Source organism: Zalophus californianus, chromosome 4 (assembly GCF_009762305.2).
Source record: "Zalophus californianus isolate mZalCal1 chromosome 4, mZalCal1.pri.v2, whole genome shotgun sequence".
In the NCBI taxonomy this organism is placed as follows: domain Eukaryota; kingdom Metazoa; phylum Chordata; class Mammalia; order Carnivora; family Otariidae; genus Zalophus; species Zalophus californianus.
The window spans coordinates 100026720-100170898 of NC_045598.1; the positions used below are offsets into that span (position 1 = coordinate 100026720).

The following is a 144179-nucleotide window of genomic DNA, read 5'->3' on the forward strand; positions in this document are numbered from 1 at the left end:
AAGCAGAGGAGTGACTTTAAATAATGTGTGTAAAATACCCCTTTAACAGATATTTAATAACACGTTTTGTGAAAAAACACACAAGTAGTCTAATCTCTTCATTTTTAGGATGAGGAGACATAAAACCCATCACATGATTTCAGAATGGCCAAAGGGAGTAAGAATAAGATAATGCTGAGTCCTGAACAAAACTGTTTACTTGGACTGATTTTATTTATTTATTTAAGATTTTATTTATTTGTCAGAGAGAGCACAAGCAGGGAGAGTGGCAGGCAGAGGGAGAAGCAGGCTCCCCACTGAGCAGAGAGCCCCATGCAGGACTCAATCCCAGGACAGTGGGATCCTGACCTGAGCCGAAGGCAGACGCATAACCAACTGAGCCACCCAGGCATCCCTACTTGGACTGATTTTAAATAAGAAATCTGTGATTTAAATAATTGATGGTGTTTAAGAAAAGATTACCTCTTTGACTTTGGATCCAGGAATATTCTTCTTTGAATAGTCCAGGGTTGTGGCATTAGATCCATGAAGAAACTATAATCCCTGTAAAAATATAATCTTTATAGACCACTTACCAAATAAAACACAAGATACCTACCTAGATTTGAATTTCAGATAAACAACAATCTTTTAGTATGTCTCAAATGTTGCTTGGAACATAGTATAACTAAAAAAGTATTTATTGTTTATTTGAAATTCAAATTTATCTGGGCATCCTGTAATTTTATTTGCTAAATCTGGCAACCCTACAATTATAGGGAGCATCAGTCACATACTCATAATAATATTATTTGTTATTTTTCAACTTTTAGAATTACTTTATAGTTGAAACAATAAAAACTTAATGTTTATAGATCAGAATGTAAATTTTGATAACTTTTCAATGTAAAAGAAAAAGCATATGGGGTGGGGGTGGGCAAAATGGTGAAAGGAATTATAAATAAAAAAGAAAGATATAAGTATTGCTACTCCAGCTTTTTTTTTTTGCTTCTATTTGCATGGTAAATGTTTTTCCATCCCTTCACTTTCAGTCTGCATGTGTCTTTAGGTCTGAGGTGAGTTTCTTACAGACAGCATATCTATGGGAGATATAAGCTTCCAGCTATGGAATAAATAAGTCATGGGAATAAAAGATACAGCACAGGGAATATAGTCAATGGTACTGTAATAGCACTGTGTGATGACAGATGGGAGCTACACTTGTGGTGAGCACAGCATAATGTATAGACTTGTCAAGTCACTATGTTGTACACCTGAAACTAATGTAACATGTGTGTCAACTATACTCAAATAAAATTTAAACAAAGAAAGAAAAGGCATAGATGACAGAAGACGGGATGAAGGACTGAAGGGACCGATGAAAGGTAGAAGTAAGGGCACTGATGTTTTTTTGTCTCCAGTAGAGGACAGTTGAGATACTGGTAAAAGTTGGTATGATTACATATCCATCTAATTCAGTATTATTTTTGCCAGGGAAAAGTGTTAAGAAATGATATTATCATACTGAACATAAGGCATAGATGCCTTCCTTATTGCTTCTGAGTGACCTTTTATTCCATCATCTAATTTTTTTTCAAATACTTTCAAAATCCTGTCTGTACTACCTTAAGAAATGAGGAGGATCCCCTAACATTATTAACTGTTATATCAAGTAGTTCATTTAAAATCATCTTATCTAATGCAGTTGGGACTCATAGTTCCTCTGTTGATTAGAAAAGCCAGTTAAAGTGAAAACTCATAAAAAAGGATACATGCATATCACCTTATGAATTTTATTATAACTTTAAACATGTGAATGATTATTTATAAGCTGATTTTTTGATGCAAGGCCAAAGCTTTTTCTTTGCATATGAATCCCTGAGTATGAATTCAGTGTCATCATAAAGCAGCATCTCTCATTTCCATTTATAGTTTCTAAAATAGGCAGTGAGAATTTAAGGACACTGTTAAAGCAATCTGAGTGCAGAAGCCTTCTGTATTTTTACAAAAATTTCCTCCATCTTTTACGTTGTCTTGCCTACAGCAAGTTTTTTATGACTTAACCTTACTGAATCTTTCCAAAGCATTCAATGTAATTTCTTTTAGGGAAAAAAAAAAAAACAAACCAAACCAAACCTTTTTCCATTGATTTTAATACTCTTTCATCACATTATATAATTATATAACCAATAAGACTGGGATATGCTGGGCCAACTTTTATAGTAGCATAGAAATTCTTTTCAAAAATTAAAGTGAAATTCACATTCTGCTTCCCAAAGGTAGTGGAAATAAAATAAAGTATTTAGGCAATTAAGTCTTCTTAGAGGTGTGAAAATTAGTAATGGGAAACCTCACTAAAATGGAATCAGAAGGTTTTGGCAGGGAGAGGTCTCGTGCGCTGCCACTTGTAGTCAATTGCAGACCCATCGGGAAGAGACAAAGGACCTTACTCGGACATGACCTTGCACAGGGATACTACTCTACTACGCCAGCAGAAGGGAAAAATGCTTTCCTCATCACCCTTGCCCTGCAACAGCTCAGCCAATGAAGAGCCACCACACTTCAAACTCCCAGTTTACTTCAGTGGACTTTTAGTTCATAATAACCTTCCCAACTTACCCGCTTTCTCCTTAAAAAAGTGTGTCTCTCCTTTGTTCCCTGGACTTGCCTATGGTTTTGCCACAGCTTCTTTGTCCAGGATTGTAAAATTCTCCTTTATTCTCGAATAAAGCTGTTTTTTGCTGGTAAAATAACTGGCAGCCTCTATTTTTTAAGGTTAACAGAGGCTTATATTACTGGGAGGCTGGAAACCAGATTGAACAATTTCTGAAGGCCAATTTCACCCAAAATTTGCATCATGATAAGTACACTGATGTCATTACTTAAGTTTCTCAATAAAATGTGAGATTTGTGATTTTTCTAAAATTGTGGTGCCTCCATATAAGTGTTTTATATTTCATTTGCAGCTTGATTATTTCTTTTTTTCTTTATGGGAGAAGAAGAAATAATTTATTTATTTAAGAGCCTAAGAAAGTTCCTAGGAAGTGGCAGGTTATTCTGGGGCTAAATTCTCATTATTATATTCTTAATTCCTGTAATAAATCTATTTTTGTGAATGTGTAATCTTACTTTCTAAGCTGCATCCAGCCAGAATGCTATAAAAAAGACATAACCATATTAATGAAAAAATGTTTCTATTTAGTTTTCTTCACAGAATTGCAGCAATCCTTGCCTTATCCAAATTCTTCCCTTCTCAATCAAGAAGGTCCACATCTTAAAGCAAAAAAGTCCTTTTGGCCTCTAGGATTAAATTCAGTTTCATAGACTAGGTTATAGTCCCAGTTTTGCTTATCCATAATATAAAGCTTTCCATTAATTTCTAGAACTGAAGGTTAAATTGGGTTATTTTCCTTATGACTAATTTTAAGTAAGGCTAGATTTTTGCAAGTAACTGTTCTTGTTTAAGCTTCTTACATGGATTTTCTGTTTTTAAATGTTCCTTTAAACTGAGAAGAGAGATTCATTGTTGGAATGATGGATTTTGCTTCTTGTTTAAAAAGACAGAGCACTCAGGGTGGGGTCTGGCCATTTCCTGCTCAAAAACACAACTGTAAAGATCAGTCACGTTAAAGGTCTAAACAACCTGACAAGATCGCTTTAAAGGCAACAGCAAATAAAGGTGATTCCCAACAGGGGGCTTAGGAAAAGGTGGCTGGATTTAATTCACCCTTAATGAACAGGCAGTTTCTCCTACTGGTAACATTGCTTCAATACAGTAGCCGTCAGAGCAGGCCAGGACACTCCTCAGGAGAGCATGTTTCCTTTACAAAAATAAATGGATCTCGGTACGGATTTAAATGGCTCCAAGTCTATTGAAATCCTACCCTTCCTTACAAACTTAGATTAAAGGCGACCTTCTTCAATTGAACAACCCTGAATTAACTTTCCTTTCTGAAATTCCATTGTATTTGTTTCTATTTATTTTAATTCACTTAAATTATACTTTTTTTTTCAACCAATCTGATCTCCTGACTAGATTATAAACAATCTGAAGAAAGGATCCAGTCTTTATCTGTTATTGTAACTCCAAGGCACTGTGCTAGGAACAATGTGCCAGGGTACAGGATAAGACAAAGATACATCAATTACTGATATCACAGTCTAATGGAGGAGACTAATATATAAATAAATGTTTGCAATGCAATTTGCTAATGGTAATATTAAAAGTGGATACAAGGCAATATAGAAACAAAAAGGAGAAAGAAACTGATCTTATTTGGAGATTTAGTAAAGCATTCAAAAAAATAAACCCAATGATGTATTGTATGGTGACTAAGATAACATAATAAAATTAAATTAAATTTAAAAAAGTAGTATCACACACTCCATCACCTCAGCTAAGCAAATTGCATGAACTTCCTATCTTAAGACATATATCTATATATGGAGTCTGTAGTTGACACGTTTTTGAGTTGTTGGCAGAGCCTTCTGCCATTCTTCTCCGAAAAATACTCTTAAATCTAAATCCCACTTCAGGCCATATATATAACTCTCTGACCACAACCCCTAGCCATAGAAGATTGGAGTTCCCTCAGGTGAGCCAGTCCAATGTCGAGTACTGAATGTTGTGGTGCACTGGATCCATCATACCTACCAACACTTCTCATTTTACGCTACTCTGGGTTTTTAAACCTGTCCTGAATAAAAATCACATCCTGGCAATAAACTGTTAAATAAATCAGTGTTATCAATACCAAAATTTTATTGGGAAAGGTCCTTATTGAATGATTATTTATTGTGTATTAATGGCTGTCAATCAGCCACTAAAGGATAAACAAGATAGAGTCCCTTCCATCTGGGAGGCATGTAAAGAAATAATTACAATACATGGATAACTGCTGAAATACATTCATGAAGCCAGCAACAGGAGCAGAGGAAAGCCCTACTTCTGCTTAGAATGTGATCCTCTGGTTTTATGCTACTCTGAGAACCCTTAACCTCCTCTGGACACAGTCATAAACCAGGAAAATGCTTTAAACAAGATTTTGGTCTCTCCCTGCCCTCCCCCCTCCGCCATCAAAATGCAGTAAGAAATCTGCTTAATGTGAATTCAGGTTGGATTCCACAGTCAAGGTTTTATAACCTTTCTTTGTGGTTTTGTTTTTTCTCTTCTTCATTATGGGTTACTGAGCAGAAGCTGAGAAACTCTGGCCTGTTCTTTCAGTCTGGAAACTATGTCCTTGTAGGTTGCCAGACCTCAGGGACAGATCTCCAACACATAAGCTCTTGAGGGGTGGGGGGTGGGTGGCATCATACACCGAGGGGTCTCCAGTTGGGAATCTCAGGGATGACAGGAATCTTTTTCCGGTCTCTATTCCTCCATTTGCCCTGTTTTATTGGAATATGAGCCTCACTGAGGCAGCTGGGGTATGTGTGTTAGCAGCTAACAGGGGCAAAAGCTGGCCCTGAAAGGAACTACTTCCAGAGAGGAGATCCTGTTTCCACCATTACCACTTTCCTAGGACTTACTCAGCACCCAGGCTCCAGCAAGATTTATGAGCTGCTTAAAACATTCATGTTTGCTTACTGCTGATCATTGGAAATTCAAGGGTGCGAACTGGATTGTTAGCAGTCAGGGAGCCCTCTGTTCCAGGCCCTTGGGCTTCTGGACACCCCCTTAGATTTATCTCTCTATGCCTGCCTTCACAGCTTCCCCTGAGGCATGCCACAGATTGCCTCCTGGGCTTTACTTGAACTTGCCAAAATTCAGTAAGTGTGCAACAGACGGGAGAGCTAGAAAATAACCACATAACCTGTATAAAACTCGTATTTGTGAAGTAGTTTATGGTTTACAAGGTACATTCACATACATTATCACTTGGTTCATTTATTCATTCATCCAATCATGCATTCATATATTTGTTAGACATTTGATAGGTGCCCAGGAACTGAGTCTTATCCTTGTATGTTAAAAATATAGAATACTGCTTAATTTCTGTGGACCTGTGATTAATTCCGTAAAATCTATTTATTTAACATTTTTGAAACAACTTAGGTTATTTCGAAGTTGGCCCAAAAACTTAGGTTGTTTCAAAAAGAAAGAAATGCTCTTCATAAAGAAAAGCATTATGTATGGTACCATGAGCAGAATGTGTGGGATATATCAGAATCAGTAAGTTGGGATAAAGATAACAAAGATATGATCTAGTGAGGGAAATAGATGTGTATATAGGCAAAGCAAGGAAATGAAATGGAGTGGGCAGAGGAAATGGGACTAAATAAGGAATCACAGCTCCTAGGTTTCAAAGTGGAACAAAAGCTAATGTTGAAGTGCTGGATGGGGGCGGGTGACTCTTTTCAGTTCTGATTAGTAATCACAATCAGCATTAATCACATCCAAGTCTAGTGTAAAGGGAGTTATGCAAAAGAGCTTCTTTAAATGTGGAAGTGTTAGAGTACAATAGTGGTTTTAAAACCTGGACTCCAGGTATTTTGCTTTGTTGCTGATAAACACTAGTGCAGCTTTGCTTTTTTCCTTTATTCACATTGAACTTCAAAAGTAAACTTTTATGTGAATAAAGGGCTCTAAGGTTAAAAAAGGAAGGAAGGAAGGAAGGAAGGAAAGAAAAAAAAAGAAAAGAAAAAAACCAAAACAATGGACTAGCCAGTTTCTAACACCTGTGATTCTGTTACTATCACTGTTAGTTCATCTTGGACTATTTGCATTTTGATAAAAGAAAACATCACATAAGCAATAATTCTGTAATAAAATTCTGGATATCATGCTAGAACGGACATGGTAGGGGGAAGATGGCTGCTAACAGCAGCTTCAAATCCCCTCCTCCAACAACCAGCCTTGAGGTCCACATTATTTAATCCTTGCCCCAGTTTTATATACTTAGGTTTTAATGGTATCAAGATACAATAAGATATGCCTTACCTTAGCTCAAAATAGAACTTTGACTCTTCTTAATTTTCAAAGTTCCTTAAGTCATCTTTTCTGGTTAATGCTTTGAGAAATTTGGGAAAGCACAAACCCCTGCTCCTAGTGTTTTTGGAATGGTCCAGTTTCTGCATCTGGGAACTCAGTAACCTAAGACTCATGGGAAGGTGGGTTTATTTCCAAGATGGCAGCCCGCAGAGAGCTGACTTTATTGGGGAGGGCCCCAGTAGTGCTCTAAGCAAGTGCCATGTTTGGGATATTCCACGTGTATGCAGCACCCACCTTTTAAGAGATACTAAGAGGTATGAATGGGGAGCTTTCTCAGATACCTACAGGATATGAATAATTCTTTCACGGGGGTGTCAGGGTCTTTTCCACTTTATGAGCATGGACCCTCACCTCACTGAGCAGTAGCCTCCCAAGCTCAGTGACTGCAGGCTGCGTGCTGAGCATTAGCTGGGATGTGCAGGCCTGACCCTTCTAACCACTACCTAGATGTTTATGTCACCGAAAACAAATACAGATGCAAACACAGCCTTCTTGTTCCTTCTACAAGTATTCTGGGCCAAAGAAGGAGGATCCCCCAAAGATGCTTATTCTCTTATTCAAGAGAAACATTTATTCTCTGGCTTCAAGTTCCCTAGGGTCTGTTTAGCCTCATTTTCTTGTTGTTCTACATGCTTTTTCTGGGGGAACATGTATACTTTCTGGCTTCAGCTTCATTCTGAATCTGTGACAACCAATAGAAATTTTCATCTGGATGCCCCACAAGTATGCAAATTCAAATTTAATATCTGCTCCTCTGCAATGTAAACTGCTTCCCACTGTCATTTAGAGACCAAACAATGGTCTTTAGAGATAGAAATATTTTCTTTCTTCCTCCCAACCCAACCCATCTATTTAGGCACTAAGACTTCTGAAGTCAACCTCAGAAATGTCTCTGAAATCTTCTTCTTTTACTTTATTTTTTACTTCAGTTTGTATTGAGCACCAGAGGGCTTGGATAAGACCCAGGTTTCTTTACTAATGATGTGAGTATGGGGATATGGGATAAAAAAATAACATTTGCAGTCCAGTGTGAGAGATGGTTCAATAGAGTTATGCACAATGTGCTCTGGGAGGGTAGAATCTGGTAGCAGTCCCAGATTATTGTATATGTTCAATAAACCTGTTGAATCAAAACTAAACTGAAGTGGTGATGTACATTCTCATTCCTGAAGAATGAATTTGTCAGACAACCGATGGGATGTTATTCTAGGCCAAAGAAATAATATGTGTAACATAAGCAGGAGACAGTGTGGCATTAGTGAGAAAGAGCAAGATGATTTGATAAAACTGGAAGGGAAGTAGTTAGGAATGGGGCTGGAGAGGCAGGCAGGGTCTTATGTTTCTCATTAATGAGCTTAGACTTTAAAGCAAGGGGACACTATACAATAATTTTAGGCATGGAACAGAACTGACCAAAGGAGTCTGAAATGGTATGTGTTGGGGGTGGGGGGATGTTGAAATAGTCTAGGGTGTCAAAGAGGCAATAAATTTCGGAAGAATTTATGAGGCAGACTCATTAAGACACTGGTAGTATAGAGGATGGGGATGATGGAAGAAGAAAGAATGGGAGTCCAGAGGAGATTCTGGAGTTTCTGACCTGGACATATAAGTGGGTCACTGCTTGAGTATACACACACACACACCCGTCTCTGGTGTCATCACAGTAATCCTCTAACTGGTCTTGCCTTCAGTTTCTCCATCTTCCTTAATGGAGAAAGAGTTCTTCCCTACACTAAAATCTGGCCTGATGACCATCCTGCATAAGGCCCTGTATTGATGCTCATTGCGTGCAGTACCAGAAAGTCTAAACTTAGTTATTGTCTTCTACCTACCATTCCAGTCTCACTCCCCTGCCACACCCTCTGAAACCCTCACCTCATAACCCCAGCCACGCTGAGATTCCCAGGCATGGTCTGCATCCCCCTGCTCTGTGCCTGTACATATGTTGTTTACTCTGCTTACAAAATTTGAAAAGCTATTTGTTTCGAGGCTTTGATATGTGTGTCTGTGTGTATCAGAGAGAGAAAGAGAGAGAGAGGGAAAAAAAAGAAGGAGGAAAGAGAGATGACAGAGAAGTGTGAATAAGCATGTGACTTTTCCATTTTTTGCAGATTTATTTGTGAGTACATTTGCAAATCTCTTTGTGTTTGCATATTATTTCCATGTGTTTATGTGGGTGTGTTTGTTTATGAGGGAGTGAACTGTATAAAAATGTGTGGTTTTCCTGTGTCCAAGTAGTTCAACAGAGTAATGTGTGCATATAGGTAGTAATCCGGTGTACTAGGTCTATCTGTGGGATAGTGTGAATTTTGAAAGCATGCTTATAAACATATATAGGATTCTACCATTATATTAAATTTCGACATGTAGTAACTCTCTCAGTAAGGATTTACAAATGAACAACTGTTTAAATAAGACATTAAACCCATTCAATAATACATGCATATATTTTTAGTTTTATCTTTCAAAATGATAAGTTTTGTGAAAAGCACAGAAAGTGTAGAAGCTGGAAAAGGTGGCAAAAGGATGGTTTTCCGTAGCTTCTTGATTCTTTGGGTAAGGTTTGGGTAGGGTGGTCTGTAAGAACTAATGACTATTGTCCTGCCTTACATGTGCATCAGTGACACAAGCCCATCTCTTTGCTCACTTTGTACTTCTAAAATAAACTAGTGACAGAAGAGAAAGATGTGGGCTAGTGACCATTTAGGACAGAAGGCTGATGTGAGTCTGTATCAGTATCTAAGAGGATGACAGTATGGTGCAAAGGCAGCAGGCTTTGGAGTCATCTGGAACTTACTGAGCCATCTGAATCACAACTTCCCACCTGTGTGGCTTTAAGCACGTTGCTCCAGCTCTTCAAGTCTTAAGTTTCCTCTTCTATTCAACAAAGCTGATAATACTTACCTTACCTTTAAGGGTAGTTGTGAGAAAACTGCCTTGTATGGAGCCTGAAAAGAGGTGGGAGCACAGCAGATATGAATGCCCTTGTCAGAAGGAGCAATCAAAACGTAAAATAATAGTGTAAAGAGACATACCTACTTGCCATCTCTCTAGGATCTACTAGGAAGACAAGTGTGAAGATTGTGAGCTAGACTGGCTGAGAGGTGACTGAAAAATACATTAAGCCAGGTTGGCTGAGAATAATATTTTCAAGGGACTATAGCTCTGTGAATGATGAGGAGTGGAGAGGTACTTTAGTCAGACAGGGCCTACCTCCCTGAAGCTTCCCAGTTCCCAGCCTTCTGCCTCTGTCCCCAAAGCTCAACCCAATCAAGAGCCAGAACAGAAAGAATCTGTGCCCCCTCCCCTCCCTTTAGGGCCCACCTAAAGGAAAAGAGGTCTGAGCAAAGGTATTGCATTATGATCAGGCTGCCCATGTGCTTATCGGAGAGTATATCTTATTTGTGGGGAACAAAACAAAACTAACCTAGGATATAAACAGAAATGTATGCGAGCTGAGTCTGGGAGTTAGCAAGTATCTTGATTCCTGCAAAACGGAGCCAGTGTGAGCTCAGCATGGTGATTAAGGCCAGTATCATATTTAATCAATTGAGTCATTAATTACTTTGAGGAGAATGAACACTTAATTTCTAATTCATGTGCTGTTTAAAAGGGGGAATGCAATCCATATGGTTCTGATTCAATTACACTTATATCATCAAAATAGACTGTCTTTTTTTTTTTTAAGCTATATCTTGGCCAAGAAATTCAATGAGCTTTTTTAACAAGCAGTTTAAGCCTTATTTCTTAAAAACAGGAAGTCATACTTGACTTTGGGTAAGCCAATTCCCTCTGGACAAGTTCTAGGAGTGGCTAAGTTCTGGACACCTGCAAATCCTAAGTTGGTTTCAATCATGTGGAAACCAATTTTTTTGCACTTCTGAGCAAACTATCTCAGACCAGGCAAGTGGTGACCATATTGCTCAATAATTATGCTCTGCAAAATACCTGCCTGCTGTGTATGGTGATACATTCAAAAATAGTTCTGTTTTCTGTAGGCATTCTTGCCTACCTACTGTGTGAGCTCAGGCAAATAAATCCCTTACAGTGGGTCATTTAGAATCCACCAATCACTTCAATTCTAGGAGACTCAGAGTTTCAAAACTCTGCTCTCTAAGGTTCTTTCCAGTTTGAAAATGTAGTGGTCTGTGATTCAATGATCAGCAGACATTTAGAAAACACTGTACTTTGGTGCTGTTATAAATCTAGATGAAAATTCTGTACTCAGACTTACTATTTGACCTTGGGAAAATTATTAAAGCTCTGGGCCTCAATTTTATTAACTGTATTTGAGAAGATATGTATTAAAAGATCTACCACAGCACCTAGTTCAAAGTAATTACGTGTATCTTTGCTCCTTTGTTTTGCCCTCCCTGCTTCCTTTCTCTTCCTTTCCTCCTTCACTTCTCTCTCTTTTTCTCTATCTCTTGTCTTTCTGTCGTATTTTTACCCTTTTCTAATATGGTGAAGGCTCTTAATGGCTTACACAGTTCCTTCTCAAAAGACTCATCTGTGTGATTGCAACTCGGGTACTTGGTGACCTGTTAGAGAATTGAGCAATTACTTCTGTTTGAAACCTACCAGTGATGCTCATTGTCTCACCAAGGGTCGCCTGAATGGGCATTCCTAGGTTAATGCTATGGCTGCACTGGTCTCAGTGTTTTGATAACTCTGTATGATTATAGAGAGATTCTGTAAAAGGACCTTTTTACCCCCTTGAGGTTCACCTTGTAGCTTTAAAGTTATCACATCATCTTAAATATAAAACATGGATTTTCGGTGCTGCTTAAATTGTGTACTTATTCTTCTTTGGGTAATTTTATATTACTTGAGAAAAAGTCATGCAAAAGGCCTTATACCTTTCTAACTATAACACTGCTAATGAAATTTAAATCCTAGAGAAAGGAAATTCAGAGTCAGACATGAGACCAATGAAGCAAAACTTACTGCCCTTCCATGAATACTCTACAAGTCATGTTGAGACTATATCTGGGCTGTAAAATTTAGAGCTTCTGATGCCTCAACCAATTAAAGGTGTGTTGATCCTTACAACGTGAACCAAGACATTTTTCAGGGACTATATTTGCTAAAAATGCCCTTTTAGCAGTTCCTATACTTATAAAAACAATTTCAGCTGCACTTTTTTGTCAAATAACCTGTCTCCTTAAGAATCCAGCATTTTAGACTCTTCATGTACAACTGTCCCTTAGAGTAATGTCTTCCAAACTTTAATGTACATGTAAATAAACTGGGGATCTTGTGGAAATATAGATTCTGATTCAGCGGGTCTGGAGTAGGGCCTGAAATTCTGCATTTCTAGTAAGTTCCCAGGCAAGGCTGAGGCTGCTGGTCCACAGACAACACTATAAGTAATAAGGTTTCCGGTAACTAAGCATTTGAATCAGCGTGGATCCCAAATCACATACTGCATGACAAGTGTGAACTTGAGCTTTCACAACAACATTGGCCCTAGTATCTCCCTGCATAGATTGGAGAGGTGATGACCTATGATCTTCCTTGTTTCAGGATTTGTTGATAATCTATAAGATCAGCAGCAGCCCATGAAACCCTTCTATTTGAAATTTAGTAAGTTTCTCCCTGGCCTTTGCTCATGTGAGTTAGAGAGAGAGAGCAGATATAGTATTTCTGTATATTTGGCGCTTAGGAGAAAGTCACAGTTGCCAAAGTGTTCCCACCTCCTTCTCTACTGCACTTTTGCTGAGCCAAGATAGTGCGGCTGAGGGCCCCTCAGCTTCTCTGAGGGTGATAAAGTGAGAGTCTATACCATATGTTAGTTTGTCATCTCTACCTAATCCTTGTACACAAATCCTATTAGATTATGTTTGTATTCAGAAAATTTGAGTAGGGGGTGTAGAGAGTGCTATAGAAGGAGGTATGGCTCCCCAGTTTACTAGCTGTATGACTTTGATCAAGGAACTTTACATCTCTTTGTTTCAGTTCCCTCTCTGTAAATTGGTTAATACCAATCTGCAGTGTTGTTGTGAGAAGTCAAGATAATTTTTAAGTGCCTGTCCAAATAATTGGTAGATAGTACTATTGGCATAATTACATTTGTCATTAAGTGCACTCTGATATAGTTGTTTAAGGCAACTGGGGACAATGGATGAAGCCATTTTGTTATTCAGACCAATTCACTGTATAGATTTGGCCAGAATAAAGATAATTAGTCAATTCTCGTATTAAGACTTATAAATACGTCATTGTGTCAGTGTTCTCATTAAAGTTTTTCATTTAAGCTTATCCAGTACAATATATTAGTTTCATAATTGGTAAATGTGCTTCTAATAAGCTGATCAGGTAAGCGTAGGTAAGGGCTATGTGGTTTACACTTCAGCCCCTTCCCAACACACACCTTAAAGTAGGGAATAAGCAGAAATCTGAGGCATTTAACAAAATGCTTCCTAACCGGGTTTGGAGTGCAGTCTGCAAAAGTGCCTGCCCCATTAACTCTGTCTTACTGTTTCCCCAAAAGTCCTCGGTAAGGGACATCCTAGTGCCTTCCTTAGAATCCCAATGCAGTCATACTAGAAACACTTCAACTTGGTCCACTTATTATCATTTGTTTCTCTTCCTGCTTCCTCCATAACTTTCCTCTCTTTTCTTCATCTGACGTTGGAAAGGAGTGAATGCTCCCTCATTGATCAATGTTGGTACAAAGGCCCCTAGCTTCACTTTAAAGAGAGTAAGAGGCAATAAATAGACGAAGTGGGCTGTGCATTAAGCTAGCTGGTGCCGAGCAGAAGCAGATGCACTAGAGGACTAGACTGGGGAGTGGGGGCCTCTGTGTTTGTGTCCAGGAAACCACTCAATACCCTCTACCCTGTGTTAATGACAGTTGTAATCAGGGAAAGGCTCTCCTGATCTTGGCCCCTTCCCCTTCTTCCTCCTGTGTTTTCATAAGTACAGTGATATTTCTGAGAAATAAAGCATACTTTTCCATGTCTTGCACTTACCCAACCACCTAACTTTTCTCTCATTTTTTCCAAAGGACTATATTATTTAGGGACCCCTCATCATTTATTCAGTTCAACAAAGCAAAGAAAGAAAAGGGCTGTAAAAATGACTATTTCCTTTTTAGTTTTAGGAATTAACAAATCACTTAAGCTACAGCATGAAGGCTCCCAGGCTCTTTAGTCACCCTGGCTCGTCTGTATGCACACCTTTGTATACAAACAAGTGCATTTATGCAAATGTGCATAAATGGCTTCTGTGCTTGTTTGTTCTGTTTAACTGAGGCACTAAAGCTAAGCACATATATGGTATAAACTTGTAAATGGCTTGATGCACACATTTGCAGGTAGTATATGTCTGTGCTATCAACTTAGCATGTGCTGCTGACTGGAGAATTCATAGACTATGTAATTTCAGAGTGGAAGAGTCCTCAAAGACAGTATTTTAAAATGACTCATCTAATGCTTGAACCCTCTGTATGACTTCCTCATTTTACAGTCTACCAGCTGAGGCTTGACTACCTCAGTTATCAAGAAACTTCCTACCTCTCCAAACGGTCTGGATCATCTTTGATTGCATTTCTTCATGTAGATTATATGTTACACAGGTGGATCTATTTCACAGCTGCCTATACCTGTGGTGGGGCGCCTATCTATAATATGCAGAGTTGATGTCAAGTCAGAGTTCTGCCTCTGGAAGTCTGGGCACCCACAAGGACACTGAACACAGGGCAGTCATCCATACCCATGAAGACAACCTTTTTGAGGAGTGTGTGCCCAGTGTGTGTGGAGCCGTGACTCTGAAGACTGCCAGTGCCTATGGATTTCTCTCAGCTCCTCTCTTAACTGCACACTTGGACCAGTTCCTGCTCACCTGCAGCACTCTGTCAACAAGCGAGGAAAGCTTTAGGGCAAAAGCCTAGGACAAAGCCAGGCTCTTGAAATCCCTCACTGGGCCTCAGGGTGAACCCACATTCACAGATGGGATGGCTTCCAAACATTAACTAAAATACTCACACTTGTTTTTGACAACAGTGTTCAGGTTAAGTTTCACCAGTTGCTATTTTGGGTAGGGAGCTATGGCAGAAATGCCAGATTCCGGGTGGCTGTAATGCCTCTGTAAAGCCACCTTTCAACATGCTCCATTTGCTGTGCTTTCAAGGACTCATCTGTATTGTTGCCTTCATAAGATTCAGCCCCAAAAGGTGAGTGGGGAGACCTGGGAAGGGCTTCTGAGGAGAGGGAGCCCCTGGGACAGGCTATTCCAGGGGTCTCCCTGCCTGAGTTGACTCATTCTTTGATATGTGGAAGCAACAGCAAGGGATGGCTTCCAAGGGCCTGTCTATGATGATGGATGTGTTTGGCCCTGCAGCCTGGGGAACAGATAGGAGTCAGCAGAACACAGATGTTGCAAGGAAGCCAAATTAATCTTTAGTGAGAATGTACAAGTTGGGCCCTCATTAGAATATCTAATGGCTTAACCTCATTGCAAAGCAAGAGCTAACCTAACAGAATGGACTCTGGCCTAGAAGCTTCTAGGACTTGTCAAGGTTGAGGCAGCAACTGAATCATGTGTGTCAGAATTTCTTAAAAATCTCTCAACCGTGGGGGAAAGATTTCACAGCCAAGAAGAGCATAATTTGAAATGCACACTTTCTGCAGTCCTTCTGGGGGAGTTGAAGCTCTGGGTTGTGGACACTTGAGCTTTATCTGATCAGACAGGATCAGGTACAAAACAAAGTAAGACTCTAATCCTATGGGAGTCCCTGGGTGAGAAGTACCCTGTTCTTTAGAAATATTTACAGAGAAACATGTATTTAATGGGTAGGGAACTCTTTTTTTTCTATAAATAAAAATTATATGATAATTGACCTAGATTAAAGTGGCCACTTGGCTGTGTAGAAATGTGTGGAAAGTGTTGTTGACACCAGAGACTAAATGCATCTTAGGTAGTTTTTATTCCCCCAAATTAGAAAGAAGGTGGTATATTGATCTCTGAATTTATTTTTAAAATTATAAAACTTTCAGGGAATTTATTTCTAATTCTAAGGGTGCCATGGAGAAGTGGACAGTCTGGTGAATAAATTCTCTTTTGGTAGAATTTATAAATAAAGAAGAAAGGTAAATTAGGAAAGAGATATTTGCCATAAAAGGGATTTAAAAAAAGTATGTAAAAAGAGAGATTACATCAGATACTGGCAAGTCCGAAAGAAATTAAGGTACCATGCTTATGAGATACCCAACTTGCAAAGCCACTGGGAGGATTTCAGATCTAATTTTTTAAAGTGCTTACAAGAGTAGGCATATTCTTGTCAAGTATAATGATAAATAATACCAATGGTTGCTTCTATAGCTCATTATTATGGAGAAAAGTTTAGGTTTAAGGAGCTTTTGGCATCAGGGCCTGGTAGTAATCTAAACTTTCATTCCTCTCTCCCAGAAAAATAGGAGATAGAAGCACCGTCCATATCAGGAATTTGGTAGAGAATTTGACCCATCTCTTCTGGAGATGATCCATCCTTGTCTGATGCAGCCATTTCTTGTACTTTCACAAATAGAGTTAAAATTAGCACTCTCTAGAAGAAAAAAACAATAAAGAGAGAGAATTGATGAAATTAACACATGGAGACTAAATATCTATTATAAACATGCACATGGATTTAAAAGAAAAACTTTATCATAAATAGGAAACAAATAAGAATCTAAATAGAGAAAAGGGGACTAAAAAATAACCAAATGGAAATTTTAGAACTAGAAAATATAATATCTAAAATGAAAATTTTGCTGAATGGGTTTACTATAATATTAGATACTACAGAAGAAAATATTAGTGAACTTGAAGACATTGCAATGGAAACTAGGCAAATCAAAACACACAGAGAAAAAAAGGCTGATAAGAAAATGAACGATGATCCTCTAGAGCCTTTAGTGACTTGTGGGACAAAATGAAACAGTTTAGCATATCTGTAATTAGAGAGCCAGAAGAATAAGAAAGAGAGATTGACACAGGAAAAAAATATTTTTAAAACATAATAGTTGAATATTTTTCAAAATTGTTGAAAACATAAATCCATAGATCCAAGGAGGTCAATGGACTTCAAGTAGTATAAAGAGTCATATAGAAAGAAACACATTACAAAGTTATTAAACCAATGATAAAGAGAAGATCCTAAAAGCAACCAGAGAAAAAGACACATATAACAGAAGAACAATAAGACTTACTAATAACTTCTCATCAAAAATGATGGAAGCCAGAAGATAATGTAATGAGATCTTTAAAGTACTGGAAAAAGGAATCAACCCAGAATTTCAACTCTAGTGAAAATATTCCTCAAAATTAAAGCAAAGTAAAGATATTTTTGGTTAAAGAGAGTGGAGGGAGTTTTTCCAGGAGACTTGCACTATTAGAGTTATTAATAGAAGTTCCTCAGAGTGAAGAAAAATGAAACTAAATGGAAACTGAGATCTGTAGAATACTGAGAATGGCAAATATGTGGATGAATAAGAGATATTTTTTCACTTCCTAATTTGTCAGAAGAGTATTCTCTGGTTAAAGCAAAAATAATAATGTTTTGTGAGATTTAATACATTAAAACATAAAATGTAAAATAAGAATAGCACAGGTAATGGGAGGAGGATAATTATAGAATACTGTTGTAAGGGTCTTACATTATACATGAGTTACACAATATTAATTCAGAGTTGATTGTGATTGCTTCAAAACTCTACAGAAATCACTTTAAAAAATAAAACATAAAGATATAGTTCAAAGCCAGTAGAGGAGATACTAAATATTTTTTTTAAATGCCCAATCCATACAAGATCGAAAAGGAGAGAAAAGTTTGAAAAGGAGAGAAAAGAAATAACAGTAGCAACCAACAAATGCTGTAACTTAAAAAAATAAATAGCAATATGGCAGACACAAACCAACCATACTTATAACTGTATTAGAAAGTAAGACAGACTATATCTTTACAAGTAAGACACTTTAAGCATGACAGAAATAGTTTGAAAGTAATACAATGGAAGAATATGTATCATTTAATCAATACACATAAAAAATATGGCCTGTATGTATTAATATCATACAAAATACAATTAAAAACAAGTAGTATTACTAGAAATAAAGAGAAATCTCATAATGGCAAAAGGGTGAATTTATCAGGAAAAAGAAAACAAGTCCAACAAAGTAGGTAAAATTCCTGGTTGATATTAGTCTACTGCTTTAGTTTAGTATAAAGAAATAATGGGCCATAAGAAAAGTGTAACTATAAGATGTATAGAATAAGATGTACAGAGAACGCCAAACAGTACTATAGGGCTAAGGGAAACTTCCTAAATAAGAACACACTTTGAGGGGAGAATCACTGGGCAAAGCCAGAGTTCAGATCTCACTGGAGAAGGTACAGTTGCAGCTCAATGAATGGCAAGGAAATTTCCTGTGCTAACCAGACCATTGTTGGAACAATTGGATATCAGTATGCAAAAACATGAACATAGACCATTACCTTATACCATATATTTTAAAAATTAGCTCAAAATGGATCAGTGACCAAAATGTAACAGCTAAAACTATAACACTGCTAGAAGAGAACATAAAAGAAAATCCTTATGATCTTTGGTTAAGTAAAGATTTCTTAGATAGGATACAAAAGCACCAACTGTAAAAGAAAAAAAAATTGATGAATTGGATTTCATCAAAATTCAAACTACAAATACAATGCAAAGGTAAGCCACAGAGGAAGACAATATTTGCAAAATAGAAAAACTAGTAATTCTCTTGTATCCAGAATATATAAAGAATTCTTACAGCTAAATAATAAGACAACCCAACTGAAGAAATGGACAAGAAATTTGAATAGACATTTAAAGAAGATAAATTAATGACATAAAAGCACATATAAAATTTTTATTGTCATTAATTATTAAGAAAGTACAAATTAAAATCACAATGACACACTGCATACCTACTATAATTGCTAAAGTTAACAAAACAAACAATATTAAATGTTAGTAAGGATGTGTTGGAACAGCTTGAACCCTCATATGTTTCCGGAGCGATTACAGAGTGGTATGGTCAATTTAGAAAACAATTTTATGGTTTCTTAAAAAGTTAAACATTCACCTACCATGCAACCTACCAGTCTCACTGAAGAATTTACCCAAGAGAAAACAAAAACATATGTTCACACAAAGACTTATATTTATATAGTCATTGCAGCTTTATTTATAACACTCAAAACTTTGAAACAACTCAAATGTCTATTTCATACTTAATGTATAAACAAACTACCAAGGAATGATCTATTGACACAAAAACAATGAGGGTGAATATCAAAATCATTATGCTAAATTAATTATAATTCCATTTATACCAATTTCTATAAAAGGCAAAAATATAGTGTTAGAAATTATATCAATGGTTCCAGAAGCAAGGGTTGGCAGGAAGGGGGATGAGTGCAAAAGGGCATGACAGAACTCTTTGAGGTAATGGAATTGTTCTGTTTCACGACTGTTGTGGTGGTTACATGATTGTATATATTTATCAAAACTCATTGAAATGTACATTTTAAATTGTTGGATTATATTTTATGCCAGTTGTATTTCAATAAAGCTGTTTTTAAAAATACATATATCAAAAAGGAAAAATTCTCTTGTACCTGTAACTCAATATCTGTGTATTCTATTGTATGAAAATGATATTTAAATTAGAAAATTAAAAGGCAAAAATATGGTTATAATTATTATATTATAATTATATAATTATGTTTGTAATTATTGTGAAAATACAGATAACTGCCCAACAACATGCAATAATTTTAGAAGAATAAGTTTGATATATTTATATAATGCACAGTGTGGAAAACTGGTTTGGCTTTTGGAGAAAAGGTTGACAAGGTAATTGTGGGGCTTGATTCCATTCCCAGACTGAGAGAAGAAACAGGATCCTTGGAGACATTACTCTAACTTCCCACTTAAAGGACTGGGCCTGTGACCCTGAATTCACAGCTTAGCCCCAGTAGGTAACAAAAGGAAGTCCCCAAATATGTCATTAGGGAATGAAAGACATAGCCCGATGATGTTCAGAACTGAGACATTTTCTGGTGAGAAGCAAGGATGACAGGATCATTGGGACAGATGTGTAAAGAAAACTGTTTCTTAAGAAACAAAATGTCCAGACTTAACGCCTAAGTCACTGGAAATGCTAAATATTACACAGAAGTTCCTTCATACTGCTAGTCCAATTAGGCCGAGTCAGCCAGCCCTAAATATTCCAAAATGTGAGAAAAAAAATCCCCAACAGTCAGTTTGCAGCAAGTTTTTGCTGCACATATTTTGTTTGTTGGCTCAGTAGTTTATACTTCAGTGAAATCCAGAGTATTGAATTTGTTGTGGGCATCAGAACCTTATTTTCCTTTAGAATCTTTGCTTGCCCTGATCAGGACTGGAGTTTCAACTTCTCCCTAGCAGCCACAGGAAGCCACTAAATACAGATCCTGATGGGAAAGGCTCCAGGAATGCAAAACCTGGTATAGTGCTTAAGAATGATATCTCCAGGAGTGCACAGAAACAATCAATAACAATACTGAAGTTCAATCTCTTGAGGGAATTTGTATTTGATCTAGAAGCAGGCACTGTATGAATATTCTGGTTTTTTTCCAAGAAGGATGTTATGAGAGGTAAAACAGTGATTTTAAAATCTAGGAGGTAAATAATCTCTCTGTAAATGGTTCATCATGTATTCACTTATTCAACAAATAATTAGCATATCCTATGCAAATACAATACTGTAAAAGTAAAAAAAATATATATAAGACAATGTCCCTGTTCTCAAAGGGCTAAGAATTTTTTCAGTAAAATAAGAAATGCATTCATGAGAAATTCAGTAGCCATACATGATAAAAATAATAATAGCAACTATTGAATTGAATGCCATCTTTTGCTGAGTAACATAGTATATTTACTATGAGAATGTATATAGGCTCTGGAGCCTAACTGAGTTTAAATCCTGGATCTCCTTTTGACTATAGAACAATGTGTAGCACAAAGTAAATTCTGTTTAATTGTATTATTATGTTTTGTTTTAAAAGTATAATCTGTAATCTGGGGTAGCTAAATGGCTCAGTAGGTTAAGCATACAACTCATGATCTTATGGTTTTTAAGATTGAGCCTGCCTCTGCTCAGAGCTCAGTGGGGAGTCTGCTTAGGATTTCTCCCTCTGCCCCTCCCCAACATGAATGGGGGGGTGGGGGGCACTCTCTTTCTCTCTCAAATAAATCAATAAATCTTTTAAAAGTATTATCTGTAATCCTTAAAGCACTCCTATAAACTAGGGATAATAATACCTCTTTTTGAAGACCTGAGGTTCATAGAGGTAGTAAATGATGGAACTGAAGTATATTTCACTGTGGACGGAAGTAATCAGAGAAACACAATGGCTGATGTAGGATTTTATCTGAACTATGAAGGATGAAGTAGGATTGCCAGTAGATAGAGAATATAAAGAAGAGTATTAGAGACTAAAGATACAGTAATAAGCAAAGGGATAGAGGCAGGAGTAAACCTGAGGGATGACTATGCCAGATTAGTTTGAGTTTTTCTGTGGGGTAGGAGTAATTGTAGTAAAGATATGAAAAGTGATTGGAATTTAATTTTTAGAAAAATTTAAATGATAAGCTCAAGGAGCTTAAAACTAGTACTGTGGAAAGCAAAAATCCATTGAATCTCAATAATTTAAAATTGTAATAACCTTAAATGTTACCTAGTTATTACCACCACCAGTGTCATTCAATAGATCAAGGGTTCTTCTGGCTTTATCCACCAGAGCAGGGCTTCTGAACTCTTGTTTGAATTTGGCACTATCAGCGCTTAATGCCTCATGGTATCTCGCTCATATTTTGGAAAAACTGTTCAAACTAACATCACAGAACTGAGATTATTTAAGTTGCCACTCATCACAGGGAGACAGTTTCCAATATAAGTCCAGTAAAGTCAAGTATCTGCTAAAACACACACACACACACACACACACACACACACACACACACACACACACACACACACACACCAAATCAGCACTCTTCAGAGGAATATAAAAGAATCTAGTGTCTACAGCATATTATTCACAATGTCCATGATATAATATAAAATTTGTTAACGTGGAAAAAAAATTTTTTTTAAATGTGTTAATATGGAAAGAAATAGGAAAACCTGACCAACTCTCAAGGAGAAAGACAATCAGTGGAGACCAATCCTGAGATGACTTAGATGTCAGAATAGACAAGAATTTTAAAGGAACTTTTATAATTATGCTTAACAAAGTAAATGAAATATTCTCATAATGGATAAAATGGCAAAATTCTTAGAAGAGAAATAAAAAAGGAAGGGAGTAGTACTTAAAGATACAATACTTGAAATGTAGGAAATGTACTAGTTGGGCTTAATTACAAAATGGAGATGATGAAAGAGTCAGTGAGCTTGAAGATGAAGCATCCAAGTTGAAGAGCAGAAATAAAAAATTTTCTGGGAGATGAATAGACCCTTGGTGACCTGTGGAACTATATCAAGAAGTCTAACATATGTGTACCTGGAGTCCTCCATGGGTAAGAGAGAGACCAGGGACAGAAAATAATATGTGAAGAAATAGAGACATGAATCCAGTAAGTGGTTAAAGTATTATTCATTAATAGTGGCCTATCTGAGATGGGGCATTGAAAGCAGTCCTTGTTGGGCAACCAAGAGGGGGTACTCTTTTTGAGGATAATTATAAACAAAATAAAACTGAGTCAAAGTTCATCTTTTTTTTTATTATCACTATGTGCTGGAAATTTTAAAAAACATCAGTGATAAAATACATCTTCCCCCAGAATTCTTTGTTGGTCTAAGTTCTAAACAATTGCTACAGTTAATATTGATTTTTTGTAATGAATATTTAAGCTTCTAATAAGCACATATTTTACTTAATTTTTAATAAATACTGTATTCCACAAAGAAGTTAATTTGGATTACTCCCAGTTGCATACTTGGTCCCCAACACAGTTAGACTCAAGTATATATATGCATTCATTCCAAGCATAAGTTAATGAAATTCAGAATAATTTGAGTGCACTTTGTGTACAATTTCATCTATAATTCTTATAATGCTATATATACCTGCACTTAAACTGTAGATTTGAAGTAAACAGTGATAGCATTGTGATTGTGGTAATGAAAATACAGAACTTGAATTACTTCCATTTTGTCATTCTATATGGCCACATGGAATTATTATTTGTGTTTAAAATTTAAACAGTGGAACAAAGTGAAAACTGTGAGGTGTAATATTTTTCTTTGGAAAGTGCAAATTTTATTTCATACATAAAATTTTTAAATGATCTTGGAAAACAGTTAAAAACTTTAAGTGTATTCCCTTTTAAATTGTTCACTATTTGTTTTTTTTTAGGCCAAAAAACAAATCTAGAAAATAAAACATTGCTCTAGTGGTACAATTCAGTCATTATATAAATTGACCCTTTTGAAGATATTCTGGTTGTATTAAAATTCATTCATAGTTTTTAGATAATTATTTCCATAAAAATATTTTACATAAGATATTGACAAAAACACCTAAGTTAAAACTGCCAGATTGATATAAAAGCTATCAAATTCTTCACTCTTGTCCTATAGAAACTTGAAGGACCTTTCAGCCATTTGGAATATTGTTCTGAAACCAGAAAGTATTTAATAATTTTTCTGTATTTGGTAAAGAAATGTGAAGTGAAAGACCCATACAAACATGAAAGGGCAACAACCCAGTGGAGCCCAACAAAGAAAATTTTTTAAAAAGCAAAAGAGGCAATTGTATCAATGTCTGGATCCATTTTGAAATATGTAATGCCTTCAACATTGCATAGAGTTTATGAAAATTGTGAAGAGTGCAAGTTGACACATCCAAAGCATGGATCCTAGAAACAACACAAGATTCAGACAACACGAGGATGAAAGACAACAATGAATCATTCTCTATAAGCATTGACACCAAGGAAGAGAAAGGAAATGTTAGCATAGACACTGACAGGATTAAAAAAAATAAAAAGGAGAAGAAAATAGCACGGGTAAAGCCAAGACTTTGATGAAGATAAGACAGTGAATGATATTTTAATCTATTTTGATATTCCTGCTTGGTCAATACTATTTCCAGATGAAAAAAGTTAATCTGGTAAAGAAAGGAAGTGAACCTTTTCAGAATAAATACGGACTATTCTCTGCAGTTCAAAGACAAGGAAAAAAGAGCATAGGAAGCAGTCAACACTTGACAACTTCATGATTTTATAAATCTTTACCAAACGCTGAAAAAAAAGCCAGTTTTTTCAAGACTGAAATAATTATTTTGTTTTGGCTGTAGACTGTGGATATTGGGACAAAAAATGAATATCCAACCTTACAACTGCTTTAAACCTGGTAGAAATGAAATCGTAAGGTCTGTAAGATATCTGAAAAAAAAAATCTCTCCTGTTTTTTTTTTTACCATTATTATTCATTTTACTTAATGACTATTACTGACAATTTGTTATATAGAGGATGGTGTGTCAAGCATACTGGGTATGCCATTATTCATTAATAATAATAATAATACATTCAGTAATTCTTCTAAAGTGATCATCTTGATGATAGATACATGAATGACTTGTTGAAGCCATATTATTTTTTGGTGACTCTTTTTTCTTAGACTTCCAAATTTCCACAGATGAGCACAAATAGAAAACAAATATACAAATTGCTTATCCTTTATATTAACTAGAGTAGTGTAAATCAAAGCAAACTGATGGTGTCATTTTACATATATGAAGCTAGATTCTTCAAATTATCATTATAATACTCAATACTGGTAAGATTAGCACATCTATATATATATAGTACTGATAGCAGAAAAATATGGACAGTGACATGGCAACAAATAGAAAAGCTAGTGAAACATTTGTACACTAGGTCCAGAATCTTAAATCTTATGTGTGGGAAAATACCTTCCCCCATATATATATGTTATATAAAACATTGCATGTATAAGTTATAATGTATAATATGCAGATATACCATAGTTTATTCTACTACTCTCCTGTATTTAGGAATTTAGAGTATATCCAACATTTTGCAATTATAAACAAAGTTCTAATGTGCAAATTTATCTTGATATTGTTGGAGGGAAACTTTAAGGTAAATTTCTAGACATGAAATTATTGAGTCAAAAGATAAACACATAACTTAGTTGTGTTAGTTATTTCTAAACTTCCTGCCAAAAAGGTAAATGCCAATTTGCATTCCTATCCACAATATGTAATTATTCTTGTTTCCCCAAAGCCTTGAGAACAGAATGTATTGTCATGCTTTTTTCATTTTTGACAATGCTATAGGTGAGAAATGATATCTCAGGTTATAATTTTGGTTTTATTTTACCTTTGGGCCACTACAAATTTTATTAGCTTAACTATATTCATAAAAATTTTTTATGTGGTAAAATACATAAAATATACAGTCTTAACTGTTTTTAAATGTACAGTTCAGTAGTGTTAAGTATCTTCACACTGTTGTGCAACCAATTTCCAGAACTTTTTCACCATACAAAACTGACACTCTATACTAATTAAACAACTACCCATTCCTCTCTTCCAGGAGCCCCTGATAAACATCATTCTACCCTCTGATTCTATGAATTTGACTACTTTAGATACTTCATATAAATGGAATCACACAGTATTTGTTTTTTTTTTTGTGATTAGCTTATTTCACTTAGTATAATGTCTTTAAGGCTTATCCATGTTGTATCATGTGTCAGTTTCCTTCCTTTTTAATATTCCATCATATTATATGTGCTACATTTTGTTTATCCATTTATCTGTGCATGGATATTTGGTTATTGTAAATAATACTGCTATATGAACATGAGTGTTCAGATATCTATTTGGGAAACTGCTTTCAATTCTTTTGGATATATACTGAAGAAGTGAAATTTCTGGATTACATGGCAATTCTATTTTTAATTTTTTGAGGAACTGCCTTACTGTTTTCCATAGTGGCTGCACCATCTTACATTCCTACCAATGATGCACAAGAGTTGCAATTTCTCCATATCCTCACCAACCCTTGTTATTTTCTTTTTTTTTTTAATAGTACCTATTCTAATGGATGTGAGACAAAATCACATTGTGATTTTGATTTACATTTTCCTAATGATTAGTAATGTTAAGTATCTTTTCATATGCTCGTTGGCCATATGTATATATCCTTTAGAGAAATGTCTATTTAGGTCCTTTGCCCATTTTTAATCAGAATATATATAGTATTTGATTTGTAGATGTTCTTTATATGTTGTGGGTATTAACTCTCTATAGATGACAGATAAATAGATAGAGATAGAGATAGCTGTGATCTGCAAATATTTTCTCCCTTTCTGTTGGTTGCATTTTCACTTTGTTGATTGTGTCATTTGATGTACAGTTTTTAATTTTGATGTAGTCTAATTATCTATTTTTACTTTTATTGACTGTGCTTTGGATAGCATACCCAAGAAATCACTACCAAATCCAATGTCATAGAACTTTCCCCCTATTTTTTTACTGAGTTTTACAGTTTTAGCTCTTAAGTCTTTGATCCATTTTTGTATATGGTATAAGTAGGGGTCCAACTTCATAATTTGGCATATGGATATCCAGTTTTCCCAAAAGTTTTTTGAAGAGAGAGTCTTTTCTCCACTGAATCATTTAGCACCCTTGTCAAGAATCATATGACCATCTATTCAAGGATTTATTTTGGTGCTCTCTAACCTATTTCATTAGTCTATATTTTTGTCTTTATGCCATTACTACACTGTTTTGATTACTGTAGCTTTGTGATGAGTCTTAAATTCAGGAAGTGTGAGACTTTTAACTGTTCTTTTAAAAGATTCTTTTGACTATTACAGGTTCCTTGAGATTCTAAGTGAATTTTAGGATGATTTTTCTATTTCTGCCAAAAATGCAACTGGGATTTTGATAAAGATTGCATTAAATCTGTACATCACTTTGGATATTGATATTTTAATAATATTAAGTTTTCCAATCCATGAACACAGATGTTTTTCCATTTATTTGCTTTTTCTCTAATTTCCTTTAGCAATATTTTGTAGTTTTCAGTGTACAAGTCTTTCATCTCATGGGTTAAATTTATTCCAAAGTATTTTATACTTTTTAATGCTATTGTAAATGGAACTGTTTTCTTAATTTTCTTTAAAGATTGTTCATTGTTAATGTATAGAAAAAAAAACAACTGATTTTGTGTGTGTGTGTGTGTGTATTAGTGGTTATATTATTTATTTGAAAATAGTTTTAAAATGTAACTTAAAATTTATTTTTATTTTTCATTTATTTTAAAATTTCCCAGTAGGAGGACTCTTTTTTGTTTGTTTTCAGATTAGACCTTTAAAAAAAAAGATTTACTTATTTATTTGAGAGAGAGAGCCCATGTGCAGGGGGAGGGCCAGAGAGAGAGGGAGGAAGAGAATCCTCAAGCAGACTCCCCACTGGGCATAGACCCTGATCAGAGGCTCATCCAGTGCTGCAGGGTTGCAGGGTTCTTGTCTCACAGAGTCGAAGAATGAATCTTGCAGACACAAAAGGATGAAGTGAAGTGAAAGTTTATTAAGTGAAGGTGAGAACAGAAAGGAAAGGAAAAAAGCTCTCTAGAGTTAGAGGGGTCCCGAATGGGTGGCAACTGAAGGCTATTATGGTTGGTCTTTTATAGAAAACTGACCAGGGAATGTAAATCTTCTTGATGTCACCACTGGTAGCACCATGTTTACTTTATCCTTTAGAGTTTGGCAACTTTCAGTGGTCAATTTATAACTTTCATGAAAACACCTTGTCTATAACATTTAAGACAAACCAGGTGGTCTTCTTATGTTCCCTTATCTCTGGTTTTGTTTGTAACTATCATGAAAATATCTCATCTATAACATTTTTCCACATCTGGGATTTCTGTGAGCCTGGTCACATAGCCCCCTACCTATCACTCCCTATCTAACCCTGCCTGCCCCTTACTCACCAAGACCCTGAGATCATGACCTGAGCCAAAATCAAGAGTTGGACGCTTAACTGAGTGAGCCACCCAGGAACCCCCACATTAGAATTTTTAAACCACACTTTTATACAACCTAACAGATCAACAAAGAAATCATAATGGAAATTATTAGAACTATGCATGAAGAAAAACAGCATTTGTAAAAATTTGTGGGATATAGCTAACATGGTGGTTTAAAAAATTTATAGATTTGCCTACTAATACTAGAAGAGAAAAAAGTCTGAAAATTGATGTACTATGCATACAACTTAGTGAGAAAAGAGAACAACAGAATACACCTGTAAAGTAGAAGAAAATAAATAAGCTTGCTAAGAAAAACAGAGAGAGAGAAGGCACAAATATTAGATTTTAAAAGAATATAATATAACCACAATTGTAGCAGGGATGAAAAGATAATAAAATGAAATTATGAATAACTGTATGTAACACATTTAACAACTTATGAAATATTTAATTCCTAGAAGAAATATAAATTATTAATTGTGTTCAATAAGAAACAGAAAACCTGAATAGTTCTATAACCACTGAGGAAATTAAATAGTAGTTTTAAAAACATCTTACAATGAAAATAATAGGCACAAATTTTTGTAGGAAACTTTAACAAAACATTTATGGGTTAGAAAATACAAATAACACAAAACTTCTTCCAGATCATGCGGGACTGGGGAAAGGGAGGAAATAATCATGGTCTAGTATACTCTTGATATCAAAACCAGACAAGAATGGTTTAAAAAATGAGAAAGAAATGTTATAGGTCAAACTCATTTATAAACATGTATGCCAAAATCCTAAATAAAATATTAGCAACTGAATTTAACAGTACATGGGGAAACAGTACTATGACCAAGTAGTGAATATTTCAGAATTCAGTTTAGTTCAAGCAATGGGAAAATAATATATTGATGTAATCCATCTCAAGATAAGCAAGAAAAATTACATGACTCTTTTCAATAGATACAGACAAAACACACACACACACACACACACACACACACACACACACACACACAAAGACAAAGCCCAGCAACCACTCATGATTAGAACTTCTGTCAAACCAGGACTTAACGAGAAATTTCTTAACATAATAAAGGATATTTGTAAAACTTAAATATCATATTTGTAAAATATTAAAAGAATTCCACTAAATTATGTCTGACATCATCAATTGTATTCAACATCATACTGGAGATCCTTATCAATGGAAAAATGTAAGAAAAAGAAAATAAAAGCATAACAAATGGTAAAAAAGACAAAAAGTATTGGTAATAGCAGATAATATAACTCATATAGGAAAAAATATAATCTAGATATGTTAGGAGAAAACAAATAGAGTGGCTTGTCTGATATAAAATCAACATAAAAAGTTATTTGCACTACTGTATAATATACCCTTTAAAACAACAACAGCAAATATAAGGTGCTTTTGCTAGATATACAAGTCCTATATTGAAAAAAATTATATTAAAATTTATTAAAGAAGGTTTAAATAAATAGAGAGATATACTAAGTTCATGGAGGAGGAGACTGAAATTATGAAGAAGTAAATTTTCATCAAATTTAGTGAAGATCTGATTAAAATCCCAACAGTGTTGTTGTTGTTTGTTTAAAGATTTTATTTATTTATTTGAGAGAGGGAGAGAGATAGCGAAAGAAGAGAGCACGAGCAGGAGGGACAGGGAGAAGTAGGCTCCCTGCCAAGCAGAGAGCCCAACTCTAGGCTTGATCCCAGGAGCCCAGGACCACAACCCGAGCCTAAGGCAGACACCCAACTGACTGAGCCACACAGGCGCCTGCCCCCCGCAACAGTGTTTTTATGGAACTTACTAGCAGCTTGATTCTATAATTTATAAATTAAAATTTATACTTTATGGTGTAGTAAACAGTCAAGAATAGCCAAGTCTCACTTGAAGAACAGAGTAGTAAATTTGCCCTACATATAAAAAGACAAATTATAGGCCTAGAGTAATTAAAAACACATGATTTTGATACAGATATAGACAAATAGACCAGTGAAACAGATTAGAGAGCCAAGAAACAGAACCATATATTCATGGGTCCTTGGTGCATGAGCAATGATGGTCTTTTCAAAAAATGGTACTTGGTCATTTATCTAACCATATTATGGAAAAATAAATCCTCCCTCAAACTATATATAAAAATTAGTTTTATGTGTATTATAAATCTAAATGTGAAGAATAAAAATAAAACTACAAATAGGGGCTCCTGGGGGGGCTCAGTTGGTTAAGTGTCTGCCTTCAGCTCAGGTCATGAACCCAGGGTCCTGGGATCAAGCCCCATGTCAGGCTCCCTGCTCAGCGGGGAGCCTGCTTCTCCCTCTCCCTCTGCAGCTCCCCCTGTTGTGCTTGTGTGCTCTCACTCTCTGTCAAATAAATAAATAAATAAATAAATAAAAAAACAGAAAATAAACAGGGGGATGGGTGAAATAAGTGAAGGCGGTTAAGAGTACACATACAATGAGCACCGAGTAATGTATAGAATTGTTGAATCACTGTATTATAAAACTGGAACTAATATAACACTGTATAGTTAACAGTTGTTAGTAATACTAGAATTAAAATAAAAAATAAAATTTTCTAAAAAAGAAATAATGTAGGAGCACCAACCATAAAGGAAAATACTGATAATCTGAATAATATTAAATTTAAGAACTTCTGATATTCAAAAGATAGCATTACGAGAATAAAAAGGCAAGCCATATATATATACACACACACAACACGTACAACTAACAAAGGAGTTGTATCTATTTGAAATATATAACCCAGAGCAGGTATCCAATATACATAAATTTCAGTAAGAATTTCAGACAATTCATAGAAAACTAGACAAAAGACTTGAATAGATACTTCACAAAAGAGGATATCCAGTAGATCAATACACATATGAAGAGGTGCTCATATTTACTAATAATTAGGAAATTGCAGATTAAAACCAAACAAGGTATCACTACATATCCATCAGAATGGCTAAATTTAAAGACGAACAATGTCATTTATTAGCATAGATGTGGCACACCCACAACCCTCACACACTGCAGGCAGAATTGTAAATGGCTTTGACTGTTTCAGAAATCCCAAAGTATCTACTAAAGTTGTGCATCCCCATACTTTATTACCCAGGAATTCTACTCCTAGGTATATACCCAACAGAAATAATGGCATGTTTTCCAACAGACATGCACAAGAATGTTCATATTGATAAGTATTATTGGTAACAATGCAAACTGGAAACAATAACTGTCATCAACAGTAGAGTGGATAAATTGTACTATAATTCATTCAGTAATGTATTTCATATCTCAATGAAAATCAACAAACTAGTGTTAAATGCCACAATACAGATGAACATCAAAAACATACTATTGAATGAAAGAAGAAGCTGAACACAGAACATCACATACATTTTCATTCTGTTTACATGAACTTTGAAAACAGGCAAAACCAAACTATTGGGTTAGAAGCTAAAATAGTAGCTATACTTGGTGGTAGACATGGAATAGTAACTGGGAGAGAATATGGGAGAACACTGAAGGACTGGCATATCTTCTATTTCTTGACCTGGGAGGTGGTTACACAGGTGATCATTTTGTGATAATTAATTTATTTACATTTTATCAACTTTTCTATATATGAATACACTTTGTAATAAAAAATGTTTTTAAAATATTCAGAGGGCACCTGGGTGTCTCAGTCAGTTGATCAGCCTTCAGCTCAGGTCATGATCCCAGGGTCCTGAGATTGAGCCCTGCATCAGGCTCCCTGCTCAGTGGGGAGCCTACTTCTCCCTCTCCCACTCCCCCTGCTTGTGCTCTCTCTCTCTGTCAAATAAATAAATAAATCTTTTTAAAAAATATTCAGATAGAATAAATTTGGGATGCAAAACTTAAAACTTTTTAGAATCAATATAGTAGAATTCTTTATGACTTTAGGATAGGAAAAGATTTGTTGTACAAGACTCAAAATATGTAAACCATAAAGGAAAATAGCTGATAAATTTTACATTAAAATTAAGTTATTTTTCATCAAAAGATATCACAAATAAAATGGATAAGCCACACACCCAACAAAGATACTTGTAACATATAACACATAAAAGAATTAGCATTCAGAAGATATAAACCAGAAAACAACCCAATATAAAAATAGACCACATTAGCAGGTAATTCATAAAGGAAGACACATGAATGACCAATAATCATATCTGAATATATTCACCCTCATTAATAATCAGGAAATGCAAATTAAAACTAACAAATTGGCCAGAACTATAAAATATGACCAACTGCTTGTACGGATATGGAACAAGAGGAGCTCATACACTTTTGGTGAAATCGTAAATTGGTATAATCTCTCCATTGGTAGACACTTCTGTATAATCTGTTAAAGTCGAAGATGTATGTGTACCTAATGACCAGCAATTCCACTCCTGGAGATAATACTTGACAAACTCTGAAATGTGTACTAGAGAAGGTACACAAGCAAAACACTGGAATAACCCCTATGTCTATCAATAGAAGAAGGTATTATAAATTATGTTTAGCTATACAGTGGAATATTATACAACTGTAAAATTTAAAGGACCATATGCATCAATATGGGTGAATTTTGGGAATTCTACACTGAACAAGAAAAACCAAGTAAGAAAAGAATACTTAGTATGATTCCATTAAATGAAGCTTAATAAAGAGGCAAAACTAATCAATTTATTTAAGGACACATACTTTTGTGGTAATGATACAAAGAAAAGCAAACAAATGATAAAACAAAATATAGCATTGTAGTTAGCTTTCAGGAAAAAGGAGGGGAACATAGTCAGAAAGGGACCCACAGGAAGTTGTAGGTATTGGTGGTAATCTATTTATTAAGCAAAATGTTTGTTTATTGTTATTCTTAAACTCTACAACTCTATTATTCATGCTCTTTTGTATGCATGATATATTTAATAATAAGTTGTTTACAGTCCTTATGTATCCTGTATAGAAAATGCATTATTGGAGACCAATAACAGAAGCCAGGAAATCAGCAAGTTCCAAGTGTCCAGCAGTGGCTGATATCGAAACAGAGCATTGACAGAGAAGAGAAGAGGTAGTTAATAGGTGCAGTTCTCAATGTTGTCACTAAGATTTTATTTTGCTCAATATCTTCTTAGATTCTTTATAGGAATGAGAACACATCACAAGTTGATGGCCAGATGCCATTTCATAGTGGATTATGACTACAATTTTCTTAGCAATCCTATGCTGTTGGAATTGGGGCAGATGCTGTCCATTTTATTTGATAGATCAAGAAACTGAGTTGAGAGAGCTTAAAGCAAATTGCTTCAGGGCACACTAATAAAGGTGAAAACACTCTTGACTTCTCTTTACACCCACCAGCTTTCCTCAGTTGTCTATGCACAGAACTGTCAGTAACATCCAGCATTGCCAGCACTCAAGCTTGGAAGCACTCAGCCTGCCTCCATCTCTTTGGGGCCATCTCTGGGCTGTGAGGGAGGTGTGATATACTGGGTATGGTGGAGGTTAAGTATCCATTTCCTCTGACTCTCTGCTTATTAGTAGTGGCTGTCCCTGAGCAGCCTTTTGACTTAAGCCCTCTGCTCTCCTGAAAGCTGAGGCACTGGGACTACACAGGACCTTGATATTTAAAGGTACATTTGCAGAGAGGAGACACTTTGCTGATCTAAGGAACAGCATGTGAGAGTGGGACGAGTGAGGGGGGCCAAAGCTGGAGCATGTGAATGATAGCTTCATCAACTTGACATTCCCTCAGGTCCCACCACCTACATAGGGGTTCTTTCCTGGCTATTTCCCCACCAGATGTAAAAATTATTAAGCATATTTGGCTAGAGTTTCTTGGGGACTCTTCTTTCTCAATTTTTTCTTCATGTTATTTCCCTCTCTGCCCCCAGTTTTTATCTCCATTTTTATTTTCTCCTTTCACATATGCTATAGCCAAATGGTTCCTAAATTTGCTCAAGTACTAAGGTACGGAGAAGGAGCTCCAAAGAATTCCCAGTACTAGTGCTGGGCCCTGAGGTATTTTCCCAGGATCCTACAGAATTCTGGGGTGAATGAGACCCAATAACAGGGGTGTTTCTTTCCCCAACAATTCAGTAGTCCAGTAACCCTAGACTTAGAAAAGACTTAGAGCTGGCTTGGAAAATTCTCTACAGCTTAAAAGAATTCAAGAAGCAGTTGACTAATAAGCAGATGGGTTTACAAAACAAAGAGGAAATGCTGTCACAGTATTTTTTCATCAATTTTCACTTAAGTGTAAGGACCTCAGGAGAAAGTAATGAGTGAGTCCAGGTCATAGAAGATACTGGGGCCTTGAACTACTGGTTCTACAGATAGGGAATTAGTCATATACACTGCATAGGTATGGCTGTATACATATATGCATATGCATAAGTATGTATATGTTAGTAATATATACTCCTAATCTACACAGTGAGATTTGGAGACCCTAGATAGCCCCTTGCTTGTTCTAAAATCTATTTATTAGTGGCTCTAAAATCTCTCTGTAAATTTCTATTCAAAACTTGTTTCTATGGCTTAACTTTTAGAATGTTCAGGATCCCAGTGTTAAAATGCATTTGGCTCTGAGAGAGTCATATTAACCACAACAAAACTATTTGTTGAGCATGTTACAATTTATAAGCACATTTACAACATAGTGCCTCACTCAAAACAACAAACTTGTTTTTTACTCACCATCTTGAAGAGCAGGAATCTCAGAAAATTATGCATTTCCAGGCCTTTGGTATAGGAGTTAGAACTGAATCTGATATTTGACTTTTATTCTGCTCACTATTCTTTAGTCCTGATGCTAACTATTAATGTCTTAGCATAATTTTATCATGTATGAGCTGGAAAGTCAGCTTGATCTGGCCTGAACCTCGGACTGTTAGCAACCAGTCCCCAGACATCATTCAGGGCAATTTCCCCCCCTTGAACTTTGGTATGCAGATCAACTGGAATACAATTATTCTGGGGGAGAGGGGTTTGTTAAAATTTCAGGTTCTTGAGATCTGTTCCAGGCCTACTGACTCAATTTTCAGAGATGGGAACCTGTCTTTGTAAGACAAGCACCCAGGTAAATTTTACATGCCCTAGGCTTTGAGAAGCAGTGATTTAGCAACCACGTGGTCCTTTCTAAACCCACTGGCCACATACCTCGTATGAGTTTCTGGGGCTCTGATTGCTTTTGGGGGAAATAGGTCACAGTCAATATAGATCCCTGAAAATTCCTGGTTAAAATTTGATTCATTCACCAAAAATTCCTTCCCCATCCTACCCAAAAATGCAGGATTTTTTTTTTCCAGGTTGGCCCAGAAGAAAGGCTAATCATTGTTCTCATTCTGACTAATTGGAGACAGTCTGGCCACAAATATCCCCCTTTGTGCCTTTTCTCTTCTACAGGGCTTGGGCAGGGCTACAGAGAAGCTGTTGGAAGGCGGCCTGGGTGGGACCCAGAGGAGAGTAATTACAACTGCAATGCCTTCTGTCATTAAGTCCTGAGTGGAATGCTGAGTTGAACAATGGAAAAGGTCTCTGCTGTCCTTGGGAACATTTTTGTTATAGTCCCAAGCCAAGGACTTGAGTGTCGAATGGGATTCTTTTATGTCTGTATTTTTTCACAATTTTTTGGAATTTCCTATGGTCTGCGAAGTAATGACAATTTGCTTACAGACTTGCAATCGGCTATCCTCAATTTGTTAGAGTTGGTCTGGGAGTCTTTGGGTAAACTGAGTGGGCTACAATTAGGAAAGACTATTTCCTTTTGAATTCTTGGAGAAGGAAAGAGGGTAAATCATTGTCTCTAATATATGGGAAGGAACCTCAAATTTTCTACCAGCAGCAAGACCTTCTTGTATGGTATAATACTGCTTTGAAAACTTTCGTCAAATATAAATCCTATGCACAAATAGTAGCAGTAGTGGTAGTAGTAAACATTTATAGAGTATTTATTTTACTGCAGTTCCTGTGCTAAGAGTTCTTTGCACTTTTTTCATTCAATCCCTCAGTAGCTCTGTAATTTAGAACTGTTATTATTCTTCTCACTTTAGAGATGAGAAAATGGAGTCTTAGAAAGTTGAAATAAGTTTTCTAAGGTCAAATAGATAAGCATTGGAATGGCGATTTGTACCAGAGAAGTCTAGCCCCAGAGCCATATTCCTTTTTGCTACAGCCTTTGTCCCTCCCTGGCATGTATAATCTCTCCTATATCACAAAATACCCACATTTTAACCCTTTGCTTAAGATGATGAGAATACTGAGTTTCATTATTGTGGTAGCTATATTTTTTAATTAAAAATTAGGACACTCTGGAGGATATAGGAGTGAAACTTTTGAATTGAATCTGTCCACAAAAAAGACGAAGATGAAATCTCTAACATCCCATAGAGACCACACCAAGGATATCAACGGGATCCTTTCCCTTAACCCTTTAATAAAGGACTTTCAAACATACATCCTCCATGTGTGGAACCATTTATAAAACATGTAGTTAGGCATATTTAATAAATATTTATTAAAGGAATGAATATATTCCTATCTTCAAAGAATTTCTAACCTGGTAAGAACAATAAGTCAAACAATTGTAATAACTATGTTAAATGCTATTAAAAAGGTAGCTGGTATCTTATGGGCATGTAATCAGTATTTACTGAGGAAATAAATGGATCCATAGGATGATTAGGGTCCTGAGAAGGCCAGGAAAGAATTCCCAGAGGCACAATCAGCTATGATGGGACCTAAAAGACAAGTAGGCATAGGCCAAGTGAAAAGGAATAGGAAAGCCATACCAGGCAGAGAGGGCTGAATGAAGGAAGTATCAGAGGCAAGAGAAAAAACACAGAGTGTTTACCAAATTCCAGTCTTACGGTATAGCTAGAACATAAATAACAGTGAGGGGATTTGGGGGAAAGATGGTGAGGATGAGGCTGACAGGCTAAGCAGGATCATATCATTAGGGTCTTTCATGCTGTGGAGCTTGGACTTTATCATGCCTTCTATGGGGAACTTTTGAAAGATATGTAGTAGCAAAATGACATAATTGTGGTTTTGTAAGTGTAAGTATAAACATGCATGTTTAGTAATCTATATATAATTCACTCTCCAGCACGGGACCTACTCTTCACAACTAATCTTTTTATAGCTTTGGGGACATAATTGTTGACAAACCAAGAGAGAGCTTAAATACTGTGATAGAACAGGATTTCTCAATCTTTCATGTTCAACGGATTACCTGGGAATTCTGTCTAAAAGTATATTCCAATTCATTAGGTCTGCTGTGGGGCCTTAGATTCTGCATTGCTAGGTAATGCCGATACTGCTGGTAACTACATTAAGTAGCAAGGTAGTAGGAAAGGAGCAAGACACTGTCTCAGGAAAAATGAAGTATGTTAATGGAAACCAAAAGTGAGGATGGGGCATAGAATAATGGAGGAAGCACAGAATAAAAGAGGCAGACTTGGTGAAATAAAATTTAGGCAGATAAGAGAGAACAAGAAAATACCTAAAAAAGGCATATCAAGTAAATAATAAGAGAGTACCCACTCTTGGCTGATGGCAAGGAGACGAGAAAAACATTTCTAAAAGGAAATGAGGATTTGCTGACATCAATGACTAAGCTATAATTGAGGGCAAATCTGTGATAGTGCACCATTTCCCAAATTGTTCTATAAAATGCTAGAACTATAGGAATTTATAAGTGTTTTTGGCTAAAGCTTTTATAGCCAAATAAGTTTGGCAAATGCTCTTAAAGTTAACTAATTTCTACATTTTCGTAAGGAACATCCTTGTCTTAATCTATTCAAGTTGCTGCAACAGAAATACCACAGACTGAGTGGCTTATGAGTAATAGACATTTATTTCTCACAGTTCTGGAGACCGAGAAATCCAAAATTAAGGTGCCCACAGACTTGTCGTCTGCTGATTCTCAGACTACACTATTAAGAAGCAAGGCAACAGAAAAGGAGCAAGACAATATCTCAGAAAAAATAAAATGTTAATGGAAATGAAAAAGGGGATGGGGCATAAAATAAAGGAGGGAGCATATATAACGTGTGGGCAGGCTTTGTGGTTCATAGATGGCCATCTTTGGTCATTTTCTCACTGTGTCTTCACATGGTGGAAGGAGGAGAGGCACTCTCATTGGACTCTTTTATAAGGGCACTAATCCCATTTATGAGCTCTCTACCCTCAAAATCCAACCATGTTCCAAATGCCCCAACTCCAAACACCATCACACTGGGAAGGAGGTTCCAACATTGGAATTTTGGGGGGACACAAACATTAAGTCACAGTAATCCTTTTCACAAGACACCTAACTAACATCTCAAGTCCCAGGATTTTCACAGAGCACAATATTAGAAAACTTGACTGACTAAAAAAATTTGGATTTGGAGTCAGGTCTGGATTGAAGACTCATCTCCTTTACAAGTTACTTAACCTCTCTGAGCTACAGCGGCTTTATGAATAAAATGGGCATCCATTACCAATCTTTCAAAGCTATTACGAATATTGAATAGGAGAGTATAGGAGAAGGAGAGAATAAGAGAAGAATAGGAGAGTATAAACGCCAAAGCATTATGATATTATGCCTCTTTTTGGCTATTTACCACATTATCTTATACAATGTTTCATTCATTGGGTTCAATCCTCAATGAAAGAATAAATTAATTAATTAATTGATGTCAGAGTCCAAGAAATCCTAAAGGGACTTAATAAGAGCACTGGCAGTTGGTTTTCTCTTGAAAAAGGCAAGAATTAGGAAGAGGCCAATGAAGGATATGGCTTGATCTGTTATTTTATTTTTCTCCTCTTTTCTGTGTGCTCTTATATTGCTAAAGGGTAGAAGACAGGATCTAACTTCTAGAAAATAATAATTCTTTGCAATGCAAACGATAGATGCTACTTGAAACAGGAGAAATTTGGAGAACAAAGTCAGCTCCCATGTTCTGGTGGGTGGGCCAGTGTTAATTAATAACAAATGAATGTTAGGATTTTTCATAACCCATTCCATGATGAGCAATACATAGTTTTGGCCATATAAATATCCAGCCAGAAAATTAATACTTTTCATATCTCAGGCTATGAAGGGTCTCCTTGTACCTTACCATACTTAAGCATCTCATGAAAGAGGTTAACTATTACAGGAGGGAAAATGGAAGGAAATAATTCATCCACAATTAGACTACATTTGAAGTTTAAAACATCTGGATATTTACAAAGCATTCAGTTGATTATATATTTGGTAGTCATGTCGCAAAATCTTGAGTCATTTGAAAACATCTGGATGACTGAATGTTTATCCAGATGTTCAGTCTTGAGTAGATGTTTGACAACTGCAAAATATAATTTTCCAGTTGGTCTGAATTTTGCTGAATTTTTTTAAAACAATAAGTCAAATAGTTGTTCTCTATCTGTGCCATTGGCCTGGCTTCAGACTGGTCAACTGAGAACAGGCTTAGGAATAAAACTCATAAGTCAGTGTGGAAACAATCCCACCTTGCCCAATAGTAGGTATTGCTCTTTTTTCGTTTACTTGGGGGTGTTGAGCAAGTATAGATAAGCCTTTGTTAAGGGTTGAGAGAAGACAGTATGTGATAACAGAACACTGTGATTGGGCATCAGAAGACCTGAGTTCAAATTCTGACTGTACCTCTTACGTACTGTTTAAACTTGGGCAGCTATCATGACCTTTTAGGAGCAGTTATTCTATAAAATAAGCAGTTATTCTACAAAAATAAGTGTAATAATAATGATAACTTATCTCCAGCTTTGAGGTTTGTTGCAATAATCAAGTTAAGACAATATCAAGTAAGACAATAATCTAGTAAGACAAGAAATAGGAACTTGTTAATTGCTACATATTATATCTGTGTATGTAGATATTTATGTATATGCTTATGCCTATGTAAGATGTAAATACTCTCATTTCTATTTCGTGACAGTTAAGTACAATTAGTACTGCAAGTGACCAGCTTTGTGTTTATATGAAGAATTTTAAAAAGTGACTGGGAAACACAATACAATTTAAAGCAGAAAAAAAATTAATGTGGCCAAAAATGATGATAAACATTGTCAAAAATTCTGTACGTGGCCTTGAATTTCATCTCCCCACTCTTTTAGTTAATAGGTCCTTTGCCTCTAAGCCTTCTTCATTTTTCTAACTCTGGTTTTCTAAAGCTATTCTCAATACTTGGAATAGTCTTCCTTTATGTTTCCACATGTTTGAGTCCTATGAATGTTTCATGTTCCATCTAAGATGTCAGCATCCCCTATGAATATTGTATTCATCCTTCTACCTAACAGTCATTACTTTAAAGACCTGGATTTGAAACCTGACTCTTCCACTTAATAATTGCATGACATTGGCCACTGCAATTATTCTCTTGAAATTTTGATTTCTTCAGTGGAAAATATCATATATCATAGAATGAACTGAGAATTGAGTGAGATAATACATATCCTTCTAATAGCACCTATCCTTTCCAAGAAGTCCTATTAAACCCTCCATGTCTCTAAAGAAACAATTTAGTTTCCTTCTTTCATTTTTACTTTTATCAATATGTATTCTTTAAAAGATTAAACAGTGCCACATGATTTATCAGAAAAAAGAGGTTCTTTGTATCCCTAATTGCCGTATTTTATTTCCATTGGCAACCACTTCCAACTCTTTCAGTCATTACTTTTATTTGCCTCCAGATTTCTAATTACCATCTTTATACTGCAATTTATTGACTTTTCAATTTTAATTAGTAGGAAAATGAGGATCAACCTCTTCTTCCATGACATGCATACATTTGTCCTCCCCAATTCTCTCAATATATCTCACTGTTTATTATTATAACTGTTGAAATATTATTCACATGTAAGCTAAAAAGAGGACAACAATTTTATTTCCTTTTTTGTACGATTTTTTTATTTTCCCTGGAGTTAATGATTGCTTTATTTTTTAAAATCATAGTTTACATACTATTTACTCTTTTACTTTCTTTTCTAATAATATTTCTTTGAACTGCCTTCAACCTTTTGGACAGTCTTTTTTTTGGTGCAGTGGTAAAATTGAATACAGTAAAATGTGAAATGTACTTTGACTTGCAGCTGTCCTCTTATCAAGCCCATATTACATCGATTCATTGGGTTAGTCCAATGTGATGACACCAATCTAAATATCCTCTCAACAAGAAAAGTAGTCTTGTTGAAATCAAAGTTATCAGCTAAGAATTTTCTTTACTAACAATAGCAAGTTTTTAGGTTTTTAGGAATTAGTTTGCAGCTCTCCAAAAACATACATCCACTTTATATTTATAAGTTTGTTTTGGTAGACCAACTGTCAATCAGGTCCTTTGCACCTATAAATCCATCATATAGTCTATTTGTGATTCTCATGATTTCTGTCACCTGGTGTACAGGCCATGTAAAATCCCCTCATGTTGAGTGTGAGTGTGACTTTGCATAGGATGTAGTTCACTCTTATGATTAAGTTGTGTTATATGACAAAGGCAAATAACTTTGCAGATTAAATTAAGGTCCCTAAGTCAGTTGTTGAGTTAATCAGAAAGGTTATGCTTGGTGGGCCTGACTTGATCAGGGGAGCACTTTAAAAGGCCTTCCTGTAGGAAGAGATTCAAAGTGAGAGAGATATTCTCCTGGTAGCCATGAAGAAGTAAATTGCTATGTTATAGACAGGGCCACCTGGGCTGGTGACAAAGGCCACTAACAGAACTGAGAGCAGTCCCCACACAACAGCCATCAAGAAAGCAGAGACCCATGAGCTTGGATAAGGATCATGAGTTATCTGATACTTTGATTTCAGATCTACGAGATTCTGAATAGAAGATCCAGGTAACACCATGCTTAGACTTCTGATCTACAGAACTGAGAAATAATAAATGACGTTGTTCTAAGGCACTAAGTTTGTGGTCATATGTTATGTAGCAATAGAAAACTAGTGCACTATTTGCATCTAAATTGTCCCTCATTGGCAGACAGTCTCCTTTGCTGTCCTGCCTGCTGCTTCCTTGTAGTGTATTCAATAAAATTTATCTTTTTTTTAAAGATTTTATTTATTTATTTGACAGAGAGAGACACAGCGAGAGAGGGAACACAAGCAAGGGGAGTGGGAGAGAGAGAAGCAGGCAAAGTTTTCTTGGATTGTTTGCTCTTGGCAAGACAATATAAACAAAGGTTGTTTTCTTTTCTTTATCTGCCCAGAAAACCCAAACTTCTATGTTTTGTCTTTATTAGGTCTTTGATTACTTCAGAAAGTTAAAACACCTCAAGTGTTAAAGGAGCTAAGTTTTGCTAACAAATATATAGCTTCCTGTAGAATCCCTTTTTGCCAGGATTATTTACATTTGCCATAGGTTAAATGTAAACAATCCTATTTAGGCATGTGCTTTAAAACTTCTAAGGTTTTCAACAAACTTCTCCAAGATTTGAATTGTAAATGAAGTCTTTTTTTTTTTTTTTTTACTAATTAGGCTTGTTTATTTGGTATATTATGTTCTAGTATAAGGTCATTCTTGATATTCTGATTATTGAAGTGTTATGTGTCATAGAAATAACTGGATTTCCTGAGTTAATATGGTGGAGGAATAGGGGACCCTAAGTTCATCTAGTCCCTGGAATTCAGCTACAGAGTTATCAAATCATTCTGAACACATGCAAAATCACTTGGAGATCTGAGAAAAGAATTGCTGCAATTCTACAAATAGAAAAGCAACCACTTTTTGGAAGGTAGGAGGTGTGGAGACTTGAATTTGGGGCAATATATCAGAGGATACAGAGAGGGGAGGGAGCCAGCTTTAGGAGGGTATTGCAAAGTATTATAAGCAGTGGAGTGCAAAATTAGAACTTTCAGAAGTCTGCTACAGTGGGGGATGTACCTGGCATTTTGTTTCAGGACAAACAAAAACTAAAGGATTTTGTGAACATTAAACCAGCCCTGCAAGAAATATTAAAGAGGATCCTGTGAGTGAAGAGAGAGCCCAAAAGTAACAAAGATCAGAAAGGAACAGAGTTGCAATAGCAACTTTACAGGTAATACAATGGAACTAAATTCATATTTTTCAATAATTACTCTGAATGTAAATGGACTCAATCCACCAATCAAAATACATAGGGTAACAGATTAGATAAAAAAATAAAACCCATCGATAAGCTGTCTACAAGAGACTCATTTTAGACCCAAAGACACCTCCAGATTGAAAGTGAGGGGGTGGAGAACAATTTATCATGCTAATGGATATCAAAAGAAAGCTGGAATAGCAATCCTTATATCAGAAAAATTAGATTTTAAGCCAAAGACTGTAATAAGAGATGAAGAAGGATGCTATATCATAATAAAACGGCCTATCCAACAAGAAGATCTAACAAGTGTAGCTGGGAGCAGCCAGATATATAAACTAATTAATAACAAAATTAAAGAAACACATTGATAATAATGCAATAATAGTAGGGAACTTTAACAGCCCAATGGCAGCAATGGACAGATCATCTAAGCAAAAGCTCAACAAAGAAGCAAGGGCTTTGAATGACACAGTGGACCAGATGGACTTCACAGGTATATTTAGAGCATTTTATCCTAAAGCAACAGAATATACATTCTTCTCAAGTGCACATGGAACATTCTCTAGAATAGATCACATACTGGGTCACAAATCAGGTCTCAACCAGTACCAAAAGATTTAGATTATACCATGCGTGTTTTCAGACCACAGTGCTTTAAAACTTGAACTCAATCACAAGAGGAAATTTGGAAGGAACACAAATACATGGAGGTTAAAGAACATCCTACTAAAGAATGAATGGGTCAACCAGGAAATTAAAGAATTTAAAAAATACATGGAAGCAAATGAAAAAGAAATCATGACAGTTCAGAGCCTTTGGGATGCAGCAAAGGTGGTCCTAAGAGGGTAGTATATAGCAATACAAGCCTTTCTTAAGAAACAAGAAAGGTCTCAAATATACAACCTAACCTTATACTTACAGGAGCTGGAGAAAGAACAGCAAATAAAGCCTAAACCCAGCAGGAGACAAGAAATAATAAAGTTCAGAGCAGAAATCAATGATATAGAAACCAAAAGAACAGGAGAACAGATCAATGAAACTAGGACCTGGTTCTCTGAAAGGATTAATAAAATTGGTAAACCCCTGGCCAGACTTATCAAAAAGAGAAAGGACCCAAATTAATAAAATCATGAATGAAAGAGAAAACAACACCACAGAAATACAATTATAAGAGAATATTATGAACAATTATATGCCAACAAATTAGGCAATGTGGAAGAAATGGATGCATTCCTAGAAACATATAAATTGCCAAAACTGAAACAGGAAGAAATAGAAAACCTGAACAGATCCATAACCAGCAAGGAAATTGAATCAGTAATCAAAAATCTCTCAATAATTTTGAGTCCAGGGCCAGATGGCCTCCCAGCAGAATTCTACCAATCATTTAAAAAAGAACCGATACCTATTCTTCTGAAGCTGTTTCAAAAACTAGAAATGGAAGGAAAACTTCTAAACTCATTCTGCAAGGCCAGCATTATCTTGATCCCACAACCAAAGGCCCCACCAAAAAGGAGAACTGCAGACCAATATCCTGATGAACATGGATGCCAAAATTCTCACCAAGATACTAGCCAATAGGATCCAATATTACATGAAAAGGATTATTCACCATGACCAAGTGGGATTTATTCCTAAACTACAAGTGTTTCTATATCTGCAAATCAACCAATGTGATACACAATATTAATAAAAGAAAGGACAAGAACCATATGATACTCTCAATAGATGCAGAAAAAGCATTTGACAAAATTCATCATCCATTCTTGATAAAAACTCTCCACAGTGTAGGGATAGAGGGAATATACCTCAATATTATAAAAGTCATCTATGAAAAACCCACAGCAAATATCATCCTCAAGAGGGGAAAAACTGAGAGCTTTTCCCCTAAGGTCAGGAACACAACAGGGATGTCCACTCCCACCATTGTTGTTCAACTAGCACTGGAAGTGCTAGCCTCAGCAATCAGACAACAAAAAGAAATAAAAGGCATCCAAATTGGCAAAGAAGAATTTAAACTCTCATTTTTCACAGATAACAAGATATTCTATGTAGAAAACCCAAAAGACTCCACCCAAAAACTGCTAGAACTAATACATGAATTCAGCAAAGTGGCAGGATATAAAATCAATGCACAGAAGTCAATTGCATTTCTATACACTAACAATGAGGCAGAAGAAAGAGAAATCAAGGAATAAATCCCATTTACAATTGCACCCCAAACCATAATATACCTAGGAATAAAACTACCCAAAGAGGTAAAAGGTCTATATTCTGAAAACTATAGAACACTTATGAAAGAAATTGAAGAAGACACCAAGAAATGGAAAAATATTCCATGCTCATAGATTGGAGGAACAAATATTGTTAAAATGTCTCTGCTACCCAAAGCAATCTGCACATTTAATGCAATACTTATCAAAATGCCATCAGCATTTTTCATAGAGCTGGAACAAACAATCCTAAGATTTGTATAGAACCAGAAAAGACCCTGAATAGCCAAAGTAATGTTTAAAAGAAAACCAAAGCTGGAGCCCTCACAATTCTGAACTTCGAGTTGTATTACAAAGCTACAATTATCAAGACAGTATGGTACTGCCACAAAGACAGACACATAGATCAATGGAACAGAATAGAGAACCCAGAAATGGACCCTCAACTCTATGATCAACTAATCTTCAACAAAGCAAGAAAGAATACCCAGTGGAAAAAAAGACAGTCTCTTCAACAAATAGTGTTGGGGAAATTGGACAGCCACATGTAGATGAATGAAACTGGACCACGTTTTTACACTTTACACAAAAATAAATTCAAAATGGATGACCTAAATGTGAGACAGGAATCCATCAAAATCATAGAGGAGAACACAGGCAGCAACCTATTTGACCTTGGCCTCAACAACTTCTTGCTAAAAACATCTCCAAAGGCAAGGGAAACAAAAGCATAAATGAACTATTGGGACTTTGTAAAGATAAAAAGCTTTTGCACAGCAAAGGAAACAGTCAACAAAACTAGAAAGCAACCTACAGAATGGGAGAAGATATTTGCAAATGTCTTATCAGGTAAAGGGCTAGTATCCAAATCTATAAAGAACTTATCAAACTCAAAACCCATAAAACAAAAAATCCAACACCCAAAAAACAAAAATCCAAAAAATCCATGGTCAGAAGACATGAACAGACATTTCCTCAAAGAAGACATACAAATGGCCAAGAGACACATGAAAAAACGTTCATCATCACATGGCATCAGGGTAATACAAATCAAAACCACCATGAGATACCAGCTACCACCAGTGAGGATGTGGAAAAAGGGGAACACTCTTGCAGTGTTGGTGGGAATGCAAACTGGGTCAACCATTCTGGAAAACAGTATGGAGTTTCCTCAAAAAATTAGAAACAGAGCTACCCTATGACCCACAAATTGCACTACTATGTATTTATCTAAAGGATACAAACATAGTGATTTGAAGGGGCACATGCACCCCAATGTTTATCACAGCAATGTCTACAATACCCAAAATATGGAAAGAGCCCAGATGTCCATTGACAGATGAATGGATAAAGAAGATGTGGTATATATATGTATATACACACACACACACACACACACACACAATGGAATATTTCTCAGCCATCAAAATGAAATCTGACAATTTGCAATGATGTGGATGGGACTAGAGGGTATTATGCTAAGTGAAATATGTCAGTCAGAAAAAGACAAATACCATATGATTTCACTCATATGTGGAATTTAAAAAACAAAATAGATGAACATAGGGGAAGGGAAGGGAAAATAAAATAAGATGAAAATTGAGAGGGAGGCAAACCATAAGAGATGTTGAACTCTAGGAAACAAACTGAGGGTTGCTGGAGGGGAGGTGAGTGGGAGGAAGGGATAATTGAGTGATGAGCATTAAGGAGGGCACTTGATGTAATGAGCAGTGGGTGTTATATGCAACTGATGAATCACTAAATTCTACTTCTGAAAGTAATAAAAAAAAGTAATTGTTAAGGATTTATCAATAAAAGAAAGAAAGTTAATTATATTAGTACTTATCTCTCTTCCCTTTTTGAACAGTTTAAATTATTGCATTCATTTTTTATGAATTGAATTCTTGATTGGAAGATATGTCACCCATCTGTATGAAACAAATATCACAAGAAAAAAGGATAATTATATATACACTCTCCCAAAAAGTAAAAATTTAAAAATATGTGTTTTAATAACTAGAATTTAAGTAAAAACTTGATATGTAAAAAAAAAGAGAAATAACTGGATTTCCTTGTCAGCTACATTATAATGAACTCTCATATCAGATCTTTAACCATGTCTATTTCTGAGTTTTTTTTGGTCATTTATAGTTATTGTCCTGATGCTCTTGCAAAATGAGTTTTACCTTCAAGGAGATTCATGAAAAGGATTTTTTTTTTTTTACAAATATAGGTATTTGATATTTTTAAGATCATAAAACTGAACAGACTGACTTTGCGTTTGGTTCATTAACTTCCTGCACGCTTCTGTTATCTTCTTTGTTGCATGGCTTGTCTTCTGTCCTGCTTTGTGTGCTGTGTAAGAAGCCAAGTTTAATCACATGGTGAATTGTCATAGAGTTCAGAATTGTGAACCTGCTTTATAATTGTGATTTAATTTTGCTTTATGATTGAATAAAGCTGACCTTGTGGAAAGACACAACTTGTGTGTGTGCCTTCGTAGTGTGCTCATGACAAGGATATTGTTAAGGCTAGACACCAAAGAGAGCTTCTTGATGGTTTTATCTCATAGCTGTATTTGTCCTAGGAGCAGCCTTTATTGATATAAAATTGTAAAGAGATGCTTTAGCCAAGCATAAAGCAACCACCTTTAACTAAACCCAACATGAATTCACCCACAATTCAAAACGTGGCCCTCCAAAACTGAATGGCCCTTGCTTCATCTAAAGGAGGAACCTATGTTTTCATTAAAACCAAATATTATATATATATATTCCAGATTACTACCATAATGTAACAGGGTTACTAAAAGACATGAATACTCAAATTAGTACTTTAAACCATTTCTCTCTCTCTCTCTCTCTCTCTCTCCTTTAATTGGTTAAACTCCTGGACTGGAGGAGGATTTTGGTCAAATATCAGAGGTCTTTTATTCTGGCTTCTCTTTCTCATCATCATCATCATCATCATCATCTTATTTTGTTGTCTTTTCCAATGTCTTTCTGCCTGCTGCCAAGAGTCCTTCACCGCTACAACTTCAAGCTGACAGATGATCCTTTCTGCCCAGGGAGATTCATATATGCATTCTACCTTGGATTTGGCCCCCTCTGCCTTTTGTAATTCCTACATACAAATTCCCAACTGACCAATGTGGACTCATAGGTGGGGACATCTCTGCACCCCCCATTCAGCAGGAAGAAACTAGTGAAGACGAGACCTCTTGCAGCCAAGAATACTATATCCAGCTAGGCTGTCATTGAAAATAGAAGGAGAGATAAAAAGCTTCCAGGACAAACAAAACTAAAGGAATTTGAAAACACAAAACCAGCCGTACAAGAAATATTGAAAGGGGTCCTCTAAGCAACGAGAAAGCCTAAAAGTAACAAAGACCAGAAAGGAACACAGACAATATACAGTAACAGTCACCTTACAGGCAATAAAATAGCACTAAATTCATATCTTTCAATAGTTACCCTGAAGGTAAATGGGCTCAAGGCCCCAGTCAAAAAACACAGGCTACCAGATTGGATAAAAAAACAAGACCCATCGATATGCTGTCTGCAAGAGACTCATTTTAAACCCAAAGACACCCCCAGATTGAAAGTGAGGGGGTGGAAAACCATTGACCATACTAATGGACACCAAAAGAAAGCTGGGGTGGCAATCCTTATATCCTTATATCAGACAAATTAGATTTTAAACCAAAGACTGTAATAAGACATGAGGAAGGACACTATATCCTACTTAAAGGGATTATCCAACAAGCAGATCTAACAATTGTAAATATCTATGCCCCTAACATGGGATATATAAGGCAATTAATAACAAAAGCAAAGAAACACATCGACAACAATACAATAATAGTGGGGGACTTTAACACCCCCCTGACTGAAATGGACAGATCATGTAAGCAAAAGATAAACAGGGAAATAAAGACTTTAAATGACACACTGGACCAAATGGACTTCACAGACATATTCAGAACATTCCATCCCAAAGCAACAGAATGCACAGTCTTCTCTAGTGCCCGTGGAACATTCTCCAGAATAGATCACATCCTAGGTCAAAAATCAGGTCTCAACTGGTACCAAAAGATTGGGATCATTCCCTGCATATTTTCAGACCACAATACTTTGAAACTAGAACTCAGTCACAAGAGGAAAGTCGGAAAGAACTCAAATATATGGAGGCTAAAGAGCATCCTACTAAAGAAAGAATGGGTCAACCACGAAATTAAAGAAGAATTAAAAATAGTCATGGAAACCAATGAAAATGAAAACACAACTGTTCAAAATCTTTGGGATACAGCAAAGGCAGTCCTGAGAGGAAAGTATAGACCAATACAAGCCTTTCTCAAGAAACAAGAAAGGTCTCAAATACACAACCTAACCCTACACCTAAGGAGCTGGGGAAAGAACAGCAAATAAAGCCTAAACACAGCAGGAGAAGAGAAATAATAAAGATCAGAGCAGAAATCAATGAAATAGAAACCAAAAGAACAGTAGAACAGATCAACGAAACTAGGAGCTGGGTCTTTGAAAGAATTAACAAGATTGATAAGCCCCTGTCCAGACTTATCAAAAAGAAAAGAGAAATGACCCAAATCAACAAAATTATGAATAAAAGAGGAGAGATCACAACCAAACCAAAGACACACAAACAATTATAAGAACATCTTATGAGCAACTATATGCCAGCAAATTAGATAATCTGGAAGAAATGGATGCATTCCTAGAGATGTATCAACTACCAACCTCAACCAGGAAGAAATAGAAAACCTGAACAGACCTATAACCACTAAGGAAATTGAAGCAGTCATCAAAAATCTCCCAACAAAAGCCCAGGGCCAGATGGCTTCCCAGGGGAATTCTACCATACTTTTAAGGAAGAATTAATACTTATTCTTCTGAAACTGTTCCAAAAAATAGAAATGGAAGGAAAACTTCCAAACTTGTTTTATGAGGCCACCATTACCTTGATCCCAAAGCCAAAGACCCCACCAAAAAGGAGAATTACAGACCAATATCCTTGATGAACATGGATGCAAAAATTCTCACCAAAATACTAGGCAATAGGATCCAACAGTACATTAAAAGGATTATTCACCATGACCAAGTGGGATTTATCCCTGGGCTGCAAGGTTGGTTCAACATCCGCAAATCAATGTGATACAATACATGAATAAAAGAACAAGAACCATATGATCCTCTCAATAGATGCAGAAAAAGCATTTGACAAAGTACAGCATCCTTTCTTGATCAAAACTCTTCAGAATATAGGGATAGAGGGTATGTACCTCAATATCATAAAAGCCATCTATGATAAAACCCATAGGAAACAGCATTCTCAATGGGGAAAAAGTGAGGGCTTTCTCCCTAAGGTCAGGAACACAGCGGGGATGTCCACTCTCACCACTGCTATTTAACATAGTATTAGAAGTCCTAGCCACAGCAATTAGACAACAAAAAGAAATCAAAGGCATCCAAATCGGCAAAGAAGTCAAACTCTCACTGTTTGTAGATAATATGATACTTTATGTGGAAAACCCAAAAGACTCCATCCCAAAACTGCTAGAACTCATACAGAAATTCAGTAAAATGGCAGGATATAAAATCAATGCACAGAAATCAGTGGCATTCCTATACACCAACAACAAGACAGAAGAAAAATTAAGGAGTCGATCCCATTTACAATTGCACCCCAAACCGTAAGATACCTAGGAATAAATCTAACCAAAGAGGCAAAGAATCTTACTCAGAAAAGTATAAAATACTCATGAAAGAAATTGAGGAAGACACAAAGAAATGGAAAAACGTTCCATGCTCATGGATTGGAAGAACAAATATTGTGAAGATGTCAATACTACCTGGAGCTATCTACACATTCAAAGCAATCCCTATCAAAATACCATCCACTTTTTTCAAAGAAATACAACAAATAATCCTAAAATTTGTATGGAACCAGAAAAGTCCCCGAATAGCCAGAGGAATGTTGATAAAGAAAAGCAAAGCTGGTGGCACCACAATTCCGGACTTCAAGCTCTATTACAAAGCTGTCATCATCAAGACAGTATGGTACTGGCACAAAAACAGACACGTAGATCAATGGAACAGAATAGAGAGCCCAGAAATGGACCCTCAACTCTCTGCTCAACTCATCTTCGACAACGCAGGAAAGAATGTCCAGTGGAAAAAAAGACAGTCTTTTAAACAAATGGTGTTGGGAAAATTAGACAGCCACATGCGGAAGAATGAAACTGCATCAGTTCCTTACACCACACACAAAAATAGACTCTAAATGGTTGGAAGAGCTAAACGTGAGACAGGAGTCCATCAACATCCTAAAGGAGAACACAGGAAGCAACCTCTTCGGCCTCAGCCGCAGCAACTTCTTCCTAGAAACATCGCCAAAGGCAAGGGAAGCAAGTGCAAAAATGAACTATTGGGACTTCATCAAGATAAAAAGCTTTTGCACAGCAAAAGAAACAGTCAACAAAACCAAAAGACAACCGACAAAATGGGAGAAGATATTTGCAAATTACATATCAGTTAAAGGGCTAGTATCCAAAATCTATAAAGAACTTCTTAAGCTCAACACCCAAAGAACAAAGGATCCAATCAAGAAATGGGCAGAAGACATGAACAGACATTTTTCCAAAGAAGACATCCAAATGGCTAACAGACACATGAAAAAGTGCTCAACATCACTTGGTATCAGGGAAATCCAAATCAAAACCTCAATGAGATACCACCTCACACCAGTCAGAATGGCTAAAATTAACAAGCCAGGAAACAACAGATGTTGGCGGGGATGTGGAGAAAGGGGAACACTCCTGCACGGTTGGTGGGAATGCAAGCTGGTGCAGCCACTCTGGAAAACAGTATGGAGGTTCCTCCAAAAGTTGAAAATAGAGCTGCCCTATGACCCAGCAATTGCACTACTGGGTATTTACCACAAAGATACAAATGTAGGGATCCGAAGGGGTACATGCACCCCGATGTTTATAGCAGCAATGTCCACAATAGCCAAACTATGGAAAGAGCCAAGATGTCCATCGAGAGATGAATGGATAAAGAAGATGTGGTATATATATATACAATGGAATATTATGTGGCCATCAAAAGGAATGAGATCTTGCCATTTGCAATGATGTGGATGGAACTGGAGGGTATTATGCTGAGCAAAATAAGTCAATCAGAGAAAGACATGTATCATATAACCTCACTGATATGAGGAATTCTTTTTTTTAAGATTTTATTTATTTATTTGAGACAGAGAGAATGATAGAGAGAGAGCACATGAGAGGGGGGAGGGTCAGAGGGAGAAGCAGACTCCCTGCTGAGCAGGGAGCCCGATGTGGGGCTCGATCCCAGGACTCCAGGATCATGACCTGAGCCGAAGGCAGTTGCTTAACCAACTGAGCCACCCAGGCGCCCCTATATGAGGAATTCTTAATCAGGAAACAAATTGAGGGTTGCTGGAGTAGTGGGGGGGTAGGGATGGGGTGGCTGGTGATAGGCATTGGGGAGTGTATGTGCTATGGTGAGCACTGTGAATTGTATAAGACTGTTGAATCACAGACCTGTACCTCTGAAACAAATAATACATTATATTTAAAAAAAAAAAAAGAAGATAGCAGGAAGGGAAGAATGAAGGGGGGAAAATAGGAAGGGGAGATGAACCATGAGAGACTATAGTCTCTGAGAAACAAACTGAGGGTTCTAGAGGGGAGGGGGTGGGGGGATGGGTTAGCCTGGTGATGGGTATTAAAGAAGGCACGTACTGTATGGAGCACTGGTGTTATACTCAAACAATGAATCATGGAACACTGCACCAAAAACTAATGATGTAATATATGGTGATTAACATAACAATAAAAAATTAAAAAAAAAAAAAAAAAAAAAAACTAATGATGTAATGTATGGTGATTAACATAACATAATAATAATAAAAATAAACTACACAACAACAACAACAAAGAAAGAAAGTGGATGGCCAAGTGGTAACCAATCAGAGTAGAAGAAACCCAAATGTAATGGGGAAGACAGAAAGAAGCAACAAATAAATTTATACCCTCCAAGTAGGAATTAACAGAAACAAAGTGTGGCTGATTCTTTTTCCAGTAAAGTCCCTCCTGTTTGAACACTCCAACCTGGTACTTTTCCTACCCCTACCCTCTGACAGAACTTTACCAGTATGACCCCAATTCTGCTGATTATTTTAACATAACACCTTAACTTTTTTTCCTCCAGTGGTCTTTTGCTAGCTTTTGAATTGAAGTGGAACCTGCCAGTAAGGTTCTATTTTTTTTTAGACGCTCAGAATGAAGCTTTATCCTAATATGGAAATTATAATCAAGATGCTCATAAACACAGGCTGGCTTATGCAGTACTTAATGGAAAGTAAATTAGCAGGTTGATCATTATAGCCCTTAGTAAACAAATATATGTCAAACGAGAATTGAATGAAGTAAGTGAGAGCTCTATTAAACTCTAAAGTACTATATTATGGTAAACAGACATTTGAATTGTCCATTGAATTCTAAGGAGGTACTATAAAAGGAAATTCATCAAGTTTGGTTAAGAGTTACACGTATCAAATCAATCAATCAATCAATCAATAAAAGCTACACATATCCTTTATACTGTGTTTGGGGTTTCCTTGTTATTTTTCTCTTTCCAGCTTTGCATTCTGTTTCTTAATTCCACGTAACACGTCTACATCTACATGCCCACTCTCTTCCCACTGTTACATGACCGAGGGATGGAGATGGGGTCTTGGCAGGGATTACTACCATGGAGGAACCCACTATGATCTAGTATTACTGGGATGGCCATTTGAGAAAATAATTTGGACTGTGAATTTTGCTAAAAACTTTTTCAATAAATAACAAGGTAAAGATGTCATTCATTTGCCTTACCACTTTGTTTTTATTCCTGATCATCACCATAACTATCCTACTTGTCTTCTTTCTTCAAATATATTTAAGGAACTTCTCTGTAGGTGTCCTGGAGTTTGCAAAGCCTGTTAGGCTGTCTTGTTTTTGGTGTACACCTGACCTGCAATTTTAGCAGACTTCCCTGTTCTCCTTAGAAGTCTCAGGTTCTCCTTTCAATTCCATGCTAACTAGATATTGAGGAAACTACAGACTTTGTGTGTGTATGTGTGTGGCCAATATCCAGTTAGATAATAATATACTCCCAGGCCTGTAAGAGTCTAGGACATTCCACTTACAGATTAGTGTCAGACACTCTAGTTCTAAAATGCATTTTAAAGAGGACAAATAGCGCAATAATTATGATAAATAACAGCAGATGCCCGGGGTAACACAAAAGTAGAAAAGGTGGTTTGTACTGTCATTGGTGGGAAGACATGTTTTAGGGGGCAGGGATTCATGTTGTCTACAAACAGACACATTTTTATTTATTTCCCATCTGTATGCCTTTTACTTTATTTTTCTTGCCTTATTGCACTGGTGAGGACTTCTAGTACAATGTTGAGTAGGAGTGATAACAGCAGGCGTCCTTAACTTGTTCCTGATCTTAGGGGAAAAGTATTCTGTCTTCCACCACTAATTATAATGTTAGCTGTAGGGGTTTTTTGTTGTTGTTTTGGTTTGGTTTGGTGGGGGTTTTTTGGTACATGTTCTTAGGTTGAGCAAGTTCCTTCTGTTCCTAGTTTGCTGAGAGGTTTTGTTATTTTTTTAAATAGATGTCGAATTTTGTAAGGTACTTTTTTTCTGCATGAATTGACATTATCATGTGCTTTTTCTTCTTTAGGTTTCTCAGATGGTGAACAACATTGGTTAACACTAGGATACTAAAACAGCCTTACATTCTTGAGATAAAACCCACTTGGTTGTAGTACATCATTCTCATTATATATTGCTGGTTTAATTTGCTAATATTTCATTGGGTATTCTTGAATCTACGTTAGTGAATGCTATTGATAGTTTTTAGCATACAGATTCTATCTAGGTAGTTTTCTACTTTTTCACTATCTTTGTCCAGTTTTTTATTAAAGTAATTAGTGCTGGCTTTATAAATATGTTGGGAACTATTTTCTCATCTACTGTTTCTTGGAAGAGACTTTGTAGAATCAGTGTTATTTCTTTTATAAATGTTAGACAGTGTTCCACAGTAAAATCATCTGGGCCTGGAGGTTTCTTAATTGAAAAATTTTAAACTACAAATTCCATTTTTAAAATAGTTGTAGGACTATATAGGTTATATATTTCATTTGGGTGAGTTTTAGTAGTTTGTAGTTGTGGCAGACAGACTATAAGGTGGTCCCCAATACTGCTTGCCTCCCAGTGTTCTCACCTTTGTGTAATTCACTCTGTCTGAGTGTGGGTAGGACCCATGTCTTGCATTTAACCAGTAGAATATAGTAAAGGTGAAGAGATGTAACTCCCATGATTAAGTTAGCTTATGTGGCAAAGGTGATGGGTTGTCAGTCCTGTATTACATTGTTATATGACTCCATCTTAGTAGACTTTCTCTGGAGACTCCCTTTGTGGGCTGAAATATATAAGTGCCCATATTGAATAAGTTGATGTGGCAAGGAACTATAGGAACTATACTAGGAACTATAGGAACTATACTAGGAACTGCCATGGTTTCTAAGATCTTACTCCAGCCTCTAGCTAACAGTCATCCAAGGAAAGAGCCCTCAGTCACACAGCCCAAATGAGTATGGAAGCAAATCCTTCCTCGTTCAAGTTTCCAGATAAGAATGTAGCCCACTTGACACTTTGTATAATATATGTGTCCAGTAATTAGCTTTTTAAAAAAATAATATAATGTCAATGCCTAACATTAAATGTTTGATTGCTGAGGCATCCACTTCAAAGACACCAATCTTGAATAAACATATTTTCAGCTAAACAACTAGATAAAAAGCCAGGCCACTTCCCCCATGAAGTTTCCCTTTTTCGAAAGCTCTGGTTAGCCCAGATGACCTTGGAGTTGTTGTTGACTTTTAAAATACAACACCAAGATATTATCCATGAAAAAAAGTAATTAATAAGCTGGAATTTATTAAAATTAAAAATTTCAGCTCTGCAAGAGATACTGTCCAGAGAATGAAAAGACAAGCCACAAGGCCATCTAGATTTTCTCCTATGTTATTTTCTGGGAGTTTTATAATTTTGCATTTTACCTTATAGGCCTGTGATTCATTTTGAGTAATTTTTGTGAAGGATATAAGGTCTGTCTAGATACCTTTTTTTTTTTTTGTATGTGGATGTCCAGTTTTTCTAGCAATGTTTAGTTGAAAAGATTTGTAAAGAAAATACTTGCAAAAGATATATCTGAGAAAGGACTAAAATCCAAAATATACAATAAACTCTTCAAACACAACAATAAGAAAACAAACTCAATTAAAAAATGAGCCATACACCTTAACAGACACCTTACCATCTGTATAGAAATACAGATGACAAGTAAGCATAAGAAAAGACACTTCACATCATATGTCATCAGGAAAATGTAAATTAAAACAAGAAGATACCGCTACACATCTATTAGAGTGACCAAAATCCAGAATACTGACAACACCAAATGCTGGTGACAGGAACTCTCATTCATTGCTAGTGGAATGCTAGTGGTGCTAGCAGAATGCCAAATGCTAGTTTGGCAGTGTCTTATAAAACTAAACATACTCTTACCATACAATCCGGCAATCATGCTATCTGGTATTTACCCCCCAAAGCTGAAAACTTAGGTCCACACAAAACCCTGAGCATGGATGTTTCTAGCAGCTTTATTCATAATTGCCAAAATTTAGAAACAACTAAGATGTGTTTCAGTAAGTGGGTGGATAAACTGTGGTTCATTCAGATAATGGAATATTATTCATAGTTAAAAAGAAATAAGCTATCAAGCCATTAAAAGACATGGAGGGACCTTAAATGCATATTGCTAAGGGAAAGAAGCCAATCTGAAAAGGCTACCTGCTGTACAATTCTCACTGACATTCTGGAAAAGGTAAAACTGTGGAGGCAGTGAAAAGATCAGTGATTGCCAGAAGTTAGTGGGTGAGAGGGATAAAAAGGTGGAACACTGAGGATTTTTAGGGCAGTGAAATTCTGTATGATACTATCATGTTTCATATATGTTATTATACATTTGTCTGAAGTCATACAAGTACAACACTAAGAATGAACCCTATTGTAAACTATGGACTTTGGGTGATGATGGTGTGTCAATGCAAGTTCGCCAACTGTAATAAATATGCCACTCTGGTGGGGGAATATGGATAGTAAGACAGGCCATGCATATGTAGGAACAAGTGTAATACATGTACCACTCTGGTGGGGGATGTTGATAATGGGGGAAGCTATGCATGTGTAGAGGTATGATACTGGAGGAGGCTATGCAAATGCAGGGAAAAGGTATATGAAAAATCTCTGTACCCTCTGCTCAATTTTTCTACGAACCTAAAATTGCTCTAAAATGTAAAATCTATTTTTTTAAAGTACCACTTTTTTCTGGCCTCCATGATTTCTGAGTAATCCATAATCATTCAAATCATTGTAGTCCTATAGGTAATGGATTGTTTTTCTCTGGTTGCTTTCTTTTCTTTTCTTTTTCTATTTTACTTGTAGCTTTAATCAACTTTCTGACTTTAAAATTACAAATTGCATAACACAGATGTACAAATTTGAACATTATCAACATTAATAATATTAGCTCTTTACATTTGTAAAGCATTTTACATTTTACTGAATGCTTTGCCATACTCATTTCTATTTGATCTTTCTCTGGCTGCTTTCAGATATTTCTTTGTGTTCAGTCTTCACTATTTTGATCATGATACATCTAGTCATAGCTTTTTTTTTAGGCTTATTCTGTTCAGAGTTCACTGAAATTGTATCTGTAGACTTAAGTATCTCACCAAATTTGAGAAGTTTTTGGTTTTTATGTCTTCGAATATTTATCAACAAGGTACCTTTCTCCTCTCCTTCTGGATTCCCCCATAAAATGAGTATTAGATTTTTTTAAAACCATCTCACAGGTACCTCAGGTTCTATTGGTCTTTTTTTCTGTTTTCCACATTGGATAATAGCTATTGATCTATCTTCAAGATCACAGATTCTTTACTCTGTCATCTCCATTCTGCTATTGAACCTATCCGGTGAGCTTTTTAAAATTTTGGTTATTGTCTATAATTTTCATAGCATCTTCTTTATAACTTCTATTTCTTTGCTGTAACTTTCTATTATTCTATTTATTTCAAGAGAGTTTTCAATTGCTTGCCTGAAGCATTTTTAAAATAGCAGCTTTAGTGTCCTTATCAAATAATTCTAACATCTGTGTAACCTAAGTGTTGACATCTATTGATTGTCTTTTCTCCTGTCATCTGAGATGTTCTAGGTTCTGATGTTGAGTAATTTTGGATTTTATCCTGCAGATTTTGAGTATTATATTTTGAGACTGGGTCATATTTAAATATTATGAGGTATGTTGATATTTTTGCTTTTGTAGGCGGATGATCTGGTTAGACTTAGGTCACAATTTCTGACCCTTCTATGTACTGTCATTCCAATGACAGTTCAGTTTTTGAAGCCATTGAAGTGTTATGCAGATACATTCTTCATGTGTACCACCTCATAGCCAGTCTGGGACTTGAAATATGGTCTGTTAGTTCAGTTGTTAGTGTCTGATATGTGAAAATGATCAGTTCCATGCATACATGGCAAGAAGGTTAGCCTGAGAATTCATAAATAACTTTGTGGAGGAGCTTTCCTGATTTCCTCTGTCTGAGCAATCTCCTTGGTACTTTTTCCAGTCCTTGGAGCTCCTCTTTTTGGTGCTCTGGTTGGAAACTGGGACTGTAGACTTCCTATTCTCTTACAAACTTCTACAACTGTAACTACATCAGAGGCTAAGCATAATAACAGTGAAGAGAGAAAACATGGAACAAGTGTTGGCCCTATCCTCTTGAAACCACAGCTCCATTGAATGGAAAAGAATAATTCTTCTCTCTGAGTTTTGGCTCCTGTGGGCTCCCATTACCTGCTACTACTATCATGGGATTGCTTAGGGCTTGAAAATTGAGAGAATGGAAAAAAGGGGGGAAAAAGGGAAGGATTTTTTCATTCTCTCTCTGCCTTTCCCTACTTGTTGAGCAAAAATTCCTGGAGCGTTCTTTGTCTGCATTCAGATACCTAATTCTGGGTTCCTAGTACATTGAGTTAGTCTGGAGGATACTAGAGGAAAAATATGGTAAACCAACTGCTGCCTCAGTGATACTTAGAATTCTAGTCTTCCTCTCAAATACATCTGCTGCCATTTACTTTTCAGAGTCCTGAAATAGCTGCTTCATGCATTCTGTCCAGGTTTTATAGCTGTATTCAGAAGAGACAGGGTGCAGTGTGCTTACTCTGTTTTACCCTGAAATGGAAACCTGTCTTCCTCAAAGCTCTTGTTATTACCTTTATTACCTTTATTCTCTTTATCTTCTTTGAATTATTTATTTTGTTATTTCTCCCATTAAAATGGAAGCTCCATGAGAGCAAGGCCCTTGTCTATCTTTACACCACTATATACTCACAGTCTACAACAGTGCCTTAATTTAATAGATATTTGTTGAATGACCAAATAAATGGAAGTAGGCTATGAGTTGGCCCTTAAAGCATGAGATTATGGTTTTGAAAATGTGTAGAGAAAAAAGGAGGAGTTTCTGTCATTCAAGCAAGTGTGTAAGCAGCAAAAGAAGAGTGAAATTATTTTGAAGGATAGAGATTATTTTATCTGAAGCAGAGGGCTCATATAACAGAGGTACTGGTAGTACGCAATGAGACTGGAAAGATAAATTGAATCTACTTATGTAGAGATTTTAGTAACAGGCTTTTAGATATTATACAGTAGGCAAAGGGGAATGATAAAAGTTTTAAACAGGTAAACAGTATGATCAAAGTTGTAATTTAGAATGATTGCTATGGCAAGAGCAGAAAGAGATTGAAGGCAGGGAGACTAGTTAGAAACTTTCCACATCGGGAGGTGATAATTAGAAGAAATGAAGAAGGGGTTGATACATAAACAAAGCCCTCACTGATTGATTGGTTGAGCCAGGGTAGAGTACACAATTGAAGGAAGTGTCCTTCAAAGGTGAATGGATAAAGAAGATGTGGTTCATATATACAATGGAATATTACTCAGACATCAGAAAGGATGAACACCTACCATTTGCATTGACATGGATGGAACTGGAGGGGATTATGCTAAGTGAAATAAGTCAATCAGAGAAAGACAATTGCCATATGGTTTCACTCATATGTGGAATACAAGGAGTAGTACAGAGGACCATAAGGGAAGGGAATGAAAACTGACTGGGAAGAAATCAGAGAGGGAGACAAACCATGAGAGACTCTGGACTCCGGGAAACAAACTGAGGGTTACAGAAGGGAGGGGGTCGGGGACGGGGTAACTGGGTGATGGGTATTAAGGACGGCACATGTGATGAGCGCTGGGTGTTATATGCAACTAATGAATCATTGAACGCTACATCAAAAACCAATGATGTACTATATGTTGGCTAATCGAACATAATAATAAAAAAAATAAAGGAAATGGTAGGACTCTTGTCAAGAGACAAAGTGGGTATCTCCAGAGCACACAGGGAAAGACTTTAGCAATGTTTCTCTCTGAAAGGCAAAACTTCATTTTTTAATATTTTTTGAGATGGAATGTGACCAAATACTGCCCCCCCCCCATTTCTGTTCTTTGGCTCCACAAGCCCTATTGCTCCAGAGGCTCTGACCTTTCCTTAGTTGCCTGGCATCCAGGCAAGTTCTTAGCTGTCAAATTTCTATCCAGGTGGCCTCCATAAATATCTCAACAGAATTTATTTTCTTTAATTTTCTTTGGCCTTGCTTGAGAATTTGCTGATTGGGAGACTGTTTGGGGGCCAGTATGCCCAAAGATGGATAGCCACATCTGCTAGCTATTTGGATTAATTATTACACCTGTGTCATAAAACCTGCATTAATAAAGAGGTGGCAAGGAAACTCATACTGCAGCCTAGACAGGACCCTCATTCCTTCCTAACTTTCCATCCTCATCAATGGCATGCTACCATCCCACTTTCCTGGTACACCACCTGGAGTGTTACAGGTTACTTCCTCCAGAATCCCCATGACTAGTGTGTCTCTAAGTCCTCCTATTTTTTTATCTGAAAGACCTTTCAGAGCCATCCTTTCCTACCTATTTCTAGTCCATGTACTAGTCTGGACCTTCTCTAATCACATGACACCTAAAATATTATAAATCATCCTCCTTGCCAGCTGCCTGCCCCTTCTTTCTGCCATTTATACAGTAGAAAAAATTTTCCTTCTCAAACTTTGATCAAGTTACACTCCAGTGCCTTGACTGGTAAGCATGAATCTCATCTTTGATCTATTGATAGGTTCTCAGGAATTTACATGGTTTTCTGTTGTCTTTGTCTTTTTAATCATATATGAATGTTTCATTCTGGTCTTTAATACTTTCTATCAACATCCCTTAGTATTCTTGTTCTTGTTTATGACTGACCTTTGACCTATAATTTATGCTCTGGCCAAGTAAATCTGCTTGCTCTCTCATGTGCACAAATGTTTGATTCTTGGCTGCTGGGTGGTTCAAACTTAATTGCACACAATACCCCTAACTACCTTCCCCTTTCTTTCCACCAAGCCCCTCTGCAAGATGCTCCCCAGGAGTCATTGCTGACACAGCCTTCAGACCCGAGTAGATGGGGTCCATATTAACAAGAGATCTATAGGCTTATGGGAAGCTGTTGAGAATCCAATACATGAAAGCCCAGAGTAGGTACTGAAGATGAAGAAGGGGAATAGCCTTTGTACCTTTAACATAGGCTGAGGCTGATGAAAAAAAGATGAGCTTTCATAATGTATAAGCTCTTGGCAGAAGTTTTTTCCATGTTGCAGAGCCTTTGACACATGTGGGGAAGTGGTCGAAGCAGTCAGATCTGGAAAATCAACTTTGTCAATAAATGAGATGACAGATGTTACAACCTCACATCCCTCATGATATGATATAGATAAGTATAGATATATCATATATATGCAACATAGCATGCTATATAAACTATATATACAAGAAATAGGGGGCCTGGAGGAAGCAAGAAGAAAGGTTATCAATGTGCCTCTCAATTCCTTGCCCCCCCAATGTATTTAAATTCTTAAATTACAACAATTAATCTACAATTATAGAGAGTGATAATGAAACTTCATTTCTTTTTGAATGAAATGATGACTTCATTTCTTTTTGAATGAACGGATGACTTAAAAACAAAAGTTTTGTATGGGGATAAGGAACCTCTTTTAACTTTCCTTTCCCTTTAGGTTCTCAGTAGAGTGTATTATTTAGATAAGATTGACCTAAATAACTTGACATTCTTATGTAGGGTAGAAGTGGAATCCTTTATATTAGGAGAAAATATACAGTTCTAGCTAATTCTATGAAATATTCTCTATTTAATATTGAAAGATCATTTTCTTTCCACTCCTCCTCTTATATGGTTTCCCTGTTTTTACTTTTGCATCTCTTTTCTCTCCCTCATCCCCCTTCTTCATTCTATTTCTCTCCCTTCCTTTCTAAAACACATTGCTCTTAAACATAAAGGGAAAGAAAAATCATTAATCACCCTGCAGGACACAGTGCTTAGATGGCTATAGTTGCTGAAGGAGGTCTGTTTAGCATCAGCCGATTTTTCATTTCCTTTTGGTGGGGACAGTGGGCTGCTCTGCATCCCTGGGGCCAGCCAGCATGAATGCAGGTATTGAGTGTTCAAGAGGAGACGATTAGGACCAAGTGCGGAAGATAAAATAGCATTTAAATTAATCTAGTACCTGGGCTGGAGTTCTTCAGCCCCTCTTCCTTTCTCTGACTTAAAGATACAGATTTAACAGGCTAGACATCAGTCATTATTAATTCTGCATTATCTGATGGACAATGATTCCTTTCCACAGAATTTATTCTCCTCCTCAGTTGAAACTTGCGTTCCTAAATTCTAAAAACTAAACTCTAGAGTTTGAAAAGGATTGAAATACATGACCAGGTTCTGTTTTCCGAACAAAGCATTTACTAAATTCTGGGACTGCAGAAGAGCCTAGGAAGCTGAAACTTCTAAAAATCAATGAAATCTCCATCATCTTGGGGAACTTAGAAGACAAAGTCCCAACAGAGTGGAAGACTCAAGATTATTGCTATATTTTGAAACTGCATGGGGCAGAAGCCTCAAAACGTAAGTTCAAAATCTCTTCAGGGTAAAACCAAATCTCACATAGTATTTCAGGGCCCAAATTTCTCAGGATGTCAATCACAAGCTAAGATATAAGAAGCATTATACATTATGACTAAGTAGGATTGGTTTAGTCCAAGGCTGGCTTAACAGTCAGAAAAATCAACCAATGCAATTAACCATATTAACAGAATAAAGCAGGGGGAAAAACATGTTTATTTCAATAGATGCAAAGCTTTTGATAAAACTTAACACGTTTATGTTAAAAACTCCCAGCAAACTAGGAATAGAAGAGAATTTTGATCTGATAAAAGTCATCTACAAAAACCCTAAGATAGCATACTCAATGTTGTGACGTTAAAAATTTCCTTGTGAGATCAGAAACAAGGCAAAAATATGTTTTCACTACTTTCATTCACTCCTGTACTCCAGTGTAATAAGAAAAGAAAAAATAAATAAAAGGTATAAAGGTTGGAAAGGAAGAAACAAAACTGCTTTTCTTCATAAATGATGTGGTTTTGTACTTTTAAAAGTCCCACTATCTATAATTTAATAGGTAATTTAGGAAGGCTGCTGTTGATAAATTAACTCATTCAAGATGAATATATAAAAATCAATTGTACTTCTACATCCTAACAGCAATGTGAAAATGAATTATAAAATACCATTTACAAAAGCTTCAAAAATAATAAATACGAGGCTAACAAAATACTAATATCAAAGCTAACAAAACACTGTTAAGGAAAATTAAAGATCCAAATAAATGGAGAGATATCTCATGGTCATGGATTGAAACACTCATGTTGTTAAGATATCAATTCTCATCAAATTTGTCTATAACCAACATTTAATTCTTTGAAAACTTTAATAAAATTGGTAAACCCTAGTGGGGTCAATCAAGAAAAAAATATATATATAGTGACATATATTTATAATCACAGAAAATATAAGTAGCCTTAACTCACCTAAAAAACAGAGATTTTCAAATAGAATGAAAAACAAATAGCTATATTTTATTTACCTGAGATTAACCCACATATGACACAAATAATGAGAGCTGTTTACCACAAAGAAGAAATCCAAAGGGCTAGTGAACATGTGGAAGGTTTTGCAATCTCACTGTTAAAAGAGAAATACAAATTAAAACAGTAATGAAATGCCACCCCTCAAGTGATTCTATAAGTACTGATGAAAGTGAAGGGAAACAGTAAGTCCTTTGCATAATGAATGGAGATATAGATTTGCAAAGCAATATGTCAATATGTAATAAAGTGAAAATATGCATATCTATGGCTTAGAAGTAAAATGTTAGAAAATACTTGCCCTGGGCATCAGGACACATTTTTTAAAATATTCATTGCATCATTGCTTATACTACCTGAAATTCGAAACAATATGTCAGTCAACAGAGATGTGTAAAAATGGTACCATACTCAGGGTGACCCTACCTCCTGATTTGCCTGGGATAGTCCTAAATTATGCCTATTTTATTGATGTAAGTATTAATCGAGCCTATTTTAATTTTCAAAAGAGGCTGCTTTGATAATAAATTATATAGTCATACCATCCTAGATATACCCATATAATGAAATAATGAATAGTTACTTAAATGAAATAAACACATTGGTATAACATGTGTTAACCTGGATAAATTTAGAAAGAAAGCAAAATTTTGAATTATGAAAACAGTCAAGTTGCAAATATGACTTGTTGTTACCATTTATGTAAAATTTACAACAAAAAGCAATACTATATTACACATATACATATGCATATACATAGATATGACATATAATAGGTGTATATGTATATACATACCTGTGTATGTAAAATTTCATTTTTTTGAAGATTTGTCAAAAAAACTTTTGTCAAATCTGGGGTTTGTTATATTATTGAAATTATTTCACAATTAAAAATGTTTTTAATATATTTATTTATTTATTTATTTTTACTATTATGTTCAATTAGCCAGCATATTGTCTTTAATATTTTTAAAACATTGGTGGTCCCATTCATCTTTTGTGCTTTAGAAAATGTTTTGCTATGGCAAGAAGATTGGGTTGGGTGAGCTTTAAGATACTTTTGAATTTCCTTATTTCATAAATATAAAAGCCTTTCTTCATTAGAAGATGAATTGTCTTTGCTTTGAGGTCATACAACAGCCTGACTTTGAACAAGTCTAGGTACTTAAAAAAGGGCTGGATGTGTTGGTCTTGGATAGGTCTTAAGCTTGGAAAATATTTCTTTAACCATTTTCCATTACCCTTTGTACAACAAAAGCAGCTTTCTGTATTTGGCTAGATCTGAGAGCACTCTTTGGTGTCTGGTCTGATCCGACCCATTGATAAAAGGAGGAGGCAATTTTTATTAGAGTGAAAGTTCCATGTTATTACCCATCTGTTTGATAAGTTTATGTCTGGGTTGCTCACAGGTGGGGTCACAAGCCTTCTCATAGATCACAGATCTAAGAATGGCTTTGTGATGAACAAGTTTGTTGCTATGGCAGGTGGGGCTGCATTTTAAAATAAGATGGTTAACAGCTGCACTCTGAACTTGTTTCTTCTTGCTTATTGAGTTACTTCTTTTGATGGAATTTGGAAAAGGTTGAGGCACTCTGAGAACAGGAAATACCTCAGCCTGGTCATGGGCAAGAGAAAATGTCTAGTGTGCCTCCTGCACGGGGTTTTCAGGCCTGAGTGACCAAACAGTGGTGTGAACCTGGGTCCAGGTGTGCTTCTAGGACCTGCATATAGCCTTGGTGAAGCAAGAAATCTGGGCCAGTGCCCCAGGCCTATCTTTTCTCATAGGCCAAGGCTGTTTCCTCTAGCATAAAGCTCAATATGGTAACAAATGCCAGAGTCAATAGGACATTGAAGATAAACTCCCACATAATTCATAAATTATATCACCTCTGTGCAGATCTAGTGCCCAACATCTCTCAAAACATAAATCAAAGGGTGCTTTCCCTAATTATCATCTCATTAAAAACAAAACACAGGAGACACATTGCAGTAGAGTTTGTCTATATTATTTAATATAGTGAAGAGCATAGGAATATTTGGAGTCAGATCTTGGGTTGAATACTAGTTTTATATCTATAGGAAATAGGGTTAAGTCGGCTAACATTTACAATTATTCCATGAGTCATCTTACTCACTATAACAATTTCACTGTACCTGAGTCAGTGTCCTTAGCATACCACCTGCTCTACCTTAGTTTGCCCTCACTTGTGTTTACTTTTCTAAAGCTTTTCTTAGTGTGTAATTTTGATCCCCAGGGAGGCAACTCTGTGAGATAGAGTACATAGCCTGGTTTTACTTATTTCAATTCCTAACCTCCATCATATATAGTACATATTTGGTCTATACTGAATACTCAGTAGATCAGGAAAGTTCTAACCTCAGGGAGTACCTCAATGACAAAGATAAAATGGCTCTGGATCTCCACTTTTGGTGCATCCAGTTTGCTGTGAGTTATTCTCTCCTACATGCGCACACCCAGCTAAGCAAAGTACATCTAGTTTTGTGCTACATTTTTAAAGAAAATATCTTAAAACTGAGACAAAGAGATGGAGTGGTAGAAGCAAATAATTTAAAAATAGTAAGGATGGAGACACATACACACATATACACACTTCAAGGGAGAGAGAAAAATGAACAGAAAGACGAATTCTATAATGTGTCTGCCAAATAGAATCTAGCCCTAAAAATTTTCAGAAATTGTGGAAGTATTTTATTTTAGGTATTTAGATATTTATGTACTTTAACATGAAAAACTCCAGTAGAATATATAATTTTTCAATGGAAAAGATAGTAGTCAGGCCTGCAATACTGATTTATAGGTCATTAATGACACATACTAAAAACTGATTTGCTTTTTGACAAGAAACAAAAAAAAGAAAAAAAGGAAATCACTTAAAGCACTTTATTGTAAATAAAACAGACTAGTAAGGCAAGAATGTTGAGGGTTAGGAGGTAAGATACGGTATGCTTTAATGGTAATGTAAACCAGTTACTCTGATCATTTACCAGTTGAATTATTCTTTTAACCAGCTTCCCGTACTTCTAAATATCCATCCAAACAAAAATAACATGGACAATGCGTCTGGGACCCCTTTCAATTTAAAGGCTGGGGATGGATGGTAGATGATGGATAAGAGGTACCTAATGCCAACAGACCAGTGTGTTATATTGGAATGACCACTGGATTTGGTTTCAGGAGACAAGGATATGCCTCTTATTCCGCCACTGGCTGGCTAGCTAGCCAATAGTCAGATCTATCATGTATGTCTCACACATAGTGGGTAGGCAATATAGAGGGGAAAATGTTTATTTTATTAGGTGTTTTTATAGCATTTAGTTGTACTGTATATTTCTCTACCACATATTCACCACCATTTTTCTTGTTCACTTGCAGAGGAAGAAACTATAGCTGAGTGACTTGTCTAAACTGAGGCAAGTCTAGAGATAAGTCCATTTCCAGAGGTGTTGTTGGGAGACCTGGGTTCTAGCCTTAATTTACTTCTTACTAGCTGGTAGGCTTTAGGTATCTGAAGTCATCTTTTTTGAGCCTTAGCTTGTAGTTCTATAAAATGTTAATTATCAACATAATAATAACACATGACAAGAATAGTGATAGAATTGGCTTTACCAATTACTGACTGAGTACTGACTACAAAGATTAAAGGAGACATACATGATTAAATCTGACACAAGATAGTGAAAAATGCTATCAAACCACGTGCTGTTGGACTATTATGGACATATAAGTAAAGAGATAGGACTTCCAGTTGGGGAAATCTGGAAGGACTTCATGGAAGAGATGGGATTTCCACTGGGTCTTAAAAGAAAACTGTGTTTTGATGGCAAGTAATGAACAGTGAATGGGTAAAGAAGGATCAAACAAAAGGAATTTATATCTTGTAGAAAGGCATAGACCAATGAAAATGTAGAGTTAATTCAGAGAATTTCAAGTATATGATCAGCTCTTTAAGAATTGGGACCATATGTGTATCTTGTTCATTGCTTATCTCTGGGACCAGCACAATGTCTGAAGTGTAGTGATAGCTGAAGTTTACTTGACAGTCACTTTACCTATATTATTTATTTTAATCCTCATAACAATATAAAGTAGAATTATTCTCCCTCATTTGAAATAGGGAAATTGAAGATTAGAGAGATTAATTTACCCAAGGCCATGCAACTAGGAAGAGGTAGAACAAGAATTAGAATCTGGGCTTTTAATCATTACACTCTGCTGCCTCCCCAGGTAGTAGAGAAGGTTTAGTAATAGTCTTTGAATGCTTGCATTAGTGCAAAAATGATATGTCTATATACAGAAAAAATGGGAAAGTGTTTTTAGAAGATGACAAAAATGGGAGCCACACTGTGTGTATGTAGACTTTAAAACCTGTCTGCATACAGTTTCAACCACTCAGAGGAATAAACCCTTCAGCACCTGGTCATAGGTGGAATCATAATGTCCTTTTATTACTTCTTCCTTTCAAAGAAAGCTAGTCTAGAGCCATGAGACTTTAATCAGGACTGTGACATTTAACTAGTTATGTGACCTTGAGAAAGAAAACCTCCTTGGGTCTCAATTTCCTCCTTGGTAAAATTAGGGGACTGGACTTACTTATTTTAAATCCCTTTCAGCTTTCTTATCCTATAACTTTATGATGTTAGGAATTTACTCAGTTTCTGCCATGTGAATTATCTATCTTTAAGGCAGTCCTGGTTGCATAGTCCCTGGAGCTGCCTAATCTAGCTTTCTCCACCCTATCAGTCCAAATCTTCAAGTTTCTTTCTTTCTTTTTTTTTTTCTTTTGGTAAAGGTTTATTTATTTATTTGTCAGAGAGAGAGAGAGAGCGTGCACAAGCAGAGGGAGTGGTAGGCAGAGGGAGAAGCTGGCTCCCTGCTGAGCAAGGATCCTGATGCGGGACTCGATTACAGGACCCTGTGATCATGCCCTGAGCTGAAGGTAGACACTTAACTGACTGAGCCACCCAGGCATCCCTTTGAACTTTCTTTAAGATGTGAATATAAGGCTGACTTTTCTCATCCTTTTTTAGATACATATAAAATATACTAGAAAATGAATGCCCACCAGGGTGCCTGGGTGGCTCAGTCAGTTCAGCAACTGCCTTATGCTCGAGTTAGATCCCACATCAGGGTCTCACATCAGGCTCCCTGCTCAGCTCAGCAGGAGTCTGCTTCTCTCTCCCTCTGCCTCTTGCCTGGTTTGTGAGCATTCTCTCTGTCTCTCTCACACACATGCTCACTGTCTCTCTCAAATAAATAAATAAAATCTTAAAAAAAAAAGAAAATGAATGCCCACCAATATGGGAATGGTTGAGTATTCATATTATGGACTATTATATATATATATCATATAGCTGTTTATAATAATAAGTTAGACATGTGTATATGGATTTTTATGAACAAGAATCTATTTTTCTTAATAAATTTCTATATAGTTTGACTTTTTACAATAAGCATTATCTCTTTTGTAATTAAAATAAGGAGAAAAGAAAATAATAATCTTAACTTTCAAAAAAATTTACTTTCATACCCTCTCTACAAAATACTGATCACCCCTCATCTTCCTTTCTCTGATATTACGACTCTTCCCCTCTCCCCACACAGAATCACTGCTTCCATATATTCTTCATGAACTAAGCAGACTTCTGTAGAGGTTTACTTAATTTTAGCGAAATAAAATGCTTTTCCCCCATTTTTCCAAATAGCAGACTTTTATTGTGCTGTTGAATATGCTTTTGCGAAAAACCTTCCTAGAGACTGAAAGCCCTCCTCAGTAATGAACTCCCACTCCAGGAGAGCAATTTATGACATTTTATGTTGCTTGCAAGGTATCACTAAGATCACATGTGTGTTCATATGTTTCAAAAAAAATGTCTCTCTAACATTCTTAAGAGAACGTTAAACTATCCTTTTTAATGTCTGACCCACAGAGAAAATCTGGGAATGTTATTGCTATCCAAATCAAATCCTTTTGTGGTTCATAGACCAAAAAGGATGCAAGGGAAACAGAACAAAAGAAAAGGAGCCCATCATAATTTTTCTTTGCCAGTAACATTTGATATGTTGAAATCCACAAAGAAATTAGGGGCGATTTAAGTGTCAGAGTATTAGGACGGCAAGGCTAAATGAGAAGTTAGAAACAAATGAATCCAACCCCTATATTTTACAAATAAAGAAACTGGAGCCCAGAGAGATGAGATTATTTTCATAAGATCACACAACAAAGTGGTGGTAGAGTTGGAATTATGCCCTTCATCTCACTTCCCTGTTTATAGGTTTAACATATGCAGAGGCTTGGGATGCAGGTAGACCTGATTTGAGGTCTTGGATCCTCCGCTGAGTAGTTGTGTGACATTTTGATTCATCATCTATAAAAGGGAGAATGTATCTCCAACTCATGAGTTTATTGTAAAGATTAAATGAAATAATGCATATATATGGCTTAGTAAAATGCTTGGGGCTCAGGAGGTATTCATAAAATGTTAGGCTTAGTATCCTTTCAAACGTTCTGTTCACTGTGTCTATTTTCTTTGCATTTCATAGATTGCCTCTACTTCTAGCACATTTTATCTTTTCTTAAATTCATGAGGCAAAACAAGGCCATCCAAAATCATCCTCTTACATCATTGTTCTTATCTTCCCATGTTTATCATGGCCCAGACATTCTTAGTCTTCATCTGATTACATTCTACTGTAAACCTGCCAAGTCACTCTGTCTTAGAAAAAACAAATATAACAGGGTCTTTGGGGTCTAGGCAATGATAGCAGACTGTCTAGAGAGCTTTCTTATCCAAATTATCTCTGAACTGCTACTCTTTAGCCTAGAAATGGCCGAGCATGAAAGGAAAGTAGAATTGTGCTCTCCAATATAGTAGCCATCTCCCATATATGATTAAATAAACTAAAGTTAAGTAATATTAAAAATTAAGTCCTTCAGTCACACAAGCTAATGGCTATCATATTGGACAGTGCAGATTATAGAACATGACCATCATTGCAGCAAATTCTACTGGACAGTGCTGGAATAGAATATAATGCTTGAATAAATGAATGAATGGAGGAAATGTAGTTATTAACCAGAACCTGTGGATTATGGTCATTATAAGCATAGACCAAATCTTAAGCAATTAGGAGATGCAAAATGATTAAGACCAAACTCATGTGACAGAAAAAAGGTGATAAGCCTTGAAATCAAATACAGTTAACAACAAAAAGAGTAAGTCCGTCAACATAAAAATTACTACCAAAAGAGAGTGGGGTTCAAAATCCTCAGAGCTTCAACTGTTTCATGTCCAGTGAGGGTGTTTTTAATGGTCCTTTTCTGATTCCAGCATTCTAGGATTGTAATCTTCAAGGGGCACTCTCAGTAGAAAACAAAGACTGTCAAGAAACAGAGGGTCTTGGGTGCCTGGGTGGCTCAGTCAGTTAAGCTTCTGCCTTCAGCTCAGGTGATCATCCCAGGATCCTCAGATTGAGTCCTGCATCAGGCTCCTGGGAGCCTGTTTCTCCCTCTTCCTCTGCCCTTCCCACCTGCTCATTCTCTCTCTCTCCCCCATTTGGCTCTCTCTCCCTCTCAAATAAATAAATAAAATCTTAAAAAAAAAAAAAAGAAATAGAGGGTCTTGAGATAAGCACCCTAGAAAATTGAAATGTAAGGACAGGAATTTCTTTTGGGCTGAGGGGGAGGGCTGGGGAATGTTCTCCTGGGTGTGTTTTGAAGGTAGCCTGGAAGAAGGCTCAGTAAGCAGTTTGGTATGTCCACATTCAGAGTAGCACATTCCTTTCTAAAATGATCTTAATCATTTTCTTTCTCTTGAAAAAGGCTGAGATGGTGGGAAAGACAGAAGTCAGACTTATCGCTTTGTGCAAATATAGACAGTATCCAGCTGTATCTCAGCCAGTTCAGACCTTCTCCACTCATGTGGGACTCCTATTATAACTCCTTTCTCCCCTCACCAGGGCTTACAATTCCAGGTCTTCATTCAGGGCTGCCTTAGATAAACAAACTCAGTATTATAAACAGTCCATGACAATAGTCTCTGCTGCCTTAATTTGTGGAGTGGCAGAATACACCAAATAACTCAACTAAATTCACTGTGCCTGGTGTTGAGTCTAAAACTGTGAAGACTATGAGATATTCTCCTGCTTGAAAGATAAGAACTTAACCTGTATAGTTACACACACACACACACACACACACACACACACACACACACACACACATTTACAGAAACACAAAATTTCTGAATCAGGGAGAAGACATTTTCTTTATTCACAGAGCAACTTGCATCAGTCTCCCATATCACAGTTTGTTACAGGATGATGTACTGAGAGGCAGATATAAGTGTATGTAAAGCAGGGTTTGTACTACAGAAGAGGAACACTGAAATTATGAAACGTGGAGCTTATATAGGAGCTGCTAACACATGTGACCTTTCTGCCCAGAGCAGCAGGGGGCAGGGGGAGTGGAGAAAGAAAACTGCTCTAGAATATAAACAGATCTCTAAGGAGAAGAGAGATCTCCAGCTTCTTTTCACCATCCTGGCATGTAAACAAAGGGCTCCAGAGGAAAGACGACTTTAAATTTCTCTAGAACAATACATATTTTCCAATTTCCAAGGCTTGTTTGCCATTCAATAATTCTTTAATCCAAGTTTCCAGAAATTTCTGTTCAGTAAGCTTTGACCATGCAGACAGAAGAATATTCATGAAGTGTTTTTTAAATTATTTATAATAATTGTATATGACTATAAGAATGCATGGCCCTTGTTAAAAAAAAACAACTAATCAAACAGTACAGAAGTATATGGAATAAAAAGTTAAATTTTTCTTTGCTACTCCCTCCATTCTCATGCCTGCCCCAGAGATAACAATTATTAAAAGATATCTGTTTATCCTTTCAGAACTCTTTCTTTACCATTACACATATGTAGATTTCTCATAAACAAAGGTAATCATACTAAATACATTTTTCTACAACTTGATTTTTATAACCTTATTATAACTTAGAATCTTTCTATGCCAGTCTATTTTATCAATCCAAAACTTTTAATTAATACGCAGTATTACAGTGTGTGTACATATTACATATATTTATTTATAAATATTAGAAACATTTGTACATTATATATAACACATTATAAATAAATATTATAATCATGTATCATAATCAATAGATTATTATAATTATATATAATATAGTAATTATAACTATATGGATTTAGAGTATTTCCAATTTGTCATTATTACAAACAATACTGGCAGGGAACTTTCTTATTCATATAACTTTGTGTGTGAATATATGTTTGGGAATATTTTCTATAAGACTAATTTCTAATAGTAGAATTTCTGGGTTCAAAGATAGGGCAATTCAATAGATTCTGCTAAACTGGCCTTTTAAAAGGGACAAAAGATGGAGGGGAGGATTCTACACAGATGGCTGAGGAGGAAGCATCAGGAATATGTCTTTCCACCTAGATAACAATTATACTGGCAGATCTGTCTAATGTAACTATGTTGGAATTCTGGAGTCTATTGAAGGCTTGTAGCTTCCAGTGGAAGACTTGGACAGTTAGCTGCAATTTATTTTACCAGTTTTAGGTCTTAGCTCAGAAGAGGCTTCACATTTTTACCCACTTCCTAGCCCCATGGCAGGCAGCTGTGCATGTATTCCTAGAGAAGTTTGCAAGAACTAGAGTGGGTAATAAGGATCCTGGTCTCCAAATATTAGGGATCTGTGTTCTGATTGCTGCTTCTGATCATGGAGGTGATCATAGAGGCAGGTAGCTATTTTGCACCCCCACACACTCATCCATTGTTTCAAGCCCCTCCCTCTCCACCTGAAACAATTTCCAGAGAATTTAAAGAACTAGTATCTTTTTTTCACACTTCTTTTTTTCCACATTTCAGAAATCCAATATTAAAGACTAGGACATTCAAAAGCAATTTTATACATACATGAGAGAAGTTAGAAAGTCACTGCATGTGCCCAGGGAAGGGCACAGCCTCTGAAAAAACCTAAGAAAAACCTAAGTTTACACCTCAGACTGATCCTCACCATGGAGATAGTCTACAACAATAAATCATTTTAAAAAAGGCTAACCAAAACAAAACAAAAACAGCGAAACAGGGGAAGGGAATCTGATTTCCAGAGTTGACACATCATTAAATTAAAATGTACAGTTTCCAACAAAAAATTATGACATACAAAGAGACATGAAAGTGTCTCCCATTTAAAGGAAAAAAAATAAAGCAACAGAAATTGTCCCAGAGAAAGATCAGATGAAGTATCTAGTAAACAAAGACTTCAAAATAACTGTCTTAAAGATCTCAAAATACTAACGGAGGCATGGGAGGTGTGGAGAAAGTTAAGAAAATGATGTATGGACAAAATGGAAATACACATAAAGAAAATAAAGTCTTGAAAGAAACCACAGAGAAATTCTAAAGCTAAAAAACACAATAATTGAAAAGAAAAATTCACTAGAGAGATTCAAAATTAGACTTAAGTAGGCAGAAGAAATGTCACTGAACTTGAAGATAAGACAATTGAAATGATCAAGTCTGAGGACTAGAAATAATGATTGCAGTGAACAGAGCCTAACAAACTTGTAGGACACCACCAAGTGAATCGAGTTCCAAAAGGAGAAGAGACAAAGAGGCAAAGGGATTATTTGAAGAAATAATGGCTAAAAACTTCTCAAGTCTGATGAAAGACATGAACTTAAACATCAAAGAATCCCAATGAACTCTAAAGAGGAAAAGATATCCACACCAGGACACACCATAATAAATCGATCAAAAGCCAAAGACAAAGAGACTCTTAAAAGCAGCAAGAAAGAAGTGTTTCCTCACATACATGGGATCCTCACTAAGACTACCAGCAACTTTCTTATCAGAGACCTTGGTGGCCAGAGAGCAGTGGGCTGATATATTCAAAGTGCTAAAAGGAAAACAAAACAAAACAAAACCTGTCAACTAAGTCCTATATCTGGCAAAACTCTCCTTCATAAGTGAAGGGCAAATTAAGAGATTCCCAGATAAATGAGATGAGAGAGTTCATTATCATTAGACTTGCCCTTCAAATAACACTAAACAGAGCACTGCAGGTTGAAATGAAAGGATACTAGACAGTAACTCAAAGCCATATGAAGAAATAAAGAGCTCAGTAAAAGTGAATATGTAAGTACTTATAAACCCTTGTATTATTGTAAAAATGGTTTGTAACTCCACTTTCTATTTTCTGTGATTTAAAAACTAATACACTAAACAATTATTAGTCTAAAGCTAGTATTATTGTGATTTTCTACATGATTTAAGAGACTAATACATAAAAAATATTAGCTATGTTTTTTGCTACAGTATGTATAAAGATGTTCTGTGACATCAAGAACTGGCAGGGGTATGGACAGAATTGTACAGGAGCAAAGTTTTTATATTATTGAAGTTAAGCTGACATAAATTCATATTAGAGTATCATAACTTTAAGATATTAAATGTATTCCCCATAGTAACCACAAAGGAAATAGTTATATAATATGCACAAAAAGAAAAGGGAATATATTTCACTACCAAAAAATCAACTACATACAAAAGAAGACAGTGATATAGAAAATAAGGACAAGAAAGCTATAAGGCATATACAAAAGAAAGAGCAAAATGACAAAAGTGAGTCCCTCTTTATTGATCATTACTTCAAATGTAAATGGACTAAACTCTCCAAACAAAAGACAGAGACTGGCAGAATGGATTAAAAAAAAAACACATGATTCAACTATATGCTATCTATAAGAAACTCACTTTAGATTCAAAGACACAAATGGGTTGAAAGTGAAAAGATGGAAAATAATATTCCATGCAAATAGTAACCAAAACAGAGGAATAACTATACTATCAGACAAAATAGACTTTATCAAAAAATGTTACATGAGAGACACAGACACTATATATTAATAAAAATTCAATACAGCAAGAAGATGTAATAGTTTTTTTAAAAATTTTTATTTATTTGTCAGAGAAAGAGAGAGAGCACACACAAGCAGGCGGAGTGGCAGGCAGAGGGAAAAGCAGGCTTCCCTCTGCGCAAGGAGCTCATGTGGGACTTGATCCCAGGACTCTGGAATCATGACCTGAGCCAAAGGCAGACACTTAACTGGTTGAGCTACCCAGGCTTCCCAAGAAGATTTAATAGTTATAATCATTTAGATAGCTAATAACAGACCACAAAAATAGACAAAGCAAAAGTTGACATAATAAAGGAAGAAATAGAATAGTTCAAGACTTCAATACCCCATTCTCAATAATAGAAGAACCAGACAGAAATATTGTCATTTGCAACAACATGGATGGAGCTAGAGTATTATGCTAAGCAAAATCAGTCAAGACAAATACCATATGATTTCACTTATATGTGGAATTTAAGAAATAAAACAAATAATCATGGGGGGAAAAAGAGGCAAACCAAGAAACAAATTCTTAACTATAGACAAAAAACTAATGGTTACAAGAGGTGAGGTGGGTGGGGGTATGGGTTAAATGGGTGATGGGGATTAAAGACTGCACTTGTGATAAGCATCAGGTGTTGTATGTAAGTGTCAACTTGTACACCTGAAACTAATGTTACAGTATATGTTAACTAACTGGAATTTAAAAACTTAAAAAAAGAAGATAAGTGAGTAAACCGAATATTTGAACAACACAATAAACCAAGTAGATATAACACATACAGAACACCCTTCACAGCCACAACAGCATACACATTCTTTTCAAGTGCCCATGGGACATTCTCCAATAGACCATGTATGAGACCATAAATTAAGTTTCAATATTTTAAAAGATAGATATCAAAATATCTTCTCCAACAATGAGATGGAGTTAGAAATCATAACATAAATAAAACTAGAAATGCTATGAATTTGTGGAAATTAAATAACACACTCTTAGCAAATGAACCAAAGGAAAAATCACAAAGGAAATTATAAAATACTTAATGATGAATGAAAATGAAAATATAGGATACCAAAACATCTAGAACAGTGATAGTCATGCTACAGAGGAAATTTATACCTACAAGTACACATTAAAGATGAGATCTTAAATGAACAACCTAACTTTACAACTTAAGGCCCTAGACAAAGAAGAACAAATTAAACCCAAAGCTGGCAGAAGGAAAGAAATAATAAAAAAATTAAAGTAGAGATAAATAAAATAGAGAAGATAAAAACAATAGAGAAAATCAACAAATTTAAAAGTTGGTTTTTCAAAAGGATCAACAAAATTGAGAAAACTTTAGCTAGATTAACTAAAGAAAAAGAGACAACCCAAATTACTAAAACCAGAAATGAAAGTGGGGACATGACTCCCTGTTCTAAAGAAAACAGATTATAAGCAAGTGCTGTGAAAATTGTACATCAACAAACTGGATAACTTAGATGAGATGGACAAATTCCTAGAAATACAAAATCTACCAAGACTGAAGCACAAAGAAATAGAAAACTGATAGACCTGTAACCAGTAAGAATATTGAATCAATAATCAAAAATTTCCCAACAAAGAAAAATCCTGAACTTGATGGCTTCACTGTAAGTCATACCCAATATTTAAAGAAGAATTAACACTAAGCCTTCTCAAAGTTTTAAAAAATTTTAAGAAGTGGGACTACTTCCAAACTCATTTTATGAGAACAGCATTACATTGATACCAAATCTAGAAAAAGACACTACAAAAAAAGAAAACTACAGGCCAATATCGCTGATTAACACAAATGCAAAAATGCTCAACAAAATTCTAGTACACCAAATTCAAAAGCACATTAATAGGATCATCATCAAGTAGGATTTATCCCTGGGATATAAGGATGGCTCAACATGAAAATCAATCAATGTATTATGCCACATAAACAGAATGGAGGACCAAAACCTCATCATTATCTCACTGATGTAGAAAAAAGCACTTGGCAAAATTCAACACTGTTTCATGATAAAAAGCACTCAACAAATGAGAATTGGAAGGAAATTACCCTGGGGCACCTGGAGGGCTCAGTCAGTTAAGCGTCTAACTCTCGGATTCAGCTCAGGTCATGATCTCAGGGTCCTTGGATCAATCTCTGCATGGGGTTCCCCACTCAGAAGGGAGTCTGCTTCTATCCCTCTCTCTGTCATTCCCCCTGCTCATGCTCTCTCAATCTCTAAAATAAATAAATCTTTAAAAAATAAATATTTTTTTTAAAAAAGAAAACAACCTCAACATAATAAAAGCCATATATAAAATCTTAGAATGAACATCATATTTAACCATGAAAAACTTAAAGCTTTTCCTTTAAGATCAGAACATGTCACTGATGCTAACTTTTGCCACCTCTATGCAACATTTGGAAGTTTGGGTTTTTTTTTAAAGATTTATTTATTTGAGAGAGAGAGTATATACACGAGTGAGGGGAGGGGCAGAGGGACAGGGAGAGAGAGAATCTCTAGCAGACTCCTTACTGAGCACAGAGCCCAACACAGTGCTTGATCCTATGACCCCAAGCCCATGATTTGAGTCAAAATCAAGAGTTGGATGCTCAACTGACTGAGCCACCCAGGCACCCCTCAACATTTGGAAGTCTTAACCAGAGCAATTAGGCAAGAAAAAAAATATAAAACACATCCAAATTGAAGAGAAGAAAAATTATATCTCTGTGCAGGTAATAGGATCTTATATGAGGAGGACTTTCCAAGGTGGTGGAGGAGTAGGAGACCTTAGTTTTGTCTGGTACCAGGAGTTCAGCTAGATAGCTATCAAATCATTCTGAACACCTGTGAACTCAACCAGAGATCTAAGAAAAGAGTTGCTTCAGTTCTACAAATAGAAAAGCGACCACTTTCTGCAAGGTAGGAGGTGCGGAGAAGTGAATCTGAGCAGATATATTGGAAGATAAGCCACTGAGGGAAAGAGCCTGTGTAAGCCGACTACTGGAAAGTGATAGAGCAGCAGAGCACAAAATCACAACTTTTAGAAGTTTGCTCCTATGAGGGACGTCCCTGCCTGAAAGGTGCTCAGGTGGCAAAGTGGGGCGGAATCCTAGGTGGGACAGTGTGGTCTCAGGATTCCCAGGGTCACAGAAAGAACAAGGAGTGCCTGAGTGCAGCAAAGTTTCCAGGCTTTGAAGCAGGAAAGCCAGCAGCAATCAGCGAGCCCAGGAGTGGCTTTCAGATTGGTGTTGCCATAAACCACAAACCATGGCACAGTTGGGCAACTGCTCGCTGAGCAGGGGCCCAGCAACAGGCAGAACTGTGGTGAGACACCCCCACCTTCCCCCTGGGAGGAGCAGTGTGGGTGTGCTCCGCAGGAGTCTGTAGGTTTTAGACACTCGAGCCTGTGTTGCATGCCTGAGACAGAAATGCTCAGTCCCAGGCTGGGTAAGCACGGAGTGCAGTCCTAGACCAGGGAAACAGGAGTGATTGACTGCTTTTCCCTGAGGGTACACTGAGGAGTGAGGCCCTGAGCTCTTGGCTTCAGGGCTGGAGATTGGGAGGCCACAATTTTCATTCTCATCCTCTAAAGCTCTGTGGAAAGACTTCAGGGAACAAAACTCACATAGAGCAATCCAGAGCCACTTACTTAGCCTGGCCCTCTAGCAAGGGCAGTGCAGTACCGCCCAGGGCAAAGACACCTGAGAATCAGCACAACAGGCCCCTCCCCCAGATGATCATCAAGAACATCCAGTTAAGACCAAGTTTACCGATCACACAGAACTGCAAAATTCCAGTGCTCAGGGAAAACAGTATATAGAATTCATGGATTTTTCCTCATGATATTTTAGTCTTTCAATTTTAATTTTTTTCTCTTTCCTTTTCAGCCAATTTCTTATTTTATCACCTCTTTTTTGAAGTCTTTTTAAATTTTCATTTTTACAGCTACATTTTATCATTTCACTGTATTTAATTTATATATATATATATATAAAGTTTTCCTTCTTTACACTTTCGGAATGTAGTTTCTTCTAACAAGCAAACCAAAATATACCCAGGATATAGTGTATTGCTCTGTTCTGTTCACCTGTCTATATATATTCTTTCTCTTTTATTTGTCTTTTAATTTTCATTGGTACAGTTACATTCTATTCCTTCATTGTGTTTATTTTTAATTTTTCTTTCCCTACAATTTTGGGATCTAGTTTTCTTTTTTAATTTTATTATGTTATGTTAGTCACCATACAATACATCATTAGTTTTTGATGTGGTGATCCACAATCCATTGTTTTCGTATAACACCCTGTGCTCCATGCAGTACGTGCCCTGCTTAATACCCATCACTGGGCTACCCATCCCCCCACCCCCCTCCCCTCTAAAACCCTGTTTGTTTCTCAGAGTCCACAGTCTCTCATCGTTCATCTTTCCCTCCAATTCCCCCCACCTCATTTTTCCCTTCCTTCTCCTAATGTCCTCCCTGCTATTCCTTACGTTCCACAAATAAGTGAAACCATATGATAATTGACTTTCTCTGCTTGACTTATTTCACTTAGCATAATCTCCTCCAGTCCCATCCATGTTGATGTAAAAGTTGGGTATTCATCCTTTCTGATGGCTGAGTAATATTCCATTGTATACATGGACCACATCTTCTTTATCCATTCATCTGTTGAAGGGCATCTTGGGCTCTTTCCACAGTTTGGCTATTGCGGACATTGCTGCTATGAACATTGGAGTGCATATGGCCCTTCTTTTCACTACATCTGTGTCTTTGGGGTAAATACCCAGTAGTGCAATCACTAGGTCATAGGGTAGCTCAATTTGTAAATTTTTGAGGAATTCCCACACTGTTTTCCAAAGTGATTGTACCAACTTGCATTCCCACCAACAGTGTAAGAGGGTTTCCCTTTCTCTGCAACCTCTCCAAAATTTGTTGTTCCTTTCCCTGTCCATTTTTGCCATTCTAACCAGTGTAAGGTGGTATCTCAATGTGGTTTTGATTTGAATTTCCCTGATGGCTAATGATGGTGAACATTTTTTCATATGTCTGTTAGCCATTTGTATGTCTTCTTCAGAGAAGTGTCTTTTCATATCTTCTGCCCACTTTTCGACTTTATTATTTGTTTTTTGGGTGTTGAGTTTGAGAAGTTCTTTATAGATCTTGGATACCAGCCCTTTATCTGTAGTGTCATTTGCAAATATCTTCTGCCATTCTGTGGGTTGCCTCTTTGTTTTGTTGACTGTTTCCTTTGCTGTGCAGAGCTTTTTATCTTGATGAAGTCCCAAAAGTTCATTTTTGCTTTTGTTTCACTAGCTTTTGGAGATGTATCTTGAAAGAAGTTGCTGTGGGCGATGTCAAAGAGGATACTGCCTATGTTCTCCTCTAGGATTTTGATGGATTCCTGTCTCACATTGAGGTCTTTCATCCACTTTGAGTTTATCTTTGTGAATGGTGTTAGAGATGGTCGAGTTTCATTCTTCTGCACATGGCTGTCCAATTTTCCCAGCACCATTTATTGAAGAGACTGTCTTTTTTCCATTGCATGTTTTTTTCTGCTTTGTCAAAGATTATTTGACCATAGAGTTGAGGGTCCATATCTGGGTTCTCTATTCTGTTCCATTGGCCTATATGTCTGTTTTTGTGTCAGTACCATGCTGTCTTGGTGATCACAGCTTTGTAATATAGCTTGAAATCGGGCAACATGATGCCCCCAGCTTTGTTTTTCTTTTTCAACATTTCCTTGGTGATTCGGGGCCTTTTCTGATTCCATACAAATTTTAGGATTGTTTGTTCCAGCACTTTGAAAAATGTCATTGGAATTTTGATCGGGATGGCATTGAAGGTATAGATTGCTCTGGGTAGCATAGACATTTTAACAATGTTTATTCTTCCGATCCATGACCATGGAATGTTTCTCCATCTTTTTGTGTCTTCTTCAATTTCTTTCATGAGTGTTCTGTAGTTCCTAAAGTATAGATCCTTTACCTCTTTGGTTAGGTTTATTCCGAGGTATCTTATGGTTTTTGGTGCTATTGTAAATGGAATCGTTTCTCTAATTTCTCTTTCTACAGTTGCGTTGTTAGTGTATAAGAAAGCAACTGATTTCTGTGCATTGATTTTGTATCCTGCCACATTACTGAATTGCTGTATGAGTTCTAGTAATTTGGGCATGGAGTCTTTTGGGTTTTCCACATAAAGTATCATGTTGTCTGCGAAAAGAGAGAGTTTGACTTCTTCTTTGCCAATTTGAATACATTTTATTTCTTTTTGTTGTCTGATTGCTGTTGCCAGGACTTCTAGTACTATGTTGAACAATAGTGGCAAGAGTGGGTATCCTTGATGTGTTCCTGATCTCAAGGGAAAGGCTCTCAGCTTTTCCCCATTGAGGATGATATTCGCTGTGGGTTTTTCATAGATGGATTTTATGAACTTGAGGAATGTTCCCTCTATCCCTATACTCTGAAGAGTTTTAATCAGGAAAGGATGTTGTATTTTGTCAAATGCTTTTTCTGCATCAACTGAGAGGACCATATGGTTCTTCTCACTCCTCTTATTAATGTGTTCTATCACATTGATTGATTTGCGAATGTTGAACCACCCTTGCATCCCAGGGATAAATCCCACTTGTTCATGGTGGATGATCCTTTTAATGCATTATTGGATCCTATTAGCTAGGATTTTGTTGAGGATTTTGGAATCCATATTCATCAGGGATATCGGTCTGAAATTCTCCTTTTTGATGGAGTCTTCACCTGGTTTGGGGATTAAGGTAATGCTGGCCTCATAGAATGAGTTTGGAAGTTTTCCTTCTGTTTCTATTTTTTGAAACAGCTTCAGTATAATACGTATTATTTCTTCTTTGAATGTTTGGTAGAATTCCCCAGGGAATCCATCAGGCCCTGGACTCTTGTTTTCTGGGAGGTTTTTGATCACTGCTTCAATCTCTTTAGTGGTTATTGGCCTATTCAGGTTGTCAATTTCTTCCTGTTTCAGTCTTGGCAGCTTATAGGCTTCCAGGAAGACCTCCATTTCATCCAGATTGCTCAGTTTATTGGCATATAGTTGTTGCTAATAGTTTCTAATAATTGTTTCTATTGCCTTGGTGTTAGTCATGATCTCTCCCCTTTCATTCATAATTTTATTAATTTGGGTCCTTTCTCTTTTCTTTTGGATAAGTCTGGCCAGTGGTTTATTGATCTTATTAATTCTTTCAAAGAACCAACTTCTAGTTTCGTTGATCTGATCTACTGTGTTTCTGGTTTCTAATTCATTGATCTCTGCTCTAACTTTAATTATTTCTCTTCTAATATGTGGCTTAGGCATTGTTTGTTGCTTTTTCTCTAGTTCTTTAAGGTGTAGAGTTAGTTGGTGAATTCGGGATTTTTCTATTTTTTTGAATGAGACTTGGATGGCTGTGCATTTCCCCCTTAGAACTGCCTTTGCAGTATGCCATAGGTTTTGGACCGATGTGTTTTCGTTCTCATTGATTTCCATGAATTGTTTAAGTTCTTCTTTGATTTCCTGGTTGACCCAAACATTCTTGAGCAGAGTGGTTTTAGCTTTCAAATGTTTGAATTTCTGCCAAATTTTTTCTTGTGATTGAGTTCCAGTTTTAAAGCACTGTGGTCTGAGAATATGCAGGGAATAATCTCAGTCTTTTGGTATCAGTTAAGACCTGATTTGTGAACCACTATGTGGTCTATTCTGGAGAAAGTTCCATGTGCGCTTGAAAAGAATGAGTATTCTGTTGTTTTAAGGTGGAATATTCTGTAAATATCTATGAGGTCCATCTGGTCAAGTGTATCATTCAAAGCTCTTGTTTCCTTGTTGATTTTCTGCTTAGATGATCTGTCCATTGCTGACAGTGGAGTATTGAGGTCTCCTACAATTAATGTATTGTTATCAATATAACTCTTTATTTTGGTTAACAGTTGGCTTATGTAGATGGCTGCTCCCATGTTGGGGGCATCGATATTTACAATTGTTAAATCTTCTTGTTGGATAGGTCCTTTAAGAATGATATGGTGTCCTTCTGTGTCTCTAATTACAGACTTTAGTTTAGAATCTAATTTGTCTGATATAAGAATTGCTACCCCAGCTTTCTTTTGAGGTATGCTGGCATGGAAGATGGATCTCCATCCCTTCACTTTCAGCCTGGATGTATCTTTAGGTTCAAAATGAGTCTCTTGGAGGCAGCATATGGATGGGTCCTGTCTTTTTATCCAATCTGCAACCCTGTGCCATTTTATGGGAGCATTTAGGCCATTCATGTTGAGAGTGATTATTGAAAGATATGAATTGTCATCATGCTGCTTGTGAAGACATTGTTTTTATAGATTGTCCCTGTAAATTTCTGTTGTATATCACTCTTGGGGTCTTTCTCCTTTTATAGGACCCCCCCCTTAATATTTCTTGCAGGGTCGGCTTAGTGGTCATATATTCTTTCAGTTTCTGCCAGTCGTGGAAGCTCTGCATCCCTCCATCCATTCTAAATGACAGCCTTGCCAGGTAAACTATTCTTGGCTGCACGTTCTTCTCATTTACTACCCTCTAGGACGTGAATGTTTGTTTCATTCCCCAGATTAGCAAAGTTCTCAGCTACAATTTGCTCAAATACATCTTCTAGTCCTCTCTCTCTCTCCACTCCCTCTGGTATTCCAATTATTCTGACATTGGAACACTTCATGGTGTCACTTATTTCTCTGATTCTATTTTCATGGATTCTGAGTTGTTTTTCCCTGGACTCCTCTTTTCCCTCTTTATCTATTATATTGTCTTCCAGGTCTCTTATTCATTCTTTTGCCTCACTTACCCTAGCTGTTAGATTATCTAGATTGGATTGGATCTCACTGATAGCATTTTTAAGTTCTGCCAATTCAGCTTTCATTTCTGCCCTTAGAGACTCTATGTTGCCATTAATTGAATTCTCCATTCTAGCCATTGTCTTCACAATTGCTAGCCTGAATTCCATCTCCGACATCTTGGTTATATCTGCATCCATTTGTAAATCTGTGACATAAGTCATAATCTCTGAGTCTTTTCTATTTTGGGGGTTCCTCCTCCTAGTCATTCTGTTGATGGGTGTTTGAGGAAATGTATAGAGTCCAAATTATTGACCAGAATCCAAGCAAGATGCACCTGTTTTCTTGGGACCTTAGGGTTGCTGGCCTCTTGTTTTCCCAGCCTGTCTTCTGGGGGAGGGGCCTGCTGTGCTGTTACTCAGGCAATCCTGTTTGGGCAGAATTACCCTGTCCCCCTGTGGTGGGGGATGGGCTCAGCGGGAATCAGTTTTGGGGGCTTTTGTTCTCTGGTGGCTTTCCGCGTCTCTTCCGTGAGTCAGAACAGAAGAGGCCGTTTCCAACCCTCTGCCTCAGAGCAGAGAGACCGCAGTCCATTCTTCAGTGAGCTCTCCAGGCCACACTGTCTCCGTTTCTGTCCATGCTGCTATAGACTGCAGCGGCCTGGGTTGTGCACCCCTCCGCAGCGCCCCCAGTCCTGCCTCCAGGTCGGGGCACATCTCTGCCCTTTGTGCTTCTAAAACCGCCAGCCACTCCCAGTTCACATGCGCGACCCCACCACTCTGGGTTTCTGCCCCAGGGGCTGCCCTAAAGTCCTTTCCCCGCCGCTACTGTCTGAGAGTCTGTGCCCCATCGCCAGCGCATGAGGCTGTCACTCACCAGCGGTGTAGGATCCCCATGGACAGGCTCCCTCCCGCTGCCATTTATCCTCCTATATCTGCCCACAGAATCAGGGTTCCCCGCTTCATACCTCAAAACTAGCTGCCTGCGATATTCTGTTTGTAGAGATCCAGATCTTCTTATATCTCAGGCTGTTTTCATGGGTGCTCAGAGTGGTCTGGTAGATATCCAGCTCAATTCTTGGGACCAGTTGAAATAGGGTCCCCTACTCCTCCGCCATCTTTCCTTCTTCCCCCGGGATCTAGTTTTCTAACAAACAGACCAAAATACACAGGGAGCCAGTGTGTTGCTCTGTTTTTTTCATCTGTCTGTTTATATTCTCTCTCTCTCTTTTTAAAATTTTTATTTATTTTTTTCAGGTTTTGCGTCTCCTATTTTAGTGTATATTTCTCTGGGGTTGTTGTTGCCATTATAGTATTTTGTTCTCTCATTCATCTGTTCTCTTCTGGAAAGAATGACAAGACCAGGAAAACTCACCTCATAAAAGAGAACAAGAGGAAGTACTGACTACCAGGGAACTAACCAGTATGGATATAAGTAAGATGTCAGAACTAGAGTTCAGAATAACGATTATAAAGATACCAGTTGAGCCTGACAAAAGGATAGAGGACACCAGAGCCTCCCTTTCAGGGGGAATAAAAGAACTAAAATCTAATCAAGTTGAAATCAAATGGCTATTAATGAGATGCAATAAAAAATAAAGGCTCTAACTGCTAGGATAAATGAGGCAGAAGAGGGAATTAGTGATATAGAAGATAAAATGATGGAGCATAAAGAAGCTGAGTAAAAGAGAGATAAGGAACTACTGTACCATAAGGGGAGAATTCAAGAGATAAGTGATACATTAAAGCAAAATGTTATTAGAATAATTGGGATCCCAGAAGAAGAGGAAGGGGGGAAGCATAAGTTATACTGGAGGAAATTATAGCTGAGAACTCCCCTAATCGGAGGAACAAAACAGGCATTCAAGTCCAGGAGGCACAGAGAACCTCCTCAAAATCCATAAAAATAAGTCAACAACTTGACATACAATAGTGAAGCATGCAAATCTCGGAGAAAAAGAGAACATCCTGAAAGCAGCTCGAGACAAGTGGTCTGTAACCTACGAGGGTAGAAATACTAGCTTGGCAGCAGACCTATCCTCAAAGACCTGGCAGGCCAGAAAGGATTGGCATGATATATTCAGGGTGCTAAATGAGAAAAATATACAGGCAAGAATACTTTATCCAGCAAGGCTGTCATTCAGAATAGTAGGAGAGATAAAAAGCTTCCAGGACTAACAAAAACTAAAAGAACTTGTGATCACTAAACCAGTCCTGTAAGAAATATTAAAGGGGATCCTTTAGGTGAAGAGAGAGCCCAAAAGAACAGAGACCAGAAGTGAACAGAGACAATATAAAGAAACAGTGACTTTACAGGTACTACAATGGCATGAAATTCATAACTATCAGTAGTTACTCTGAATGTAAATGGGCTAAATGCCCAAATCAAAAGACACAGGGTATCAGATTGGATAAAAAAGCAAGACCCATCAATGTGCTGTCTGCAAGAGACTCATTTTAGACCCAAAGAAACCTCCAGATCAAAAGTGAGGGGGTGGAGAACCATTTATCATGGTAATGGACATCAAAAGAAAGCTGGAATAGCAATCCTTATATCAGAAAAATTAGATTTTAAGCCAAAGACTATAAGAGATGAAGGACACTATATCATGATAAAAGGGTCTATCCAAAAAGAAGATCTAAAAAGTGTAAATATTTATGCCCCTAACATGGAAGCAACCAGATTTATAAGCTAGTTAATAACAAAATTAAAGAAACACATTGATAATAATACAATAATTGTAGGGTACCTTAACACCCCACTCACTGCAATGGACAGATCATCTAAGCAGAAGATCAACAAGGAAGCAAGGGCTTTGACACACTGGACCAGATAGATTTAACAGATATACTTAGAGCATTTTATCTTAAAGCAACAGAATGCATTCTTCTTGAGTGCACATGGAACATTCTCCAGAATAGGACCCACTATCCTATACTGGGTCACAAATCAAGTCTCAACCGCTATAAACATTGGAATAATTCCCTGCATATTTACAGACCACAAGGCTTTGAAGCTTGAACTCAATCACAAGAGGAAATTTGGAAAGAACTCAAATACATAGAGGTTAAAGAGCATCCTACTAAAGAATGAATAAGTCAACCAGGAAATTAAAGAAGAATTTTAAAAAATACATGGAAGCAAATGAAAAATCATGACAGTTCAGAATGTCTGTCTGGGATGCAGCAAAGGTGATCCTTACAGGGGAGTATATAGCAATACAGGCCTTTCTCAAGAAACAAGAAAGGTCTCAAATACTAAGCTTACACCTAAAGGAACTGGAAAAAGAACAGCAAATAAAGCCTAAACCCAGCAGGAGAAGAGAATAAAGATTAGAACAGAAATCAATGAACTAGAAACCAAAAGAACAGTAGAACAGATCAAAAGAAACTAGGACATGGTTCTTTGAAAGAATTAATAAAATCGATAAACCCCTGGCAATACTTATCAAAAAGAAAAGAGAAAGGACCCAAATAAATAAAATCATGAATGAAAGAGATCACAACCAACACCACAGAAATACAAACAATTAAAAGAACATATTATGAGCAACTATATGTCAACAAATTAGACAATTTGGAAGAAATTGATGCATTCCTAGATATGTATAAATTACCAAACATGAAACAGGAAGAAATAGAAAACCTGAACAGATCCAAGGCAGCAAGGAAATTGAATCAGTAATCAAAAATCTCCCAACAAACAAGAGTCTGGATGGCTTCCCAGGGGAATTCTACCAAACATTTAAAGAAGAATTAAAACCTATTTTTCTGAAGCTGTTTCAAAAACTAGAAATGGAAGGAAAACTTCCAAACTCATTCTGTAAGGCCAGCATTACCTTGATCTTAAAACCAGATGAAGACCCCACCAAAAAGAATTATAAACCAATATCCCTGATGAACATGGATGCCAAAATTCTCACCAAGATACTAGCCAATAGGATCCAACAGTACATGAAAGGGATTATTCGCCATGACCAAGTGGGATTTATTCCTGGACTGCAAGGTTGATTCGACATCTGTAAATCAATCAATGTGACACACTACATAAATAAAAGAAAGGACAAGACCATATGATCGTCTCAATAGATGCAGAGAAAGCATTTGACAAAGTACAGCATCCTTTCTTGATTGAAACTCTTCACAGTGTAGGGATAGAGGGAACATACCTCGATATCATAAAAGCCATCTACGAAAAGCCCACAGCGAATATCATTCCCAGCTTTTCCCCTAAGGTCGGGAACACGGCAGGGATGCCACTATCACCACTGTTGTTCAACATAGTACTAGAATTCCTAGCTTTAGCAATCAGATAACAAAAACAAATAAAAGGCATTCAAATCAGCAAAGAAGAAGTCAAAGTCTCACTCTTCACAGATGACATGATACTCTATGTGGAAAACCCAAAAGACTCCACCCCCAAATTCCTAGACGTCATACAGAAATTCAGCAGCGTGGCAGGATATAAAATCAATTCACAGAAATCAGCTGTATTTCTGTACACTAACAATGAGACAGAAGAAAGAGAAATTAAGGAATCTGTCCCATTTACACAGGTACCAAAAACCATAAGATACCTAGGAATAAACATAACCAAAGAGGCAAAGGATCTGTACTCAGAAAACTATAGAACACTCATGAAAGAAATTGAGGAAGACACAATGAAATGGAAAAAACTTCCACGCTCATGGATTGGAAGGACAAATATCGTTAAAATGTCTACGCTACTTAGCAATAATCGCACCTCAGATAAACATAATTGTCTATGCTACTTAGAGCAATCTATGCAATCCCTATCAAAATACCATCAACTTTTTTCATAGAGATGGAACAAATAATCCTAAAATTTGTTTGGAACCAGAAAAGACCCTGAATAGCCAAAGGAATGTTGAAAAACAAAACCAAAGCTGTAGGCATCACAATTCCAGACTTCAAGCTATATTACAGAGTTGTAATCATTAAGACAGTATGGTACTGGCACAAAAACACACATATAGATCAGTGAAACAGAAGCGAGAACCCAGAAATAGACCTTTAACTCAATGGTCAACTAATTTTTGACAAAGCAGGAAAGAATATCCAGTGGAAAAGAGACAGTCTCTTCAACAAATAGGGTTGGGAAAATTGGACTGCCACATGCAGAAGAATGAAACAGCACCACATTCTTATACCATACACAAAAATACTCAAAATGGATGAAAGACCTAAATGTGAGACAGGAATCCATCAAAATCCTAGAGAAGAAGACAGGCAACAAGCTCTTTGACCTTGGCCACAGCAACTTTTTGCTAGACACATTTTCAAAAGCAAGGAAACAAAGGCAAAAATGAACTATTGGGACTTCATCAAGATAAAAAGCTGTTGCACAGCACAGGAAACAGTTGACAAACCAAAAGATAACTGACAGAATGGGAGAAGATATTTGCACATGTGTTATCAGATAAAGGGCTAGTACCCAAAATCTATAAAGAACTTAACAAACTCAACACCCAGAGAACAAATAATCCAATCAAGAAATGGACAGAAGACATGAATAGACATCTCCCTAAAGACATACAAATGGCCAAGAGACACATGAAAAAAATGCTCAACATCAGTTGGCATCAGGGAAATAGAAATCAAAACCACAATGAGATACCACCTCTCACCTGTCAGAATGGCTAAAATTAACAAATTAGGAACCACAGATGTTGGTGAGGACATGGAAGAGGGGAACCTTCTTACACTATTGGTGGGAATGCAAGCTGGTGCAGTCACTCTGGAAAACAGTATGGAGGTTTCTCAAAAAGTTGAGAATAGAGCTACCCTATCATCCACAAATTGCTCTACTGTGTATTTACCCCAAAGATACAAATGTAGTGATACAAAGGGGCACCTGCACCCCACTTTTTATAGCAACAATGTCCACAATAGTCAAACTATGGAAAGAGCCCAGATGTCCATCACCAGATGAATGAATAAAGAAGATGTGGTATATATATAACAGAATACTACTCAGCCATCAAAAAAATGAAATCTTGCCATTTGCAACAACGTGGATGGAACTAGAGGGTATTATGCTAAGTAAAATAAGTCTATCAGAGAAAGACAATTATCATATGATCTCACTCATATGTGGAATTTAAGAAACAAAACAGAGGACCATAGGCGAAGGGATGGGAAAATAAAACAAGACAAAAACAGTGAGATAAACCGTAAGAGACTCTTAATCACAGGAAACATACTGAGGGTTACTGGAGGGGGGCGGATTGGAGGGATGGGGTAACAGGGTGATGGACATTAAGGACAGAGAGTGATGTAATGAGCACTGGGTATTATATAAGACTGATGAATCACTGAACTCTACCACTGAAACTAATAATACATTATATGTTAATTAATTGAATTTAAATAAAAAAGGAAGAAAAAAATAAAGGAAAAATTTAAAAAGCCATTAGGAAGTATTTAAAAGAATCAAAGTTAAATAAAGCTTATTGCATGGAGAAAAAAGAAAGGATCTTACATGTAAAAAACTCTGAAGTTTCCACAAAAAAGTTAAACAAATTCAGCAAAGTAGTAGGATAAAACATGAAAGTCTATACTCCCCAAACCAATCTACAGATTCAATGGAATCCCTGTCCTAATCCCAATGATTTCTTTTTGTGAAAATAGAAAAATACATTTTAAAATTCATATGAAATCCTAAGGGACTCCAAGAAAAAGAACAAATTTAGAGAACTCAACCTCCTGATTTCAAAACTTATTACCAAGCTTCAGTAACCACAGCAGTGTAGTACTGACATAAAGTTAGACATGCAGACCAATGGACTAGAATAGAGAGCCCTGAAACAAACCTTTATAAATACTGGTCATATGAATTTTGACAAGAGTTCTAAGACCATTCAATGGGAAAAGATGGTCTTTTCAACAAATGGTGCTGGGAAAACTGAATATCCTCATGCAAAAGAATGAAGTTGAACCTCACACCATATACAAACATCTAAGTGTGAGAGCTAAAGCTTTAAAACTCTTAGAAGAAAACGACAAAAGTTTTTAACATTGAATTTAACAATGATTTCTTGGATATGACATCATAGGCATAGGCAACAAAAGAAAAAAAAGACAAAATGGATTTCCTGAAAATTAAAAACTTCTGTACCTCAAAGGACACTATCAACAGAATAAAGAGACAACCCATAGAATGGAAGAAAATATTTACAAAAATATGTGATATGGGATTCGTATCCAGAATATGTAGAGAACTCCTAAAATATTACATCAATCAATCAATCAATAAAATGGGCAAAGGACATGAACAGACATTTCTCCAAACAAGCTATATGAATAGCCAATGAATCCATGAAAAAATGCTCAACATCACTAATCATCAGGGAAATGAGAATCAAAACCACAGTGAGATACCACCTCATACCCATTAGTATGGTTAGTTTCACAACAACAAAATAACCAGGGCTGGTGAAGATGTGGAGAAATTGGGAGCCTTGTGCACTGTTTGTAGGGATGTAAATTGGTACGAGCCACTATGGAAAGCAGTATGGTGGTTCCTCAAAAAATTTAAAATAGATTTATCATATGATCCAGCAATTTTACTTCTGTGTATATACCAAAATGAGTGAAGGCAGGTTCTTGAAGATGTATCTGTACACCTCTGTACATACAGCATTATTCACAGTAGCTAAAATGTGGAAGTGTCCATCCACATACGAATGAATAAACACAATGTGATACACACACACACACACACACACACACACACACACACAATGGAATATTATTCAGGTTAACAAGGAAGGAAAGGACTTTTTTTTTTTTTGAAGGAAAGGAAATTCTAACAAATGCTACAATATGGATGAACCTTGAGGACATTATGTTCAGTGAAATAAGCCAGTCACAAAAAGACAAATACTATATGATTCTACTTACTTGAGGTACCTAGCTAGTCAAACAGAAAGAATGGTGGTTACCAGGAGTTGGGCATGGGGTAAATAAAGTGTTCTTGTTTCATGAGTATAAAATTTCAGTTTTGTAAGATGAAATAGTTCTGGAGGTAAATGTATTTAATACCACTAAACTATACATGGAATAATTATTAAGATGATAAATTTATTTATTTATTTATTTATTTATTTATTTATTTATTTATTTTAAATGACTTTATTTTTTTTAAGATTTTTATTTATTTATTTGAGATAGAGAGCACAAGAGGGAAGAGGGTCAGAGGTAGAAGCAGACTCCCTGCTGAGCAGGGAGCCCGATGTGGGACTTGATCCTGGGACTCCAGGATCATGACCTGAGCCAAAGGCAGTCGCTTAACCAACTGAGCCACCCACGCACCCTATTTATTTATTTTTAAGGATTTTATTTATTTGAGACTAAGCATGCACATATATGTGTATGGGGGGCACAGAGGGAGAGGGACAAGCAGACTCCCCACTGAGTAGAGAGCCTGATGAGGGGCTCAATCCCAGGACCCTGAGATTATGACCTGAGCTGAAGTCAGATGCTTAACCAACTGAGCCACCCAGGTGCCCTGATAAATTTATATGTATTTTGCCATAATAAAAAATGTGGGGGCAACAGATCAAGTGTACATTTTCCCAATAATTTCATTTATACTTCATCTTACTGATTTTTGTCAACTTGATTGGCCCTTTTTCCTATAATCTCTTAAGAGGAAAATATCTCCCTTTGGCCTTCAAAATACTTAATGTTCCTTTCATGGGAACGCTGGCTTCCAGGGATCATTCAGTGAACTCACTGTGTTGTCCCAGCTCCCAGAACACATACAGTTGAATGTACTATGGACTTCCAGTTACAACTTGCTCTTGCCCTTCCTGAGTGCCCTTTTACACAACAAGCCTGAAAGCTGTTAACTTAGATGATTGTGGGCTGGAGTCTTTTCTGGCTTGGGGTTCTAGTCCTTCCTTCCATATCCAGTGATTATTGGACATCAATTAGTCCCCAAATGGTGATTTAATCAAGGGTGAGGAAAAGTCAACACAGATGCTCTCCAAATATATCAAAGGATTAAAGAACTGGAAGCAAGAAACTTTAAGTCATGGGTGCCTGGGTGGCTCAGTTGGTTAAGCGACTGTCTTCGGCTCAGGTCATGATCCTGGAGTACTGGGATCAAGTCCCACATCAGGCTCCCTGCTCAGCAGGGAGTCTGCTTCTCCCTCTGACCCTCTTCCCTCTCATGCTCTCTATCTCTCATTCTCTCTCTCTCTCTCACTCAAATAAATAAATAAAATCTTTAAAAAAAAAGAAACTTTAAGTCATAATTAAAATAATTTAAATTTGCTGAGCAACACTGGACACCAGTCGGTAGTTTGTTTTCTCCCCAAAACTCTTGTATTCTTTTCTATTTCATAGTCAAAGAAATTAAGACTCAGACTTCTTCATGAATATTACCAACAGATCAACTCTCTCTCTCTTAGGATCCTAGTCTTTATGGCTATGTTAGATAATTATAAGCAGAAACTCTCCATCTTAGGTGCTTTTGAATTCATCTCAGAAGTGAGCATACTGTCTAGCACATACTCAGTTTTCAATAAATACTTTTTAAAGGAACAAATATCTTAATAGTCAGGACACATGTCCTGGCTATTTTCTGTTTGAGATCTTTATGTACAAGTTATCTAATTTTCTAAAACCCAATTGACAGGGTTGACTATTTCCTGAGCTTTCTTAGTTTTGCTTCCACCATGAGGAAAAAAAAAAGATAGTAAAATAAACCATTTCTTTAGACAAATAAATTCTTTTTTTTTAGATAACAAGGCATTTGCAGTACTTAAACTGCCATTTCTCCTTTTCTCCAGTTCTGGCTGATTTTATGCATTTTATTGTAAATTCAATTCTGCAAGAGAAAAATGCTGTCGTATTCTTTTTTTAAATCTGCTTTTTACTTTGATCAGCTTCTCAAACACCTGGTGGACTAATGTGGACCACCCAGAGGAACGCTATCTGAAACCTACTAGCAGCTCATGGTAGTGTAAGATCAATGGTTGACACTATGGTCCTGAGATATTATTATTTCATCTCTGCCATTATGTGGCTGTGACATTGAACAGGTCACTTAACTTCTCTGTACCTCTCTTTCCTTGCTAGGGTTATTATGAGGCTCAAAAGAAATAATGGATTTTCAAAAATTTGTACTTTGAAAAATATAAAATGTAATGAAAGTATAAAGCATTGTTACAAACTTTTATAAAGTAGAGTCTTACAAATTAAACAAAATCTTATGGGTCCTTGTGACCACCCACATTGCCATCTGTGGAAGAAAGGAGAAGTTTTTTATTTTGTTTTGGTGCTGCATTCTTTGGCAAAAGGGACAACTTGTCTAGCAGCTAGAACCATAATAGAAGCAACAATAGTAGCAGCAACCTCCATTTGGTAATCAACTATCCATATCCATAAAATCTCTCATACTTCCAGTGACTAGTAGTTAAATTCTCACATTAAAAATCCATGTACTTGGTTCTTCCCCTACTTACTTCAGATTGTGTGCTAAGCTTATGGGACAGCAGATCTGAGTGTTTAAATACATAATTTGGTAAAAAAAAAAAAAAAAAGAACTTTTAGAACAAACGCCACCTTCCTCCAAAATAATCAGGCCTCATGATTATTATAATTTTGCAGGAATTCTCCCTAGGTAACTAATTTTGCGGATATTGCTATATGGCCTATTTCCTCATCTTTAGCCTTCTTGAGAATATCTGAAATACCAGATTTCTTAGATCAATCTCTTTGGGTTATAAATGATGGAAACCTAACTCAAAGTAGCTTAAGCAAATAGGGGAATTTACTAGCTTGTGAAGTTCAGGACTTATTTTAACATTGGCTTATTCCTGTTATATAAATATTTCCCCATAATTAATTTTAAGCTACTGATGTGACATTACAGACTGTGGAGCTGAGAAGAAAGGTACACAATTGGCTCCATTATGAGCCAACTTGAGCACACCTCTGCTTATATGCTGGCATGGTGCTGTGTGTTAGTTACAGAGTTAAACAGAGTAAAACATGGCCCTCTCCTGACACAGGGAATGAGAAGGGAAGAAGGGGACTCTTAACATTTATTACAACATTAAGAACTTGCCAGACGCCTGGCACCCATTTCCATTCTCCATGTGTTATAAGAGCTTAGACTCTGAATCCAGACTGCCTGAGTTTAAACATCAGTGCTACAATTTGTTTAGTGTTTGATTTTGAGCAAGTTACTTAACCTATCTGTGTGTCAGTTCCCTATTCTATAGAAAGAGGATAGTAATAACATCTGCTTTATAAAGTTTTTTGGTAATGAAATGAATTGATACATGTAAGCATTTAGAATAATTTATCATTCATGATGATTACTCATCAGGGGTTCACTGTTCACACATTATTATTGTCATTTTCTAATCCTTTAAAAAGAGCCCTTTGACTGATGTGTACAATTACCTCCAGGGAAGAAACTGAAAGGTAAAGTGGGTTTCTCAAAGACAAATACAATACAGTTAAGTTGGTATTTGATCCTGAGTCTGTATAATTCCAAGTTTCATACTTGCTGTACATAGCACACTAAAAGCAACATCACTATTTATCATATGCCCATTCTGAACCAGTAGCTTTAAATATATTTTCTAATGTATTATTCACAATAGTATAATGGATTGGGATTTTTTTACTTCCACTTCACAGATAAGGAAACTGAGGGTCAGAGGGTTAAGTAATTTTTAAGGGTATACAGCCAGTTGGGATTTAAAGCAAGTATGCCAGATTCATAGAAGTGTAGTTTTAATTCTCTGTTAAATGACTTACAACTATTTTTACCATTATTTAGAGCCATAGTTCTTCATTTTAGTCTTACAAAATACGTGGATCATGGGTAATGTGGAAAGTGCCATATAAGAGATGGGAATCTAATGCATAACGGCAACAGAAAGAAGGGAAAGAGATTTAGTTTTTGTTTTCCTTACTCTAAGGTTGAAAGGACTTCACAGAGGAGGTGGCGTTTTAACTGGGTCTCGTTAGATAAATTTTAACAGGCTGATGCTAGTGGGGTGTGCATTTCTTACATAGGAAACTATCAGAACAAAAGCATAAAGGCTTGAAATTATGTGTATATTTAGTGAGTAACAAACAGACTAGAGAGGCATTATGGAATGGGCAGCTGAAGATAGAAAGGTCACCCTTGATTGTAGAGGGTTTTTCTGAGCACCACACGAGGGAATTTCAGCTTAATTATCTGGCGCTAGGAAGACCCTGAAGGTTTTTGAGAAGGGGAATTACATGAACTGGACTGTACTGAGGAAAATAAGGCTTGTAGCAATGTGTAGGGTAGACTGGAGTGGAAGGAGTCTGGAGCCAGAAGGATGAGTTATATGTTATTGCAATAGCTTATGTAAGAGATTATGAAAGCCAGAATTAGGGTGGAGTTGGATGGCAAGGGATGACTCTGAGAAATACTAAGAAATATCATTAACAGGATCATCCTCACTAATTAAAAAAAAACTGCATGTGTAGGCTACTGGTGGTACCTCAGTAACAACATTTTAATTCACTACATCTATATTGAGCACCTATTAGAGACTGGTGTTATATTAGGCACTATCAGGAATATAAAGATAAATATGAAAGAATTTCTAACCAAATATTTTTTTCATTACTTACTATTTGCCATGTACTATTCCAAGCATTTTGCATGTATTTTCTAAATTAATCCTCGCAACAACCATAACAACATAGTTACCATTATTATCTCCAATTTGCAGACGAGGACACCAAAGATCAGAGAGGCAGAATGACTTGCTGAAGACCACATGGTATTCCCAGTACCTTGCACAATACACAAATAACCATATTATAATAATAACCAAGGCATTCCTCTCTGGCCTGGACATTAGCATTTTAGCTGGTCTTTGTGCTTCTACTCCTCCCTTAATATCTCTTCTTTACTTGGCAACCAGAGTAAAATTTTTAAAAACAAATATAAGTCACTTCCTTGCTTAAAACCTTTCTGTGGTTTCCCACTGTGCTTAGAATATAATCCCAAGTCCTTTCCTGGGACCACCCCACCCTGCATAATTGGCCCTGACCATTGGCCATCATAGTCCAACAACACTCACTTTTTTTTGCAGGCTCTGGACTATTCTAAGCACTGTCCCACCTCAGGGCCTTTGTAAATGCATTTTCTCTACCTGGCCTTATCCCCATTCTTTTTTTTTTTAGGCAGAGGGAGAGAGAGAATCAGAGGCAGGCTCCGTGCCCAGCGCAGAGCCCAAAACAGGGCTCAATCTCATGACCCTGAGATCGTGACCTGAGCTGAGATCAAGAGTCAGACGCTTAACTGACTGAGCCACCCAGGTGCCCCAATGACCTCATATCCATTCTTTATCAGCTAAAATTCTTACATATACTTTTTGTTTTTGTGTGTTTATTTTTTTGTTATCTGAAGCATCACTGAGCCATACTGGAGGCTGGGGGCCAAAGAAAAAAATCAGTAATATTGATCCTAACATTATTTAATATTTTTATTTGTTTCTACATGGGATTTTTGCACTGATTTTTATTTTTTTTAAACATTGCATTAAGATATTATTGATCTTGATTATGGAGTTTTTTAGGTACCCCCTTAAAATTTACACCAGAGGCAAGTGCCTCACTCTCCTTACTCTTGTCCTGGTCTTGGTTATCTGTCTCTCCAACTAACCTGCAAGCTTCAGGATAGAGGCACCATGTCTGTTTTGTTCCTTACTGCATCCACTGTGTGTAGCAGCATGACTGGCATAGAAAGAGCAAAAAAGAAATTTGCTGAACGATTGAATGAGTGTTCAAATGTATCATCATATTTCATCATCATCTAACCCTGTATTTGGGTATTCTCTCCCGTTCATAGATGAAGAAACTGATGCTTAAAGATGTTAAGTAACCTGGCCAAGGTAGGTACACAGTTAATTAGTACACAGGCGAGCTGGAATTGGAATCCAAGCCTCTGACTTCAGACCCAGAGCTTTCCTAGTTCACAAGCCACTACCCGAGGTCCATTCAAACAAAAGCTGAATAGACATTTACCAGGGCTATTGCAGAAGGAGTTTCTGCATTATATGGGAAGTGGACTAGTTGACTTACCAGTTCCCTTCAAATACTTAATGTTCTTTAATTCCATGATAATCTCCTTGTAGTATGACCCACAGTCTCTGGCCTTGAATGGAACTTGGTAAACTCAGTGTATTCATCTGCAAAGTAGGAAAATAGCACCCATCTAACTGACTTGCTGGGAGCATTAAACAATGGTATATGCCAGTTGCCTAATACAGCGTTTGCCATATAACAGATGCCAAATGTCATTAATATCAATAATAATAAAAATAATCAACTTTGGTAAAAGTAAGAACCCCGGAGTTTGAGAGTAAAGTAATGTCTCTTTCCCTTTACTTCCACAGAAATTACCAGTTTTCCAGTTGGAAGAAGAGAATTAGAATCGCTATGTTACTTCTGTACTTGCCTTCCTGATTGGAGGCTGGTCAACCCTGTTTGGAAGTTGAGAGTCTAAGGCTCTGAAAGTAACAGAAATAGAACCAGAAACAAGGTCACCTGGTTTTCACCTAACACTCCTGCCTCCTTACTTTCTCAAGTGGAACCAATTTCCAGTAGCCTGTAACCAAGCCCTCTTTCCTGGCCCTTCTCTTTTAGTCAGCCAGGTGACTCGGTGGTTGAGAGGAACAGAGAGGAGCCTCCACTTTACAGAGACCTTCTCTCCAGTAAAAGCAGCATTATCTATAAAACATCTCCACATGGGAAGGAGGGAGAAGAATGATGTTTTATCTCCTGACAGTAAAGCCAGAATGAGTGTTTCAGGGGTGAGAGTATGGTTTCAATCAGTTGAGGCTGCACGTGGGAGCCTCCTGGCTCCTCTCTTTCACTTTTTCTTATGCCAGAATCTTACTCCATGAGGACTGAACTGGCCAGAGACAGAATCATATCCAGTGCAATACTCACCCTTGGGGTCAACTTCATAACCTCTAGAATGGTGTGGGTCTCTTGGCAGACACCTAATAAACACATGTTGAGTGACTGATTAAACCTAAGTGTATGATAGACAACTTTACACACATTTACAGGCCTCTGGAATGAGGCATCTGTCTTCAGATACCTTCTCCTTTGAATTCCCTTTTATGTTTTTTCTTTAACTTTCTTGGTTCATTTCTTTGCCCCCTCCCATCTTTACATACACTCACACTTATACATGCATGTGTGGGCACACACAAACACATACATGCACACAACCCTTGAGATAAAAAAGATATGGAGGTATAACAGATCAATTTTACTCATACTTAAGCAAACTGCAGACTGACAGTGTGATGTACTGCAGCAAAATTTCCTATTCTGCTGCTAGTTCAATCGTTACAAAAATGAAAGCTAGGTTTGACTGAGTTTGCTTCAATATCTAGAGAATTTAATATTTTATATCATTTTAGAATGAGTTGCTGAGGCATACTGGCTATTCAAATCTAAGTGAAGCACACAAGAGAGCAGATTCTGAGACTAGAAAATAAACAGAAGAGAAAATGGGGTAAGAGTATGTGTTGACAAGATGTAACAAGATAGATCAAGGGCAAAAAAAGCAGAGGCAGAATAGAGAGAGACTAGAAAAGGTAGGGTACTTACCTAGCTCTCATTGCTAAAAACATTGTAATCTGACAGACAACATAAGAGACCCACCATGTATTTTATGTCAGAGTGAAAACAAGTACCCAGTAGCTATGGGAACACAGTGGAGGGTATTAAAGATAATATAAAAGGATATACTATGAGGTAAAAACAAAAAAAAACACAAAACAACAACAAAAACTTTGGAATGGGGAATCCAACGTGTGTAACATAAAGGAGTCCAGATAGGTAGCAAGTTGGAGATCTGCCAGTGGATAAGTGTGCCCCAAGCCACAGGGACTGGCACTTGATGTGGGGCTGACCAATAAGAGCAAGGCATGCCCCAAAGTGACTGGAAGTGCAGTGCAGTTGATTACAAAAATGGCCCCTTTACAATGTAAACCATATAGCTTATCCCTTCAAGAGGTATAATCTATTCTCCATCCATTGATTCTTCACCCATTTGACCATTTAATCTATTTTGTCATGTTGCAAGTGGATGCTTGAAAATAATGTGCTCACTGGGGCTTGCCTCTTCTCTCTTGCTTATCTTGGAACCCTGGCCATCACCACCATGTGAAGATTTCCAGGCTAGTTTATTGAATGACAGAAGCTTTTCCCTGTCACCCTTATCACCCAAGCCAACAGACACCTGCCAACCATCAGTAACAGAATCATCTACCTGACCAGCACATGAGTGAGCCTGGCCAAGACCAGCAAAAGAATCACCCAACCAAGCCAAGTCCAAATTGCCAACCCACAGAATGATACATTAAATTGAAGGTTATTGTTTTGAGCCAGTAAATTTAGGAGTGGTTTGTTTTTGTTATGCATCAAAAACTGATATACAAGGGTATCAGATAGTTCATTAGTCTAGGAATTTGGGAATAAGAATTCAGTAAACAGAAGAACTCAGACTTAGGAGCAAATTAGGAGGCCAGTAACAAGACCTTGAGTAAAAGGGAGGGACAAGATCTCAGAAACAAAAACAAATTTGTTAGATTATGGGAACTTGCAATAGGGTTAGGCAGTCTTAAAAGTGAACATGTTTAACAGCATAATGAGGACTAAAATTTGCTAAGTGCCTCCAAGATCAGGTCAGGATTATTCCCAGAAATCTTGAGTTTTAAAATTTTCCTACCCATTTCTTTTATGATTATTATCCACAGGAGTTATCCCAAATCTTTTCCAAACTCCTCAGGAGCTACATCATACTTCATTTTTCTTACTCTCTTTCCTGAGGACCTTACCTTCCATGTCACAAAGAAAACAAGAGCACCCAAAAAAGGACTCAAAGTTCTACCACAAAAGGTATAGACTTAACCAAGGGCATCCAGATTTGCCTTCATCCCGCCCACATGATGGAAGCAATGTCCTCCTTGTGCCTGACATTTCTCATCTTACCTGTGCTCTAGAGCTACAGAGAGGATTTCTATCACTTATTTCCTTTCTTCCATATCTTCACTCTCTTTCCTTTTACTGTTTTTTTTCCATTAAAATGGAAATATTCCAATAATTTTCATTTTAAAAAGCCTCCCTTATTCCACTTTGTTCTTGTGACCACCCTGTTTCTCTCTTCCCCTTTATTATCAAACTTTGGGGAAAAGTGGTACGCTTATTGCTCCCATGTCCTCCCCTATTTAGCTTCCAACTTTGAATTTTTTTTTTCACTTCTGCCCTCAACACTCCATGAAATTCTCTCACCCAAAGCTGGGGACCAGATTAAGCCTGACATATGCAATGACATTAACCTTGTTCTTCCTGATTACATATGGAAGGTGACAGTAATTTGTCAGACTTTCTAGTTTCCCTTAGGATATTCTCCTGGAAGTGATCTACAATTTCTCCAAACTAGAGGATATCTGATCAATTATTTACTAGGAATTGTCCTCCTTGGTTTAAGAATTAAAAGGGATGGACTACAAGGCTGGAGCTGAATTTTGGTCAATCATGAGGGATGTGTATGATATTGAGGTTCTTTATGACTGAAAAGTCATAGACAGGTCACCTACTTTTAAGAAGGCCATGTTAATACCATTAGTCCAAAAATAGTCACTGGGTCTAAAGTCCAGGAGATCAGTATAGATGAGAATAGAAAGAGTATGTAGTCTAAGTTTTGCATCTGGGAGTTAATCATATCTAGAAAGGACCATGAAATAGGTTTTTCCACTGGAACTTGTAGCCTACAAGTTCAAAACACTCACATGTCTCTGATTTTACTTGGCACCCTGCTGGTACCCTGTCTGGTTTACTCAAGTTTTTATCAATGGCCTCCTGTCACAGTTTTGTTCTAGGAAAAAACTAATTTCCCATCAAACCCAGCAGCAGAAGAGAAAAGAAAATGGAGTTCTTTTGTTCCCAACTTCTGCAATTCAGGAAAATACATAAGTGGGGAATGGAAATCGCCAGAGTGCTAAACAACTACATCCAGAAACAAATCTTCCTAAATATTAAAAGAAGCACTCATAAAAAAGCAAATAGGCAAGACCCTTTAATAGCTATTTAAACAGGGGAAATTCCAGAAATTAATAGGCAACACTGAAAATAAACACCTATGTTAAATAAGTAAATATAATGCACTACTGTTACCTACTAAAAGAAAAAGTCTTTCCAATTGGAGAACAAAGCAAAACTCACATTTATACTAAATACAAGGCACACACCTAAAATAAAGTTACTTAAAAAGATTGATAATCAAAGACTGTGCAAATATACAGAAGGTAGATGCAAATAAAAAGGTGAAGATCTAATCTTAACACAAGACTAAATTCAAGTTTAAAAAATTAGAAAACAAAGAGTACTTGGTAATGTTAAATTTGCTATCAACATTAAATATAAAACAGTTACAGTTAGGGGTGCCTGGGTGTCTCACTCAGTTGGGGGTCCAACTCTTGATTTTGGCTCAGGTCATGATTTCAGGGTCATAGGGTTGAGTCCCATTTGAGCTCTGCACTCGGCAGGGAGTCTGCTTGAGAGTCTCTCTCTCCATCTCCCTTTGCCCCTTCCTCCCACTCATGCTCTCTCTCTCTAAAATAAATAAATAAATCTTTTTAAAAAAAGTACAGTTATAGCAAATAATTTAACATCAACATCATAAAGCAGAAACTATAGGAGATGAAAAGAATTGGTAGAAACAAACTAGTGAAAACAGACTTTAATTACCCCATCTACAATAATTCCCATCTATATTACTCTCTGACCACGATAGATCAAAAGCCCATAAAATATTTCCCACAATTAACCAAAATATTAAAGCACAAAGAAACTTCAAAAATTCCCCAAAGTGGAAACTTCACAGATTATAGTCTTTAGACATAATATAATAAAACTGGAAATTAACACCAGCTCAGAACATAAAGAATATCTCATCACATGGAAATTAAAATTCTTAATGAATTCTTAAATGATAAAGAAAACTGTAATACAAATTACAGTGAATCTAAACAAACAGAAGTTCCTAAAATGCTACATATCAGAACTATGAGATAGCAAGTAAAACAGGCTCCCAAGAAAATTAATAATCTTAAGTATTTATATTAATAAAGAATAAAAATAAGTATTTAACCTAAAATTTTGGGAAAAGAAAAACTAACAAACAGTGGGAAGCAGAAGAAAAGAATAATAGAGAAAAGGCAAGAATTTGTGAGCTAGGTAATGGCTAATAAATAGAAAAGATAATACCAAAAAATTCAAAGCTGATAGTTGGAAAAAAAATGCTTACCACTAGGCAACAAATTGAAGAAAATTACACAAAGAGAGAAAGCACAAAAATCACACACACACAAAATTATTATGAAAAAATAATCATAGACTTAGAGAAAAATAAAAGGTTATAATATTCTTTGCTTAATATTATAAAAACAAATTTTAAAACTTGATTGAAATGGACATTTATCTAGAAAATATAAATTATAAAATCTAACTCTAGAAAAAATGGAAAATCTAACCAATTTCCATGGAAGAAATCAAAGTTGTCAATGAGGTACCCTTTCACGATTTATTGTGATGAGCATTCAGTAATGTACAGAACTGTTGAATCATTATACTGTACACCTGAAACTAAGAGACTACTGTATACTAATTATACTAGGATTTAAAAAATACTCTAGATCCAGAGGTTTTCATAAGGAAATTGTGCCAAATATTTAAGCTCTTAATTGGTCCTGAATGTAGAAAATGCATGCATTTTATTAAGTATTACATTTATATCAAAACATGTAAAAGATTCCCTTAGAAAAGGAAACTACAGACCAAACTAATATATTAATATCAGCACAAAAATCCTAAATGAAATATAAACAAATATAATTCAGGTATTAAAAAATTAATAGCTAGATGAGATTTATTCAAGAAATGCAAAGAGGATTCCATTGGAATAAATCTAATATAATTTACTGTATTAACAGATAGAATGAGAAAAATAATAACAATAATGCTAACACTTCTCTAGTGCTTCCTATGTACTAGTCATTATTCTGAGCACTTTACATATGTTAACTCGCTATTTTTTGCAACATCCATATGAAATAATAAGAATCATTATTCTATTTTATAGATAAGAAATTGTTATTGAGAAGCATTAAGGAACTTACCCAGGATTATATACTAAGTAAGTGACAGAAGGACTTCCCAGAACCCAAGCAATGACTGATTTCAGACTCTATCTTCCAAACGATTATGGTGTGTGCCTCCCTTTTATCATTTTCATAGATTCTAAAACACTGTTCCACATCCCTTCCTGATTTTTAAAATATACTCATAAAAGAGAAAGACATGACTATTTCCTTAATATGATAAAATATATCTATTTGCTTGAAACACAGGTTACGTTTAATAGAGAAACCATTAGAAGCATTCTAAATGAAGTCAAGAATAGAAGAATTCTGTTCTTTTTGTGCTCTTGTAAATGGATTATTTTCTTAATTTACTTTCCAAATAGTTCCTTGTTTGTATGTATAAATGCAACTGATTTTTATATGTTGATTTTGTATCCTGCAACTTTACTGAATTAGTTTATTTGTTCTAACAGTGGTTTTGATGGTTCTTTAGGTTTTTCTATATATAAGATTGTGTCGTTACCAAACATATAATTTTATCTCTTTCTTTCTGATTTGAATTACTCTTATTTCCTTTTCTGGACTAATTGCTCTGGCTAGTACTTCCAGTACTATTTTGTCCTTTTTTTTTTCCCTCTTTAAATTTTTTATTGTTATGTTAATCACCATACATTACATCATCAATTTTTGATGTAGTGTTCCATGATTCACTGTTTGTGCATAACACCCAGTGCTCCATGCAGAACATGCCCTCTTTAATATCCATCACCAGGCTAACCCATCTTCCCACCCCCTCTCCTCTAGAACCCTCAAGGCAAGAGTGGGTATCCTTATTTTGTTCTTGATCTTAGAAGAAAACTTTCACCATTGAGTATTATGTTAGCTGTGGACTTGTCAGAAATGGCCTTTATTATGTTGAGGTACATTCCATCTATGTCTAGTTTGTTGAGCATTTTTATCATGAAAGTTGTTCAATTCTGTCAAATGATTTTTCTTCATCTACTGAGACTGACTTTTATCCTTCATTTTGTTACTGTGGTATACCACATTAACTGATTTGCATATGTTGAAACATCCTTGCATTCCAGGGATAAATCCCACTTGATCATAGTGTATGATCCTATTAATGTGTTGTTGTGTTAGTGTGTGTGTGTGTGTGTGTATGTGTGTTTTGCTTATCAAGACTATTGGCCAGTAGTTTTCTTTTCTTGTAGTGTCTTTGTCTGGCTTTGGTATTAGGGTAATGTTGGATTCATAAAATGAGTTCAGAAGTTTTCCCTCCTCTTCAATTTTTTGAAAGAGCTTGGGAAAGATTGGCATTAATTCTTTTTTAAACGTTTTGTAGAATTCACTAGTGAAGCCATTTGATCCTGGGATTTTCTGTGTTGGGAGGTTTTTGATTACCAAATCAATCTACTATTTATTATTGGTCTATTTAGCTTTTCTATTTCTTCAATATTCAGACTTGGTAGTTCATATGTTTCTAGGAATTTATCTATTTCTTCTAGGTTATCCAACTTGTTGCATATAATTTTTCATAGTGTCCTTTATGATCTTTTATATTTCTGTGGTATCAAATGCAATGCTTCCTCTCTCATTTCTGATTTTATTAACTTGAATATTCTTTTTTTTCTTAGTGTAGATAAAGGTTTATCAATTTTATCTTTTCAAAACACCACCTATTGTTTCATTGCTTTTTTTTACCTATTGTTTTCATAGTCTCAATTTCAATTATTTTCATTTTAAATGTTTTTTAATTTTTAAAATTTTTCCCATTTTTTAAAATTTCAATTCAATTAACATATAATGTATTATTGGTTTCAGAGGTAGAGGTCAGTGATTCACCAATCTTATATAATATCCAGTGATCATTACATCACATGCCCTCCTTAATGTCCATCTACTTTAAATTTTTTAATGATTTTATTTATTATTTGAGAGAGAGAGAAAGTGTATGTGCACTTAAGTGGGGGGAGTAGCAACGGGGGAAGGAGAAGGACAAGCAGACGCTGTGCTGAGTGCTGAGCCCAACACAGGGCTTGATCTCACAACCTTGAGATCATGACCTGAGCTGAAACCAAGAGTCAGACACTCAACCAACTGAGGCACCCAGGCACCCTCTACTCTAATTTTTATTGTTTCCTTCCTTCTGCTAACTTTGGGCTTAGTTTGTGTTCCTAGTTCCTTGAGGCATAATTTTGGGTTATTTATACAAAACATTTTTTTTAAAGTAAGTGTTTATTGCTATCAATCTCCCTTTTAATTCTCCTTTTGTGGCAGGTAAAAGACTTGTACATTGAAAACTATAAAACATAGATGACAGAATTGAAGAAGAAACAAATAAATAGAAAGATATCCTATGTTCATAACTTGGAAGTTAGTATTGCTAAAATGTCTGTGCTACCCAAAGCAATCTACAGATTCAATGATATCCCCATCAAGATTCTAATGGAACTTTTTACAGAAATAGAAAAAACAATCCTAAAACTCATATGGAACTGCAAAAGACCTAGAACAGCCAAAGTGATCTTGAGTAAGAAGAACAAAGCTGGAGGCATCATACTTTCTGATTTCAAAGTATATTACAAGGCTATAGTAATTAAGTAAGTAATATACTGGCATAAAGACAGGCATATGGACTACTAGAATGGAAGAGAGATTCCAGAAATAACCTGACACATATAGTGTCACTGATCTTTAACAGGGGTGCCAACAACACACAATGGGGAAAAGATAGTTTCTTCAACAACTGGTGCTGGAAAGCTGGATATCCACATACAAGAGATGAAATTGGATCCCTACCTTATACCATATATAAATCAGCACAAAATGTAAAGACTTAAACATAAGAACTGAAATTGTAAAACTAGAAAAAAAAGACAGGCTTCTTGATATTGGTCTTGGAAATGATTTCTTGAATATGACACCAAAAGCACAGGCAAAAAAAGCTAAAATAAACAAGTAGGACTACATCAAAATAACAGTCTTCTTCATAGCAAAGAAAACAATGAACAGAATGGAAAGGCAACCTACAGTTGGGGGAAAATATTTGTAAACCATATCTGATAAGGAGTTTTCAAAATATATAAGGTACTCCTACAAATCAATAGTAAAAAATATCCTACTTTTAAAATGGGCAAAAGACTTAAATGGACATTTAGTCAAAGAAGATATGCAAATGACCAACATGTATATCAAAAGATGCTCAACATCATTAATTATTATGGAAACGCAAATCAAAACTACAATGAAATATCACCTCATGTCTGTTAGGGTGGGAAACAGGTTGTGGAGAAATTGGAATACTTGTACATTGTTGGTGGGAATAAAAATTGGTATAGCCACTATAGAAAACACTATGGAGACTCCTTAAAAAATTAAAAATAAAACTACCAAATGATCCGCCAATCCCACTTCTGTGTATATATCCAAAAGAATTGAAATGAGGATCTTGAAGAGATAGCTCCACTCCCATGTTCATTGTAGCACTATTCATAGTAGCCAAAATATAGAAACAACCTAAGTGTTTATTGATAGATGAATGAATAAAGAAAATGAGCAGTATAAATACAGTGGAATATTATTCAGTCTTAAAAAAGGAAATCCTGCAATTTCAATATTGATTCAATATTCAAAGATCAACATTCAATATTCAAAGATGAACCTTGAGGATATTTGCTAAGTGAAATAAGTCAGTCAGAGAAGGATAAATACTGCATGAGTCCAGTTATATGAGATATCTTAAATAGTCAGTCATAGAAGCAGAGAATATAATAATGGTTGTTATGGGCTAGGGAGAGGGAGATTTCGGGAGTTGTTATTCAGTGGGTATAAAGTTTCAGTTATGCTAGATTAATAAATCCTAGAGATCTGCTACATATCAGTGGCTAGAGTTAACAATATAGTATTGTGTACTTCAAAATTTAAAAGGATACATCTCATGTTAAATGTTCCTACCACAAAACTAACAAAGGACACAAGGAAATGCTGGGAGGTTTTGGATATGTCTTATTTCCTTGACAGCAGTGATGGTATCATGGGAGTTTGGATATGTCAAAACTTATTAAATTGTACACATTAAATATGCTCAGTGATTTGTAATAATTTATACCTCAATAAAGCTGTTTAAAAAAAAACAGAGGAAGGACACCTACCATTATTTAACATTATTTGGAAGTACTAGAAAATCCAATGAAACAATAGAAATAAATTTAAAATGTGAAAATTAGTAAGGAGAAAAAAACTATCATTATATGTAGAAAATATAATTGTTCAATGGAAAACCCAATATAATACATTTTCTAAAATTATAAACAATAAAACACATTCGAGGAAGTAGCAGAGACCCCTTTGGCCAACCAATCCCCATCACCTGAGTGACCTGACATGAGAGCAGCAGAACTGCCCAGCTGAGTCCAGTTCAGATTGTTGACATACAGAGATGTGAGAGCAAATAAAATGGTTGTTGTTTTAAGATCCTAAATGTTTGAGTGATTTGTTATGCAGCAGTAGGTAACTGATGGAATATATGACAAATGTACTATATCAGATCAGTGAAGAAAAGACTCAGTATTTAACACACCTATTTGGAGAACTGGGTAGTCATCTAGAAATTAATTAGATATTTATTTAAACCATACCTTAAATTTTAAATCCATACCTTATATTTTACCAGGGTTAATTCCAAATAAAGAATATATTAAAGGGGCACCTGGGTAGCTCAGTCAGTTCAGCATCTGCCTTCAAATCAGGTCATGATCCCAGGGTCCTGGGATCAAGTCCCACATTGGGCTCCCTGCTCAGTGGGGAGTCTACTTTTCCCTCTCCCTCTGCTGCCCCTCAGGCTCACTCTCTCTCTCTCAAATAAATAAATAAAACCTTTAAAAAATATATTAAAATTAGGAATATAAAAACATAAGGTACTATAAGAAATCATGGGAACAGTTTTATAATATTGGGAGCATGAAGAGCATTCTAACTACATATTAAACACAGAAATCAAAAAAATAAAATATTGATATATTTAACAACACAAAAATTAAAACTTCCTGTGTGGCAGAAAATCACGATGGGTAAAAAGAATAAAAAGACCAATTATCTTTAAAGTAGGAGGAAATATTTTCTACACCTATCACAGAAAAAGGACTAATTTCATTACTATATAAAGAACTCTTATAAGATTATTATACAGAATGAATAGATCTAACAGAAAAATAGAAAAAAATGATTTTAATATACAAGTCACAGAAAAGGAAATACAAATACCTCTTAAATATGTAAAGATACATATGGTAAGAAAAATAACATACTAATGGTAAGAAAAATTTTATTTCAAGATTCACTTCTGCACTATTTTTCACTTAAGTTGTACAAAGGGCAAAGTTTGATAACACAGTATATTGGCAAATGTGAAAAAATGGACACTATTTTGTTTCAATTTTTAACTTAAATTCTAGTTAGTTAAATATAGTGTAATATTAATTCCAGGAGTGGAATTTAGCAATGCATCACTTACATATAACACCCAGTGTTCATCACAAGTGCCCTCCTTAACATCCATCACCCCTTTAGCCCATTCCCCTGCACACTTCCGTACAGCAACTCTCATTTTGTTCTCTATAGTTAAGAGTCTGTTTTATGGTTTGCCTCTCTTTTTCCCCTCATATTCATCTACTTCATTTCTCAAATTCCACATATGAATGAAATCATATGGTATTTGTCTTTCTCTGACTGACTTATTTCACTTAGCATAAGATACTCTTCACTTAGCTCCATCCACTTCATTGCAATGGCAAGATTTCATTCTTTTTAATGGCTGAATAATATTCCATTATATCAATGGATTGATCAATAATACAGATATTCCATATCTTCTTTATTCATTCATCAGTCAATGAACATTTGGGCTCTCTCCATAGTTTGGCTACTGTTGATAATGTTGCTATAAACATTGGGGTGCATGTGCCCCTTTGAATCAATATTTTTGTATCCTCTGGGTAAATACCTAGTAGTACAATTGCTGGATCATAGGATAGTCCTATTTTAACTTCTTGAGGAACCTCCAGACTGTTTTTCAGAGTGGCTGCACCAGTTTGCATTCCCACTGTTAAGAGGGTCCCCCATTCTCTGCATCTTCACCAACATCTGTTGTTTCCTGCATTGTTTAGCCATTCTGACAGGTGTGAGGTGATATCTCATTGTGGTTTTGATTTGTATTTCCCTGATGATGAGTGATATTCAGTATCTTTTCATGTGTCTGTTAGTCATCTTTATGTCTTCTTTGGAAAAATGTCTATTCATGTCTTCTGCCCATTTCCTAACTGGATTATTTGGTTTTGGGATGTTAAGTTTGAGTGATGGGTATGTGGTTTTCTTTTATTATTATTATTATTATTATTATTATTATTTATTATTGTCATTTTTTTAAAAATCACATATAGATATACGGTCACAAACCACTTTTTAATTTAAAATAACATTTAATAGAATAAAATTCCCAGGAATTTGTAAATTATTAGAGTTTTGTAATGGTCATGTTCAGGACTTAGACAAATCAAGAAAAGCGAGATAGTAAGTATTCGTACATAAGCTTAGATGGGATAAAGTAATTAGATAGTAAGTTTTATCATCAGCACATAGCTATAATCCTGACATATAACAGACATTCTATAAATGTTTCCTGAATGAATGGGCAAAAAAAAAAGCAGGGATTGAAAATTCTTGGGTTGGGCCTTAAAAACTATAGGCTTCATTTTACAACTAATGGGAGATAAAGCTTTAAAAGAAAATGATAGAATGCTTTTGAAAATGTTCCATATGGGATACAGGCCATTAAAAATGAAGAATAATAAAATGCTTATGGTTAGAGGGAGTCATAGTCATAATAAAAACAACTCATCAATTCATTTAAGCTGTCAGGTTTGTAGCCCTCACACAAACATACAGCTTAATAATTTATTCATATAGCAGATTAATTTTAGGAATATCCTGTGGGAAAATTCAATCTTTATAAGAAAATACTTAATAACATATTCCTAGAAATACAGCTCTCTTATGTAGCATTTAGTGTTTTATATGTATAAAATGCTGTCAAATACTTGTATCAATTACTTATAAAATTTCTATGATCATATTCATATTTCACATAAAAAACAGAAAGACCTAATGTATCAGCTTGTCACACAACTAAGTATATAAATAATTCAGCTGAGCCCACACTGCCCTAACATAGCAGACTTTAAGTGCTCAGAATAAAGCGATATGTGGTTCAGGATACACATATGTAATCTGCTTAAATTTACTTGAAGCTTTAATGCCCAAATGATTCATTTAACTAAAGGGAGTGAACTAGACAAAAGGTGTCTTTGGAATCTGTTACTATGTTGTTTCTGCAGCCATCTCCCATGTTTGTTCTCTCTAGGCTCTTTGTGTTCCTTTGCTGTTTTGATGATTCCCCACCATATATTGTACCAATCTAAAACCAGGCTTTCCTAGCAACACCCCATAAAAAGCAAAACAAAACAAAACAACCTACTATCCTTTTCATCCCAACCTTACCAAAAATTTGCCGATTTCATACCTAATCTCTCAGTAACCTGACTAAATTTTGTCCTAATCAATGATAAACAAACTCATAATTTTGTTTTTGATTTGTACTGATTTAGCATGTCATCTCTCCCCAGAACATCACCATCTTAACAGATGATGGTAGATGATTAGATACTTTATCGTGAGGTATTTGACAAACTCTCTTCCTTCCCTACCACTGCCAAAATCCAATATGCCTCTTTAGCTTCCCTGATTATCACTTTTCCTGATTATCACCTATATGATTCACATTCTAGACAATCTCTCTCAAAAACTACAATTCCAAATACGTGGTACTGCTAGAAGTAGCTATTCTTCTGTAGAGGAAGCACTTAATAGTTGACAAAGTGTACTAACTCTTTTGGTCTGTCAACTCTCATGTTTGCATGATATATTTGCTTACAGTCATACTCCGGAACAAGTCTTTCACGTAGCAGAAAGACTGCTACACACACAATCCCTGATTGCCCTGTCCCCATAAATCCTGAAATGTCATACCATTAGAAATTCATTCCTTTAAACTGAAGGAGAGTTAGACACACTTAAAAAACTTTCTTGGCATTCTTGGAAGAGGTAGCACCTTGTAAGTCCTTAAAATCTAAGTACTCACTAATTGTTTTCCTACAGATCAGTAGTCAAGAAGGTTCCCAAGGGAATATGTTACAATTGAGGGATGATGACCTGGGAGAACCTGAGGCTAAGTTTCATGTATGAGAGCAATGCCCAAGGAAGCCACTCTAGTAAAAGCATTGAGCAGAAAGTTTCAAGACTAACAGAGGAAGCAAGAGATAGTCTGCCGTCCTGAAAGGGTACCAAAGGAAGAGATATACTGCTGAATAACCTAATGGAATAGCCCCAAAGTCTGATGTTATCTACTCTACTATTAGACACAATGCCTTCCTGTTCACCTGCTCAACACTTCCTAGGAGTTTAAGAAAAAGGAAACTACCCAGAGAGTTTCAAAGGGGTCAAATCATAGCCCAAAGAAGATTAAAGGATGATTTTTTAAAAAGTAAAGTGGGGCAAAATCAAGTCTTAATACCAGGAGAAAGGACAGAGAATAAAATGTGAAAGATAACACTGGTACAGTTCATTTCAGAGTTCTTCATTCTGTCAGTTAGCTATTTATGGAGTAAACACTGGTAGACATTACTGTGTCCAGTAATGAGGGGAATCCAAAGAAGAGTAAGACGTGGATGTCTGATAAGGCATGAAAGTCAATCAACAGTGTAGACTGTAGATACTACAGAAATTCGGAGGAAAAAGAATTCCTTTTGGATGCATGTGTTTAAGGGAGGAGTAGACATCTGAGGAGAACTTCAAAAGTGCTTGAAATTATGTTAAAGAAAGGAGGCAAGAAGGCAGTCTGAAAAAAAGGGTAGTGGTCAAGCAAAGGCAGTGAGGCAGTAGAGCACAAGGCAGAGTAAGCTGTTACAAAGTGGTGGCGGTACAGTTTCTAAGAGCCTGTAGGGTCAGAACCCACTGCCTAGGTCAAATTCCAGCTCTTCCATTGGTGATCCTGAGCAAGACACATAGCTTCTTTATGCCTCAATTTCATCATCTGAAAAGAAATAATAATAGTACCTACCTCATGGGAATGCTGTTAAGAACAGAAAGACAAACTATGCATGTAAAATGTTCAGTACAATGATGGACACATACATTTGATAATTTTATTACTATTTAATGCTATTTTTGCTAACACAGAATATTCATATCTGTCACCAGTAGGAAATGGAGCTATAAAAGCAAGATCATTCCTTAAATGCCAGATGACAGTATGTGGATTCTACTCTATGGGAAATGAGGGAGTGATTGGAGCTTTTGGAAGCATGTCATACTTGGGGAAATTTACCCTGGCAGCAAGGTGCTGGGTGTGTCATAAGTGCCGGATGGAATGGGAGCTTAGAGACTAGAGGGAAAGGAATTGAATGGGAAGCAATGGGTGCAGCTGATGCATGAGATAATACAGTCCTGGACTAAGAAATGACAGCAGAAGTGAGAAGGAAGTTATAGACTTGAGGGACAATGTGAAAGAAAGGAGAGTGTGTAGGGTCTATTTGAGTCTGGAAAGGAAACCAAAGTTATAACTGATATTTTGAGCTTTAATGACTAAGCCTACTTAGTCATAATAAAAAGCAGAAAATCAAGATAAAAATGATTTAGGAAAAGGGGAGAATAATTTGTTTAAAAGGTACTATGAAATTTAAATGAAATGTACTATAGACAGCTGGAAATGCAGAATGAGAATTCAGCAGAGGGCTTGGGCTGGAGATGTACTGCCCCTTCCAAGTAACTGAGAGGGGGTTGATGGATGACTTCTCTGCAAGCAAAAATGTCAAGGTAAGAACATCACTAATGTCTGAACCTTGGGGATTATGCAGATTTGGGCTTTGGAAGAATAGCATTGTTTTATTTTCTCTTGCTGTGATTATGCTGTTATAGAGCTATTAGCAATGAGGCGTAAATCCATGTTTTTCATTCATATATTCTTTCATTCGTTTACTTATGAATATTGAATATGAATAACGTACTTAGACCATTTTCGTGGTGTCTAATGCCCAGTAACTACTTGGTAAATGAATGAAATCTATGGTTACCTACTGAATCCTATAGAATTGCTTATCTGACAATACTTCAGACTGTTATTACCTTTAGGGTGAGCATTCTATAGAGATTTGTATGACATCGTTGGGGCCCACAGCCCCTTGGCCATGCATATGTAGACTGTAGCTTTGGAGAAGTCTGATATCCCTTTTGAAGAGCTTCTCTTTTCTTCATGACCAAGTACTTTCATTCAACGTATTCCAAAAATATTTTGACTCCAGTCCATTTTGTGTAATCAACAATCAGACTTGGGAGTATAAAGGGGACAGACTGCCCCTGGAAGCCTCACCTTGGCAGCACAGGCTTCACAACTCACCCTTACTCACTTTGGCAAGTGTAGCTCCTTAGTGGGACACTGCTTTGCATTTTAACACTTTGAACTGAGGTTGTAATTAGCATAAAATCACCAACTAAACACTGCTAGGTCCCTCACTTCTTTAAAACAAAACAAAACGCTACAGCTAACTGTCCTTAAGTGCCTAAGCCAGACTGAGGCAAAGAGTACTTTGTATCCCTTCCTACCTCCAAGCCCTGCCCCCATCCTTTCTCCACTGTCTCCATGGCAACCTCTAAAACAAGCCGTTACAATCCTGACATGGCACCAGGCTGACACCTTGGGTTGGGATTTAATTTTGAGTTATGACCACGTTAGGAAAACATATGATGTGGCCATTTGCTTACAGAAAGAGGAGGGAGAATCGTAAAACCCTCTTTTTTTATGAGCTGTCGCTTGATTCGTTCCTGGAGCCCCAAGTAGCAAGCTTCTAAATCAATGCGTGCAGCTGTTTTGGCTTCTTGGAGCCCAGCAGGTGTATTGCTCAGCTCGGCTGCCATCTCCCTACACTCACATAACAAATAATAACGTCTTACACACACCAGCCATCCATCAGAGTTACTGCTGGTCCCCAGGAGGCTTCCTTCCCTCTTCTCTACAACCCTTTATCCTCCTCTCTTTTTTTCTTTCTTTCTTTTTTCTTTTTTTTTTTTTTTCTTTAACAGTAGATGTACTCCATCCATGGATTTTTCGTCACACTTTCTGGACACCTTTAATTGAATAACCTTTGGGTCTTTTGGCAAGAGGAGAGAGGGAGCAGGAGGAGAAAAATCCACCACAGTGTTTATTTGTGTGTGTGTGTTTTTTTTTTAAATAAAACAATAGAAGTATTGTGACTAGTGAAATCAATTAGTCTTCCTGAGCAGTAAAGGCCCACATCTGGTGTGACTTAAGTTAATGTAAGGGAAAGGGCTGCAGAGGCCCAGAGATCTTGCATTCTCATTTCAACAGGTGAGAGAAGGCATAAAAGGCTAATAATATACTACAAGTGCAGAGATGGTGTGATAAATACTGGGGGGGCTTGCCTAGGAGGTAAAATCCTCACTGGCCCATGACAGCCAAATAAATGTTCCTTCTTAAGGTTGACCATCAACTTCAGGGAACTGAAGGGCTGAGACTATTCTAAAGGGTCGAGAGTATTCCAAAGGGTCAGCCAGCCCATTTGCCAGGGCAATGCAAAAATAAGAGCCTAGAACTCCAAGACTAGTGGTGGTGGGCAGGGGGAGCAAGTGAAGACAGATTTGACAACTTGTGGACTCTCCGATCCGTGCGGGTCAATTGAAAGAAAGCTATGGCAATGCCAGGCATGGTGATTATTGCATAGCGGAGGCTGCTAGATGATTCAAACATATGGCTCAGAACTTGACCTTTTAGTAGGATTGCTAGATTTAGTGAATGAAAATGTGGGCAACCAGTTAAATTTGCATTTTAACTAAAGAATGAAAAATTTTATAACTATCCCATGAAATTTTTAGACATTTTTATACTAAAAATTAATGTGTTGTCTGAAATTCAAATTTTACTGAGTGTCCTATACTTTATCTGGCAATCCTACCTTCTAGGAACTTACATTTTTTACTTTGATGCCCTCCTCAATGTTTTCCATATTGTGTTATGGTCAAAATAAGAAATGGCCATAATGAAAGCATGTCTGCCATTTCTACAAAGCCACTGCTCGTGACAATACCCATCACATTATCTAGTACCCTTTGAATAAGGACTCATGAAATAAATCCTTTTAAAACTTATTTTGAAAACTGTCATTCTTGTCTAAAGAGCTGTATTCCTTCTTCATAAACGTCCTTTTTTTGCCTCGATGCCTTGGAATTTAAATTGTACTCTGTTCCAGAAATCATTTTGGCATAGGTCCATTTTTCACAAACTATGTTCTGCAGAACACTATGAAAAAAAAAACATGTAGTGGTATCCCTCTCTTGAAAGTTTATAGAACTTTTTAGCAAATTAAAGAATCTGGGGAGTTTTTCAGTAAAAACATATCTGTTTAGCTTTTCTCCACTCAAAGGATCTGGGGAATTTTTCAGTAAAAACATATTTGTTTAGCTTTTCTCCACTCAGAGTTTAATTTGTTTGATTACAGAACAACTTTTTCAAGAAATACATATTTACACCCAACAGAACTAACTGAGCAAGTTAACGTAGTTTGACAAATACTGGTTTAAGGTTTTGTTATGTTTATTTTGTCCTCAGTCTACATGATTTCCAACCTTCTATTTAAATATTTACTGACTTGTTCTACATGTATCTTATTGCAAGCTGTCTGAAGTCTTCAAAGAATGCAACAAATAAATTCTAAACAAATAAGTAATAAATAAATGCCTTGAGGTGGTTGACAGGTATCACATTTATAGAACACAAAATACAAAGAACCTGTGACTCAGAACATTCAGAGAATCATGGTCATTAAAGAGACCTCTTACCCTTTTCCCTCTCTGTAACACTGCTCATGTATGTGAGGCTGCTCCACCCTGCAAACAACCTGCTCCTTTTTTTCTGCCATTGGCTCCTGCCCCTATGATAACCCCTCACCTGGGTGGGAAGCTTCATAGTGGCACTCCCTACATCTAGTCTCTCCAGGTGATACCTTCTACCCTAGATATAGCTGAGTTTAGCAGGAGTTCCAGGCTTGGGAGTACGTTATGTATGCAGTACCTGGGGACCTTTCAGGGATAAAGGAGGTGGGGACCATGTGAGTTATTGTTCTAACAGTCTCAATTATTAATTTAGCCCTCAGGCAAGATCCCCTTGGTACCTACCAATCATTCCAGCACAATATAAATCTATTTGTCACAGAGAAATCTCATTCCAAGGGGGAAAGACTCCCTTATTTATATCAAGGCTGATGGCAGGTACTAGAAACCTGGAATGACAGGATAGTCCAAGAGTATTTTTATTTTTATTATTTTCTTAAACCAGTTTCCAACAGCTGGTCGCCAGTTGCCCCCTAATGTGGACACATAAAAGCAAAGCCTCCAGCACTGTGCCAGCCAGGATCAGGGAAGAAACACAGCCCTCATAAATCAAGGCTGCACTATTCTGCAGTGTTAGTTCAATGAAGTGCGTGTGCATGGGATAAAAGAGACGAGCTTTGGGGAAAAAAAGAGAAATCTTCTCCCATAAATAAACCAACACCAGTTTGGATGAAGCTTTTGTTATCCTCTCAGTCTCCCTGCACCAGTCAAATCACTCATTCAAGAGCCCATGGGCAAAGGTGTCAAGAGCCTAGTCCTGGATCTTTTTAAGGAGATGCCTGATCCCTGTCATTTGAGATTTGGAAAGGACGATCTCTAAGAGAGATGAGCAGAGATCTGAACAGGGTTCATTCCTGATCTGCTAGGAGGCAGTTCACTAGAGGTAGTGATACAGATTTGGGCTGGGTTTTAGGAAAGAGAGGAGAAGGAAGGTCATAAATAAGTGTTTTTTATATGGCTTTTATTATGTTGAGGTAGTTTTCTTCTTTTTTAAATTTTATTTTCTTTTTTAAATAATTTTTTATTGTTATTTTAGTCACCATACTTCATTAGATTTTTTTATTTTATTATTTTTTTAATAATTTTTTATTGTTATGTTAATCGCCACACATTACATCATTAGTTTTCGAGGTAGTGTTCCATGATTCATTGTTTGTGCATAACACACAGTGCTCCACGCAGAATGTGCCCTCTTTAATACCCATCACCAGGCTAACCCATCCCCCCACCCCCTCCCCTCTAGAACCCTCAGTTTGTTTTTCAGAGTCCATCGTCTCTAATGGCTCGTCTCCCCCTCCGACTTACTCCACTTCATTCTTCCCCTACTGCTATCTTCTTCTTCTTTTTTTTTCTTAACATATATTGCATTATTTGTTTCAGAAGTACAGATCCGTGATTCATCAGTCTTGTACAACTCACAGTGCTCACCATAGCACATACCCTCCCCAATGTCTATCACCCAGCCACCCAATCCCTCCCACCCCCCACCACTCCAGCAACCCTCAGTATGTTTCCTGAGATTAAGAATTCCGCATATCAGTGAGGTCATATGATACATGTCTTTCTCTGATTGACTTATTTCACTGAGCGTAACACCCTCCAGTTCCATCCACGTCGTTGCAAATGGCAAGATCTCATTCCTTTTGATGGCTGCATAATATTCCATTGTGTATATATACCATATCCTCTTTATCCATTCATCTGTCGATGGACATCTTGGCTCTTTCCACAGTTTGGCTATTGTGGACATTGCTGCTATAAACATTGGGGTGCACGTAACCCTTCAGATCCCTACATTTGTATCTTTGTGGTAAATACCCAGTAGTGTAATTGCTGGATCGTATGGTAGCTCTATTTTCAACCGTTTGAGGAACCTCCATACTGTTTTCCAGAGGGGTTGCACCAGCTCGCATTCCCACCAACAGTGTAGGAGGGTTCCCCTTTCTCCACATCCCCGCCAACATCTGTTGTTTCCTGACTTGGTAATTTTAGCCATTCTGACGGGTGTGAGGTGGTATCTCATTGAGGTTTTGATTTGGATTTCCCTGATGCCGAGCGATGTGGAGCACTTTTTCATGTGTCTGTTGGCCATTTGGATGTCTTCTTTGGAAAAATGTCTGTTCATGTCTTTTGCCCATTTCTGGATTGGATTATTTGTTCTTTGGGTGTTGAGTTCGATAAGTTCTTTATAGATTTTGGATACTAGCCCTTTATCTGATATGTCATTTGCAAATATTCTCTCCCATTCTGTCGGTTGTCTTTTGGTTTTGTGGACTGTTTCTTTTGCTGTGCAAAAGCTTTTTATCTTGATGAAGTCCCAATAGTTCATTTTTGCCCTGGCTTCCCTTGCCTTTGGCGATGTTTCTAGGAAGAAGTTGCTGTGGCTGAGGTCGAAGAGGTTGCTGCCTGTGTTCTCCTTTAGGATTTTGATGGACACCTGTCTCATGTTCAGGTCTTTCAACCATTTGGAGTCTCTTTTTGTGTGTGGTGTAAGGAAATGGTCCAGTTTCATTCTTCTGCATGTGGCTGTCCAATTTTCCCAACAACAATTGTTGAAGAGACTCTTTTTTCCATTGGACATTCTTTCCTGCTTTGTCAAAGCTGAGTTGACCATGGAGTTGAGGGTCCATTTCTGGGCTCTCGATTCTGTTCCATTGATCGATGTGTCTGTTTTTGTGCCAGTACCATACTGTCTTGATGATGACAGCTTTGTAATAGAGCTGGAAGTCCGGAATTGTGATGCCGCCAGCTTTGCGTTTCCTTTTCAATATTCTTCTGGCTATTCGGGGTCTCTTCTGGTTCCATACAAATCTTAGGGTTATTTGTTCCATTACTTTGAAAAAGGTGGATGGTATTTTGATGGGGATTGCATTGAATGTGTAGATTGCTCTAGGTAGCATTGACATCTTCACAATGTTTGTTCTTCCAATCCATGAGCATGGAACGTTTTTCCATTTCTTTGTGTCTTCCTCAATTTCTTTCATGAGTATTTTATAGTTTTCTGAGTACAGATCCTTTGCCTCTTTGGTTAGATTTATTCCTAGGTATCTTATGGTTTTGGGTGCAATTGTAAATGGGATCGACTTCTTGATTTGTCTCTCTTCTGTCTTGTTGTTGGTGTATAGGAATGCCACTGATTTCTGTGCATTGATTTTATAGGCTGCTACTTTACTGAATTCCTGTATGAATTCTAGCAGTTTTGGGGTGGAGTCTTTTGGGTTTTCCACATACAGTACCATATCATCTGCAAAGAGTGAGAGTTTGACTTCCTCTTTGCCGGTTTGGATGCCTTTGATTTCTTTTTGTTGTCTGATTGCTGTGGCTAGGACTTCTAATACTATGTTGAACAGCAGTGGTGAGAGTGGACATCCCTGCTGTGTTCCTGACCTTAGGGGAAAAGCTCTCAGCTTTTCCCCATTGAGAATGATATTCGCTGTAGGTTTTTCATAGATGGCTTTTATGATATTGAGGTATGTAGCCTCTATCCCTATACTCTGAAGACTTTCGATCAAGAAACGATGCTGTACTTTGTCAAATGCTTTTTCTGCATCTATTGAGAGGGTCATAGGATTCTTGTTCTTTCTTTTGTTAATGTATTGTATCACGTTGTTGATTTGCGGATGTTGAACCAGCCTTGCAGCCCAGGGATAAATCCCACTTGGTCATGGTGAATAATCCTTTTAATGTACTGTTGGATCCTATTGGCTAGTATTTTGGTGAGAATTTTTGCATCCATGTTCATCAAGGATATTGGTCTGTAATTCTCCTTTTTGATGGGGTCTTTGTCTGGTTTTGGGATCAAGGTAATGGTGGCCTCATAAAATGAGTTTGGAGGTTTTCCTTCCATTTCTATATTTTGGAACAGTTTCAGGAGAATAGGTATTAATTCTTCCTTAAATGTTTGGTAGAATTCCCCTCGGAAGCCATCTGGCCTTGGGCTTTTCTTTCTTGGGAGATTTTTGATGACTGCTTCAATTTCCTTAGTGGTTATAGGTCTGTTCAGGTTTTCTATTTCTCCTGGTTCAGTTTTGGTAGTTGATACATCTCTAGGAATGCATCCATTTCTTCCAGGTTATCTAATTTGCTGGCAGGGAGTTGCTCATAATATGTTCTTATAATTGTTTGTATTTCTTTGGTGTTGATTGTGATCTCTCCTCTTTCTCTCATGATTTTGTTGACTTGGGTCATGTCTCTTTTCTTTTGGATAAGTCTGGCCAGGGGTTTATCAATCTTATTAATTCTTTCAAAGAACCAGCTCCTAGTTTGTCGATCTGCTCTGCTCTTCTTTTGGTTTCTATTTCATTGATTTCTGCTCTGATCTTTATTATTATTCTTCTCCTGCTGGGTTTAGGCTTTATTTGCTGTTCTTTCGCTAGCTCCTTTAGGTGTAGGGTTACGTCGTGTATTTGTGACCTTTCTTGTTTCTTGAGAAAGGCTTCTATTGCTATTTACTTTCCTCTCAGGACTGCCTTTGCTGTATCCCAAAGATTTTGAACAGTTGTGTTTTCATTTTCATTGGTTTCCATGAATGTTTTTAATTCTTCCTTAATTTCCTGTTTGACCCATTCATTCTTTAGTAGGATGCTCTTTAGCTTCCATGGATTTCAGTTCTTTTTGACTTTCCTCTTGTGATTGAGTTCTAGTCTCAAAGGATTGTGGTCTGAAAAAATGCAGGGAATAATCCCAATCTTTCGGTACTGGTTGAGACCTGATTTGTGACCTAGGAGGTGCTCATTTCTGTAGAATGTTCCATGGGCACTAGAGAAGAATGTGTATTCCTTTGCTTTGGGATGGAATGTTCTGAATATGTCTGTGAAGTCCATTTGGTCCAGTGAGTCATTTAAAGTCTTTATTTCCTTGTTGATCTTTTGGTTAGATGATCTGTCCATTTCAGTTAGGGGGGTGTTAAAGTCCCCCACTATTACTGTATTGTTGTCAATGTGTTTCTTTGCTTTTGTTATTAATTGCCTTATATAACTGGCTGCTCCCTCGTTAGGGGCATAGATATTTACAATTGTTAGATCTTCTTGTTGGATAGACCCTTTAAGTAGGATATAGTGTTCTTCCTCATGTCTTATTACAGTCTTTGTTTTAAAATCTAATTTGTCTGATATAAGAATTGCCACCCCAGCTTTCTTTTGGTGTCCATTAGCATGGTCAATGGTTTTCCACCCCCTCACTTTCAATCTGGGGGTGTCTTTGGGTCTAAAATGAGTCTCTTGCAGACAGCATATTGATGGGTCTTGTTTTTTAATCCAATCTGATAGCCTGTGTCTTTTGATTGGGGCAATGAGCCCATTTACATTCACGTAACTATTGAACGATATGAATTTAGTGCCATTGTATTGCCTGTAAGGTGACTGTTACAGTATATTGTCTGTGTTCCTTTCTGATCTACGCTGCTTTTAGGCTCTTTTTGCTTTGAGGACCTCTTTCAATATTTCTTGTAGGGCTGGTTTTGTGTTTGCAAATTCCTTTAGTTTTTTTTGTCCTGGAAGCTTTTTATCTCTCCTTCTATTTTCAAGGACAGCCTAGATGGATATAGTATTCTTGTCTGCATATTTTTCTCATTTAGTGCTCTGAAGATATCATGCCAGTCCTTTCTGGCCTGCCAGGTCTCTGTGGATAGGTCTGTTGCCAATCTAATGTTTATACCATTGTAGGTTACATATCTCTTCTCCCGAGCTGCTTTCAGGATTTTCTCTTTGTCCCTGAGACTCGTAAGTTTTACTATTAGATGTCGGGGTGTTGATCTATTTTTATTGATTTTGAGAGGGGTTCTCTGTGCCTCCTGGATTTTGATGCCGGTTTCCTTCCCCACATTAGGGAAGTTCTCTGCTATTATTTGTTCAAATATGCCTTCTGCCCCCCTCTCTCTGTCTTCTTCTTCTGGGTTCCCAATTATTCTAATGTTGTTTCATCTTATCGTATCGCTTATCTCTTGAATTCTGCCCTCGTGATCCTGTAGTTGTTTCTCTCTCTTTTTCTCAGCCTCTTTATTTTCCATCATTTGGTCTTCTATATTGCTGATTCTCTCTTCTGCCTCATTTATCCTAGCAGTTAGTGCCCCCATTTTTGATTGCACTTCATTAATAGCCTTTTTGTTTTCGACTTGGTTAGATTTTAGTTCTTTTATTTCTCCAGGAAGGGTTTCTCTAATAACTTCCACGCTTTTTTCAAGCCCAGCTAGTATCTTTAAAGTCATGATTCTGAACTCTAGGTCCGACATTGTACTAATGTCCGTATTGAGTAGGTCCCTGTCAGACGGTACTACCTCTTGTTCTTTTTGCTGAGGTGATTTTTTTCGTCTTGTCATTTTGTCCAGAGGAGAATAGATGAGTGAGACAACAGAATGCTAACAGGTTAACAACGTCCCCAGCAAATATACTGCATACAAATCAGAAAAGACCTGAAACCAGGGGAGAAGAAAGGGAAAGAAAGAAGAGAAAAAAAAAAAGGGAAAAGAAAAAGATAAAAACAAACAAAAACAGAACAAAACAAAAAAAAAACAGAATATGATCAAATATGATCAGGCTAGTGCCTAGATCAGTGCCACACACTAGCTTTTGGGCATATTTTGGTCTGTTAGAAGAAAGTGCCTGCTAAAATTTTAAAGGAAGAAAGACTTATATATGTACAAAATGAGGGTTGATACAATGAAGGGATGGAAAATGAGTGTAACGATGAAAATTATAAAAGATTTTATAAAAGGAATTTACAAGAAGTTGTTTTTTAAAAGAAAGAAGAAGATTTAAAAAGAAAAAGGAAAAAGAAAAAAAGGAAAAAAAAGGGAGAGAATGTGATCAGGCAGGAGAATAGAACAAAGCCATACACCAGTGACTTAGGGTATATTTTGATCTGTTAGAAGAAACTGTATCTCAAAATTTTAAAGAGAGAACTACTTATATATATATGCCAAAAATAAGGGTATCTACTATGAAGGGATAAAAATATGACTCTCAAAATGAAAAATATAAAGTTTTTTTTTTTAAAAAGGGATTGATAAGATGTTGTTTGAAAAAGGGAAAAAGAAAAATTCAAAAAAAAACAGTTAAAAAATTAACTTTGAAAAACTAATGAATTATGGTATAAAAGGTATGAATTCTATGTGCAGTATTCCCCTAGCGCTGGAGTTCTCCCGTTCTCCTTGATCGGTAAACTTGGTCTTGGCTTGCTGGCTGTTCGTGTTGATCTTCTGGGGGAGGGGCCTGTTGCCGTGGTTCCTAAATGTCTTTGCCGGAGGCGGAATTGCCCCGCCCTTGTCGGTCTGGGCTAAGCAAGCTGCTCAGGTTTGCTCTCAGGAGCTTTTGTTCCCTGCAAGCTCTGGTACAGCCTTGGAGGACCAGGGTGAAAATGGTGGCCTCCCAATATCCACCTGGAGGAGCTGAGAACTCGGGGCCCCGCTCCTCAGTGTTCCCCCAGAGAAAAGCAGTCACTCCGGTCTTCCCGGTCACTGGCCACACTCCGTGCTCACCCGGCCTGTGATCGAGCGTTTCTATCTCTGGCACCCGACCCCGTGTGGAGTCTCCAAACCCAGCAGATCCCTGCGGTGCGTTCCCGCGCTGCTCCTCCCAGGAGAGGAAGGGGAGTCTCCCTGGCTCTGCCGCTTGTTGGGTCCCTGCTGGAGGAGCAGTAGCCCGACTGGGCCGCGGATCACAGTTTATGGCACCCCGGAGCTGAGAGCCCGCGCCTCGGCTCTGTCTCTGCAGCCAGCTTCCCCGCTCTGATACCTGGGAGCTCTGCCGCACTCAGGCACCCCCGGTCTTTCTGTGACCCTGAGGGTTCTGAGACCACACTGTCCCGCGAGGGTTCCACCCCCTGCTTAGCCACTGGAGCGACGTCCCTCAGCGGAGCCGCTTCTAAAAGGTCCGATTTTGTGCTCCGCGGCTCTAGCACTTGCCAGAAGCGGCCGACGGAGGCCCCCTTCCCCGCCGTCTATCCTCCCAAATATCGCCTCGGATTCACTTCTCCGCACGTCCTACCTTCCAGAAAGTGGTCACTTTTCTGTTCAGAGTGTTGTTACTATTCTTATCCTTGATCTCCTGTTGAGTTCGTAGGTGCTCAGAACGGTTTGATCCCTATTCAGCTGAATTCCTGAGACCAGACGAAATCCAGGTCTCCTACTCCTCCGCCATCTTGCTCTGCCCCTAAAATTTTATTTTCTTATTTTTTAAAAGATTTATTTATTTATTTTAGAGAGAGAGCACAAGCAAGAGGAGGGGTAGAGAGAGGGAGACAAGCAGACTGAGTGGGGAGCCCCACGCAGGGCTTGATCCCAGGACCCTGAGGTCGTGACCTGAGCCAAAACCAAGAGTCGGACACTCAACCTACTGAGCCACCCATGCACCCCCCAAATTGACTCTTAATAACAGGGATCCACTTAAATTTAGGGGCAGAGTGAATACACCATCCAGATTGCTGGATGAAAAGAACCAGAAATATGTCAATCAAAGAATACAATCAAAGGAGAATTTACCAGGGCATTCAGTATTAGGTTACTGTCCAGCACTGTCATGCTTAAGACCATCCACTGGGTAAAGCGTTCACAATTCCTCAGCATAAACATATACCCTCACCTGACCTCCCAGAACTAGTAATATTGGCCAGGAAAAATGTGGCCTTGACACCAAAAGGGCCTAGATACTAATGTAAGGGAGAAAATATTAATGAATTCAGTGTGATCCATAATTTAGTCATTCATTCACATGTGAGGGTCAATTCTATGCCAGACATTGTGCCAAGTGGCAGTCCAGGTAGGGTGGGAATCCCAGACCTAGCATTCCTGCCACCTTCCAACCTTATTCTAGCACAGATGCCCAGGTGTGGAGAATGTGAGACTGGGTGCCCTTAGAAAGAGCAGAAAACAAGAGGGCATAAGATTCTAAACAGAGGTTAGAAATCATGTGGTTAATATTACTCATTTATATTTTTAGTGTCCCAATACCATCATACACCTCTGGAGTAGTCAAAATAGACCATGTTATTTCTACTTTATTGCTGAGAAAACTGAAGCTCTGAAGAGTTAAAGGATTAGCCAAAGGTCACCCAGTCCCTAAGTGACAGATACAGCCTGACTTCACCACCCAATTCCACCTTCCCAAAGGGCATTCTCTTCTTTAACTGGTTAAGGTCAACCAAGGATCTCCTTATACCTCCATATCTTCACTGCCTTCGTTTCCAACAACATCCCTCTGCACTATGAGCAATGGAAAGCCAGCTGCAAAAAAAGTCAGGTGTTTGTACAACTACATCAACTAAGAACCTCTCAAAGTAAACTCCCAAACTCAATAGCTTTCTGCAACTGGTGGATGATCCTAAAATAATTTTAAAACCAAGAGAAAAAATTAAACCTATAACATAATAACCCTTATTCCTAAATACCCTTTAACAGGAAACTACCTCATCAACCATAGGCCAGAAAATAAAAGGCATAACATTGGACAAAATTTAATCATATGTAGCAAATTTGATAATAGAGAAAAGGTAATATCATAAAGTTCACTGATCTAAGTGTAAAAAAAATACCCAGGATTCTAATTTTTTAAAGATACCATCAAAACTCAAAAAACAAACTGAGGGTTCTAGAGGGGAGGGGGGTGGGAGGATGGGTTAGCCTGATGATGGGTACTAAAGAGGGCACGTTCTGCATGGAGCACTGGGTGTTATACACAAATAATGAATCCTGGAACACTACATCAAAAACTAATGATGTAATGTATGGTGATTAACATAATATAATAATAAAAAAATTTAAAAAAGAGATACCATCAAAATCAAATCTTTCTATACACAGCTTCTCATCTTAAAAAGAAAATAGTGACTCACTCTGACAAAGTAAGATGTTTTGCATTAACATAAGATCTGGAAAAATATTTAAAAGAAACATCATTCATTTCTTCTAATTCAAATTGGGGCATATTATTTTTATAATTAATAAAACATATTTGCATGTTTTCTCAACCATGAATTGTAGATGATAGTGTATATGCTATTCTTGAATGCCAGATGAGAAGAGAAGTTCTAGAAAGGGTTTTTCCTTTTTTTTAAAGATTTTATTTATTTGACAGAGAGACACAGCGAGAGAGGGAACACAAGCAGAGCGAGGGGGAGAGGGAGAAGCAGGCTTCCCGCTGAGCAGGGAGCCCGATGCGGGGCTCGATCCCAGGACCCTGGGAGCATGACCTGAGCTGAAGGCAGACGCTTAATGACTGAGCCACCCAGGCGCCCCTAGAAAGGGTTTTGATACCCTTGTAGAATTAAAGAGAGAGCTTTGCTGTATTTTGCATCACTATTATTGTTGTTGTGTTTGTTTATGGGGTCTACTAATTTACCATCCTATAGTATCTATTCTTACCTCTTAAAGCTCCAGTAACTAAAGTTCTTCTATGGATTAGGGAGAATAATTCAGAGGTCTGTGGGTTTTTACAACAAGAATATTTATGAAAAAAGTTATTTTTAATCCACTTTTGTCATATTTTTATGACAATATTCATATAGATAATTCTTTCAGTTCACTCCCCACTCAATTTCTTGAACTTCTCACCTCTAATGGTACTGTCTCTCACCCTACTTCAGCCACTCACACACATGCTTATCCCTTGTCATTAACAGTAAGTGCACATTGCATCTCAATTTTAAGTATACTACTTTTCAGCCAGTAGTTCCTATCTCTCCATTCTATTTACTTTAGTACCCTGATTCCCATCAATTCTTTGATTTTGTTAAGACCAAAAATAAATAAATAAATAAATAAATAATCAGTGTATGACTTTTAGTACCTTATGACCTCACCTCCTTCTTAACCTAGTTTAAATATGCTGGTTCATCATTACAATCACTTTCTTGTATAATACCATCAATCCCCTTGGCCAGCTCTCCATTTATCATACCTTTTTGGAAAAAATTGCAATAATGATTAAACCTTAAATTCTGTCTACTCCATACTTGCCTTTATGCAGCTGAATATGGAGGAAAAACACACACCTATATGGATGAGTCTCATTCTAATTTCCTCACCAGTAACACCAGGAGGACCCTAGTGCTACCCAGCAGTCCTACTGCATCCTTTTCTAGTCTTACATGCCTTTACCCTTTCTTCTCCAAAACCCCATCATTTCCTCCTTCATCTTTACTCTAAGTTGATGAGCTTATTTCCTATTTCACTGAGAAAAAAGAAGCAGTCAAAAGTGATCTTCTAAGAGAAAAAAAAATGTAGAGCTAAGAAACTTGTACAGAGAAGAAACAAAAATTTTACAGTACTTAATCAAAAACAGTAATTATATATATGTTAAATACATCAATGAAAAGATAAAGATCAACAAACTCAAAAAAACTAAAACCCAACTACATGCTTGCCCATAAGAGGAATATTTTAAATGTGACATAGAAAAGTTGAAAGTAAAAATGTCTAAGAAAAGATATACCTTTTAAACACCAACTTAAATAAACCTACTGTAGATTTGCTAATATTAAACAAAGTAAACCTTAAGAAAATAAGCATTACTAAACATAGATATTTCATAGTAATAAGTGCTTAATCCCAAGAACATAAAACAATTCTAATTTATATGCACCTACTAATATAGTTCCCAAATTTACAAAGCAAATATTGTCAGAAATGAAGAATAAATACAAATAAGTCTACAGAGAAAGAAAGAGATCTTAACACACCTCTCTGTTACACATAGATCAAGGATCTAAAAAGCAGTAGGATGAGCACAGGGTGTTGCATGTAAGTAATGAATCACTAAATTCTACACCTGAAACTTACATTACACTGTATGGTTTTTGCTTCTTGTTTTTTGTTTTGTTTTGTTTTGTATTACACTGTATGTTAACTAACTGGAATTTATTTATTTATTTATTTATTTTTATTTATTTTTATTGTGTTATGTTAGTCACCATACAGTACATCATTAGTTTTTGATGTAGTGTTCCATGATTCATTGTTTGTGTATAACACCCAGTGCTCCATGCAATACGTGCCCTCCTTAATACTAACCAGAAATTAAATAAAAACTTGGAGGAAAAATACATAAGTATACATGCAAAAAAAAAAAAAAAGAACAGCTCTATTCCCACATGCTTCTACACATAAGCTTATAACAATTATATCTGAAAGAAAGATGTTACCTGACAGACAGTTTATACATAGTGTAGTTTTAAAGAGGTCAGCTCATTATTCTCATTTGCTTCCACACATGTTTACAGCACTTATATCTGAAAGAAAGATGTTACTTGATAGATGGTTTGCACACAGTGTAGTTTCAAGCAGTTAAGCATACAACTGTTTTCATATGCTTCCATACAAAAGTTTTCATACAGTTCTATGTTAATGAATGAAGATAATACCTGAAAAATTCTATATAGTTTTGGTCAGTTAAGAACAGCAATTGTGAACTGCAGGATACCATGCACATACCTTAGCCTTAACCAAACCCTAACCCTAACCAGTACCATAACCCTAACCCTAAACCTAACACTCTGGAGAGGTCTCTGAACTGCAGATTACCAGGCACATATCCTCACCCTAACCCTAACCCTAACCCTATCTGTAGATCTGACAAAATGGGTTCCTGAGTTCACAATAAGGAAAGCTGAGAAGCAGCCTAGTTATTCTCAAGAAGATACCAAACTTTTTAGAATTGGTAATATTTATGGAAATGGGTGTAAAGGTAGAGATAAAAAAACAGAAGGAACAACTGAATATCTATTTAAAGAGCATTTAGAGGCTCAAATCCCCTCCTTGCCTTGGCTCAATAGATAGCTGTCATGACTATTCCACCCCAGCAGAAGTCTAGGGTTTTCTTCTCTGGAGAGGTCTCTGAACTGCATGATTATCAGGCACATACCATAACCCTAACCCTAACTTAAACATAACTATAACCTATAACCCCCACCATCTAACCCCTAACCTTTAACGTAACACTAACCCTAAACCTAACACTTTCAAAAGGTCTCTGAACTGCAAGATGCCAGGCACATATTCTCACCCTGGTCCTAAACCTAACCCTCACCTGTCCCTCACTATATCCCTCACCCTAACATGAACCATAACCCTAGATCTGAGGCGGAAAAAGCGAAGATATGGTATATATAATGGAATATTACTCAGCTATTAAAAAATTATAAAATCTTGCCATTTGCAATGACATGGATGGGGCTAGAGAGTATTATACTAAGTGCAGTAAGTCAGTCAGAGAAAGATAAATACCATATGATGTCACTCATATATGGAAATTAAGAAACAAAACAAATGAACAAAGGAGGAAAGAGAGAGAGAGAGAAACCATGAAACAGCCTCTTAAGTATAGAGAACAACTGACTGGTACTAGAGGGGAGATGGGTCCAGAAATGGGTTAAATATGTGATGGAGATTAAGGAGTGCACTTGTGATGAGCACTGGGTGTTGTATAGAACTGTTTAATCACTATATTATACACCTGAAATGAGTATTACACTCCATATTAACTGGAATTTAAATAAAATCTTTTTTTAAAAAGGAGTAGGATATAGAAGAATTGAATAATGCAATTAAGAAAATGAATATATATAGAGAGAATATATAATAATATAGAATATTACCAACAACTATAGACTATTTATAAGAATGACATATGCTGGGTCATAAAAAATGCCTGAACAAACATCAAATGAGTGAAATCATTCAGAGTCTACATTCTGAACACAGCATAATTAAGCTAGAAATTAATAACAAAAAGATAATTAGAAAATTGCATGCTTAAAAATTTTAAAAAAATTCAAGACATTGATAAACTAGGGGGAAAATCACAATAATTTTTTTTTTAGATTTTATTTATTTATTTGACAGAGAGAGAGAGACAGTGAGAGAAGGAACACAAGCAGGGGGAGTGGGAGAGGGAGAAGCAGGCTTCCTGCCAAGCAGGGAGCCCGATGTGGGGCTTGATCCCAGGACCCTGGGATCATGACCTGAGCCAAAGGCAGACCCTTATGACTGAGCCACCCAGGTGCCCCCACACTAAAATATTTTAAATTATTTGAACTGAATGCTAATAGCCCATATCAAAACTTCTGCCATGCAGCTAAAGTTTTACCCAGAATGAAATCTATGTACTTAAAGAAGCAAAACTAAAAACTATTTTACTCAGTATCCATTAAAAAGTAAAAGACAACAGGAAACTAAACGTAAAGCAAAAGCAAAAGCAAAAGGAAGAAAATAATAAAGGTAAGAAATTAATGAACTGGAAATATATATATATATATATGCAATAAAAAGAATCAATTGTTCCAAAAGTTTTTTTTTAAGACTAATAAAATTGAATTAAATTAAAACTTCTGGCAAAGCTGGTCAAAGAAAAGACAGAAAGACTGCCCATAGCAAGAAATTTAGCTATTACTGCAAATCCTATAGAGGTTAGAAATATAGTAAGAGAATATTAAGGACAAATTTGGGCCAATAAATTTTAAAATGTAGTTGCAATAGACAGTCCTAGAAGAATGAAACTTACTAAGACAGATGCAAGAAAATCTGGGAAATCTTACATATATTAAAGTAACTTAATCCATACTTTTAAACCTATCCACCAAAAAAAACTCCAGACTCAAGTGATTTCAGCAATGAATTCTACCACATTTAAGCAAAAAACAACATTAATCTTATCTATGCCCTTCCAAAAATTAGAAAAATAAGAAACAATTACCAATTACTTTTGGAAAGTCAGAATAACTTGATACCAAGCCTGGCAAGGACATTACAAATTATTACAATTACAGAACAACCTCACCCATAAACACAGATAAAAAATTTAAACAAAATATTCATAATTTAAATACAGGTCAAATTTGAAAATCAGCAAGGACATGGAAGACATACACAACACTATAACAAACATGATTTAATTGAAATTTACATAAGATATCAACCAACTACAGCAGAAACCACATTCATTTCAAGCACACATAAAACATTCTCCAGGATAAACCACATGCGATGGTATAAAATAAGTCTCAGTAAATGTAAAAGGAAATCATTCCAAGTATGTCCCCAACCACAATGGAATTTGATTAAAAATCAGTAACAGAAATGAATTAAAAATGCCCTAAATATTTGGAAATTTAACAACATATTTCTAAGTAGCCCAAAGGTGAAAAAGAAATCACAGGAGATCAAAAGTGTTTTGCACTGATTTAAAACAAAAATTACAACATATCAAAATGTGTGAGATATAGCTAAAGCAGTGCTTAAAGAGAAATCTGTAGCTATAAACATCTTATTTTTTATCTTCAACAGTTAATTTTACTTTATTTTTTAAAAATTTTTTATTTAAATTCAATTTCATTAACATATACTGTATTATTAGTTTCAGAGGTAGAATTTAGTGTTTCATCAGTTGCATATAACACCCAATGATCATTATATAAGGTGCCCTCCTTAATGCCCATCACCCAGTTACTCCATCCCCCCATCCACCTCCCCTTGAACAAACATCTTATTAATGAAAAAAGATTTCAAATCAATAAGTGTTCACCTTTAGAAACTATAAAAAGAAGAGCAAATTCAATCTAAACAAGAAGGAAAGAAATAATAAAGATCTGAAGGGAAATCAATAAAGTAGAAAAGAGAAAATAGAGGGGAAAAAATGAAAAAAATGTTCGTGCTTATACAAAGATTTTTAAAAATTCATGAGCCTTGTGGTGGAGCACGATGGTGGAGGAGTAGGAGACCTGGATTTCGTCTGGTCTCAGGAATTCAGCTGAATAGGGATCAAACCATTCTGAACACCTACGAACTCAACAGGAGATCGAAGAGAAGAATAGCAACAACTCTCTGAACAGAAAAGCGACCACTTACTGGAAGGTAGGACATGTGGAGAAGTGAATCCGAGGCGATATTCAGGAGGATAGATGGCGGGGGAGGGGGCCTCCGTCGGCCGCTTCTGGCAAGTGATAGAGCCGCGGAGCACAAAATCGGAACTTTGAGAAGTCGGCTCCGCGGAGGGACGTCGCTCCAGTGGCTAAGCTGGAGGCGGAACCCTCGCGGGACAGTGTGGTCTCAGGACCCTCAGGGTCACAGAAAGACTGGGGGTGCCTGAGTGCGGCAGAGCCCCCAGGTATTAGAGCGGGGAAGCCGGCTGCAGAGACAGAGCTGAAGAGCAAGCTCTCAGCTCGGGGTTGCAATAAACTGTGATCGCTGAGAGTTGGGCCACTGCTCCTCCAGTAGGGACCCAACAAGCGACAGATCCGGGGAGACGCCCCTCCCTCCCCTGGGAGAAGTGGCACGGGAGCACACCGCAGGGATCTGCTGGGTTTGGAGACTCCACATGGGGTCGGGTGTCAGAGATAGAAATGCTCGATCACAGGGTAAGCACGGAGTGCGGCCAGAGACCAGGGAGACGGGAGTGACTGACTGCTTTTCTCTGGGGGCGCACTGAGGAGCGGGGCCCCGAGTTCTCGGCTCCTCCGGGGCAGAGATTGGGAGGCCACCATTTTCACTCTCGTCCTCCAAAGCTTGCAGGGAACAAAAGCTCCCGAGAGCAAACCCAAGCAGATTACTTAGCCTGGAGGGGCAAAGACATTTGGAAACCAGGGCAACAGGCCCCTCCCCCAGAAGATCAGCATGTACAGCCAACCAAAACCAAGTTTACCGATCAAGGAGAAAGGGAGAACTCCAGCGCTAGGGGAATACAGCACATAGAATTCATGGCTTTTTTACCATGATTCATTAGTTTTTCAAAGTTAATTTTTTTAACTGTTTTTTTTAATTTTTCTTTTTCCCTTTTTCAACCAACATCTTATCAATCCCTTTTTGAAAAAAAAAATTTTATTTTTCATTTTTAGTCATATTCTATCCCTTCATAGTAGATACCCTTATTTTTGGCATATATATAGAAGTTGTCCTCTCTTTAAAATTTTGAGATACAGTTTCTTCTGACAGATCAAAATATACCCTAAATCAGTAGAGTATGGCTTTGTTCTAGTCTCCTGACTGATCATATTCTATCCCTTTTTTTCTTTTTTTTTTAAATCATCTTTCTTTTTTCAAACAACTTCTTATATTATCAATTCCTTTTATACAATCTTTTATAATTTTCATCTTTACAGTAATCTTCCATCCCTTCATTGTATCAACCCTTATTTTGTACATATATGTCTTTCTTTCTTTAAAATTTTAGGAGGCACTTTCTTCTAACAGACCAAAATACACCAAAAATCTAGTGTATGGCACTGATCTATGAACTAGCCTAACCATATTTGATCATATTCTGTTTTTTTTTTTTTTGGTTGTTTTCTGTTTTTGTTTGTTTTTATCTTTTTCTCTTTTTTTTTTTTCTCTTTTTTCTTTCTTTCCCTTTCTTTTCCCCTGGTTTCCGATCTTTTCTGATTTGTTTAGAGTATATTTGCTGGGGACACTGTTAACCTGTTAGCATTTTGTTCTCTCATTCATCTGTTCTCCTCTGGACAAAATGACAAGATGAAAAAATCAGCTCAGCAAAAAGAACAAGAGGTAGTACCGTCTGACAGGGACTTACTCAAATGGACATTAGTAGGAGGTCGGGCCTAGAGTTCAGAATCATGATTTTAAAGATACTAGCTGGGCTTGAAAAAAGCGTGGAAGTTATTAGAGAAACCCTTCCTGGAGAAATAAAAGAACTAAAATCTAACCAAATCGAAATCAAAAGGCTATTAATGAAGTGCAATAAAAAATGGGGGCACCAACTGCTAGGATAAATGAGACAGAAGAGAGAATCAGCAATACAGAAGACCAAATGATGGAAAATAAAGAGGCTGAGAAAAAGAGAGAGAAACAACTACTGGATAACGGGGCAGAATTCGAGAGATAAGCGATACGATAAGATGAAAAAACTTTGGAATAATTGGGATCACAGAAGAAGAAGAGAGGGGCAGAAGGTATATTGGAGCAAATAATAGCAGGGAATTTCCCTAATGTGAGGAAGGAAACAGGCATCAAAATCCAGGAGGCACAGAGAACCCCTCTCAAAATCAATAAAAATAGGTCAACACCCCGACATCTAATAGTAAAATTTACAAGTCTCAGGGACAAAGAGAAAATTCTGAAAGCAGCTCAGGAGAAGAGATATATAACCTACAATGGTAGAAACACTAGATTAGCAACAGACCTATCCATAGAGACCTGGCAGGCCAGAAGGGACTGGCATGATATCTTCAGAGGACTAAACAAGAAAAATATGCAGCCAAGAATACTATATCCAGCTAGGCTATGATTGAAAATAGAAGGAGAGATAAAAAGCTTCCAGGACAAAAAAAACTAAAGGAATTTGCAAATACGAAACCAGCACTGCAAGAAATATTCAAAGGGGTCCTCTAAGCAAAGAGAGAGCCTAAAAGCAGCATAGATCAGAAAGGAACACAGACAATATACAGTAACAGTCACCTTACAGGCAATGCAATGGCACTAAATTCATATCTTTCAATAGTTACCCTGAATGTAAATGGGCTAAATGCCCCAATCAAAAGACACAGTCTATCAGAATGGATTAAAAAACAAGACCCATCAATATGCTGTCTGCAAGAGACTCATTTTAGACCCAAAGACACCCCCAGATTGAAAGTGAGGGGGTGGAAAACCATTGACCATGCTAATGGACACCAAAAGAAAGCTGGGGTGGCAATCCTTATATCAGACAAATTAGATTTTAAAACAAAGACTGTAATAAGACATGAGGAAGGACACTATATCCTACTTAAAGGGTCTATCCAACAAGAAGATCTAACAACTGTAAATATCTATGCCCCGAACATGGGAGCAGCCAATTATATAAGGCAATTAATAACAAAAGCAAAAAAACACATGGACAACAATACAATAATAGTGGGGGACTTTAACACCCCCCACACTGAAATGGAAAGATTATCTAAGCAAAAGATCAACAAGGAAATAAAGACTTTAAACAACACACTGGGCCAAATGGACTTCACAGATATATTCAGAATATTCCATCCCAAAGCAAGGGAATACACATTCTTCTCTAGTGCCCATGGAACATTCTCCAGAATAGATCACATCCTAGGTCACAAATCAGGTCTCAACTGGTACCAAAAGATTGGGATTATTCCCTGCATTTTTTCAGACCACAGTGCTTTGAAACTAGAACTAAATCACAAGGGGAAAGTCGGAAAGAACTCAAATCCATGGAGGCTAAAGAGCATCCTACTAAAGAATGAATGGGTCAACCAGGAAATTAAAGAAGAATTAAAAAAATTCATGGAAACCAAAGAAAATGAAATACACAACTGTTCAAAATCTTTGGGATACAGCAAAGGCAGTCCTAGGAGGAAAGTATATAGCAATACAAGCCTTTCTCAAGAAACAAGAAAGGTCACAAATACACAACCTAACCCTACACCTAAAGGAGCTAGCGAAAGAACAGCAAATAAAGCCTAAACCCAGCAGGAGACGAGAAATAATAAAGATCAGAGCAGAAATCAATGAAATAGAAACCAAAAGAACAGTAGACAGAACAACGAAACTAGGAGCTGGTTCTTTGAAAGAATTAACAAGATTGATAAGCCCCTGGCCAGACTTATCCAAAAGAAAAGAGACATGACCCAAATCCACAAAATCATGAGAGAAAGAGGAGAGATCACAACCAGCACCAAAGGAATACAAACAATTATAAGAACATATTATGAGCAACTCTATTCCAGCAAATTAGATAACCTGGAAGAAATGGATGCATTCCTAGAGATGTATCAACTACCAAAACTGAACCAGGAAGAAATAGAAAACCTGAACAGACCTATAACCACTAAGGAAATTAAAGCAGTCATCAAAAATCTCCCAAGAAAGAAAAGCCCAAGGCCAGATGGCTTCCCAGGGGAATTCTACCAAACATTTAAGGAAGAATTAATACCTATTCTCCTGAAAATGTTCCAAAATATAGAAATGGAAGGAAAACTTCCAAACTCATATTATGAGGCCAGCATTACCTCGATCCCAAAACCAGACAAAGACCCCATCAAAAAGAGGAATTACAGACCAATATCCTTGATGAACATGGATGCAAAAATTCTCACCAAAATACTAGCCAATAGGACCCAACAGTACATTAAAAGGATTATTCACCATGACCAAGTGGGATTTATCCCTGGGCTGCAAGGCTGGTTCAACATCCGCAAATCAGTCAACATGATACAATGCATTAGCAAAAGAAAGAACAAGAATCATATGATCCTCTCAATAGATGCAGAAAAAGCATTTGACAAAGTACAGCATCCTTTCTTGATCAAAACTCTTCAGAGTATAGGGATAGAGGCTACATACCTCAATATCATAAAAGCCATCTATGAAAAACCTACAGCGAATATCATTCTCAATGGGGAAAAGCTGAGAGCTTTCCCCCTAAGGTCAGGAACACGGCAGGGATGTGCACTATCACCATTGCTATTCAACATAGTATTAGAAGTCCTAGCCACAGCAATCAGACAACAAAAAGAAATCAAAGGCATCCAAACTGGCAAAGAGGAAGTCAAACTCTCACTCTTTGCAGATGATGTGATACTTTATGTGGAAAACCCAAAGGACTCCACCCCAAAACTGCTAGAATTCATACAGGAATTCAGTAAAGTGGCAGGATATAAAATCAATGCACAGAAATCAGTGGCATTCCTATACACCAAGAACAAGACAGAAGAGAGACAAATCAAGGAGTCGATCTCATTTACAATTGCACCCAAAACCATAAGATACCTAGGAATAAATCTAACCAAAGAGGCAAAGGATCTGTACTCAGAAAACTATAAAATACTCATGAAAGAAATTGAGGAAGACACAAAGAAATGGAAAAACGTTCCATGCTCATGAATTGGAAGAACAAACATTGTGAAGATGTCAAAGCTACCTAGAGCAATCTACACGTTCAATGCAATCCCCATCAAAATACCATCCACTTTTTTCAAAGAAATGGAACAAATAATCCTAAAATTTGTATGGAACCAGAAGAGACCCCGAATAGCCAGAGGAATATTGAAAAGGAAAAGCAAAGCTGGCGGCATCACAATTCCAGACTTCCAGCTCTATTACAAAGCTGTCATCATCAAGACAGTATGGTACTGGCACAAAAACAGACACATAGATCAATGGAACAGAACCGAGAGCCCAGAAATGGACCCTCAACTCCATGGTCAACTCATCTTTGACAAAGCAGGAAAGAATGTCCAATGGAAAAAAGACAGTCTCTTCAACAAATGGTGTTGGGAAAATTGGATAGCCACATGCAGAAGAATGAACCTGGACCATTTCCTTACACCACACACAAAAAGAGACTCCAAATGGTTGAAAGACCTAAACGTGAGACAGGCGGCCATCAAAATCCTAAAGGAGAACACAGGCAGCAACCTCTTCGACCTCAGCCACAGCAACTTCTTCCTAGAAACATCGCCAAAGGCAAGGGAAGCCAGGGCAAAAATGAACTACTGGGTTTTCATCAAGATAAAAAGCTTTTGCACAGCAAAAGAAACAGTCCACAAAACCAAAAGACAACTGACAGAATGGGAGAAAATATTTGCAAATGACATATCAGATAAAGGGCTAGTATCCAAAATCTGTAAAGAACTTATCAAACTCAACACCCAAAGAACAAATAATCCAATCCAGAAATGGGCAGAAGACATGAACAGACATTTTTCCAAAGAAGACATCCAAATGGCCAACAGACACATGAAAAAGTGCTCCACATCGCTCAGCATCAGGGAAATCCAAATCAAAACCTCAATGAGATACCACCTCACACCCGTCAGAATGGCTAAAATTAACAAGTCAGGAAACGACAGATGTTGGCGGGGATGTGGAGAAAGGGGAACCCTCCCACACTGTTGGTGGGAATGCAAGCTGGTGCAACCCCTCTGGAAAACAGTATGGAGGTTCCTCAAACGGTTGAAAATAGAGCTACCATACGATCCAGCAATTGCACTACTGGGTATTTACCACAAAGATACAAATGTAGGGATCCAAAGGGTTATATGCACCCCGATGTTTATAGCAACAATGTCCACAATAACCAAACTGTGGAAAGAGCCAAGATGTCCATCGACAGATGAATGGATAAAGAAGATGTGGTATATATACACAATGGAATATTATGCAGCCATCGAAAGGAATGAGATCTTGCCATTTGCAACGACGTGGATGGAACTGGAGGGTGTTACGCTCAGTGAAATAAGTCAATCAGAGAAAGACATGTATCATATGACCTCACTGATATGCGGAATTCTTAATCTCAGGAAACAAACTGAGGGTTGCTGGAGTGGTGGGGGAGGTGGGAGGGATGGGGTGGCTTGGTGATAGGCATTGGGGAGAGTATGTGTTATGGCGAGTGCTGTGAATTGTGCAAGACTTTTGAATCACAGATCTGTACCTCTGAAACAATGCAATATATGTTAAGGGAAAAAAAAAGAAGATAGCAGGAGGGGAAGAATGAAGGGGGGAAATCGGAGGGGGAGACCAACTATGAGAGACGATGGACTCTGAAAAAGAAACTGAGGGTTCTAGAGGGGAGGGGTGTGGGAGGATGGGTTAGCCTGGTGATGGGTATTAAAGAGGGCACGTTCTGCATGTAGCACTGGGTGTTATGCACAAACAGTGAATCATTGAACACTACATCCAAAACTAATGATGTAATGTATGGTGATTAACACAACAATAAAAAAATTTAAAAAAAATTCATGAGCCTTTAGCTAGCCTAACCAGAGAAAAAAGAGAAAACAAAAATTTCCAAATTTAGGAATGAAAGAAGGGATATCACTTCCACACGTACAAAAATTAAAGGGATTTTAATGGAATATCATGAGCAACTTTGTTCTAACAAATTAGACAACTTATATGAAATGAAAAATACACAATTACAAAATTTTAATTTCATTTAAATTTAAATTGTAGTAATTTAAAATCTACCATAATCTAAGGACCAGACTTGGATGGCTTCACTAGCAAATTATTTCAAATATTTGAAAAAGAATAAAAAACGTGATTTCTACACAAAATCTTCAGACAATAGAGGAGGAAGAAACACTTCCAAACTCATTCTTTAAAGCCAACATTACTCTGATACTAAGGCCAAGGATAAGATAAATGAAGAAAAGTACAGACTAATATTCCTCATAAATATAGATGCATAAATCCTTTACAAAATTTTAAACTGAATACAACATATAAAAACAATCAACAACATTACCAAGAAAGATTTATCCCAGGATTGCAAGGTTGGCACATAATATGAAAATCAATAAATGTAATTCACCATATTAATAGCATAAAGGACAAATAATACATAATCATCTCAATAGACACAGAAAAACTATTTGATAAAATTTAATCTTCCATGATAGAAGCTCTCAACAAAATAGAAAGAAAAGGAAACTGTCTCAACCAGGAAAAGAAAGGCAACTACAAAAAACCTATAGCTAGTATTACACTTAATGGTGAATGCCTAAATCCTTTCCCTCTAAAATCATGAACAAGACAAGACACCATCTCTCTCCAACATTGTACAGAAGGTTCTAGTTTATGCAATAAGATAAGAAGAAGAAATAAAAGGCAACCATGTTAGATATAAGAAGTAAAACTGTCTTTTTTCACAGATTACATGATAGTCTACCTAGCAAATTTGACAGAATCTGCAAAAAAACTAACAGAATTAAAAGGTAAGTTTAAGAAGATTGCAGGACCGGAGACCAATGTTAAAAATAAACTGAATTTCTATGTGCTACCATTGAATAATTGGAAAATGACATTAATATCAAAAAATACTTAGGAATAATTTTGACAAAAAAGTGCAAAACTATACACTAAAAATTACAAATCATTGAAAAAAACTAAGGATCTAAATAGAGAAATACACTATATTCATGTATTTGGAAGAGTCGATATTGTTAAGATGGTAATTTCCCCTAAACTGATCTATAGTTTCAATGCAATCCCAATATAAATATTAGCAATTTATTTTGTAGAAAATGACAAGCTGATCTCAAGATTTATATGGAAACACTAAGGATCTAGAATAGCAAAAACACTTTTTAAAGAGAAGACCACAGTTTGAGGACCAACACTACCTGTTTTCAACACCTATTATAAATCTTCATTAATATAGACAGTGGGGTATTAATGAAAGAGCAGACACGTGGATCAATGGAACAGAACAGAGAGTCTAGAAACAGACCCACACATCTATGGCCAACTGATTTTTTACAAATGTGTCAAGTAAATTCAGTGAAAAATGAACAGTCTTTTCCACAAATAGAGTGGAATTGTATATGTATATGCAAAAAAAATATTGAACCAAATTTCACAACATATGCTAAATTACCTCAAAATAAATCCTAAATCTAAATATAAAACCTAAAACTACAAAACTTCTAGAAGAACACAGAAGATAAAATTTTTGTGACCTTGGGTCAGGCAAAGATTTCTTAGACAAAATTCATTAATCATAAAATTTTAAAAATGGATAAAATAGACTTCATCAAATAAGAAATGTCTTTGAAAAACACTAAGAGAAAAATAAAAAGATAATTCACCAGATGAGAGAAAATATTTACAAGATACATATCTGATAAAGATATATAAAGAACTCTGAAAACTCAATAATAAAGCATCATTAAAAATGAGCAAAATATTTGAACAGATACTCCACTAAAAATGAGATACAACTAAAAATATGAGATACAACTGGCAAATAAGCAAATGAAGAGATGATCAACATAATTACTTATTAGAAAAAATCATATTAAAATAATAATTAGATTCAGTACCTCATATTTGAATGTGGGTGTGGGTACAGGGCATCTAGAAGTCATACACTGCTGATAGAAATGTAAAATGGTTCAACCATTTTGGAAAATACTTCAGCAGTTTTTTTTATAAAATATAAATTACTGTACAACTCATCAATCTTCCAGGTATTTACTCAAGTGAAATGAAGATAATATATCCATACAAAAACCTAAATGTGGATGTTTAGAGAAGCTTTACTGATAATTGTCAAAAACTGGAAAAACAAAAGAAAACAAATGTTCATCAGCTGGTGAAGGGATAAACAAACTATGGTACACTCACACAATGGAATACTGCTTAGCAACAAAATTAATGAATTACAGATATTTTCAGCAACATAGATGAATCTCAAAAACCTTAGACTAAAGAAAAGGAGCCAGATTTATATACAGACTATATATTGTATGATTATATCTATATTATATTCTTACAAAGGCAAAACTATAGGGACAGGGAACAGCATTACCAGGGAATGGGGACAAGGGTAGGGAACTGACTATGAAAGCAAATGTGTGTGCGCTTCAGTGTAATGGGAAAATTCCACATATTGATATCTTTTTTTAAAGATTTTATTTATTTATGTATTTATGTATTTATTATTTATTTATTTATTTATTTTTAGAGAGAGAGGGCAAAGTGGGGAGGGGAAGAGGAGAGGGAGAGAGAATCTCAAGCAGACTCAGCACTGAGCACAGAGCTGACACAGGGTTAGATCTCACAACCAGGAAACCAGACTTGAGCCAAAACCAAGGGTCTGATGCTCAACCCACTGCACCACCAAGGCGCCCCCCCATA

General features: G+C 36.7%; 1 long non-coding RNA gene across 1 annotated transcript; it reads left to right on the forward strand.

Annotated features, from left to right (window-relative positions):
• Nucleotides 1-15023: 15023 nt before the first annotated feature.
• LOC113913233 lies at nt 15024-100853 on the forward strand. Its single transcript, XR_003517127.1, has 4 exons — nt 15024-15146; nt 98141-98191; nt 99265-99307; nt 99812-100853. It is a non-coding gene; the product is annotated as an uncharacterized LOC113913233 (long non-coding RNA).
• Nucleotides 100854-144179: the final 43326 nt, after the last annotated feature.